Source organism: Centropristis striata, chromosome 2, assembly GCF_030273125.1.
Source record: "Centropristis striata isolate RG_2023a ecotype Rhode Island chromosome 2, C.striata_1.0, whole genome shotgun sequence".
Lineage (NCBI taxonomy): Eukaryota > Metazoa > Chordata > Actinopteri > Perciformes > Serranidae > Centropristis > Centropristis striata.
Genome location: NC_081518.1, coordinates 3,923,836 through 4,045,731, shown reverse-complemented (window position 1 = coordinate 4,045,731; position 121,896 = coordinate 3,923,836). Strand labels below are relative to the sequence as shown.

The window sequence follows — 121,896 nt, the reverse complement described above, 5'->3', positions numbered from 1 at the left end:
ATACTATAAAATATTAATACAAATAATAATGTTAAGTATAAAAAATATAAAAAAGCAGGATATTAATATTTTAAATAGCATTTTTATTGTTATAATTACTACTAGCTTACTATAGTAAAAATAAATAAAAACCACTGAACGAGAAGATGTGTCCAAACTTTTCACTTCTACTGTAGAAATATAAATATATAAATAAGATTCAGTGGAATTGTGGCTTTAAGTAAAAGAGCTGAACACTTCTTGTGTGTGTGAGAGGGACTTTGTTCTGTATTGATAGCTGCAGCCGGATCAATGCTGCTACAAGTGGGGCCTCAAGGTAAGAGCTGTAAAATCTGAGCTTGAGCGGTGTCCCTGAAGGCGTCAGTCCCCGGGATGTTAGTACCCTCCCTGTCCCCGCCGCCGCCGCCGCTGCTGCCCGCTGCCCAGGCTGCTGCTGCTGCTGGCTGCGGGCTGCGGGGCTCGGGATGACGCCACCTCTCGCTCCGCCCCGCCGCTAACTCGCTCTTTGCGTTCATTTCATTCCTCTTCTCATTCCGAGCATTCTTCGCATCTCTGTCAGTGCGCGAAGCGATTCACCTACACCTTCCTGGCTGGCCCAGAAACACCAGAATAACTTGACATAGTATTAAAAAAAAATACCCCGTAACATCCCAGTACTCAAAAAAAGGGACATTTTTTATATGAGATATCAATAACGAGGTAAGTTTCAAACGGTAGTTGCAGGTATCCAAAACTGGTTGTGAGACTTCTGTTTCTGTGGGGTTTTCTTTTACTTTATGTCTTTGGGAATATTAGATTAAAAAATGTCGGATGGTTTTTTTTTTTACTATTTATCCCGTCGTCTTGTTTCCACCGCTGAGGTAGATAGATAGAGAGATAGATGGCCGATCCTGGTCGCTGTTTGCAACATTGTGCTCACTTTGTAACACTGTTGTAGCCTATGTGGCTTTGACATAGCAGCGAAAATCTTTGACATTTTTCACATTTTTTGAAAAGAAGCCCGATCATACGCCCCTATAAAAAGCCCCAGAGGCCGTTTTGTCCTGTGTCAGATCCCCAGAAACTCCCTGCGAGATTCGGGATGAAGTAAAAAACAAAAAAATATACCGCACGAATAACGAATTTTTTTTTTTTTTGGACAAGATGACGGTTGAAAACGTTGCTGTTTTCCTCTCCGTAGTTGGCTCAGCCGGGACTTGTTGGGAGATTTCGCCGGAGCATTTTCGGACCATCTGGAAGAAGAAAACACGGTGGAGAGACTTGTTGCTTCAACACGTTTTGACGGTGCTTTTAAAAAAAAAAAAACCGCCATCGAAGTTTTTGTGTAAGTACATTTTTTTTAATGTTTGTTTGTCACTTCTCTCAGCACTGTGTGTGTGTGTGTGTGTGTGTGTACCTATATGTGTGTATGTGTGTGTGTGTGCTTCCATGTTGTTACTGTAACTCAAACCGGAGGGAAAGGTTAGTTTAAATCCATTTTATTGTTTGCTGGATTAAAGCTCCTCCGTGTCCCTCCCTGTCACAAAACTACCACTTTAAGAAAAACAATACGCTAAATTACACTTTAAACGTTACTTTGGTGGTTAAAAAATAATATTATAATAGTCTGTTTAAAGCTAAACTCCTTAGTTATCGTCGATGAAGAGAATTAGCTGAAACTGATGCTTTTATTTGGGCTTTTCCTTCATTGTTTTCCTTTTCCTTCCTCCACTTTGGGAAATGCCTGCTCAGCTAAAACTGAACTCCCCTCCAACTGCAGGCCAGCTGTGTGTGTGTGTGTGTGTATTGTGTGTGTATATGTGTGTGTGTGACAAAGTTTTGACTCCTCACAATGATTTTTTCCCCATTACTTTTTGAGGAAATTACACAGGGTATTATGCAAAGGGAGGGATGAGAATAGGACCAAAAGCTCTCATTAGCAACAGTAAAGTCAGCTTTAAAAAGTGGGTGTATACCATGTTGCACAAAACACTGAATGATCTGCTCTTTGTGCACGACTCTCTGTTTGTTTTTACACTTTATTTGCTTATTTGGTGCTTAAAATGTCAGATTTGCACAGTTTACACAGCTCAAACATGCTGGTGTGATTCAATCAAGGTATACTTCATTAATTTAGCCGAGAATTATAAAATAACCAGAGCTGCAACTAACGATTATTCTCATTATTGTTTAATCTGGCGATTTTTTTATACAATTAATCGATTAGTTGGTCAATAAAATGTTGAAAAATATCAATCAGTGTTTCCCAAACCACAAGATGACGTCCTCAAATCTCTTGTTTTCTCCAAAAAAACAAAAATATATTTAGTTTATTGTCATAAAGGAACAAATAAACCAGAAATATTCACATTGAAGAAGCTAAAAACAGAGAATTTGGACTTATTGTCTTTTAAAAAACTGCTCAAACCGATTATTTGGTTATCAAAATAGTTGACGATTCTTTTAATAATTGATTATTGTTCGATTATCCTAATAATTGTTGCAGTTCTAGTGTATACCATGTTGCACAAAACACTGAATGATCTCTTTGTGCAAGAATCTCTGTTTGTTTTTACACTTTATTTGGATATTTGGTGCTTAAAAATGTCAGATTTGCATTGTTTTTACAGCCCAGTCACAGTTTACACAGCTCAACATGCTGGTGTGATTCAATCAAGGTATACTTAATTAAGTTAGCCGAGAATTGTGAAATAACCTCCTTCTCTTGTGCTTTGTGCTTTTTAAAACCAGCTGTTTAGTCATACTGATAATATCAGGGCTTCAGTTGTGATTCATCATCAGCTTGGGGATAATAACTAAAAAATAATATGATTGTGAAAGTTACAGTAAAAAAAATACACTGCAAAAAAAAAGGGTGTCTAAAAACAAGATAAAAACACTAAATCTGAGGGAAATGATCTTGCTGCATGGACGGATAATTTCACTTGACAAGATTTCTTAAAAAAAAAGGTTGTTAAATCTAGAAATAAGCATGTTGAACGCTTAAAATAAGAAATTAACTCTTAAAACAAGATAAATTAAAGCTGCAAGCCCGAGCAGAGTGTTCTGCAAATTATTTGTTTCTTACCAAGATGAAAAAAACTTTAGATTTAGAAATGTTCGATAATTTATCTTGTTTTAAGAGTTATTTCTTATTTTAAGCGTTCAACATGCTTATTTCTAGATTTAACAATCTTTATTGAAGAAATTATCTGTCCATGCAGCAAGATAATTTCCCTCAGATTTCGAGTTTTTATCTTGTTTTCAGACACACCTTTTTTTGCAGTGTAGACACACACAAGCCTGAACAGAATCCACTTTCTGTCTCTACTTTAACAAGTTTTTTGGCTCCAACCTCTATTTGTTTTTGATGTAGAACCAGCTGGTTGAGGCGAGTGCACAAGTTCTGTGCTCTAATCCTATAAAAAGATGCTGTCTCTTCAGTTAAACTGCTGTTAATCTTTTTACGTAACTTATGAGACAAAAAGACACAGTTTTTATTCAATTATTGTGAAAGGGCTGTTATCATTTCCAGGAAACAGTCTGTAAGCAGTCAGGCGTAACCCCCAGACATGTTACAGTGTAAATCTGCTTGCATGGAAGAAAAAGAAAAAAAAAAAAAATTAGGGGTAGAAATAGATGCTTTGTTTTCAGCTTATGCAACCAGTGGACCTGTTGGACGGAAGCCTGCATAACATTTGTGCAAGAATAGGATGTTGTCTTTGTTTGACTAACTGAGACTTTACCTCTAAAACTACTTACTGAACTCCCATTTAGCATTACATGTCGTTAATTAAAGAGGCTACAACATAGATATGCACAGAGCTAAGTTATTTTTTTAATTATGCCATTTTATTGTGATCTGTACAAGTGAAACTTAAGCACATTCTGTCTGGATGTGTTGCTTTGTAGGCTTCACAGGCGATGTGGAACTTAACATTGTTCCTTCAGGATTTTCTAGCCTTGTCGAGGTCAGAACTACAGAGAGTGTAGTCTAACTGTTGTGAAGTGTGGACAGTAATAATGTGCTATTGTGTAGCACAGAATGGACTGAGTTACTGTGACGGGCAAAGTGAGACTCTTCTTCAGTTGTCCAAACTGTTTGAGGGTTGCAGACCTTCAGAAAAAAACACATTTTGGCCAAACATTTCTCAAATGTCTTTGTTCGTTTTACGAAAAAAAAAACAGGGCAAATATGAATTCTTGCTTCTGTTTGCCTTGTCACTGTGATCCTGGCTGATCCGGGCTGCAACAGTTATTCAATTAGGGTGAATTCGGGTAATGTGGGACACTTTTTGCAATTTTGACTTTGTTATATTTTTCTAAATTTGAAAATATTTTATGTAATTTCAGTCACAAAAGGTTTTGATGACTATATTTACTTTAATCAGGAAATAAACCAGCCAAACCTTAAGTGTCCCACATTACCCGAATCCACCCTAATCGAACAATAATCAATTATTGAATTAATCGTCAACTATTTTGATAGTCGAATAATTGGTTAGTTTTTATAAACACTAAGTCCAAATTCTCTGTTTTTCAGCTTCTTCAATGTGAATATTTCTGGTTTCTTTGCTCCTTTATGACAATAAACTGAATATCTCTTTGGTTTGTGGACAAAACAAGAGATTTGAGGACGTCATCTTGTGGTTTGGGAAACACTGATTGATATTTTTCAACATTTTATTGACCAAACAACTAATCGATTAATCGTTTAAATAATCAACAGATTAATCGATTATGAAAATAATCGTTAGTTGCAGCCCTAATATTATTATAATGTCTTAACTATACCAGTTATGTTATATGTAATCCTCTGCATATATTTAAGTTCTCTCAGGAAAACAAACAAACCCAAAAACTAGAATGTATGCATATGTCTTATTATTTTTAATTCTTTATTCTGTTTTTTATATCTATGTGTCTGTATCTTGAGCTGCTGTGATGACTACATTCCCCCTCTGCGGGGTAAATAAAGTCATATCTTATCTTAAAGTCTTGAACAGGGGTCTCAAACTCAAATTACCTTGGGGCCGCTGGAGGCAGTATCAAAATGACCAAAGAAAGACACAAAATGACCAAAAAAAGACACAAAATGACTAAAAAAAAGACACAAAATGACCAAAAAAACCACAAACTCTCCCTCCATATAGCTTTTAATGCATTTAAAATGATTGAAAGAGCTTATCACGTTTGTGTAATTACATTTAATTTAGGTCAGTCTTTGCATATAATAATAACAGATATGACAATGTTTACTTTTGACACGACTAGATACTCATATCTGTGTGGAACATGTGTTGTTGTTTGTTTGTTCAATGTTGTCTCATTGTGACTACATGGGTTATAATATGTTTGTATACTACATTACTATGTGTTATACATACACATATATTTCAATATTATTGTTATATAACTGAATATAGTAAATTAACATAGGGAGAAGGGTTTTAATAAGCTTTGGCTTCTTCCCACTCCTTTTGAACACAAAAAAGTGTTGAGTCTTGTATTTATTATTTGTTTGTTTTAATTGTTCATTTTTTATTTCGTGTTCAAATAAATTCTCAATCAATCAATCAATCAATCAATCAGCAACATACAACCACAGTCAGATACTTTCCGATCCAAACTGTCCCTTCAGCCAATCAAATTATCACCATTAGCTCAAATTTAAGAATAACCACAAATGGTTCCTGCCTGTTTTTAATTATAGCACATTAAGAGATAACGCTCTCTCATAACTGCCTGCTGGAGTCAAGCACCTGTGTAGTCTGTGCTCCATGCAACAGGTGCCATAGAGCAGTGTTGAATTTATTCACACACGACAGCAAAAACAGTTTTTAATTCCACTAATATCAAATATTCTTTAATCTTATAGGAATTCTGATGCAAACAGAGGTTTAAGGCTGTTTTGACATATGCATTTTATAGAAAAATCCTCAAATTGGCATTTCATTTGAGGTAACAAATCAGGCAAATTAAAGTTTTTAAATAAATTTACCACTGGGTAAAAGCTGAGTAGTGTTTTGCAGTTACAGATGAGGAGTCATCTTTATTATTATCCCTCTGTTTTGGTTTTTGGTTTGCGGGTTACACCTTTGTTAACACCTTTAATTGGGTGTTAGGTTTTTGACAAGATTGTTCCATGTTTTAAATTATATTATATTAGTTACTGTCAACAGTTAAAAGCTTTGCTTGTCGTCAGTTTGACTTTGTTTTCAGACTCCGTTTACCACATACATGCATGAACAGGATATTGATGATAGAAATAAGGGAAAGTTGATCTAGTAACATTAACTTAATGTCTGGATATTGCAGGTCTGCAACATTGCTGTTCTGTCTTTTTCAAGACTTGTCAATAAAGATCTCAGTAGTGTTTCAACCAGCAGATTTTGCACGTATTTACATTTTCCTGCCAAAATGGCAGCTTAAACAAAACTAGTCAAGTGACCTCTGGAGCTCTATAGAAAAAAATACTGGAAGAGACCACTGACTTTCAGACTCCGTTTACCATGCATACATGAACAGGATATTGATGCTAGAAATAAAGGCTTCAAATCCAAACGTACATGCAACAAGGCATGTTTTCTATTTGTTGACAGTGGCTGATGAAATTCCTCCTGGGAATGGGAATACATTATGTGTCCCACATTTTAATTGAAATGATAATACATGATTTTTTTTTTTTTTTTGGTCATGAAAATTCCGTGCTAGTAGAAGATCTGACATGTGTAATTGAATCTGGATAGAGAGTCATTAATGGTGTAATTAGATGTGATGTGTGGCAGGGGTAGAATCTCATCAAAACATCAGTGTGCTCCGCGGTCAAAGCGCGCTTTAAAAAAGAGGACACTCCTGCAGGCTTGCAGGCTGTGCGTGCCCTGAGGTAAACCCTGGTCTAGAAAGGGAATTTTAGAGTATGCGCTGCTGCTCAGCAGTTTGAGCAGGGCCCACTGAGGCCAGCGGAGAGTGCCACCAAAAAGGAAAAGCTGGCTCAAAGCCACTGACGTCATCTAAGTAAATCTGCTTCAGTACTGCAGCCATAAAATGACTGCCAGCTACCGAATGCACTTTGGCCCTGTCAACCACCTTAGTAAGTGCAACACAGTTTTTTTTTTTTCCTCGTGTGCATACTTAGGAAAGACAGCCTGTGTTTAAGTCTACTCCCATTTTGCTCCAGTTGTAGCAGACTTTGCCTGTTCATTCAAAAGAAACAAGTCATGTTTGGGGCCTTTTTAGTTTTATATAAAACCCCAGATGATTGAGCTTCTCTGACCCTTTGAAGGCTCACCACTTTAATATTACAGCCTTATAATTTCCACCATATGGCAGCCTCTTTCAATTTTGGAAAAAAGGCACTTGGGGCTGCATAATGTCTAAACCACTCATAATTATTGACATGCACTTCCTCAGAAGTTATTAAGTCACTGCGACATGTATTTTTCTACCTATTTCTATTTGCAATAAAAATACAAAAAAAATAAATGAGCTTTCTCATGATCGCATACAGATGAAAAGCAATATGTGCTCCATGAATCATTAGACGAGTGGGTTTTCTGAAACCACTATAAACATTTTTAGTTCTTAACCACAATGAAAGCAGGAAATCTCTGCTTCAACAACTTCCTTTCTCAGTGCTGGCCATAGTGGCGGTAGTGGTGTTCAGCTTTCCACTAGTGAAAGGAAGCCCATGGAACAAAGGCACACAGTCACTTCATTTACTGAAACTGTGTATAATTTGTGGCTTGTATTCAAATGTGGGTTATTCAGTCTCTCTGGCACCGTATTCCCCAGTCGTTGCTTGTAATAAATTTCCACAAGACCTTTCATCAATGGTCGCTGTATTGTTATCATGGGCTGACACAGATCGGGCAGGCTCTCTCTCTGCCCTGAAGGTGCCCTGGATTCAGTGGAGGCACAGATAGACTGGAGGGTAAGCTCCCAACATTAATATGCAGGCTGTGCCCAGTAAATTAGTTTGGGATCCGAGCCGGGACCCCACAATGGCGACTGGTATTGTCCAAACTTTGTTTCCCCCTCTGTTTAGTCTGTTTAATAGACCCGAATAGTAGACATTTTCAACAAGGAGTCTTGTTGGTTTATAGTTACATAATCAAATTATATTATCCCCTTTGTTTTACAGTGAATTTTATCCAATTAAAAAGACAAGTTGCTGCTATGTCATAATTTGATCAACATGGTCTCACAGGAATCCGTGAAATAGCCACGGATTCGCTTAACTCAAAATCAGTGGAATAGCCACGGAATCACTCAAATTTCCGTGAAACTGACACGGATTTCGCTACAATGCAAGTTAATGACAGTCATATCCCGTGGCTATTCCAACATACAAAGTGATTACGTATATTCACTGAGTGAATATTTAGAAAATAAAACATATTTCTCGCTAGAAATGTGATCAAAATCCATTTTTATGCAGAAACTAAGTCAAAATATTGATTTTTTCACTAAAAATGAGAGAACTGTCCGCCATGTTTTTTGGTCTGACCACCGGGACCTTGAAAGTCACGTGACTTGGAACAAACCAATAGAAAAAAATATCCATGGAATAGCCACGGGATATGACTGTCATTAACTTGCATTGTAGCGAAATCCGTGTCAGTTTCACAGAAATTTGAGTGATTCCGTGGCTATTCCGTGGATTTTGAGTTAAGCAAATCCGTGGCTATTTCACGGATTCCTGTTAGACCAGGTTCAATTTGATATGTAACAAAAAACATGAAAAGTACAAAAACAAACCTTTGTCAATATTTATAGATGCATCGTAAGAACTGAATAACTGACCCAAAGGTGGCGCCCATATAATCCAATGAGAACTGGAGTCTTAATTAATCTTGTGTGCAATTTTTTTTTTTTAAAGTCAAAGTCAAACTTTATTTATAAAGCACATTTAAAACAACCGGGGTTGACCAAAGTGCTGTACAGATATCACAGTTGCAGGAAATAAGGTAAAAACTAAAATCCTAAAATACATAAACACAATGCAACAATAGATTTAAAAAAATAGAATAAAATAAATTAAAATCGGATGCATCCTGTCAACCGTTTTACAGACATGTTTTTTTTTTTTTACAATGGTGGTCTATAGACCTCAGAAAATGGCCTCATGCAATTGGCCAAAATCAAAACACTGCCATTTTGGCAGGAGTTCGCTTGCAAATAAGGGACGGCAGCTGAATATTATCCACATATACAAATTTTGTCCATTTGTACATTTATACCCCTCCAGAGTTTTGTTGGCTTTTCAGAGTGGGATGAGGGAAAGGTTTAAGGCTATATTGACATATGCATTTTATAAAAAAATCCTAAAACTGGCATTTCATTTGAGGTAACAAATCAGCTACCAGGCAAATTTTCAATAAATTTACCACAAGGTAGAGCTGTGCAGTGTTTTGCAGTTACAGATGAGGAGTCATCTTTATTATTATTCCTCTGTTTTGGTTTTTGGTTTGCGGGTTACGCCTTTGTTAACACCTTTAATTGGGTGTTAGGTTTTTGACAAGATTGTTCCATGTTTGAAATGATATCATATTAGTTACTGTCAACAGTTAAAAGCTTTGGTAGTTGTCTGTTTGTTTTCAGACTCATACATGCATGAACAGGATATTGATGCTAGAAATAAGGGAAAGGAATGAGGGAAAGTTGATCTAGTAACATTAACTTAATGTCTGGATATTGCAGGTCTGCAACATTGCTGTTCTGTCTTTTTCAAGACTTGTCAATAAAGATCTCAGTAGTGTTTCAACCAACAGATTTAGCACGTATTTGCATTTTCCTGCCAAAATGGCAGCATAAACAAAACTAGTCACGTGACCTCTGGAGCTCTAATAGAAAAAAATACTGCAAGAGACAACTGAGAAAATTGACTTTAAGCACACATATATTTTAGAAGGCTGGATAGTTTTCTAAAACATCTTGGGATTGTCGTTTTTAGCAAACGTTCCTCAAATCAGGGCTGTTATTAAAATCAAACACGTTTTTTGTTTAGTTCTTGTCATTGGGATTTCTATAGTTTCAAGCTTTCAAATGTTTAAATGTTTAAATGTTTTGATTTTTCTTTTTCAATCGGCTTTTGGTTCCTGATGGACGTTTTCAGTTTTGGCTACGCTAAAGACTGCACATAATCTCTTAGTATCGCTTCTAACTTAATAACTACCTGCTCTGTGGCTCAGCCTTGGATCCTTATTTCTCAATACCCCCCCAAGTGCTCAAAATTAATTTAATTTTAGTTTAGCTTGTGGTTTCTGTCACCATATCAATAGTGTAGTCTGGTTCTACTGTTAGAGTGAATAGTGAATAGGCTGGTTTATAGCAGTAAGTCACAGCTTTTGATTATTTCTGACATACCTGGCTTGAATTAAGTTCAATGCCAAACAGTTGACATAGAACATGTATATTCAAACTGTACAGGGCCGCAAAGGTGAAAAGGCCAATAACTCATATTTAAATAGAATTTTCTCTCCAACAGCCTTGTATTTTTTAAGGTAAAATATGTCTTAAATAACCAGGCCGAGGTAATGTCTTTGTTTATCGTCCAAAGTAATTCCTAAAATAAGGTCACATTATACATATCTGTTAAAGAAATGAAATAAAATTCTATTTATCTATGTATATGCTGTCTGCATCGCACCTGTTGCAAGGCTGTTTTATGTCAGATGAGTCAATAGTGATATGCAGGAGGTGCAGCAGAGGAAAAGTTAGATACGGAGAGACAGGGAAGAAAAGAAGTGTATAAGGGGGTAAATAATGGCTGCAGAAGAAAAAGAAAAGAGATGAAAGTCGGTGTGAATTGGCAGAGCCAAATGCAAATGGTGGCCTTCATGCTCATCACTGTGATTTGTTTTTTCATGCCCATCCGCACGCGTCCTGAATGAGCCAGCGGCCAGCTCTCGGCCTGCTCTGCTCTCATAACTGTCAGGAGATCCTTTATCTGACGGACCTTTATTTACAGCTTTAATTTCCTGAGCTTTATGTGTTCCGCTCGCACTCCGCACCACGCTGACATCGGTGTATGCTGTCTGGAATGCACTGCAAATTTTTGATAGGCAAATGTCTTCTGAGCTTTCATTACATTTCATGTTTGAATGGTGAATTGTATTTTTTGTTTTTTTTGGGGTATTACTGGCAGGACAGACAGGGATGTATCCTCAGAAGGAGAAATGTTTGTGTCTTTGGATTTACAGCCAATTTTGCCTCTGTTGTTCAGAGTGGAAGACCTTTAGCCGACGTATCTGATGTTGTCCAGGTCATGTTGTTGCTACCTGTTTCTCAGTCTGAGGCAGGTAGACAGGGCTGCTTTGACAGAACCTGTAAATCAATCCTATTCTCTCTGGCAAACAAAGATTGATCCCACAGTGGCCTGATGGTTGCTGGGCGGTGGGATCCAGGCCTCAGATTTGAGTGGGATGATATCAGACAGATTCACGGCATCTCAGCCTGCAGGTTCAAAGAGGCATGAAATAAACACTAGGCCATTGCCAATAACGGAGGCAGCATAAGTAAGCTTTCTAGCTCCTCAGTGGACCTGCGGAAATTGGTATTGAAAACCTTGTTTATTCATTCATCTGTACTCTAAAACCTGTACATTTATTCATGAAACCAAAAGGAGAATCCAATACAGGATCAATAGTTTTCTCCTGGCATTGTTGCGTAGATTGGCGACATACTTTATTCTGTTTGGAAATGTTTTTTGACATAACTGCAATAATTTGAAAATTATCCGCCTCATCTTGATTTAATTTTCTTAGATGAAATTGCAAAGTGTGTCCTGCAAATCTTTAAAAAAAAAAAAAGAAATACCAGGACTCATATTTACCCGTTTTTAGTTGATTTTGAATTATTTTAAACGATGTCGGCATGCATGAAGTTATTAAAGCATTCTATATTATTTAAATACAGGAAGAAGAGCATTCCAAAGATATTTGTTTTTTTAGTTTTATTTGGCCCTTGTATCTCCGTCTCAAGGTCCTCAAAGACCTGGCATCAGTGACTTCATTCCATAAACATGCTTTCCCCAAGGTAATTCATTTGTTTTAAATACAGAATCTAAATGGAATTTCAGTCATTGTAAATGTTCATAGTTGGTTACGCGTTGCTCAAAGTGGAATGTTTCGACATTGCTGTTATAATTATGCAAAGGCCAGGATATGTCGTTACTACAAGCTGAAAATGTTGAGCTTTGAAATCACATGGTAATTATAGTTTTGCACACTGTGGCCTTAACTACTGTGGGCCATTATGGGGTGCACAAAAGTCATTCACAGAATCATTATTGCACCCTCTGAGATAACGGCACAAAAGAACTCCACATGGAAAATTACATTTGAGACCTCTCATCTGCTATTTCATTACCTAGCTCTGTCTGATGGGTGAAATGGGTTCTCTTAATTTAAGGAGCTGGATTCCAGCTTGGTGAGTGGTTTATGTAATCTCATGGTAAGTGTAATTTCCCATAATGCCATGTCACAGCTACTACTCTGCTTAGCTACCACATTCACTTATTGCATTGCAGGCCATCTCCACCCTGCATCTCACAAATAGCACCATTTCTATGGTGAACACCCAGCAAAGACAGTATGCAATTATCTGTAAGCCACAGGTGTTTCTATGGGTGACATTCATACTTTCCTTTGACTGACATAATTAGTCCACAAATTCTAAGGCACTAAGAGACCATCTTCATTGACAACTGACGCCACGTTTTTCACACGTTGCACACGGTGAAAGCATCCAGTTGATGTCAGGGGTTGCTAAGAAAAGAATTTATTGAGGATAGGAATGATTCTTATCCTGCAATTTTTCAGTGTTTGTATGAGTACAAGTCGACAAACCCCATCTTCATTTGACATGAGAATATATAGATAGCAGGGTTCAATATATAGGTTTATTTTATGATGGTATCTATCTATAAAGCAAGAAGCGTGTGTGCGTGTGTGCGTGCGTGTGTGTGTGTGGATGTGTGTCTTTGACAGGGATGGGCAACTTAAATGCTGCAGGGGGCCACAATTTTTCATCAACACTACCACAGGGCCACATATAGGACCGTGCACTTAACCATGTATGATGAAACTGCAATTTTAAATATGTTAACAGTGCAGTAACTTAACATATTTCATGCTCAAATGCATGTATAACAGTATAAATAGGAATACAAAAGGTTTGAAGCAAATAAAAAATAACCACTTACTGTGATTTCTTTTGTTTTCAGTGCAAGAACAGCAGACCAACACTAATTGCAAGAAGTAATTTTGTGCACTTTTAATATTTCATGCTCAAATGCATTTAGTTGTACTGAAGGCCACTTCAAGTGAGGGTGCGGGCTGTATGCGGCTGTATGAAGATTTCTCGACTTAATTTCTCAAAATATCATTATTTACATAGGACGTGTTGCAGCATTACACTGTTTCTGATCGGACGCCTTTTAGGGGAGCTCCGCCCCCTTTTAGGGGAGCTCCGCCCCATTGTGTGATAGGCCTACACCTGGTCAGTAACACAATTCACTCTGGATTTCCACCTTGACTCATCTCATCTGGAAGTCTATTTAGCCTACCTATCTGCGGCTCAGTCGGTAGAGTGGTCACCTACTGATCAGAAGGTGGTGGTTCGATCCCTGACCATGGCAGCCTACATGTCGGAGTATCCTTGAGCAAGATACTGAACCCCAAAATGCTTCGTTCATTGGTGTGTGAATGAACTCCCAATGGTGGCAGTGTGCCCTGGTAGCCTCGGCCACCAGTATGAATGTGTGTGTGAATGGGTGAATGAGTATAGTGTAAATTTGTGCTAAGTTGTATATAGTATATTGTTAAATGCCTTTTTCTATTAGATTGTTTATTTCTTATATATAATTTTGTGTGCAATTTTTGTGGTTGGCTGTAACAAAGAAATTTCCCCGCTGTGGGATTAATAAAGTCGAATCTATCTTTCTAAAGTGCTTAGGATAAAAGCGCTATATAAGTGCAGTCCATTTACCTATCTTTTGGAGTTTTAAAGTGGCTACAAGGTTCAATTTTCCAATAATATTCAAATAGTTTCCAGCGAATATCAATGTTCAATGTGTATGTGCTGGATGGTGTGGTACCTTTATATAAAGTAAGTGTTTTATGGAGTTGCAGACGTTGTTGTAGCACAATTAGCATGCTAACCGGAGATTTAGCTTTATTCACTTCTTATGTTGCATTACTATGTAATTCAGGGATGACATTCATGTTGCTTAGCGTAATGCCCATAATCATTTGATATGAGATACTTACATGCAATATAGTATATCAGCTAATTGGGTTCATGTTAATGTACTTTTAGTGCAGCATACTGCGTAATGTGCTATCTCACCATTAGCATGCTAAGAGGAGATGTAAGCTCTTCAATTTGATCCATTGAAAACAGTAAAAACAAAACTTTATTAACAACGCAAGAGTATTACACCTCATTGTACATCCCACTGTCACACGCAACCTCATTTGGCCATAATTGAAAAATCTACTTTATCTCCCACTATATGAATACATACTTCCTGCACTAGTGTGATAGAAAAAGTATGCACTCAACTTTTTCTGTTCACACCAAAATGATTCCACATCCTTTTCTGGCTTCACTGCACAACACTTAATACCCCCATTTCATTATTCCATCCACCACATACCACATTTTTATTGGTGATAATTTGACATTTTTAAACAATATAGTAGTTTTGACAGCGCAGCATTGAGGCACAACAATTTCACAGATCATCCAAAAAATAGGATCTCTTGGGCTACATACACCTGACCCGAAGGCAAGAGTAGATGCAGCTGTGTAGTTTTTGGATAAATGTTTTGAATGTTTGTTGTAAGACCTTTTTCGTGGCTCGTCAGTAAACTTGTTGCTTCACTTCTTTATGTTTAAATTGATCAAGAAAGCCTCAATCCCCCGAGGCTCTTGGAGGATTTTTGCTGTGCCTTGTATTCATACCCTTATACTAATTAATCGATTAGTTGTTTGGTCAATAAAATGTTGAAACATATCAATCAGTGTTTCCCAAACCACAAGATGACGTCCTCAAATCTCTTGTTTTGTCCACAAACCAAAGAGATATTTAGTTTATTGTCATAAAGGAACAAAGAAACCAGAAATATTCACATTGAAGAAGCTGAAAACAGAGAATTTGAACTTATTGTCTTTAAAAAAACTGCTCAAACCAATAATTCGATTATCAAAATAGTTGACGATTAATTTAATAATCGAGTATTGTTTGATCAATCGAATAATTCTTGCAGCTCTAAATAATATAGAAAAATATACAGAAGGCCAAATATACTTTCTGTGGTCGGTTGGAAACAGATAGTATAAAATAAACCAGTAAAGTGAGATATCTATATTTTCTTCCATGACAACTGGTTCTGTTTAATTATTAAGGGAAATGCAAGAAAATATTAAATCTCAACCCACTAAACTATTAATAAAAGGGTTATCGTGATTGATTGCTTTCCAACATGTAACAAATAGGAGAATAAACACAAATAAAAAATGAAAAATAAATACATATTACATGTTTGAAAATGAGAAAGAAGAAATGTACACTTATAATATATATTACCCTAACAATGAAGTGAAAAAGTATCAAATATACGTCTTTCAAACAAGTTTTATTGTGTGTAAGTGTCCCCAGTGTTATTATATGAAACACGAATATTCACAGAGTCAATCAGATATACTTAACAATTACCTCATATTCCTTCGACCAACTCTTTCTCCTCTCTATACCTCTTCAAAATTATTTTGATTCCAGCTAGTTATAGCTGTTCAGGCTATGCAACGCTTTAATATCATCATTTTTGACAATAACAAAATCTGGAGCATCAACAGAGGGAAGAAAATAGTCAAGAACCCTGATTTGGCTCGATCACTGAGCATGTCTGAACAGATAAACATTAATACTTGTTTTCTCCACACAAAAACCACCCATAAACAACCTTTTCTCCAGAGGGCTTTTCTCTAATATGAGATCAGATGTGTCTTCAGGATGCTAATCATTATCTGAGGGAAAATGAAACAAGTCAACCAGCACAAATAACACAACAAACCTGACAAAACTGGATAAACTGACATTTACCTTCCGCCCCTCTCTCTTTAAACCAGGGGTCTCAAACTCAAATTACCTGGGGGAAGTATCAAATGACCAAAAAAAGACACAAAATTACCTAAAAGACACAAAATGACTAAAAAAGACACAGAATTACCCAAAAATACACAAAATTATTTTAAAAAGACACAAAATTACCCAAAAATACACAAAATTACCCAAAAAAATACACAAAATTACTAAAACACAAAATGATTTTAAAAAGACACAAAATTACCAAAAAAATACACAAAATTACTAAAACACAAAATGATTTTAAAAAGACACAAAATGATTTTAAAAAGACACAAAATTACCAAATAAAAGACACAAAATTACTAAAAAAAAGACACAAAATTACCACAAAAAAGTAATTAAAGGGACCTTCTACATACAACACGGTAAAGTGCCATTCATATAAAACTCACATTAAACTTTCATATCAAGGTGGGGGCCACAAAATATCATCATGAGGGCCGCAATTGGCCCGCGGGCCGCCAGTTTGAGACCCATGATCTCAACGGATATATTTGTCAACACACATACATGTAGACTTATAGTTTAGCTTTAATATAATATTTATTTTCTTGTTTTTTGGGGGTAAAGTTGTGGGAACGAGTTTGTGCTAAAGAATGTTTTTGTGAACTCGACATCATGAAGCTTTATTGAAACAAACTGGCAGCAACTCTGCTGTTGAAAAGATTTCTATGCAAAGTAATTTTTAACAGTACAAATACCACTGTAATTTAATGTTGGGCTTGAGGATAAAAACAAATATTTTCTTCAGAGCCTCATCTTGCTGTGAACATGTAAGCTGGAAGTGATTAGCAGCAGTTCATCATCGGGCTGGGATGAGAGAGGAGCTCGTCTAGAAAGAGTTGCAGCCTGTTAGTGGTTGAAATGGGAATTTTTTCCCCCTCCCTCATCAGTTTGTGAGTTAGTTCTGCTGTGTCAGCAGTCGGCACACAAAAACGGAATTCAGTAAAAGCTCTCTCTCGCTCTCTGGGAGTTTTTTTCCCCAACAGCTTGCTCCCATCCCCCCCTTTCCCCTCATGAACTGACATGCTGGAAGAAACATATGCTACTATTCCAACTTCCTGACAGCTTGTGCTGCTTGAATGGGATCTTGCTCAGGGAGGAAGCAGTTGTCTGGAAAGAAGGGGAGAGATTAAGAAAGGAGACAAACCTCAGTGGATATTTGGTAAAAGAAGTAAAAACATGAGAGCGTTTTGGATCGTGAATTAACCCTCTGGGGTCTCTGATGGTGGCGTCCTGATCAGATCATGTGACGTTTAACAAAAAAACTAAGTCACATGGAGCGCTGCTATCAACTTCACTCCAAAGTACAGACTTGGAACTTTCTCCCAGTTTTTGTTTGACATTCCTAGCTCATGTAAAACCAAAGATATGATAGTTTTAATTTGATAGTATAGAAATATTTGAGCGTTGGTGTAGCTCTCTGTAGTTTGTTTTTGAGTTGCAGCTAACAAGGAAAAATCCTATAGATATACATGTTTTATGGGACTTTTTTGTATATAGTTTTCATTATATTTAATTTTACCTTTTGATATGTTCATATCTGTATCCTATGTTTACATTTTCAAGTTACAAAACGGTTCATTGAGCATATTTGTGGTTTTTATTGTAGTAAATAGTATCATTTTTCAACTCGGATTTCATGATTTTTTGGGCTCAATATGTTGATAAAGTAGGTTAAAGTGAAAAAAAAACTGTCAGATCATAAAGGTGAAGAAAAAACTGATACCAAATATGGGTAAAGTAAACATTTTTTTGTGGTGCATGAAGGGCAAAATCAAAAGTATTCAAAAACAGCCAAAATAGGCAAAAGACCCCGTTTGACAGTTTGACACAAACTCTGAGATTTCTTTATATTGAAAAATCAATCTCTTTCTGTGTTTATCTTGAGCTAGATAACAAGTCGCTCTTACACACAGTCCACTGGATGTTAGTGTGACTTTGATTTACATGTAAACAAAACAGAGGATGGTGTCACTTTATTTTATCTGAGCTCTCCGTGTACACACTGGATCTGTTCAGCCACAGTAACAGTTGTGCTCTCAGAAACTTGACAGAGCTCACAGCCTGATGTAGCCTACAATCATGTACTTACTGTGTTTATGTGAAAAAGTAGACATGAAGCTGAAAATAGCCCTTTAGGTTGTGCTGTGTGAGTGAAGCAGGAGCAGTTATAGTATAGTCCAGGGATGGGCAACTGGAGGCCCGGGGGCCGCATACGGCCCGCACCCTCACTTGAAGTGGCCCTCAGTACAACTACATGCATTTGAGCATGAAATCTTAACCCTTAACAGGACACTCATTGAAATACTTGCAAATTCCAAATTTCAACCCTAGAGAATATTGGAGGATATTACATACAGCCAGAATGTGTAAAAAAACATACAGACCCGTGGTAGGGGGGTCATATTTTGAGAAAAAAAGTTTACGAGATTAAGGTGTCAAATCTACGAGAAAAAAATGTGCAGATTTATGAGATTTAAAGTGGTGAATCTGCGAGAAAAAAGTGGTTTTCTTCCCCACTTTTGTCTCGTAAATCTGCGACTTTTTTCGAGCACATTTGCCACTTTAATTCTCTTAAATCTGCACATTTTTTTCTTGTTTGTATTTTTATATTTATTCATACTTGGCCTTAATATGCCGTCATAGTCAAGTTCTCCTCGTACAAGTCCATGTGGTTCTACGACCAAACAGAGAGACATGGGGACATCATTTTGATATCCACTGAAGTTACCAAATATAGTTCTTAGCCCGATAAAGGGTTAAGTATAGTGTAAAAATGCGCAAAATTACTAATGTTGGTCTGCTGTTCTTGCACTGAAAACAAAAGAAATCACAGTAAGTGGTTATTTTGTATTTGCTTCAAACCTTTTGTATTCCTATTTATACTGTTATACATGCATTTGAGCATGAAATATGTTAAGTTACTGCACTGTAAACATGTTTAAAATTGCAGTTTCATCATATCTGGTTAAGTGCACGCTCCTATATGTGGCCCTGTGGTAGTGTCCATGAAAAAGTGTGGCCCCCTGCAGCATTTAAGTTGCCCATCCCTGGTGTAGACAGTGAAAAAAACACAGCTGGAACGAGTCAGAGTGTCAGAGAATTTCCTCTCCAGTTTACTCATGGATGTCTGATCCACTTGTTGCTTTGCTGCTTCCCTCTGGGATCTGGTCAGAGAACTTGCCTTTCGGATTATGTGCCTTTCATTGTATTCCTCCATGTTTTGTTGCTGTGCCCTGGAGCAAGCTTTTCTAAAACATTCAGTACCCTCCATGCATTATTTACTTACCCATAATTAAGACAGTTTTGTCTTACACGCTTTGAGTTTAACAGTTTGTTCCCTGTTTCCTTTTTCCGTGCATGGACACATTCAAGATCCTAATCTGCTTATCTGCTCTGCTCAGCGTCCGCAATAAATGTAATATAATGTCGCAATATAACAAATAACTGGCTAGTTCTCCGAGAAAACTTTTATATAATTTAGAATTATGACACTTATTCCCTCATAAAGTCAAATTTATAGTGTTCTGGGTTTGCATGGCTGACAGGGCCTGCGTCCTGTAAAAGTCGTGAACTGTCTGTTAGGGTCAGCACACAGCGTCCGTTTGCAAAATGTATGATTGTGCAGACTAGAGCTGCAACAATTATTAGATTAATCGAACAATAATCAATTATTAAATTAATCGTCAACTATTTTGATAATCGATCGAATTGATTTGAGCAGTTACAAAGACAGTTTTTTAAAGACACTAAGTCCAAATTCTCTGAAAGTTGAAGGAACTTAAAGGAATTGTTTGACATTTTGAGGAATACACTTGAGAGCTAGATTAGTAGGCTGATACTACTAATATCATAGGTTAGCTTAGCTTAGCATAAAGACTGGAAGCAGGTGGAAACAGCTAGCCTTGCTCTGTCCTAACAAAATCATCCTATCAGAACCTCTAAATCTATTTTTTTCTTATTACTCTAATGCAAAAATACAAAAGACAAAAAGCGAAAAAAAGGTTGTCCAGGTGGTTGTCTGTTTGATTATATTTTCTCCCGGCTGTAGTTTCTTATATAAAGACATAAGCGTGTTCAATAAAGTATTTGACAGAAATCATCATCAATTAAAAAGTTAGATTCCCTAAGTAAACTTAGCTTCAATATGATAAATTAACAATTTTTTTCCACTGAATACGGAACATTTGAAACCAATTCTCATGTTTTTCTCTCATGCAACTGGACCATCTTTATAAATGTTATCCAAGTATCTTCAAGTCGTCCGTGTAGTTGGATATTTTTGTCTAATAGGTAAAAGCTGAAGGAGCTTAAAGGAATAGTTAAACGTTTTGAAGAATACACATGAGAGCTAGATAAGAAGGCTGATACCACTAATGTCATAGGTTAGTTTAGCTTAGCATAAAGACTTGAAGTAGATGGAAACAGCTAGCCTGGCTCTGTCCTAACAAAATCCTCCTATCAGAACCTCTAAATCTATATTTTTTTAAATTCTAATGCAAAAATACAAAAGACAAAAAGCAAAAAAAAGAGTTTGTCCAGGTGGTTGTGTGTTTGATTATATTTTCTCCCGGCTGTAGTTTCCTATTTACCAGAAAATTTAGATTCCCTGGCATATAAATCATACAAGTAAACTTAGCTTCAATATGATAAATTATCGATTTTTTTCACTGAATACGGAACATTTGAAACCAATTCTGATGTTTTTCTCTCATGTAACTGGACCACCTTTATAAATGTTATCCAAGTATCTTCAAGTCCTGGTTCCCTGGGTCCGCTATGTGCAGAATGCTCTCCATTCATAAAGGCTACACAGTTTATACTGACCGCAACACTGCTGATTCTCATTTTACCACATGCATGCATCGCTGGTGCCCAGCATTCGTGAAGCAGTAGTGTGTAATAATAATTTCTCATAAAATGTGGAATAGTCCGCTGTTTTATGTTACTGGACATGCAAAATTTTCTGCTCCAGATGCAGTCGCTGCATAATGATGCAGTCCTCCGTCTATTAGCTGCAGATTTACCCAGCAGCCTGTTGGTCTTGTCAGTAGCTGCCGGTGCGATTACACTTCCTCCAGCTGTGTGAGCAGCTTGGTAAGATGCACAAAGGGGGACGGTTCTTGGATTGAGACAGTCTGTTAACGGTAGTTTTCTTGTGATGCCTGCAGGTCACCAGGCTTTTAAAAAAAAACAATCCCAGGGCTTCTCTTTGTGGTTTGAGTGTCTGATTTCTGTAATAATGGTGTGACGTGAGCCACAAGGCTTTTTATCTACTTTAATTTTTGCAGAATATTCTTGCTGAACATGGATTTTTTTTCCTAAATCACACATTTATACCAGGAAGTTGCCAACTACAACAACAATCTCACCTGTTTGGGGACTGTCAAACACTTTTTTCTCATTTCCCCACCTAGATTTATCGCTCCAGGAATCAATTTTATGATAATAAAGTTTGATGAGATATTTGTTGCAGCTTGTTATGACACTAAAAGCAACTGTGCTGGTGTTAAATGGGGGTTAATTTTACACACCACGTTGCTTTTTAAAACTTTAAAGCTGGACTTGCCTCATCTTTCAGGCATGGGTTGCATTTCTCATCATAGTCTGAAGCATTTCTCTGCTCTCTAAACAAGTCTTAAATGCAACCACTTACTTTGTTAACAACAAGGAAGTACCACAAGTCCATGGGAGAAACTATTCAATTGTTTAAACCCATAACATCCATTATAAATCCAGTCAACAACATTCTTGGTGAGGTCCAAGCTTTGTTTGGCTGCTTCTGCAACATATTGTGCTCTCATCTAACAATGTGTACTTTTTTTTTTTTGGAAGCAGATGTCCTCTGCTGTGTTATGGAGAGTGACCGTTTGTTGTATTTGTTTATTTGGGAATTCCAGGTCTCTCCCTAGTCTGCTCCAGGCTTCTGCTTGGAGAGCCCAACTGCCACCATTGATCCCAGCAGCTGGAGCGGCAGCGAGAGCCCTGCCGAGGACATGGAGAGGATGAGCGACTCGGCAGACAAGCCCATGGACAACGATGCCGAGGGGGTGTGGAGCCCCGATATTGAACAGAGCTTCCAGGAGGCCCTTGCCATCTATCCTCCGTGTGGACGCAGGAAGATCATCCTCTCTGATGAGGGAAAGATGTATGGTGAGTACAGAGACATGTGTGTGTTTGTTTTAAGTGTCATCTGTGTAGTTAGATGTTTTTTTTCTAATGAAAGCTGAAGGAAATTAAAGGAATAGTTTGACGTTTTGAGGAATACACTTGGCTGATACCACTAATTTACATTTACATTTAGTCATTTAGCAGACGCTTTTATCCAAAGCGACTTACAGGAAGAATAAAAGCAAACAATCAAGGTATAGTGCAAAAAGAGCTATTAGTGCCTCAATAAGTGCTAGTGACAATTCTTTAAGGAGTAGAATTATCGTGTTGTGCTAGGAGAGAAGATGCTCTCTGAAGAGCTGGGTCTTCAGGAGTTTTTTTAACCTAATGTCATAGGTTAGCTTAGCTTAGCATAAAGACTGGAAGCAGGGGGAAACAGCTAGCCTGGCTCTGTCCTAGCAAATTGCACCTATGCACATACCCAGTGAGCTATAAATGGGATTGTGTGCATGTCTGCTTTGTATGTTTTCTTTGGCTTTATCAATCAAATAATTAATCATTTAGCAATTTTATGCAAATAACGTGACACCAATTGCTTCACACAATACAAGAACCTCTCGATTCCTCCATGCACACACACAAAGTGAAAAATTACTTCGGAATTAATAAAACAACAGCCTTCAATTACAGTAAAAAAAGAACTCAAGACAAGACAAAAAAAGGTAAAATTCAATAAAGTATTTGACAGAGATCATGCTCGATTAAAAAGTTAGATTCACTGGTATATAAATCGTACGAGTAAACTTAGCTTCAATAAAAATTATGATAAATTAACTTTTTTTCCACTGAATACGGAACATTTGAAACCAATTCTGATGTTTTCCATTCATGCAACTGGACCACCTTTATAAATGTTATCCAAGTATCTTGAAGTCCTGGTTCCTGGTGTCCGCTATGTGCAGAATGCTCTTCATTCATAAAGACTACACAGTTGCCAGCTGCAGGTTAGCTTAGCTTAGCATAAAGACTGGAAGCAGGGGGAAACAGCTAGCCTGGCTCTGTCCTAACAAAATCCTCCTATCAGAACCTCTAAATCTATTTTTTTTTTTAATTCTAATGCAAAAATACAAAGACAAAAAGAGAAAAAAGTTTGTCCAGGTGGTTGTGTGTTATTATATACTATATTATATACTATATTTTCTCCTGGCTGTAGTTTCTTATCTACCAGAAAGACATGAGAGTGATATCAATCCTGCCCATTAAATTGTGCCAAAAAAACCAGTTCCTTTAACAACAAAATATAAAAGCATCAAAAACACGGCTGTGCCCAGTAATGTAATATTATAAGACTGTCACATTAATCTGTGATGTGCTCTGTGATGATGACCATACAGCCACTATTCTGGTTCACAGAAGTGCAAGTTTATAAGTAAAGCAGCATGAACTATTAGTCAGTAGCAGATGGTACTGCGGCTGCCACCAGCTGTGCCCCCACTCCTCCCGCCATTTCCCCCATTCCTGGCTGGGTGATGTCATGGAAAGAGGGAATATTTTCTCTCTGTGGTGTTGGACCGTCTCACAGCCAGTCAGTCAGTGTCAAGTGAAAGCAGAAAACCCCTCAGAGCATTCGCTCGCAGCTGTCATGTGACCCGCTCCGGCCAAACGAAATGTAAATTCTAGGAGTTGCAGTGAAACCCCTCAGCTGCCACTACAAAGATGTGGGCTCAGACAACAGGACCCTCCCCACTGTCTCTTCCTCCAATTCCCCCGTCCCCCACACACACCAGGCTGCCAGAGAAGCTGTCCCTCTGCTCTGGATTAAAGCATGACAGGTTTTTTTTTTCTATAGTTATAAATGAGCGGTGCTAAGTGCAGGTTTTGCTGTTTCTCACTGTCAATATGATGCATCGTTCAGTTTTTTTCTTGTAGACTTGCATCCAAAATTAAATTAAAAAAAAAAAAAAATTTCCTTTTTGACACGTTATGGAGCAAATAGAAACTCAGCGTTTTTCTTTAAAATCCTATAATCAGATTAGATTCACAAACTGATAAGAATTATTGCAGCTGGTACTGTTTTTTTTTCTAGAGTTATAAATGAGCAGTGCTAAGTGCAGCTTTTGCTGTTATTCACCGTCAGTATGATGCAAATGTTCAGTTTTTCTTGTAGACTTGCATCCAAAATTTTAATTAAAAAAAAGAAAAAATCCTTTTTGACAAGTTATGGAGCAAGTAGGAACTCTGCACGACACATAACACCTTAGGTATGCTGCTTTAAATTCCTATAATCAGATTAGATACATAAATAATAAGAATTATTGCAACTGGCACTGATTTAACATAAACTGAGGCAAAGACCACACTGAAATCTACCTCATGAAAATGGCTAAAAGATGAAAAAAAGGATGATTGCATTAAAAGCGGCTGATTTTTATTACGTTTGTGGTTTATTACATATACGAATACGAATACGAATACGAATATGAATGCGAATACGAATGCGAAAACTTTAGTATCCACTGAGTGGAAATTCCTCTTTGGTTTCACCATAAACATGTCTCAAAACAACAGAATAAATAGTAAAACAACAAACAAAAAACATTTCAAGGATAGAAAAAATATAAAATAGCCTACAGCAATAAGGGTACTTCACAATTCACCCATTCAAGTACAACATTTCATAAAAGCACACCACAGTACAAATCAAGTTGACAAATGTAGGTTGGTAGGTTTGTGGCCATTATTACATTCACGGGCGTTACAGCTGAGTCTACCTTAAACTCTGCTGAAGGGACATGTGTAGTGTTGGATGAAGTTTGGTCCTGCCAGCTGTGCTCCGTATCTGGTTACACATTGTCTCACCAGTAACATGCAGATTTTTCTTACATCTTCAAGGGTTCAAACTGAAAAGAGCCAGTCAGAGAAACCTGATGCATGGCTTCATGTTGCAAAAATGATAATCCTGCTGACTGCCGGTGTTTGGCTGCTTCTTAATTTAATTAGATTTTTTTTTAGATTAAATGTAGAATTATTGATTCAGTCTTCTTTTTTTTAACATGTCAGCGTTGTTGTGTCCTTGTTCCAGAAGACATATTGGTATCAGTCTGATGTATGGGGGCTTTTTGTACTGTTCAGCCCTGCAACTGTTGCTGAATCCCATCATACCATGAACTGTGACAATCCCCTAAAGCTAGGGAGGCGTTCAAGGTGCAATGGGTCTTTTCATAGCAGCCACTTTTTTTATTTTGAATAGATTGGGTCAATTTATTATTTGAGCACAATACTAAAATTACAGCAGCAAGAATATTTATTCATTTATTTAATATTCTGTAATTTCCCAGCTTGGGATAAATAAAGTCTATCTATCTATCTATCTATCTATCTATCTATCTATCTATCTATCTATCTATCTATCTATCTATCTATCTATCTATCTATCTATCTATCTATCTATCTATCTATCTATCTATCTATCTATCTATCTATCTATCTATCTATCTATCTATCTATCTATCTATCTATCTATCTATCTGTCTATCTATCTATCTATCTATCTATCTATCTATCTATCTAGGATGGTGTTCTGGTCTGTGAGACTAATAATGGTGACATACCAGTACCAATAGTTGCTCCTTATATTGACACTGATACCAACAGAGTGCTTCATTTGATACCCATCATGTGGATGGAAGCGTTCAGTTACATAAAATGCCACCACTGCTCCTCCTCATCCAAATGATTTTTCACAAATACATTACACACTAAACTGCCAAAACTCTGTCAGATACACCGGGCTCGACTCCACCGCTCCACAGACTGTACGGGTCCTAGTGGGCCAACGACACGTCACATTAAATTGAAGGCTTGTGGTGATTGGCCTCGAGCATTAAGCCATACAAAAAGTCATTTTTATACATCTCAAAATTACTACAAAAAGACACAAAATGACAGAAAAAGACACAAAATGACCAAAAAAGACACAAAATTACTAAAAAAAAAGACACAAAATGACTATAAAAAGACACAAAATCACTAAAAAAGACACAAAATCACTAAAAAAGACACAAAATGACCAAAAAAGACACAAAATGACTGAAAAAACACGAAACTGCTTAAAAAGGAAACAAAATGATTAAAAAAAGACACAAAATTATTTAAAAAAGACACAAAATGACCAAAAAAGACACAAAATTACTAAAAAAAAAGACACAAAATCACTATAAAAGACACAAAATCACTAAAAAAGACACAAAATGACCAAAAAAGACACAAAATGACTGAAAAAACACGAAACTGCTTAAAAAGGAAACAAAATGATTAAAAAAAGACACAAAATTATTTATAAAAGACACAAAATTATTAAAAAAGACACACAATTATTAAAAAAAGACACAAAATTATTAAAAAAAAGACACAAAATGATTTTAAAAAGACACAAAATTTCCAAAAAAAGTAATTAAAGGGACCTTCCAAACACAACACGGTAAATTGCCATTCATATAAAACTCACATTAAACTTTCATATCAAGGTGGGGACCACAAAATATCATCACGAGGGCCACAATTGGCCCACGGGCCGCTTGTTTGAGACCCATTGTTTAAAGGTAACGAGGCCTGATATGCAGCATTTATCAGGCCAGTCAGAGCTGATCGCTGATCGCTACATTCACTCTGGAGTTACACATGTTTTGCAGCCTGATCCAATCAATCACAGACAATAAGCCGGAGCTGCTGGGAGGGGCCGGCTGTATGGATTACCTCTGTGTTCAAAATGAACTCACTGTTGTGAGTCAACCAAGGAATGCTTGGAATGTGACTCAATCCTCCTCCTCCCCCTTCTTATTCCTTTGACATATTTATATATTTTTTGTGAGCAAATGCCTTTTGGAGTTGCTTTGGACTCAGCTGTGCATTTTTATATTCCTTGTTATTTCGATATTCTGGTTTTATTTGAAGGCAGTCTTAAAAATCTTTCCTGTTTAACCCTAAAATTACTGCCTGTAAGGAGGAAAAATGTAATGACTCAACTCTCTGCAGCATGTGATTCATCAAATGCATGGGAAAAGTAAAGTATTTGATCTCATTTTTTGTGTAAGGCATTAATGGCATTGCATATAAATGTTTTTTAATTTTATTTTTATTTTTTTAATTTATTTTAATTTATTTTTTGAAACACATTTACATAGAAGTTATACAAGTACACGGGTACTAAGGATAATCATAAAAAAAAAATAAAAAAAATCACCAAATCGCCCCCATAAAGAAAAAAGACAAACATAAAAAGGCATACATATATTGAATGTATAATTCAGCCATTTCCATATTTAAACTAATACCCCCATGACAGCCAGAGCAGAAAAATAGGAAAATATATGGTAGCAATAGAAACTTATGTCTAAAACATTAAAATTAAAATAAAGAAAAAAATGATTGATCTTTATCCCAATCTTTTATAATTTGATATTTTTTGCCAACCATCTGATTGTGCCTTTCTTTTATTCCTTATCATAAACTTTGTCAATAAATAATAATGTTTTAGGAACATAATGAATGGTTCCAATTTAATATATTTTTCTTTTTTTTTTTAATAAAAAATTTGCAGAGAAATGTTTGCATGGTGTTGTGGATTTAAGTAAGGTGAGCCAATATAAATATTGCACCTTTTCCTGGTCACTGTAGGGGTGCAGGAGTATAATATGTACTATAAAAAACAGTCAAAAGAATAAAGGCAGCTTTACTATTGAGAGAATTCAACTGGAAAAATATTAATTGAAATCCAAACTCTGGCTGCATGCCCTTTATGCAAACAAAGATGCTCTGTTTGCCACATGAATGTGAGTTCTTTGTCGGATCTGTCGGACTTAAATTTGTGCAGCCCTCCTTACTAACAGTGCACTTCTTTGGAATGCCATCAGAGATAATAAGTAACCAATGAAGTGGTCCTCAATGCTGCTACAAGGGATTGATTTGTCGAAAAACATTCACAGATTTGTCTTTTTAAACGAGACGAGGGCTCCAGGCTGTAATCCAGCGTCCGTTGGGTTTAAAGCAGCCGCAGAACGACACCGCAGAAAAACCTCTCATGGCATCTGAGATAAAAGTTGCCTACAAGGAGACAGGTATTTTGTATTTGAGAGACCCTGGGGACGGCATAGTGTTCCATACACAGAGCTCATCACAAGAGGAGCCGCCCTGAGTGCCCTTAAGCCCTTTGTTATCCTGGGGTAGAGTGCAGTTAATTAGCAACAGTCTCTATAGCAACTGTGTTGCAGTACAAAACAATTTCTAATTTCTGCTTCTTAGCTTATTGTGGTGTTTACCTGAAGTGTTTCGGATGTGCTGAGACCAGTGTCGGCTGGCGCTGCGCCCGTTCTCCCAGGCTAATTGTGACTGTGATAGAAGATAGAAGACAGAAGACGCCACATCTGCATCTAGACGGCACTTTCCACGGCCCCAGAGTTTACTTAGGAGAATATTTTTAAAAGAAGTAAAGGGAAATAGAGGTCACAGGCCCCTAGCCAAAGGCCTAAGACTCTGCACTTGCATAATTCACCTGCTGTGCTAGGCTGCATTCATTTATCCCAGAAATAGGGTTGATAAATGAAACAACACGCTTCACTCAAATTGTATGTTTATTCATTGAGTTATGTATTTGCACTTGCCCCTGCAAGCTAAATAACATTGGTGAATTTTACTCAGTAACTGTTGGGAAAAAAAAGGGATGGGCTGATTTTTTTTTCTCCATCATCTGACAAATAAATATGTAAATATGTACTCTACTTGTAGGCTGTAATACCACACCCATGTAGTGTTGCTCTTCTTTTTGCTGCTGAAGACGCTAGTCCACCGGTTGTGTCTTTATATGTTTATTTGTTTATTTGTTTATCACTCCGTTGTGGGAGTAATGGCTATTCTTCCTGGGGTCCTCAAACAGGACACAATTTAAATACATAGTAAAAGCATACAGAGTAACAATTAGAATCTAGAATATCTGCCAGTTATAAGAAAAAAAACTACAATATTAGAGTCAATCATTTACCAAAAAGTGGAATACTGATTACAATTCAAAGAAATTATTAAAAACTGTTTTTAAAACATACAAAATCAATACCTGGCTTATGACACAGAAGAACAAAAGCTAACAAACAAAGCAAAAAACAAAATAAAAAACAACAAGAAGTCAGACCCTATAGTGGAGGCAAATTCAATTTTCAGGGGTATTTTTAAGGCTTTTTTGTGTGGCATTATATCTGGTATAAATCTGGTTCTGATTAATAGTAGCACCAATCATGCTATTTACTGCACATTTATCCTCGGCAAGGCAAGGCAAGTTTATTTGTATAACACAATTCAACACAAGTTCAAAGTGCTTTACATTAACATTAAAAACAGCAAGACACAGTTGAAAACAGTAAAAACAGTCAATTAAAACAGGGAAATAGAAATAAAAAAATAAATAAGATAGATAAGAACAGTTGGGGTGGGCGGTACCAATATCACACAGCGTCATCATTTTCTCCTATCATCATTCTTTGCAGCAGTCGTTGTTAGTTAAATGACAGTTTTATATAAAATCAGAACTTGTAGGCATAAAATATTCTGTCCATTTTGACCAGGTTTTTGTAAAATGAGTCCATTTGTAACTTTGGTAACACTTTACAATAACCATCATTTATAAATGGTAAACAGTTTATAAACAGATCATTTATAAACCGTATATAGGCCATTTAGAATGGTAAATATATCATTTATTAATGTTTAACTAACTAGATCATTTATAAATGACAAATAGATGGTATATCAATGTAAGTTTATAGTTACTTTACCATTAACAAACAATTGAATTATAATTAATAGTTCATTAATAGTTTTAGTTGCACTCTTTAACATTTTAAACACCATTTTAGGTATGTTAATGATTTTGAAATGATTCATAAACCTTTAAGAAATTGGTTGAAAACATTTAAAGATTAAATTTGTATAGCACTGAAAATGGTTAATAATTGGTTTATAAACCATCTATAAACACTACTTAGTTGGTTATTGTAAAGTGTTACCGTAACTTTAGATGAAAAGTCACTTTTTCCATTGTGTGGATGTCTTGTATGATATTTAATACATTTTATCAAATATATTAAGTAAAATGAAATTACTACAGAATGATTTATTACAGTGATAACCCTCCGTCTTGTAATATTTCAGCTCGGAGCTTTGACTGCTGGACGCTTGTCCGCACGTGTCTTTTGATGTAAAGCTTTTCCTATTACTACACTGCTGTTTGCTCTGCCATCTCGTCAGTGATCCAGCACAGACCCCTCCTGCGGGAACTAAGTGGCACTTGGTTTGCAGAGATGCCAAGGATGAGTTAGATATAATGAGCAGACCTGGCTTGCCCCCGATGGCCCAGCACTGTGCTCCTCTGGGGCTCGTCTCACCGGGCCGGGCATGCTCTGAGACAGAGCGAGCGGACCTGATCCTCCCCGCTGGGCGGATAATGAGGAATTCTAGGATCAGCTCAGGCTCTCCGAGTCACCTACATTCACGCAGAATGGAGTGTGAGGAACTTCATTGCAGGAGAGGCATCACACACCTCCAGAATAATCCCTCATTTGTTCCCGTGCCATTGTCAGTGTAAGACTACCGTGTTTTCACACACATGGTAGTGAAAAAAGTCCAATTATTTTATGTCCGCCTCAAAAGAGTAACTGTCAAAAGTGTAAATAGTATTGATGCAGGTATGATGAGGGAGGGAGGGATAGAAGAAGAAGTCATTTTTTGAATTAGGGTTTTACAGTCGGGTTGTGACAAACTGGTTATGTATTCATCGTGGGTCGCTATGGAGATGTCTTTCAGCCTGACACAGTGGCAGGGATCGAACGTGTGCCTACAGTTGATGCGGATGGGTCAACAAGCACAAATCGACCTGGTTTTTATGGCTCCGCACCCAAACATGTCTGACACCACTCTACAGGTGTGTCTTTAACTGAAATTTGGTTTGTGTTATTGTTGTTAATATGATGTTAATTAGAGAGACAGAAAGACTATGTGAGATATAAACACTACACATAAACTCTGTTATGTTAAAACTAGTTTTATTTTGTTCTATATTCATGGAAACTACTGTCTCAGACTTAGGAGTAAGGAAATGTTTCACAAATTTCTTCTTTTGACAGTCCAAACCCCCAGAATATTCAGTTTAATATGATTTAAAACAGGCAAAAACAGTAAATCTCCAAACACTTTGTTATTGTAATTTGTTAAAACTGGTTGGTGTAACACCAGGCCACATGCAGCAAACTAGAAGAAAATAGTAAGAAAATGTTTCACAAATGTCCCCTTTTGACAGTCCAAACTCCCAGAATATTCAGTTTAATATGATTTAAAACACACAAAAACAGGAAATCTCCATATTTTGGTTTGTGTTATTGTTGTTAATATGATGTTAATGAGAAGAGAGAGAGAGACAGAAAGACTATGTGAGAGATAGACACAACACATAAACTCTATTATGTTAAAACTGGTTTTATGTTGTTCTGCGGTGACCCTGCCCTCATATAAAAGGTACAATATGTAACACCAGGCCACATGCAGCAAACTAGAAGGAAATAGTAAGAAAATGTTTCAAATATGTCTTCTTTTGAGAGCTCAAACCTCCAGAATATTCAGTTTGATATGATTTAAAACAGACAAAAACAGGAAATCTCCATATTTTGGTTTGTGTTATTGTTGTTAATGAGAAGAGAGACAGAGACAGAAAGACTCTGTGAGAGATAGAAACTACATATAAACACTTTATTTGTTAAAACTGGTTGGTGTAACACCAGGCCACATGCAGCAAACTAGAAGAAAATAGTAAGAAAATGTTTCACAAATGTCTCCTTTTGACAGTTCAAACCTCCAGAATATTCAGTTTAATATGATTTAAAACAGACAAAAACACTTAACATAAACTCTATTATGTTAAAATTGGTTTTATTTTGTTCTGTGTTTATGGAAACTACTGTCTCAGACTTCAAGAGATTAACCGGTGACTGTGCTCTCATATAAAAGGTACAATGTGTAACACCAGGCCACATGTACTGTAAGTCAATTTTTTTAGGTTTTAAACTCCAGGGTTCCTTGAAAATGCTCGAATTTTAATGTTGAATTTCAAGGTTTGAAAAGTGCTGGGATTTTGGATAAAGTGCTTGTAAATGCTTGAAGTTCTTACTGTATTTCTCTTGCAATCTGACTATAGATAACCACATTTTCAATGGAAAAAAATATATAAACTGAATAGCCTATCGCCTATAATGTGAAATGAAGACCGTCTCGCCTGCGTCTTCTTGTTTCTGAGATGTTTCTTGTTGCTCTACCCTGTATCTTCTTACTGAAGGGAGTTTTTCTAATTCCTAGTGGATGTGAGGGCTCCTGAAGTAGGCCTGTTTGTGGGTCTTTGCTCCTAGTTTGGGTCGTGTTTAGTTCCACCAGCTGCCGGTTAATGATGATTTTTGCGAGCTTCCTTTTGCTCCTAGCCTCTAGGTTCCTAAACCAGGATATTTTATGAGATTAGCAAACTACTTTTTGTTGTTAAAAGTGTAATACCATTACTGGTGGTATGGTTAAGTGAAATTACCCCTTTTAGTATCGAAGTACTCATCTAAAACATGACATTTACAACCGTTGAAAGGTTCTGGAAAAGCTTGAAAATGGACCTTGAAAGTCCTTAAAAAGAGCTTGAATTTGACCACTGAAAAGGCGAAAAACTCAAACTCTGCCATATGTTACACATTGTACCTTTAAAGGGCCGACACCATTTGAAAGCATGTTTATGAGAGAGTCATTCATAAGAGTATTAAAGGTGTTTCTCTCTCTCCAGTGGTGTGAAACACTCTTTAATTGGGCTGATGCATTATTCAGATCTCAGAGACACAAACAACAGCTGACCTGTGCAATCCAAATATTGTATGTTTTTATGTGATCTTTTCTCTTTAAACAAACCTTTCGCTGACAGTCCTCCTGCACCTGTTGTTTTGCTCTGCGAATGAGTTGCACACATGGGTCTAAAATGCCCAGTGGACGTTAGTCAGGATGTTTGGACCGCAGCCGACAGAAACATCCGGGCAGAAGAGGATTTGAGTTCTAGTTGATTTCACTCTGCTTGTTTTGTGTGATTCCTACATATCTGTAGCGTACGACCCATGTGTGTTTCTGTGGCTCTGAGAATATGCAATTAATGAGACTCGGCCCCAAAATGGATCTAGATTTAGAAGCTCCCCTGTTGCTGAGCAGCAGAATTGATTTTGAAGTGCATATTATTTGATGTCAGCCTGTTCAGGGAGCCAGATTTCACCTCTTAACTCATGTCCATGTTTTGTTGACCAAGCATAACATGTTGGAGCTGGTGCAGGTCGGTCCTGCTCACAGCCTCGTGTTGTTGGGGGGTTCATGCCTCAAGGTGCTGATGCTGACCAGATTGTGATGAGAGGTTACTGGAAAACGATTTAATTGTACTTTCTGAGGCAGAAATTCAGTATTTTGGTTTGTGTAGTGGATGTGCTGTACTCGTATTTGTCTTATTGACATATTTTGCTGTGCAACATAACCTGAAATAGCAAGTATAAGACTAGATCATTCTAAAACTGGTGCTGAATGCAAATATGTTGCCAAAATTAAACATTTTTGCATTAGGTTTCAGTATTTTAGAAATGCTAGTGTTGTATTTTTTACTGCATGTATTGCCTTGTGTGAAAAAGAAGCTCTACAAAATGATCAGTGAGTGTCAGTTTCTGATTTTCTGCCAGTTTGTGTGGAATATTGACATAATTTGCTGTGCAACATAACCTAAAATAGCAAGTATAAGACTTTAGATCATCCTAAAACTGGTGCTGAATGCAAATGTGTTGCCAAAATTCAACATTTTTCATTAGGTTTCAGTATTTTAGAAATGCTATTGTGGTGTTTTTACTGCCTTGTGAGAAAAAGAAGCCAGACAAAATGATCAGTGAGTCTCAGTTTGTGATTTTCTGCCTGTTTGTGTGGAATATTGACATAATTTACTGTGCAACATAACCTGGAATGGCAAGTATAAGACTTTAGATCATCCTAAAACTGCCAAAATTAAACATTTTTCATTAGGTTTCAGTATTTTAGAAATGCTATTGTTGTATTTTAACTGCCTTGTGAGAAAAAGAAGCCCTACAAAATAATCAGTGAGTCTAATATTGACATAGTTTGCTGTGCAACATAACCTGAAATAGCAAGTATAAGACTTTAGATCATCCTAAAACTGGTGCTGAATGCAAATATGTTGCCAAAATGAAACATTTTTCATTAGGTTTCAGTATTTTAGACATACTCTTGTTGTATTTTTACTGCATGTATTGCCTTGTGAGAAAAAGAAGCCCTACAAAATGATCAGTGAGTGTCAGTTTGTGATTTTCTGCCCGTGTGTGTGGAAGTGTTTGCTCTGAATGGTTGGATAGCAGGCCGTGGCTCTCTGCCTGCCTGAATCAGGAGTACACGGGGTGTGTCCCTGCTCTGAGGTCTGTGTGAGGCCCTCTGAGGCGGGCTTCTGGTTTCAGGTTGCATGTTCCCAATTGGCTGCTTTTGTTTGACTAAAACACAGTGAGACTCCGGGCTTCTTAAAGATGCAGTGTCACTTTCGTGCTCTCTTCAAGAAATCATCTGTTTCGTGCTGATTACATCATATTCTATTGATGAAACACTTTTATTCTGATGAGATCATCTCATACTGATGGGACCATTTTGTGTAATCAACATATGAATGGAATCTGAATGCCAGTGTTATTCTCTCACCCAGAGCGCAGGGACTACACTCCAACGCTAACACAGACAGTCATCTCTTTCTCTGCTGTTTGTGGAATAGAGAAAGGTCTCTCAACACTGAACAGCATCCCTGGAAACAAAGAGAGACTGTAACCATATCCATAAAATTATCATACTCAACGCTGTGTTATGGACCGACCCCAATATAATATATATCATATTAATACCCTTGTAATGTAATAGGAAGTGCAGGGTAGAGTTGTCAAAAGTATCAATACTCCAAAAAGTGTCGATACTAAAACGTTGTATCCGGATACAATACTCATTTTCAAAAGTATCGAAGGTCTACCTACCTATGGGCTACCTGAATTTATGAAATGTACTATATTTATAAATATGCTATTGCTACACTTAATGGCAAAAATTGCACTGGTCTGTTGGACTTGAACAAAAATAAACAATATTTTTTGTTGCTTAAGCTTATGTATTCAGTCATTATTCAATGGTATACTAAAAATCGATGTGAAAAAAATTACTTCTCACTGTTCTCAGGTCAAATATTTATATGCGATTAAAATGCGATTAATTTAGATTAATTAATTACAAAGCCTCTTAATTAATTCGATTTTTTTATAATTGAGTCCCAGCCCTAATTAATACCCTTGTAATGTAACAGGAAGTGCAGGGTAGGGTTGTCAAAAGTATCGATACTCCAAAAAGTATCGATACTAAAACGTTGAATCTGGATACGATACACAAGTATCGAAGGTCTACCTACCTATAGGCTACCTGAATTTCTGAAATGTACTATGTTTCTAAATATGCTATTGCTACACTTAATGGCAAAAATTGCACTGGTCGGTTGGACTTGAACAAAAATAAACAATATTTTTGTTGCTTAAGCTTATGTATTCAGTCATTATTCAATGGTATACTAAAAATCCATGTGAAAAAAATTACTTCTCACTGTTCTCAGGTCAAATATTTCTATGCGATTAAAATGCGATTAATTTAGATTAATTAATTACAAAGCCTCTTAATTTATTAGATTATTTTTTTTAATCGAGTCCCGGCCCTAATTAATACCCTTGTAATGTAATAGGAAGTGCAGGGTAGGGTTGTCAAAAGTATCAATGCTCAAAAAAGTATCGATACTAAAACGTTGTATTCTGATACGATACTCATTTTCAAAAGTATCGATACTGAGCCAAGGAATAAACACTTAAGTTATTGTTGTTTTTTTATCAAGCTTGCCTAATTTTGTGCACAGCATACAACCTCAAAATATTGTTCTAATTGTTATTGTTTATTTTATTTATTTAATTTTAGGGCCGGGACTCGATTAAAAAAATTAATCTAATTAATTAGAGGCTTTGTAATTAATTAATCGAAATTAATCGCATTTTAATCGCATATAAATATTTGACCTGAGAACAGTGAGAAGTAATTTTTTTCACGTGGATTTTTAGTATACCATTGAATAATGACTGAATACATAAGCTTAAGCAACAAAAATATTGTTTATTTTTGTTCAAGTCCAACAGACCAGTGCAATTTTTGCCATTAAGTGTAGCAATAGCATACTTAGAAATATAGTACATTTCATAAATGCAGGTAGCCTATAGGTAGGTAGACCTTCTGTAAACTATAATACTTTGTTTTTTTTAAGTAAAACACAATCCATGCTAGCTACCACACTAGCCGCCGCTAGCTGCTATATGTTTAGCATTGAGGTGATACTTGAGGCTGGATGTGCTGCGGTGATATGTGAATTCCTTGTTGCCTAGCAACACAACCATGCTCTTATGGACGCTTCCATCCGTTGGTTTTTTGTAACTAAATGTCCCATCATCCACGGGGCCAACCAAAGGTCTCATCAGCTTCTTCCTTCATGTTCACTGTGGTTTGTTGTAGTCTGAACTCATGAACGCTAGTTGGTGCTCCAGTATAATCGGTCCGCCTGAAACTCAACCAGTGAGAAACGTTCCGCGGTGCAAAAATAAGGGCAATTAAAATGCGTCAATTTTTTTAATGCGTTAATTTTTGTGTAATTAATTAATCTTAATTAATGCGTTAAAGTCCTGGCCCTAGTTATTTTTTCTATCAAGCTTGCCTAATATTGTGCACAGCATACAACCTCAAAATATTGTTCTAATTGTTATTGTTTATTGTATTTATTTATTTTTTGCACTACCTCAGACCTAAAGCTTGTTATCATAGTTGCAGTTTCTTTTTTATTACAAATATTTACCCTGTGGTTCTGTTAATTTTTACATGTTGCATTTCTCTTGTTAACCCTTTGGAGTCTGGGGCTATTTAGACAGTTTTTGACTCTTTTTCATTCTGTCTGTATACACCACTTAAAAAATGTTTACCATGGCATGTTGGAATTGTTTTTTCAGCACAACCTCACCTATATGACCTGGTTACTATTTTTTTTTTCATTTTGACTTACTGGATCAACATTTTGGACAAAAAAACACACACAAAAGAACAAAAAATAAATAAATACAAAAAAACACAAAAAAAGACAAAGACAAAAAAGACGGATAAAAACACAAAACATACAAAAAACACACAAAAACACAAAAAATACGAAAAGACAAAAAAAAGACAAAAAAATACTAAAAACACAAAAACTACAAAAACATGCATAAAAACAAAAACAAAATCCACACACACAATACAAAAAAAACACAAAAACACACGTAAAAACCTATACAGTCTATGATTAAAAACGCACAAAAGAACAAAAAAAAAAAAATACAAAAAACAAAAACACAAAAAACAACAAAAAAGACAGAAAACACGGATAAAAACACAAAACATACAAAAACCACAAAAAAATACAAAAAAACCACAAAAAACACGGATAAAAACACAAAACATACAAAAAACACAACCCCCCCCCAAAAAAAAGATAAAAACACAAAGAATACAAAAAACATGCATAAAAAAAAATCCACACACAATACAAAAAATACATAAAAACTCCAGAGGGTTAATAAAAATATTTCTGTTAAATTTTGGGGTCTTTGTTTTTATCCTGGTGGTATCGAGTATCGAATATTTTCCTGAGTATCGGTATAGAGTTGAACATGTTAGTATCTTTACAACCCTTGTTGTGCAGGTCTATTATGTTGCGACTATCAGAGGTATTCCCATTAAACATTCTGGGCCTTTCCTCTCTCCAAACTTGGATTCAATTACAACTTTGAGCTCCGACTCCCTCAGCTTGTGCTCACGATGACAAAAGAACGCCAGACGGAACAGAAGAGCCCATCATGACCACAAAGTTTGACTTTTCATTTACCCATATTGGTCACGGCCAACATGTCTTCCTTTGTGCTCAGATGCTGAATTGATCCTGAGAGATTGAAAATATTGATTTGACTCAGTGTCTTACTTTGTTGTGGAGAAGTGGGAGGAGGGGGGGGGGGGGGGGGGGGCAGTGCACCTTCCTGACTGTTAGCGCCATGTTCACACATCGGACTCGCCACACAGCCAGTCAGTTCCTCGGGAGACTCATAATTACAGCCGTCCTTTCAGATTAGTCCAGCAGCCTGTCCAACTGTGGCTTCGCTCCCTGGTCGTTTATTTCATCCCTTCGCCTCTCCTGAGAGGCACACCTCAACACAATGGCCAGGCCAGCCCCTACAATAATGTATGTGATGATAAACACAGTGGCTCCTAATTGATAGAGTGATTCAGACAAGGGCTGCCTGTGCAAATTGGTCCCCTGTGAGTATATTGCACAGAGTCGGGACTAGCGAGGTTTCAGCTCCGGCTCGCTTTGAGAGAGAGGAAATAGAAACGGGCTGGACCCGCTGAGTGATAAAGAGGCTGTCTTTGGCTCCTCAGCCCCGTCTGAATACAGGCACAGTTCAGCAGAGGTTGGCTGCTGTAATCCTCTCAGTGTCTCCAGGAAGGCTCAGGTTAGTGACCTGCTGCTTTTTGATGTCTTGTAAGATTTTGAGAGAACACCTCACCTTTAATCCCCCACTGTTCAACTAACACATTAGCTCAACCGCTCCTGACCCGGCCCCTGCAATAAAGCCTTTTATCCAGCTCAATAAGGTCATTTGAAGTTAAGTATTGATTTCTTTTGGTGTCCAGAGGAAAAAATGGATTTTTAAAGAGCTGTTAATTACAGTCGAACACTGCATTATGTAGAGAACTTAAATGTGCCGTGGCTGGATTTTTAAACCCTGAGTGATACTGATTAACTTTAAGACTTTAAGACTGTAGCATTCCTCAAATAATAACATCATATTTACATCACATTTTTAGCATTGTTTTAGGTCAGAATGGTGTCCTTTTGATTACGTCATCGTGATGGGCCCATGCAGGGGTTTAATGGTTCCCAACAGGAGAAATGACGCCACCAACTGTTTATCAATCCACCCAATAACTAATATTCAACTCAAACTCGCGGCCCGAGGGCCAATTGCGGGCCTCGTGATGATATTTTGTGGCCCCCACTTTGATATGAAAGGTTAATGTGAGTTTTAAATGAATGGCACTTTACCATTTTGTGTCTTTTTTTTATAATTGTGTGTCTTTTTTAATAATTGTGTCTTTTTTGGTCATTTTGTTTCTTTATTTAAGTAATTTAGTTTTTTTCTGTCATTTTGTGTCTTTTTTGGTAATTCTGTGTATTTTTTTGGTCATTTTGTGTATTTCTTAATTCTTTTTGTGTCTGTTTAAGGTAATTTAGTGTTTTTTTCAGTCATTTTGTGTCTTTTTTTGGTAATTTTGTGTCTTTTTTGGTAATTTTGTGTATTTTTTTTGTCATATTGTGTCTTTTTTTTTTGGTCATTTTGTATCTTTTTGGTCATTTTGTGTCCTTTTTTAGTAATTTTAAATAATGCCTCCAGCGGCCCCAGGTAATTTGAGTTTGAGACCACTGATGTAGATTGTAATGCAAACACTTCAGTTTGTCAGTTAAGTCATAAAATTAATCAGATCAACATCTGTGTAATCGAATAAGATAAAGTTCTGGGACTTAATATGCAGTTGAAAATGTAATAAATAGCCAAAATAGCTAAATATGTTATCACAACACTCAGCATATCACAAAATGTTTAAAATTGTAATACTAACAGTAATATTGTGTCGTGACTATCATAAAGTATTATTTGTTGGTGATTCCCAACCCTAGAATTGGCAGCTTTGTGCTGTTTAATATAGTTTTATATTTAAGAACTGATACAAGCAAATTCTTTTGAAAAGTCTCTGTGTTCAGCAGAAAGATGTTCTATTAGACAGAGAGACAGTGGCCTTCTGTGCACATAATAACACCTATGAAAAATAATAAAAGCCTTGTGCTTCTTGGTCATAAAATACAGACAGGGTTTAAAATCACACGCATTGTCAAAAAAATAGACACACACAAAAGAGAAAATCCCACACAATGTCATGCCTCTAGTTCAGAAATTCTCAGGCTTGGAAATAAATTGACTGCTCTTAATTGCAGGCTTTCTTGTTTTTATGTTCCAGCTTCTCTTGTCTAAATGAGGACTCAATAGAGTTGTTTCCTGTGGATATGGGAGGAACACCCATGTACATGTTAGGGCCAGAACCCAAACAGCCTGTGAGAATTTTACGAGACATTAAAAAACTCTGCCATGTGTAAATTGGAGAATGTTAAAAGATTACCATAATAATCACCTTGTGTTGAGCCAAAAAAATGTGAAATCCAAATAAAGTTAAAAGCCAAAAAAACATGCTGCAACAATGAAAAGTTATATTCATGTGTGTGCATCATACTTCCTGGCTTTTTACATTTACATACTCGAACTCTCTTATTTTACACATTATGACTAGTTACTAACTTTATTCTATTTATTCTGTTTTATTGTATTGGTGTAGTACTGCTGCTGGAATTGCCAATTTCTCTATCTATCTATCTATCTATCTATCTATCTATCTATCTATCTATCTATCTATCTATCTATCTATCTATCTATCTATCTATCTATCTATCTATCTATCTATCTATCTATCTATCTATCTATCTATCTATCTATCTATCTATCTATCTATCTATCTATCTATCTATCTATCTATCTATCTATCTATCTATCTATCTATCTATCTATCTATCTATCTATCTATCTATCTTACTTCAAAAGACACAAAATTACTAAAGAAAGACACATAATGACCAAAAAAGACACAAAATAAAAAAATAAAAAGACACAAAATAAAAAAATAAAAAGACACAAAACAACAGAAAAAAACTAAATTACTTTAAGACATAAAATGACCAAAAAAGACACAAAATTGCTAAAAAAGACACAAAATGACTAAAAAAAGACACAAAATGACTATAAAAAGACACAAAATTACTAAAAAAGGCACAAAATTACTAAAAAAAAAGTAAAAAATTACTAAAAAAGACACAAAATGACAAAAAAAGACATAAAATTACCAAAAAAGACACAAAATGACAGAAAAAAATCTATCCATCTATCTATCTATCTATCTATCTATCTATCTATCTATCTATCTATCTATCTATCTATCCATCTATCCATCTATCCATCTATCTATCTATCTATGTAATAAATCAAATGCATGATGAATAAATACAGAGCCGGTTTAATGAAAGACATATGGGCTTTAACTTCTCCGTTTCAGCCTGTGTGTGTGTGTGTGTGTGTGTGTGTGTGTGCAGAAGGAGGAGGGGTCTCCATTGTGTCTCAGAGAATAGGTTTAGTGTTTGTGATCATCGTGGCGTCACGCATGCGACGTCTGGCCTTGAAGTCTTTCTTATTGACCCACGCTTCCGATGCGAGGGTCCAACAATACGGCGAGTTAAAGCACTCGTAACAAGCAGCTGGTGGACTGGAGTCAGCTGTTATCATCAGCAGGTATTATCTTCACAGATTTCACTGCTAAAGAGGCCTGAGTGCTGCGTCGCTCTGACCTGCATTGTTACCAAACGGACAGAAAACACACTGGTAAACAGGCTAGAAACAAACATGTTGCTGCTACGTTCCAGGAAACACCTGCAGAGTCTGGGCAGCTGCAGACCTTTTTTAGATTTAGTTGGAATTGTCCCATGTTAACCCATGGGGTTTCAAACTTGCGGCTCGCGGGACAATTGCAGCCCTCGTGAGGATATTTTGTGGCCCCCTCCTTGATATGAAAGTTTAATGTCAGTTTTATATGAATGGCACTTTACCGTGTTGTTTACCTGGTTTATTATCTGCCGTGTTGTTGTTACCAGAAGAAGTGGAAATGTTATGTAATGTTATTTTGTGTCTTTTTTGGGTCATTTTGTGTCTTTTTAAAAATAATTTTGTGTCTTTTTTTTGTAATTTTTTTCTTTTTTTTGGCAATTTTTTTTTCTCTTTTTTTTGTAATTTTGTGTCTTTTTTGGTAATTTTGTGTCTTTTAAAAAAATCATTTTGTGTCTTCTTTTGGTAATTTTGTGTCTTTTTTTTGTATTTTTTTTCTTTTTTTTATAGTAATTTTGAGTCTTTTTTGGTTATTTTGTTTCTTTTTTGGTTGTTTTTTTCTGTCATTTTGTCTCTTTTTTTAGTAATTTTGTGTATTTTTTTAATCATTTTTTTCTTTTTTTTAGTAATTTTGAGTTTTTTTTGGTAATTTTGTGTCTTTTTTGTAATTTTTTGCCTTTTTTTGGTCATTTTGTGTCTTTAAGTAATTTAGATTTTTTCTGACATTTTGTATCTTTTTTAATTAATTTAGTGTTTTTCAGTCATTTTTTGGTCATTTTGTGTCTTTTTTTAAGTAATTTAGTTTTTTTCTGAAATTTTGTGTCTTTTATTAGCAGATATGCTTGATTCCTTCCTGTGAAATGATTCCTCACACAGGAACCTTGTTGTCAGCCTCAGCCAGGGCTAACATAATGCTAAACTGATAGCATGTCGTTTTCCCTCCAAAAAAAAGGGCACTGTCAATTTCCTTTCAAGCCCACAAGTCACAGGTTCTCCTTCACTTGGCAAGCTGTGGTTTCCCATTCATGTAGCAAGTAAAAGGCTTCCTGCCCTGCCTGCTATTCCCCAAACCTGGGCCGAATGCCTTCATATTGTTGGTTTAGTCTATTGTGATGCTAATGTCTGCCTGAGACCCTTGAGTCATCTATCACGGATGACAGGAAGGCTGGGGCCATTGTGTTGGCCCACCACACACACACACACACACACACACACACACACACACACACACACACACACACACACGCGCACACACACACACAGAAACAAACACATACTGGGCTTTGGTCTACATAACTTTAAAGTGGGAGAACCCAAATACAAAAGCTTGTATACTGACAGATTACATGCTTTTTTTTTGATTAATCAATTTATTATTTAGTCGTTAAATAATAGTGTAAAATCATGACGAGCACCTATCAAGAGTTTTAAGAGCTCAAGGTTAAATCTAAGAGAGTATGCCTACAAAAAACACTTGTTTGACCCTTAATGTCCTGTCAATTGACTAACTTAATTACTTTTTTTTTTGTAATTTTGTGTCTTTTTTTAAATAATTTTGTGTCTTTTTTAAAATAATTTTGTGTCTTTTTTAATAATTTTGTGTCTTTTTTTTGTAATTTTGTGTCTTTTGGTAATTTTGTGTCTTTTTGTAATAATTTTTTCTGTCTTTTTTTTAGTAATTTTGTACATTTTTGTTGTTATTTTGTGTCTTTTTGGGTCATTTTGTGTCTTTTTTGAAATAATTTTTTCGGTCTTGTTTTAGTAATTCTGTGGCTTTCTTTGGTCATTTTGTGTCTTTTTTAAGTAATTTAGTTTTTTTCTGTCATCTTGTGTCTTTTTGTAATAATTTTGTGTCTTTTTTGGTCATTTTGTGTCTTTTTGTAATAATTTTGTGTCTTTTTGTAATAATTTTTTCGGTCTTTTTTTTGTAATTTTGTATATTTTTGTGGTTATTTTGTCTTTTTGGGTCATTTTGTGTCTTTTTTAAATAATTTTGTGTATTTTTTTTGGTAATTCTGTGCCTTCCTTTGGTCGTTTTGTGTCTTATTTAACTAATTTAGTTTTTTTTCTGTCATTTTGTGTCTTTTTTGGTTATTTTGTGTCTTTCTTGGGGTAATTTTGCGTCTTTTTTCAGTAATTTTGTGTCTTTTGAGACCCCTGTCGTATATGAACAAGTGTTGATGAGGAAATGAAGAATTGCATGAAGGGTTAATGACAGATGTGAGCTGTGTGCTGTGTGAAGCTGCCCTCTCAGGCCCTGCAGAGAGACAGAGAGAGAGAGAGACAGCCGAGCGGTGGAAGCCACACACATGTAGGCAATCTGCCGACTGATTCTGGGCCAGGCCCAGCGCCGTCTCATGGCAGAGTGCTGGGCCAGATGTGACTGTGGTTGTGCCTGCATTAGAAAAAAGTGCTGTTACAGGAAATGGATGCTTTTAAAACGAGGAAAAGAAAAAAAAGAAACTGGAGCAGAGCAGTAAAGTATTGTTCTTGCTGCTCAAAGGATAAAAACCAAGCCAGTTAAATTGTTTAATATGCCATTACTTAAATTAGCCTCAGTGTTTATGTTGCACAGGTGCATAAAGGCTTCTCTCATGAATTCAGTGACAAGCCTTTGTGTTTAATTCAATGCTGCTTCACTCTGCAGACATGTGAAATGTATATCAGGTTATTCTTTTATTTCACTCCCATATTGATTTTGTAAAACCTCTTTTAATGCACACGTGAAATGGTTGGATTAAGTAGGACATCACATTTCTTATTCTGTATCTAACAGCTGTACGATCTCTTTATAAACTTTATTATTAGTTTAAGCACAGTGAAGATAAGAAAAAGCTAAGAAACATTTCAGATGACAATTAATCAAAGTCCCTCAAACCTTCTAACATGATTTGAAAACGCTCCGCAAATATCCTTTTGTAGTCCGAACCAGTCGATCGGCAGAAAATGAATCTGCAACGGTTCAGTTTGTTCTTTTTTCACACACAAACATTCACAGGGTTCAGCTTTACGTATGTGATAGTAAGAGGCTTTTTATATGATGGTAATTAATTAACATTAAAGCGCCAAGGATTAATCGACTAAGTGATTAGTCGATTGGCAGAACATAATTGCAAACTATTTCTGTTATTGATTAATTGTTAAAGTCATTTCAATGCAATAATAGCCTCTGAATTTCAATTTGGGAAAGTGGGACATTTTTATGACTTTTTATCGACCAAACAATTTATGGAGAAAACAATCATCTTGTTCAGTGTTGGTCAAAAAAACATTAAAATATATCAAATTTTTTCACAATTTTCTGTTAATATATGAAATAGTAATCGAGGAAATAATCTACAGATTAATGGATCATAAAAAAATGTTTGTTGGAGCCTTAATACTTTGTGTTTCTGAGTAATTTTTATTGTTTGGTGGTGTATTTTTTGTACCTTGTGCCATTTAAGTCCCTGAAGACATTGCTTAAAATTTCAACTATTTCTTTATAAAATTGAACATTAATGTCCGAATGAGAAAGTTAACACCAACAGAAGAGATTTTTTTTTCCAAACTTTTTTTTATTGGGTTTTGTAGACGAGCACAATTGTATTAAAACATACACAGAACTAGAACAGCCGTAAAAAGAAAAAAAAAAAGAAAACAAACAAACAAACCAACCAACAAACACAAAGCACATCAGTCAGGTAATAGTAAACTGCAATTGATATAGCAACAGACATCCTAAATCAGATTAGAAGAGATTTTTATTATTATTGTTATTATTTTTACTTTATTTATTTTAACAATGGAACAATTATTTACCTATTTATTGTCCAAACAATATCTCATTGTACACAAAAGGAACCCAGAATGTGTACAATGTATAATAGCTTAATTGTGCATTAAATATAAAGATCATTCTCACTGGACTGCACTTTAAAAAAAAAAGTAATTGTGCACAAAAATTAGAAATGTCATTGTCGTACAATCAGTGTATTTGTATCTTCCAAATAAACTCAAATTAGATTTTTAAATAAGCTAAAATAAAGGTTTTTTTGGCCCCCACAGTAAAACTGGTCTAGAACTGCCACTGACTTTACCACTGAAGTAAAGTTTACTACTCTATGAAATAATCAATATTCTTCCAAAGAGGTGAAAAATGTATGTTCCTGCAGGAAGACGGTATAGATGAAAAGCACAGCAACAACAGAGCGTTTCTCAGTTTCCAGTGAAGGTTGTGTTTGGTGTCAGTCCCTCACAAGTGAAGAGCTTCATAATTGTTTTCCAGTGTAGGAATGTGATAATACACATATAGTGGGAGAATCCTTGGGAAACAACAATGCAATGTAAACCTAAACTGTGTTTACAGTTAACGTCGTCATTCTCACTTTTCCATTATTGGGAAAAAAAAATCTCATTCTCTCGTAGAAATGTAGATGTTTTATTGCAAAATTCCTCACGTCCACAGAGTAAAAAATACTGTAACAAGAAGCATTGTGGGGACTCCACTCTATTGTTGTGTTTCTGTTCTGTTTTTCATTGTGAAACAGTTTAATAACTGTTGAAGATGTGGGGTCATTACTTGGTTTTGGGAGGTCATCTGAGTGGCCCACAATTGTGAATGATAATCGACATAACATGCAGCCAAACTGTAAAAAATACAACCTGAATGGGATGAAGTGAAGTAATCTGTGACCCCAACAGAATGAAATAATCCTTTGTACAATTTTCAGTTGAATAAATGTCAGAAAGACCTTATGTTTTGTGTTCAAATGTCAATGTTTTTGAAAATTTACCCTCTGAATTCTGAATTTGAACTTTAACAGTAGGTATAAGATAATACACGATTTTATTGCGGTTACCAGGACAACAGTGAAAATCTGTCTAGCTATATATATATATATATATATATATATATATATATATATATATATATATATATATCCTTTAACCAGGTAAAAGTCTCATCAAGATTAAAAAAATCTCTTTTGCAAGAGAGACCTGGCCAAGAAAGCACCATAAAAAGAGACAAGTTACAACATTTAAAAACAGTTATCATAAACAATTAAATACAATAATATTAATATTAACACTGAAGGAGCCTCAGTAGAGATTACATTTCCTCATCAACACTTGTTCATATACGACAGGGGTCTCAAAAGACACAAAATGACAGAAAAAAAACTAAATTAGTTAAATAAGACACAAAATGACCAAAAAAATACACAAAATGACAGAAAAAATAAATTAGTTAAATAAGACACAAAATGACCAAAAAAATACACAAAATTACCAAAAAAAGACACAAAATTATTACAAAAAGACACAGAATCACCAAAAAAGAGACAGAATTACCAAAAAAGACACAAAATTACCCCAAAAAGACACAAAATGACCAAAAGGATACAAAATGACAGAAAAAAACTAAATTACTTAAATTTAAACACAGTTATCATAAACAATTAAATACAATAATATTCATAGGAACACTGAAGGAGCCTCAGTAGAGACCGCAGATCCGTGATAAACTGTGTGTATAAAGTAAACAACAACAACAACAAACAGCTTACTTTGCTTCTCCGACGTGGAAGATCTGTTGATCTGGCCATCTATCCTTATAAAAAGAATATGTTTTGTCATAAATGATTGTATGCTAAAACAACATTTCTTTTGATGGAATTTTTTTTATTTATACGGTAAAAAATGGAATAAAATGGCAATCTTAAACGTGAAATCAACAATGCTAATATCTTTTTACCGTAATATTTTAAAAACGTCCTACCATATTTATTACTGTAAAGTTCTGGCGACCACAGCTGCCGGTTTATTACCGTAAAAACAGTTTTTTATTCCAGTGTGGGTGTGGTGGTCTCTCTGAGCTGTGACAATAGACTCCATTGTTCTTGAGAACAGAGGGAGGCCGACCCGGGCTCCTCGGAGGAAGGATGCTGAAGACCAAATTGGATTTCTGGCTGAATTGGGAATCAGCTACTTGGGGACGGAGCAGAGAAAGTTGAGCCGTGGTCTCTTTGTGGGCCTGCTGCTGAAGGGCTTTCATATGTGTCAGATCCTCCACAGTCATTGAGATTCAGAGGAGAGTTCAGTCCGGCCAGGTGGAGAGTTCCTCCAGCTGCCCAACAGGACAAATCTCACTATAAATATTTAATCCTCTTCCTGCTGCTTTGAGTGACAAGAACACCCCAGAAAGAGTTAATTTTCTCAGCCCACTCCAGAGCCTGCCACTTCCTCTACAGGACTTAATATAACATTTAGACACACTTGTACTTGTGTTAATATTTAGTTTTTTAGCAGTATATTAGATAATAGTTGCTCACTGATGAAATGAGTTCAGCATTAAGTGACATGCTGCAGCTAATGATTATTTTCATAGTTGTTTGTTCCGTCCAAACCTCCAGAAATAATCAGTTTGCAAAAACTTAAACATGAGGAAAATCTCACTTTTTAAGACCTGGTAAAAGGACTTACAGGGTTTGTCTTCAGCTAATTGTGGCTAGTGTACAGTTTTAAAGTTTAAAAATCTAGCAAGGCAAGAATGATTTACATTAGGTTAAATATCACAGTGAAGCATGGTTATAATTAGGTATACCATAATGCAAGTCAAAGGCATCAAGGCAAGATCACAAGATAACTCTGCCCTGTTTGGTCTTGAAATCAAACCATAGCATGCTGCATTTCAGCTGTTTCAAATGTGTTCACGTTTAGAAAGATTAGCCCTAAAATTATAATATTTAAGCCAATATACAAAGTGTAAAAAATAAGTGTAAAAAGTGTAAAAATAATACTTTAGCCACTTGGTTTTAGTCGATTTTTTATTTGATGAAAGCTACAGATCATTTAATCTAGTTTTAGTCAATGAAAATGTCATAAAATGTAATTAAATTAACTTTATTGAATGCATCTTTGATACTCCTAGCAGATTGATTGAAGGATTTATGATGCACAAAAATGTGTTAGGATTAACTGAGATACTAAAATCTCTAAAAATATTCAAAAGAAGCATTTTGTAAACCTGTAAATGCAGAACTTTGTGATATTATTATTTCTGTTCCTGTTCCACTGAGTTCTTTGCATCTTAGAACTTTGAACCAAACAAGGACAAAACCTTTGAGAATAAAATTGTTAATATTATTATCTGCTCTGAAAACGGTGAGTTTGATTACTAGTTTTAGGAAGCAGATTTATTAATTTTTACTATTAATGATAAAAAATCAGCACATTGATGTTTTATGAGACAGAAAAAACTCTGCCCCATATAATCTGTGGATTACAATTTCTGTATTACTTTGTGGGAAAATGCTGCACCTTGTGAATGTCAGGTGTAAAAGCAGAGTTGTGTTGAAAGTATTTTTAGTTCTGAATGTGAACGGTCACATTTTTTTCCCCAGCAATTGTTGTTTTGCAGTGCAAACATAAGCAAGAAAAAAAGAAATGCAGGCCAGCCAGGACCCACTGAGCGAGCTTTTTTTTTTTCCAGCCTGGTGAAAAGAATGAATTATTCAACAGTAAGCAAGCTTTCAGCTGGCCATTTGTGTGCTTTGATCTAGGAATTAGGAGTTTGCATGAATGCCTGTATTGTCATCTTATGTTTCCACAGTGTGTGAATGATTGAGAGTAGTGCAGGCCTCCTGCTTCATCTGCTAAAGTTTACAGTGCAGCCTGCGCTGTAAATCCCCAGATGTTGTTTATTTGTCCTGTGAGATCACGTGGCTGAGTTCACCAGGCAGACTGGCCTCGCCTAAACGTTCAGCAGGAAAACAGCTTCGGGGTCAAACTTTAACAAACTGCAGCTCCACGTCAGAGCCCCCCTCCTCCCCCCTCCTCCCCCCGTCTGCTCAGTAGAACTACACAATGTGGAGGTGTGGATGCAGACAGGTGCTGCAGAGATCTCAAATCAAACTTTATTTATAAAGCACTTTTCATACAATAAATGCAACACAAAGTGCTGTACAGAATATAAAAACAGAGATGCAACACTTAACCCTGGTTTCTAGACCAGTTTTACTGTGGGGGCCAAGCAGGGGCCAGTGTTTAATCAGAGGGGCACATTAAAAAACGGCAAAGATTATATTTAGGCATTCAAACCCTTTATTTTAGCTTATTTTAAAAATCTCATTTAAGTATACTTGGAAGACACAAATACTATTTTTTTTTAACTATTTTTGTTCGACAATGACATTTCTCATTTTTGTGCACAATTACTTTTTTTTATTTTGAAAGTGAAGTACAGTGAGAATTATCTTTTTTTTTATTATATATATATATATACACGAGCTTTTATTGCACAATTAAACTATTATGCAATGTACACATGCTGGGTTCCTTTTGTGTACTATAAGATATTGTTTGAACAAAAAAAAAGAGGTAAAAATTGTTCCGTCGTTCATCGTTATATTATAAATTGATCATTTTATCATTAATTTGACACAGGGGCCACAGCAGGGGCCAAAGGCTTCTTCACAGGGGCAGTGGCCCCTGGAGGCCCCTGTGAAGAACCGCCACTGCAACATGAGAGGAAATGTCATGTTGCTGACAAGTTTATATCCTGTGTTTTCATTTAAACTCACAGCACTTTATTGAAAGCTACATAATTGGTCCAGAGTCTATAAAACGCTAAATCAGCTGTAAAAATCCGCTTTTCTCAAGACATTTTAATAACTTCCTTATGACTAAGAACCTTTTTGACAGGAATTAATATGCAAACTTTTAATTTGCAAACTTAACCCTTAAGCCCTCCTCGGGCATTTTAGGCCATTTTTCTCTTCTTTTTTTTTTTCATTTGTTGATCATTTTGGCTGTGTTACAGCTTGAGGCATGAATTTTTGCAGGAACTTTTCTCTCTCGGTTTCAGTTTTTCTCAGTTTTACCCTTTACATAGTTACTGCAGTTAGACTTTGTAGGGCAGAATAGAACTGACTGTCACAGAACAAAGAATTGAAATAATCAGTACAATATATAAACTGTATGCATGGTGTTACGTCCACTGACTAAACCCAGCCAGCAGACAATAACACAATCAGAAAATTAGACAAAGTCAAAAGGTGATATGAACAATGATGATTTATTTTACAAAAAACAAACAAAGACACACTAAGGTGGGGGAGGATGAGACAAGTGATTGTGCCAAAAGAAAGGTGAAACAAATATAACAAAACAAGGCCGATCTAAACTCGCTCTGAAGAAAAACAAACAAACAAAAGGCCTAACTAACTTATCTACAAAAAAGGCTTTCAGAACAATACAGGGGTGGCACAACCAATAAACTAAAGGAGTAACAGAAATTATTCTACGTGATGCAAAATGTACAGGGTACCCCCAACTTACCTAGTCCCAACCTCACCACAACAAACAGCACTAACAACTCGAATTTTAACTGTCAAAGCACACAAAAACAAGTCTCACAGACAGAGACACCACAAGAACAAGATGGCCTCCAGTGATCCTCAGAATGGTCCTATTTCAGCAACACACCACCTCTGATTGGCCAGCTCCACAGGTGGAAATCAGCTTTCCAGGTGGATCCAATCAGCTGGTTAGCACCTGGAATGACACAGAAAGGAGGGGGGAGGAGGAGAGGCAGAAACACACACACAAACAGTCCTTTGGCACGTAACAATGGTATTTAAATATGGAATTAACCGTAGTTGTCAGGTGCTGGAAAAACTTTAATTTGCTCGACGTGCTTGCATTTGACTTTGGAACTCTGGGGCAAAGACTCACTGGTTCTGGCTTCTCAAATAGAAATATTTTCTGCTTTTCTTCTGTGACAGAAAATGTAAGATCTCTGGGTTTTGGAGCATTATGTTTAAAGTAATCACAGAGAAGTTTTCAGTGTTTTTTTTACATTTGTTGGATCAGTCGTTAGTTCCAGCTTTGCTTCTTGGACCTAATTGGTTGTTGGGGATTATAGGGGCCGACCCACGTCTTTCATTTAGCGGACAGGGACCCTGAACATCACAAGATGATGCTTCACTCTGGCTTCCTTCTGGTTCCATTATACAAGCAGGTAGAAGCATCTATCAGTGTTTTCTCCTCTTGTCTATCTTTTATATTCTCATCTTTCCTTTGAGCTTGTGATCCAACACACTCTCCTTTCCTTCTGATTACCTAAGTTATGGCTTATTAGCACATGTGCATCAATTTTGTTGCTAATCTTTGACATATCCAAGACTCTAATCACCACCAAAACCCCAGCTCTATACTATTTATTATATGGAAAATAATGCATTTTCTTTTTCGAACAAATTATGGAAAACTTCAAATATGTAAACTGGTATATAAAGGGTTAAAATTCTAGAAAAAATGATTTAATATTTGGTGGTTTTGAACAAGTCTGAAGTTTTTTGAGAGATTTATGAAAAAAAATCTGAAAAAACTTTGATAAACAATGAATCTGAAGTTATCTTCAGCCTTCTACAGGTGCCGGAAATCCTGGAAAACACTTGAATGACATTTTCTGGATCAGTCGTTTTGCTTCATGGAGCTAATTGGTTGTTGGGGATTATAGGGACCGACCCATGTCTTTCATTTAGCGGACAGGGACCCTGAACATCACAAGATGATGCTTCACTCTGGCTTCCTTCTGGTTCCATTATACAAGCAGGTAGAAGCATCTATCAGTGTTTTCTCCTCTTGTCTATCTTTTATATTCTCATCTTTTCTACCTTTGAGCTTTCCTTCTGATGACCTAAGATATGGCTTATTATTAGCACATGTGCGCTGATGTGTGGTCCCATTGTCTCACTGAAACTAAGGCCTTTAATTGATAATGATGTGAACGTTGAAAAATGTTCATTATATTTGAGGGTTGGGTGCGTTTCATGGAGGAGCGGAGCAGATCCATGCGTGGCATTGGGTGACTACAGCTGGACACATAATTAGAGTGCCTCCTTACCTATAATTTGTGTAATAGTTTTGGTTGGCGGCATGTTATTAACATATGAAAGGGCTAAGCAGGGGTCATGTGCATTGCTGCAGCAATTAGAGCAGAGCTGAGGGCAGAAGAATGTTTGGAGCCGTTGTTAATTGGAAATCTCTACAAAGCTATGCTTTAATTATAATTTAGTCAGAGCTGCACTGTTTTAAACCCAATATATTCCGTTGCCATTATTTTCTGTAATAGTATGAACAGCTAGGCCTGTTTCCTTTCAAAGCGTCGGGCTTTGAAGAGAATGAGATTGAATTAGATTAATTTGAAAGGCTGTGCTGCTGCAAGTTTTTTTTTTTTTCATGTTAATGTCACATGTTCTCGCAGAGAAACTGGATCTGGTTTGTTTAGGAGATGCACATACCTTTTAATTTGAAGGCACTGGAAATATGATCTTAGACCTTATCGTTTGCTTCAGAGCTTTGTGTACCATTCTGTGGCCTCTTCCTAGAAAAGATGGAGCTTTTATGAATAACGAATATTTTAAACTGGCTGTCTTTAGTCAAGATATTAATTCACAGTTATATGGTCGGATGATCAAAGGTGTTGCTTAAAAATGACTTCATTCTAACTTTTAACTGCACATAACCTGTAGTTAGACACAGACATATCTGTATCTATAGATATCATCTATCTATAGATATCATCGTGTATGTTTTCCTATAATGCCCTGCCTATCCTGCTGCCCCCGCGACCCGGCCCCAGATAAGCGGAAGAAAATGAATGGATGTTTTCCTATATGCGCTGATATGAAAACCTCTTTTACAGAACATATAATGCAGGAAAAGATGCTTGGGTGATTTATAACAGGCGTAATAAAACTATTTATTTTATTTTTCTTCTTTTTTTCTTTAAATGGTCAGCAGTTAATTGATGCTGAACAAACAGTATTGATGGATATTGAGCTATTTATTTTATCAATCAAATCAAAATTACTTTATTCATCCCCAAGGGGAAATTCAGTTAGTCTGGTAGAATCTTATTTTATCTTTTTTTTTAAATCTTATCTTATTTTGATGTATTTCTTATATGACAATGTAATTAATTATATGTATAATGTTTGATATTGTTAAATTTTCATTTCCATTTCCATTTAGTCATTTAGCAGACACTTACAGTGGAAAAAAGGGGAACAAATAGTCTCTTAAATAGTCTTTGATACAGTTATTTGTTTTGCAAAAGCAGCTTTCTGAGTCTTTTTGCAGAGTCATATTGCTGCAACATCTGCACAATCTACATAAAAAATGGTCAAGTTTAATTCCAGTTTGGTTAACATATTGAGAAACAAAGAACAGAAGAAAGAATAAAAATCCGTCATCAGTTGGGCTCAAATGAATCATCTATTGACTTTCTTTCTTTATCATAAGATATTTTACATTCAGTCACAAAGACTTTGCAGAAATATCTCACATAGCATCCCACCAAGGAGAGAAAAGCAGCGCTGCAGGTGCAAAAGACTGAATCTACCTTATCTTTTTCTTTTAGGTTGATGTTTCAGTTGTGTGTTTGCTGTCAAACCTAAATTCAAACGTGTTGCTCTGCATGTTTGAGTGTTAATCTAAAACCATGATTCTACAGCCTAAAAGAGTCTGGTTAACAGTCTACTATCTCATCTTTATCGACATGATTTTTCTTTATTTTCTCTACATTTCTTGCACAAATCGCTTACTGTTTCATGTCCTTTTTTTTGCATTTTCTTTAAAACATTTCTCTTTTTTTTCCAGGTCGAAATGAGCTGATAGCCAGATACATCAAGCTCCGGACCGGGAAGACGAGGACTCGGAAGCAGGTAAGAGAGGAGACGTCTCTGTTGCATGAGTGTCAGAGGGCTGTCAGATCTGAATGTGTGCAGATTGTTGCTTTTGTTTCCAGACAGAGACAAACACAATGCTTAGCTGTCGAGGGGACTTCTGAGGCTGACAAGTCCCCCGTCACTGCATGAACAGATGTCCCTAGAATATAAAATTCCCCAGTATTGTCGCTTATAAGTGCACATACTGTGTAAGAAGCGTAGAAGTTGTTAAAGCTAATTCGTCCTTAAAAATGCAGCCTTTAATGTCCTGCAGCGAAGCAGCTCCGTACAATAAATAGAAGAGCATTGAAGAAAAGCCACAGCAGCTCAACAGGGCAAGTATTCTTCCTCATGACTAAATCATGGAGGTTGTGCACTTGGTTGGAGTAGAAGCCTGTATTAATAGGAAGGTGGAAGCCCTAATAGATTGGTACAGTGTCTGATCAAAGAGGATTCGCTGAGAGTGCATCCTGTCTGCTGCAGCCCTGCAGACTCACAGCTCACCACAGTTCACATTTCTGAATCAGGCTGTGATGAATTTATTAGTCTGTGCTGCCGTACGTCATGTAAATGTAATACTATACTATCATTCTCTCATATATATATATATATATATATATATATATATATATATATATATATATATTAGGGATATTAGGGATTTTTTCCCACACAACTAATTGCAGAGATCTTCATCTCTCTTCTGTAGTGGAATTAGCATACGGTATTATGGAGCATACTCTTATCACATTTGTTGTGAAATATTAGTTCCTTGTGCAAAATAAGAAAAATATTTGATGCTTAAAACGGCATACTTATTTTTGACAACTGCTTTCAAATAAAATACAAAAATCCTACTTAAAACTTGGTTGATGCTCTCCCTGAGATAATCAATAACAATAATACCCACAATCAGGGCAAATTTGGCCAATTTCACAATTAAAATAATAAGTAAACATGTGCTTAAGGTGCAACAGAGAGGTGATGTGCAAACAATAAAATTGAAAATGTTTCACCTGTTTGTACGCAGAGAAATGTTTGACTTTTAGCACTTTTTAGCCCTAAACCTTGAAAACATTCAGGTGTTTTCCAGGATTTCCAGCACCTGTAGAATCCTGAAGATATGATGTAAACTATGTAATAATATATGTAATAAGCTACACTGTATCACAGTCAAAGTGAACTTACTGCAGTCTGCTTTGATTTTGAGTTGGATTTTGTAGTTACTGCAATTTTTGCATCATTATTTCTCTGAAATAAAGCAAAATTGAAATCTAAAACTTTGTCACAAGATAAAACAGACATCAAGGAGTTCATTTTTAGTTATAAATCAATTTCAAGCTTAAATCTAGTTACTGCAGTTAGACTTTGTAGGGCAGAATACCTCTCAAATGACTTAAAGTACTGAAATAAATCCAAGAAAACAGTTTGTTCTTCTATTGAAATCAGCTGATAATGAGCAGCTTCAGTACCAGTATGAAGCCCTGTGAACAGGAAATCCCCCGTATGACCAGCGACTTGAATGACAATGATAAACAAGCCGGTGACTCTGTGACATTCGATCAGTGCGTGTGAATTGATCAGTCTGGAGCAGAAAGGCCGCGTGGTTTCTCTCTCTGTGACTCTTCTCCTCGGCACACAATCAGAACGAGAGAAACACGTTGTTTACACCAAGAAACACACACACACACACACACACACCTGTTTCTATTGTTGGCTTCAATGCATGGTGTGTGTGTGTGTGTGTGGGTAAATGATGTGTTGTTTACATTAAGGCTGCAGCTAACGAGTATTCTCGGCAAGTCGATTGAGAATAAATTAATTAGCAACAATGTTGATAATTCAGTAATTGTTTTTTAAGCAGAATTCTCCAAATTTTAGCATTTGAAATGCAATTTTTTACTGGTTTTCTGATGATAGAAACCTTAACATTTTGTATTTTGGACTGTTGGTTGCACAAAATAAGCTTTTTGAAGGAGGGCTGTCACAGTGTCATGATTATTGTGGCCAAAATAATTCACAATGAGGATATTATCGTGATACCTACTGAAAATTTCATATATATATATATATATATTTATATATATCAAACATAATAACAATATTGGCCAAAAATACATAACAAAGCAAAAAAAATTGGTTAGCTTTTCTAACCATTAAATATTACAGTATATTTTGATAGACATATGGTGTTTAGTACATTTAACAGTGAGAAAAAGTATTTTAACAAAAAATAAATGCAAAAATTACAGTGATGGCTTGTATATATATTACAATATATTATATATATAAGGTGCCAGAGTATTTTACAGTGGAATCAGTTATCCCCCCCCCCAAAAAAAAAATGTAAAAAATACTGTTTTGGCTGATATATACATTTACAGTGTTTCATTGTTACTGAAACTGAATTAACCCATTTATCATTTTACGTCTTTTACTGTCATAGTTTACATTTTTTACAGTGTATATGTGTACATATTTACACATATATACATGTACATCAAACATAAGAACAATATTGGCCAAAAATACATAACAAAACAAAAAAATTTAGCTTTTCTTAAATTAAGTTTTTGAAAGAATAGTAAACAAAATAAGTAAGACCAGACTGGGGAATTAGGAAACAAAACACAATGTTTTCTGTCAAATGAATCTTTAACTTTTCATTTTCTCTGTTTGTGCACGACGGTGGAGAGAGAGAGAGTCTGTTATCATAATTATACAAAAACATAAATTAATCAACAGGCTCTGGATTATTTACACCATATTATCATATGTGTGTTATTAGCATGATATCAATATTTATTTTTTTAAATATCCTGGTTCCCATCAGTACCGGTTCACTGTGACACCCCTCGTTTGAATTTGTGACTTTAAAGGAAGAATTTTCTGACATTTTCTGAGCCCAAACAGTCAACCAGTTAATTGAAAACATAATCGTCAGTTTAATCGAAAGAGGAGAATAATCGTTAGCAGCAGCTCTAATCATCATTATCTGTTAAATTGTTTTTGTCTATGAAATGCCAGAGAAAAATGTAAATGTAATTGTAATATCCCAGATCCCATTATGACGTCTTTAAATGAATTGCTTTGTCTGACAAACACTCCAAAAACCCAAAGATGCTGATTTAATCATAATAATAATAATAATAATGATAAATAAAATCCTCGTAGCTGGATCCAGGGAATGTTTGACAAATTTGCCTGAAAAAACAATGAAAATATTTGCAGATTTATCGCCAGTTGATCCGTTAATTGACTTCAGTTTTATTTTTTATGCATCTGCCTACATACTTGCAGAGGGAGCACTTATTAAATCACTCTGCTCCCGTTAGAAAACTCACCTCGAGTGTGATTTGCGTGAACAGTGTCAGAGGAGACACCCCCTCAAACACATCACTCCTCTTTCTAACTGCTGCTGGCACCGCTCACTGTTTTTTCCTGTGAGAATATTAAATAATTTTGCGCCGTGTGAACGTCGGGAGGGTAAACTTGGCCGGTGAAATGCCTCACCCAGCTCCCGCAAGAATAGCAGACGAGCCAATTCTCATTCAACGCACAGCAGATCACATCTGGGTGCTCTTAATGTGTGCTAAAGGGGCCTGCATCCTCCTTAATCAGTTCACTTAAGTGACGACAACACACAGCATAACGCTTTATTGGCTGTTAGCTTGCTGTGTGGTTTAGAGATGCTTCTGTTATGCTGCTTTTTCCCCCTAAAGTGTCTGAAGGCGACACACTACAGGCAAAAACATTGTTTTTTTCATACATTGGTCAATGTTGATGTTTTGGGCTGTTTTTCTCCCATAACATGTCTTCTTTTAGAATAGCAGGAATGGAAACATCCAAAACAGAGGTTTCAAACTCAAATTACCTGGGGGCTGCTGGAGGCAGTATCAAAATGACCAAAAAAAGACATAGAATGATCAGAAAAAAGACACAAAATGACAGAAAAAAAGCTAAATGACTTAAAAAAGACACAAAATGACCAAAAAAACCCACAAAATTACTTAAAAAAAGGCACAAAATGACAAAAATGACACAAAATGACCAAAAAAATACATAGAATTACCAAAAAAGATACAAAATTATTTAAAAAAGACACAAAATGACAGGAAAAAACTAAATTACTTTAAAAAGACACAAAATGACCAAAAAAGACACAGAATTACCAAAAAAGACACAACATTATTTAAAAAAGACACAAAATGACCCAAAAGACACAAAATAACCAAAAAATATGCAAAATGACTAAAAAAACCCACAATTACCAAAAAAGACACAAAATTATTGAAAAAGACACAAAATTATGTAAAAAGACACAAAATGACCAAAAAAGACACAAAATTACTAAAAAAAGACACAGAATTACCACCCCCTGATCTAAAACAAACATTTAGGTAAATAATATATTTGATCCATTTTCGTCTGTAGATTTCTCCTGAATTCACTAAAAGTTAGTGTTGTATTGCAGCGTGTTGTATTGTGAGTTTAGTCTAAACTTGCATCTTTAGAAAGCTCCCACTCTCCTGCACAATATTCTGTGTTTTACATGTTCTATATGGTTGTTGCTATGAATTAGATTCAATATTTTGTCTTGAAATACTCATTTCTATTAAGAATGTATGATATCTTTAAAGGCTGTCTCCTCAAAATTAGTTTTTGCTCTGAGATCTCAACTTCAGCTTCACTTACAGACACCAAACTTACCAGTTGTATTTCTAACTTTATTCTGAAGTTTTCTATTGAGGGGTTTGTCTATAAATCATTCATACCCTGATTTATACAACATTTTGTTCATAAAAACATGACGAAAATTGGTTTTTTTTTTTTGGCTTTTTGACAGTTTTTTCTGTTTTATGAAATGATAAAAGGAGATATCACAGTTTCCTTCTGTAAAAAACAAAACAAAAACAGAAAACAAAATAATAACTTTGAAATGTGCTTTATCCAATGTTCAGTTTTATGTCTTGACGCACACATAATTTATGCAAATGAGCGCATATCTAATGAATACTCACCTCATTTGCATATCGAAACACAACATTTCATGAAACTTGTGATACAAAAATAACTGTCTTAATGTAAATACCAAAACTGGGGAAGTTTAATTGGTGATATCTATAAGTTAATTCCCCTGAAACCAAGAAATGTATAATCCACTCTGTACTTTTTTTTGAATATACTTGTTTTTTATTTTCCGTTTTCTCTTTTTTTTTTTTTTAATGGAGGTGTCTAGTCACATACAGGTCTTAGCAAGAAAGAAAGTTCGAGAAATCCAAGCTGCCATTAAGGTACGTCTGGCTTTGCCCAGTTGCAGGGGGCTTTTCATTGCCATGGTTACAGGCTCTTCCTTTGTTTTCCTCCCCTCCCCTACCCCGCAGGTGTCTAGTCACATTCAGGTTCTTGCCAGAAGGAAATCTCGTGAGTTTCATTCCAAGCTAAAGGTATGCGCTTTTCTGCTTTTGGGCTTGTTGGTTGCTGTGCGACTTAACTACCTTCTGCTGACTGTCGTCTGTTCACATTTCTAACCTCCTCCACCTCCTCCACCTCCTCCACCTCCTCACTCCACCTCAACCCTCACCAGACATGCTCTCACTGTCCTGTCTACTTGGTGTTTTTCATTACATTTATTCACTTTTCTGAACGGCTCTTCATATCTACGACTTGGTAGAAAAATATAAAAACAGTGACCATATTTTGTTTCAGTTAAAATAATGAAATTGATAAATATCAGTGGTTCTGGTAGTTTAAGAGCCTGACCAATACTGGATTTATGAGGCTGATATAAAAAATCTGATAACCATTTATATATATATATATATATATATATATATATATATATATATATATATATATATATAAACGGTATATATTTATACTGTATACTGTTTTTGCCAGGACTTTCCCGTAATAAATACGGTGCAACTTTTTCTAATATTACGGTAAAATGATATTAGCACTTCATATCCACGACTTGGTATAAAAATAGTTTTTAGTATTTTGATTCAGTTAAAATAATGAAATGGATAAATATCAGTGGTTCTGGTAGTTTGAGAGCCTGATCAATACTATTTATGAGGCTGAAAAAATCTGATAACTATATATATATATATATATATATATATATATATATATATATATATATATATATATATATATATATATATATATATATATATATATATATATATATATATATATATATATATATATATATATATGTATATATATATATGTATATACATACATACACACACATAAACCAGCAGCTGCGGTTGCCAGAAAAGATTATATTTAAAGATTATAATTATATTATATTTTACCGTAAAAAATAAAAAGTTTTTCCATCAAAAGAAACTCTGTTCTACCATATGATTGACAAGAAAATATTTTATAAATCCTACATAAATTAAAGATTTTGTTGTTTTGATATATATATATTAGGGTGCATCAAAAAACACAATTCTTGAATTTTGATATGGCTGGGTGCTAAAAGTGTTCCAATATATGTAGAAACAACACATGCAAAATATTTTCCCAGTACATGATGATTTAGGGGTGCCACCGCACACCTGTTTTTGTTGGATAAAGTGGTTAACAGTGCTCAATGGTCGCCATGGAGATCTGAGGTAAACAATACTAGAGCTCAAGAAAACTGAGGTAATATTTCTGTGTTGGGTATGTATTATTACATATTACCATCATATCTGTAGTTGTGTCTTTGTACACTTATTTATCATAAGTCATTTAAGTCATATTTATAGGTATTTAGACTATATACAGTTAAAATTTGAGTATCTACTATCACATGACCATAGGCCACTACTACTATTGCCATCACTATAGACCAGTACTCCTATCACATCACCACAGACCAGTACTCCTATCACATGATCAGAGACCAGTACTCCTACCACATCATCACAGACCAGTACTCCTATCACATTACCACAGACCAGTACTCCTATCACATGATCAGAGACCAGTACTCCTACCACATCATCACAGACCAGTACTCCTATCACATTACCACAGACCAGTACTCCTATCACATGATCACAGACCAGTACTCCTATCACATGATCACAGACCAGTACTCCTATCACATGATCACAGACCAGTACTCCTATCACATCACCACAGACTAGTACTCCTATCACATCACCACAGACCAGTACTCCTATCACATTACCACAGACCAGTACTCCTATCACATCATCACAGACCAGTACTCCTATCACATCATCACAGACCAGTACTCCTATCACATTACCACAGACCAGTACTCCTATCACATCATCACAGACCAGTACTCCTATCACATGATCAGAGACCAGTACTCCTACCACATCATCACAGACCAGTACTCCTATCACATTACCACAGACCAGTACTCCTATCACATGATCACAGACCAGTACTCCTATCACATGATCACAGACCAGTACTCCTATCACATGATCACAGACCAGTACTCCTATCACATCACCACAGACTAGTACTCCTATCACATCACCACAGACCAGTACTCCTATCACATCACCACAGACCAGTACTCCTATCACATCATCACAGACCAGTACTCCTATCACATCATCACAGACCAGTACTCCTATCACATGATCACAGACCAGTACTCCTATCACATGATCACAGACCAGTACTCCTATCACATGATCACAGACCAGTACTCCTATCACATGATCACAGACCAGTACTCCTATCACATCACCACAGACTAGTACTCCTATCACATCACCACAGACCAGTACTCCTATCACATCATCACAGACCAGTACTCCTATCACATCATCACAGACCAGTACTCCTATCACATTACCACAGACCAGTACTACTATCACATCACCACAGACCAGTACTCCTATCACATCACCACAGACCAGTACTCCTATCACATCATAGACTAGAGGCGGCTGTGGCTCAGTTGGTAGTGCAATCGCCCACTGATTGGAATGTTGGTGGTTCGATCCCTGACCATGGCAGCCACATGTCAAAGTATCCTTGGGCAATACTGAACCCCAAAAGGCCCACGATGCTGCATTCATCAGTGAATGAACTCCCAATGGTGGCAGGTGGCACTAGTGTGAATGGGTGAATGAATGAATGCGCCATCTGTAGTGCAAAGCACTTTGGATAAAATCTCTATATAAGTGCAGTCCATCCATTTACCATTTAGACCACTACTACTATCACCATCCTTGTACACTACTACTATCCACTACTACTATATAGTGCAGCAGGCAGTTGAGCATGACCTACCAACAGCCAAACATTGCTGCTGCAAATGCACGCTAATCCCTGAATAGGACGGTTACTCTTGGGTGGCGGGTGGGGAGACATATCTGGGGGGATTCGCACTGGCTAGGTTCAGAGTTCAGGTTCCATTTCCTCTCTCTTTCTCCCTGGTGATGTTGTTCAGTGGAGCAGACTCTGGCACAAGTTTAGTTAGTGTCAGCTCTTACCATTAGGCCCTGTTAGTTGCCAGTGAGTTAGCCACTAGAGAGGGTGTCTCAGTAACGCACCTTGTGTTTAGCAATAAAGTCAATTAAACTTTATATGTGTGTCCAATATCCATCACTGCTGCACAAAATTCAGGGTAAGGCCATGTGAACATGTCCCATTGACTTCCATTCATTTCGTCTATTGGACAAATGAATGGAGAATCTTGAAAGTTGAATTCTGGGAAATGCCCTAGTTGCCCAAAGGGCAAACAAACAACTTTTGCTTTGATAACCCTATAGAACATTTTAGTGTATAAAAGTTCACTGTACTCAACATTTCCAGGTCAACCTTTTGGCAATTAGACCAAAAATTGCAAATTTTTCGAAATTTCACCAAAGTTCATGTGTTAGGTGGCACCCCTAAATCTCAATGGAATTCCTCAAAACTTTGCAAAAGTCATTTTTATGTTAAGTGGAACAAAATGCAATCCCAGCCAAATTGATATTTTGAAATTAAAAATTCCCATTCAAATTTGATGCACCCTAATATATATATATATATATATATATATGTACACACATTTACATCAAACATAAGAACAATATTGGCCAAAAATACATAACAAAACAAAAAAAAAATGCGGTAGGCTGTTCTTAAATTAAGTTTTTGAAAGAATAGTAAACAAAATAAGTAAGACTGTCCAGACTGTCAGCGAGCCTCTGAAAATCAAATGTTATTCTCTCATTTGCTTCTTTTTCTGCTTTCGGCTATGCATCGTGATTTTGAGGTTGGACAGGCCACAACTTTGATCCACTTTGTAAAACCAAATCCAAACGAGAATTGGAAGAAGGACTTCAGCAAAACAAATTTGAGAGAGCACTCAACTTTTATCAATTTATATATTTTTATATACATCAATTTAGGTTGATTGTAGTTGTATTTGATGCAGAAATATTGCGTTTCATGTGAGTGAAGACTGATTTATGCCATCTGCCATTCGCTTTTGGGAAAATTTGGGAAAAAAAATCATCATCGCCTCATGGCAATCCATCTAAGATTGTGGAGATATTTCAGTCCAGAACAAACTGGCAAATTGATTGATGAACCTACAGAGAAATTCCTTTAAAAAAAAAAAAAAAAAAAAAAAAAAACGTTTTAAAAACTGTGTCAAATAACATCAAAAACTTATTTTTTCTTCATTTCATTCATCCTTTATTTATTTCTCAAGGAATCATTGAGGACAATGATGTTGAAAGTACAGAGAAAACACATGCAACAACATTAAAAACAGTTGCAGTGAAAGGCAGAGTTATTGTTTATCAAACTGAAAAAATCATTTGTTGTGAGTAAGTCACGTCTGTCCTGCAGTTTCTAGTTACCAATCAGCTGATTCACACCGTTACCGGCTCTAATAAGCTAAAACCAACTAATTTATCAGCCTATACTGGTCAGGCTCTACTTTTTACTCCATGCACATCTTTAATAATTTATTAAAACCACAATCAAAGTGTGCAAATGTCGGGAAAGCATGCTGGGCTGGCTGTTGGTGAGTGGCTGGAAGCTGCCGGTCCGAGGGAACGGGTCTGATGGCTGACTCTCTCTGAGCTGCTCTCTCTCTCTCTCTCTCTCTCTCTCTCTCTCTCTGCTTTCTTCTTCTCCCTCCTTCAGTCTGTTGATAACTCCAGACTGGCACAAAGCCACGGACGGCTGTCGGCCGCTTTCCTTCCTGCCGGTTCAGATGTCGTCATTTCAGAGCGTTCTTGTCACTTATTTCAGCAATAGTGAATTCTGTTCAAATCACTGCAGAAAGCTTCTCCACAATGGTTTATTAAAATGGGAGAAAAGCAACGTGAAAGAAGTCATCTTGAATAATATTGACCTGTAATTTGAGGTATTTTATGGAGTAATGCTTGTATATCAAAGGACACTCCACCCATCTGCTGTTTTCTTCTTCTTCTTCTCTCGGGGAAAGCGACTATACATTTTGACTTTCACACTTTGCTCCACTCCCAGTGTTCAACACTAATTAATGACCCCTCATTAATCTGTCTGTGTGTGTGTGTGTGTGTGTGTGTGTGTGTTGGGAGAGAGAAAGAGTCAGACAGGCAGCTAGCCACATGAATGCCTGGTCTTTCAAGGGCACAGGCGGCTGTCTAAAGAAAAACAGACAGCTTTTGTATGAATCCCTGTCTTTTCTCATTTAAAGCAAATTAGAGTCCAGGGGCAAAGAGAAATACAAGTGTGCCCTTCATTTCAGGGGGCATCAATGAAAACCTGCTGTTTCTGCTCTCGTCTATGGCATTTTAGTGAAATTACAGTCATTACGTTACTGTTCTGTTGTTTTGTCTCGAGTGATGACTACTGATCAGATTGTGAAAATTATAGAGAGCAAGACATTCGCCACAGAGACCAAGGATAATTTGTAAATACAAATTTCGTAATCCTTTGTTATTAAGTGTTGATTACATGCTGGTTTTTCATGCAGACTCCACTAACGGTTTAAAAAATGTTGACTTACTCACAACAAATGGATTTTTCAATAAAACCCTGTTTGTTTGCATTTAGGTTACGAGCATGGTAAGTATTCTCCTTCTGTGTGTGAGGCTGTTTCTGCTTCTATAGGGCCTCCTGTCTCCTGTTTCAGCTGCTAGTTTTGCATTTGTGCTCCTGCCATAGTGACCCAGTAGGTGCTGCCCAGTGTTTTCCCAGTTTAGTGGTGTCTCTTTGTGTCATCATACCATGATCACACTGTAGCTTGACTCTGCTCCACCAGCATCTGTTGCCAGCATGCTTACGTCCAGCTTCTGCCACCAGTCAGTCTGCATGGGTTTGCTAGTGTGTGTGTGGGTTGCCCCAGTGTGCACTCTGCTGCAGAATTTACACTGAATTTAACAGCTTCAGTGTCACTAAATAACTATAGCTGCACATTAACAAAGGACCATGTCCAAAACAACATACAATGTGCAGTGTTCTGCAGGCTTTAACCCTCTGGAGTCCATCTATTTATTGAAAATACACGTTTTATTTACAGTAATAACTTTATTTATATATGATATATAGACAAGTTGAGAAAGCCAGTTGAAAGTGAAATCATAGGAGTTTTCATAGTGTGCTGTTTATGTTTCTAGACTGTTTTTAAAATGTGTATTTTCTTTCTACAATGCAAACTATTACTATTTTTAATTTACATGCAAATAGACTGTTTTGTAGTTTTATTTTTTATTTTTTTTCTGCTGTTTTTGTGGGTATAATTGGTAAAAAAGGTTAATTTCCATAGACACCTGTGTCTTTTGTTTGTATTTTTTGCTTCTTGGCAGCTTTATACTTTGTTAATTAAAATAAAATGAAAAATCTGACTGATAGCCAAGTTTGTGTGGAGAAAAAGGAGCCATGCATGTGATGTAAGGACAGACTGAAAGATGCTAAACAGAGACAGAAATAAATGCATCGGAAGTTGACAAATTTGAACCAAAATCTGCTGGACTTCAGAGGTTTAAAGGCCCTCTGTGCTCTCTGTGGCCATTTACGATCATTGTAGATACATCCAGATCAATTTTAAACATTTTGCCCAAAGATTGAAGAAAAAGAAACTAACTGGAACTGTGAAACTTAGTTGGACTGGCGTCCTTCGTCTTTACTTGAGAAATTCTTCACAGTGTTTAGTTGTGTTTTGATATGTAGACACACGCAGCCTTGATAGAAGTTCAGCTGAATGAGTTTAAAAAAAAGTATTTTATTGGTAGATTAGTCAACAAGCAAACGCTTGTTTAAGTGCATACCACTGCTATTGCATTGTATATTGGAATCCAATTGTCATTGTTTGGCACATTCCTGTAAAAACACTTAAATAGTGATGCACATGCATCTTCCTTTAACCTGCCTGCAGCTTACTGTTGTTAGAGAGGTCGGTGGTGCTTTTAGTGTGTTGTTTGGAGTCTGTTTGTTGCTACCTCTGCAACATGCCCCACCTCCCCCTTTCTGTGAGAGTGCTAAGCCTTTTGTGACTGCTGTTAAAGGACCAAGCCGTGAAGGACAAAGCCCTCCAGAGCATGGCCTCCATGTCCTCGGCTCAGATCGTCTCTGCCACGGCTATTCACAACAAGCTGGGCCTGCCAGGCATCCCGCGCCCAGCCTTCCCCGGAGCAGGGGTAAGAGCCTTGTCGGCACCCCTCTATTGATCCGTCGTGTCCAGCTTCACCCAGGGCGGCGGCGGGGCCAAGCACGCCGACACCCGGGGCCAAATCACATTACACACCACAGCTTTGCACAACTGCCCCTATCAGATAAGCACACGATCAAAAGGAGTGCTAGTCAAGATAACTAACATCCACTCCGCTAAGATCCAGTTTGATCTCGTCGCTAACAGCTGCTCACAATCATATGTGCTTTGTTCTTGGTGCTTTGTTGTCTATTAATATATGTAATTCTCCAGTTATGGCAGGGGATGATATCAGCCGGTCAGCCGGGATCCTCACAAGAGTAAGTAGCATCACAACAGAAACTCCTTAGTGTGTTTTAGTAGCGTTTGGGCAACATGGTCTCACAGGAATCCGTGGAATAGCCACAGAATCACTCAAATTTCCGTGAAACTGACACGGATTTCGCTACAATGCAAGTTAATGACAGTCATATCCCGTGGCTATTCCAACATACAAAGTGATTATGTACATTCACTGAGTGAATATTTAGAAAATAAAACATATATTTCTCGCTAGAAATGTGATCAAAATCCATTTTTATGCAGAAACTAAGTCAAAATATAATTTTTTTTCACTAAAAATGAGAGAACTGTCCGCCATGTTTTTTGTTCTGACCGCCGGGACCTTGAAAGTCACGTGACTTGGACAGAAACAAATAGGAAAAAGTTTCACGGAAATTTGAGTTATTCCATGGCTATTTCACAGATTCCTGTGAGACCAGGTTTGTTTGGGTAACGCTTTATATTAGGAAACACATATTCAACATTAATTAGTTGCTTATTCGCATGCAAATAAGTAACATAGTGGCTCTTAATGAGTCATTATTAAGTAGTTATTAATGCCTTATTCTGCATGGCCTTATTATACAACCAGTAAGACATTAACTAAGAGTTTTCCCTCAATAACCTCAGAATTATTGCTTATTAGTAGTAAGTAAGGGAGTTGTTGTATATGAGTTATGATCTTAATACTTACTTACTTTGTATGGACTTTATAAGTCTCTACATATCGGTGAACGAAATCATGGAAATGGTGGTTCACTGGTAGACTAACATTGGTGCCAAGTGACCCACTTGGTAGAGAAATGATTGACATTACAATCTACCAATCCTCATCCAAAAGGAGCCACCAGTCATGTCAAAGGTCTGGACAAGGTGGATATTTGCTGTTTCGATGGTTTCGGGGAAAACTCTTAGTTAATGGCTTATTAGTTGTATAATAAGGCCATGCAGAATAAGGCATTAATAACTACTTAATGACTAATTAACCCATTTAGGCCTAAAACGCCTGGAAAAAATGCCTGTAAAACCTCTGATTGGTGATTTTAAAATCAGCCCCTAAAACCTGAAGTTTTTCTGTAAATTCAACAGAAGCGTCAACTCTTCCTACTAAATAATAGATTTTTCAGCCTCTGTAGCAGATAGAAATGAAATTCAAAAAGTATTTGAGAGCTTATAGCTGTTATATCTGAGCTCCCTCCGCTATAGTCGTCTTCCGCCATGATTCCAAAGTTCTGGAAAAGTCCCATGATGCATTGCGACACTCCCACATGTATTCTGATGCATTTCATTGGCCAAGACACCGAAAATAGGTAGAAAAAACTACAAATACTACAAAACGACGTATCCTCTTTCCCAGCTTTAATGGTAGAATAACACAACAGCGCCCCCGGTTTTAATGGTAGAAATGCGGTAACGATTTCCCGCCTTAAATGGGTTAAGAGCCGATATGTTACTTATCTGCATGCTAATAAGCAACTAATCAATGTTGAATATGTGTTCCTTAATATAAAGTGTTACCACCATTTGTTCTGATGGGTCTGTTGTTCTCTCTTCCAGTATTAAGCCTTTCACCCAGCAAGCCTACCCCATCCAGCCAGTCACAACAACCATCTCAAGTAAGACTTCACCTCATTGTAAAATATCAAGGAAAAACCGTCACATTTCCACCCTTTGTTTAAAGGACAAAGGTCAGATAACACACACAGCAAAGTAAAAATGTGCCAACTGTTTACTGTGTTAAAGCTCGCTCCGTCTCCACGTCGTAGTTCAAAAACTCATCAGCTGTAAAAATCTGGGGCTGGATTCACAAAGCATTCTTAAGAAAAAATGCTTCTTAAAAAACACTTTTTTCTTAATGTTGCTCTTGGGACAAAATTGAAGAAGATTTGGTATTCATGAAGAAATTCTTATCTTTTCTTTAGTTGTTTTCTTAACTTTCTTCTTAAGTTTTTTCCTAAGATAGAACTTGAGAACAAATGAGATTCTTGAAAACAAAGTTCTTAGATTTCTTCTGAAATTTCTTCACAACTTTAAGAGAAGCCCTCAGCACTCTTTTATTTTTTTTATTTTTTATTTATTTTGTTCCTTTCACGAAGGTGGACAACAAAATGTGTACAGAGACACACTTTACCCCTTAATGATTGGAAAGGAGCAGCAAGAGGAAAATATTTCTTATATCTGTCTGCCCCTTACTTGAACAATAAAAATAGATGGTCTGACATCACATACAATTGATTTTCAGTAGCCTACACCAACAAAACTTTGATTATAACAAAACACTTAAAACAACAAAAACAAACAAGACAAAAAACAAACAAAAACCCAGAAAAGTACATGTTTACATCTCAAAACAAAAGACCAAAAAACAACTGATCATAAACAATCAGTTTAAGTTTCCAGTACATATTGACAATTTTTTCTGCATTTGTACATTTTTTTTAAATCTATTAATATCTGTACAACCTTTTAAATCCTGTAGTTGGGAATTCCATGTTTTTGCACCGAAAACACTGAAAACGGCTACAGTGGAAAGGAAAGTCTTGATATGGATTTACTTGAACAATTTTTTCATGAACTTCATTTGATTTCTTTAATATTTAGTTTAGCCCTAGACATTGTGGTAACAAATGTATTATTTCGTCAGTTGACATATAATGTAAATGTCCTTTCAGTCTGTGTGACATGTGACACTATTCCTAGATTACACTACAATGTTCTCTTAGTAAATCACAGAGGCAGTTGTTGTATTTGATACTACTTCATTAATCACTATGAACATATTATTTAAGGAGGTTAAAAATCTAAGAACGTCCTAAGTGAGAAAACTAAGAAGTTCCTAAGACATAAGACGATTCTTAAGAAAAAAATGGTGAATAGCATTTAAGAACATTCTTAGGAACATCCTATTTTTTTTTCTTGAGAATTTTCTTAAGTTTTTTCTTAAGAACACTTTGGTGAATCCGGCCCCTGTTCCTCTTATCTCATTGTGAGGACCGTCAGGTTATCAACACATCTGTTTTACAGTGAGAGGTTGACAAGCTCGGGAGATAACAAGAAGAAGAATAAAAGCAGGTTTTGAGACTTTGAACCCACCAGATCATCTTATCTACAGCAGGGAGGAGGGAAGGAAACGTTCAGGACCTGGTTTAATGAAATCAGAGTTAAAAACTGCAGTTTTTATCAGTCAGGTTTTGTCAGCAGCTAAAGTTGAGTTTTTAATTGTAAGATTTCAAGCAGTGGGAGTGGAAGAAGTATTCAGATTCCTAAAATTAATACCAAACTCCAAGTACTTTATAAAATTATAAAAATAGTTAGTCCAATAATTTAGTCAATCCACATAATCGTTTTAGCTGTACTGGTATATACTTTTGGGTGGTTTAATTTATTTTTAAAAAGCCTTTATAGAAGGACATAATATGCTTTTAAGCAAAATCTTGATATGGAAAATAATTTAAGAAGTCAAATAATTGCATTAAGGTAAAAAGTACATTATTTCCCTCTAAAATGCAGTATGAAAAAACACTTTAGACCAGTCCTTGATTATGTGGACTCAGTTTTATTCCACCACTGACTTCAAGCACATAATATTGCATCATATTAGCAATTAATGAAACTATATACAACCCTGCCATGCAACATATTTAACCCTTATTCAGGAGGTTTTTCTTTAATTTTCTTAAAACCTGCTCATAAAAGTTGGATGAAAAGTAGTTCACAAGACATGCACTGACTACTGATTCATTCTAGCCCATTTAAAGTTATTTTGTGATTTATGATTGATTATAAATGAGAAGTGTTTGTTTTTTAAAAATCAGAAAGCAAACTGTCAGCTGGGGAAACAAATCTCAAGGAGAAGTTGAGAGATTTATTTTCCACCATGTGAAGATTTTGTGTTGTTACATTAGAACAAAAATTTAGTTTTATAATCTGTATTTTTTCAAGTATCACTTGTTTGTTATTCTTTTGCCCCAAACTATATTTCTGCATATTACACTGACCAGTTGCATATTTTAGTCTATTAAAAATATTTATGAATCCTACAAATTCCCTAAATAAGAGCAAATCTGTGCAAATAAATGCTTCCAGAATGAAGCGCTGCTATGACCTAAAACCCTGTTTTCAAGGGCAGCTGCAGCTGTAATTTTCACATAAATATTCATTTCATTTTGGTTGTAAAATTGCTGGACAGTTTTATTTTAGCAAAAGGGACTGAATCACTGTAATAATAACATCAGGACAAATTAAACAAACTGGATGACGTCCCTGAAACCTTTCAAACAGCATCTCTAATACGACATGCGAGTTTTATTTCCTACACCAGGGGTCTCAAACTCAAATTACCTGGGGCCGCTGGAGGCAGTATCACAATGACCAAGAAAAGATACAAAATGACCAAAAAAAGACACAGAATGACTGAAAAAACTAAATTACTTAAAAAAAAGAAACAAAACAACCAAAAAAGATACAGAATTACCAAAAAAGACACAAAATTATTTAAAAAGACACAAAATTACTTTAAAAAGAAACAAAACGACCAAAAAAGACACACAATTACTAAAAAAAGACACAAAATTACCAAAAAAGACACAAAAATTATTCAAAAAGACACAAAATTATTTAAAAAAGACACAAAATGATTAAAAAAAAAGACACAAAATTACCAAAAAAGGACACAAAATTACTAATTAATTAAAGGGACCTTCCACACACAACACGGTAAAGTGCCATTCATATAAAACTCCCATTAAACTTCCATATCAAAGTGAGGGCCACAAAATATCGTCACAATGGCCGCAATTGGCCCGCGGGCCACTTTACCGTGTTGTGTGTGGAAGGTCCCTTTTAATTACTTTTTTTTTGGTAATTTTGTGTCTTTTTTTAATAATTGTGTGTCTTTTAGTCATTTTGTGTATTTGTTTGGTCATTTTGTGTATTTTTTGGTCATTTTGTCTTTTTTTAAAATCATTTTGTGTCTTTTTTTAGTAATTTTGTGTATTTTTTTGGTCATTTTGTGTCTTTTTTGGTCATTTTGTCTTTTTTAAAATCATTTTGTGTCTTTTAGTAATTTTGTGTATTTTTTTGGTCATTTTGTGTCTTTTTTGGTCATTTTGTCTTTTTTAAAATAATTTTGGGTCTTTTTTGGTAATTCTGTGTATTTTTTTGTCATTTTGTGTCTTTTTTGGTCATTTTGATACTGCCTCCAGCTGCCCCCAGGTAATTTGACTCTGAGACCCCTGTCTTACAGACAGGGCTGATGTTATTGTTCTGATGTTCCTGCAGGTTACGAGCCCACAGCCGCTCCGGCCCCCACAGCACCAGCATGGCAGGGACGCTCCATCGGCACATCTAAACTCCGACTGGTGGAGTTCTCCGCCTTCCTCGAGCAGCAGAGAGACCCCGACTCAGTGAGTGGAGCGTTACACTAAAGCATGAAATGTCACTATCTCATGGTGTTCATTCAGTCCACCTCTTATCACCCAGTCCTTCCCTCTATGAATACACTGGGACATTTTCCCAGGCAGAGAGTCAGCTGAGAGGAGGCCAAAACAAGCTGAGAGGGGAGAAGCCTGGCCTGTGGGGACACACAGCATGAAAACCTGCAGAAATAATGAAGGACTGTATATTAATCAGCTCCTTACAAGGCGTGCCAGAACTATATTTACACTGCAGACTTGAGCCCAGCTACACAACCCGCAGCTTCGAGTCTCACGTTTTTTTGTTTGCTTTAGCAGAATTTTTAATGTTTGTCCACATTTTTCTGTGCACTTTATTTTGGCATCAGTACCACATGACAACAGCCATTAATCTTACATTCAGACTAATGCTTGAAATTGTTGCATTTGCCCTGAAGGCTACACGCTGCAGAGGCTGCTCTGTGAGCTTTTAAACTCAAGTGCAGCGCCACATGACAGGGTCTCGTACAGTCACGACGAGGGCAGCGAGCCTCTGAAAATCAAATGTTATTCTCTCATTTGCTTCTTTTTCTGCTTTCGGCTATGCATCGTGATTTTGAGGTTGGACAGGCCACAACTTTGATCCACTTTGTACAACCAAATCCAAATGTTCTCAGCTGAGAATTGGAAGAAGAACTTCAGCAAAACAAATTTGAGAGAGCACTCAACTTTTATCAATTTATATATTTCTATATATGTCAATTTAGGTTGATTTTAGTTGCATTTGATGCAGAAATATTGCTTTTCATGTGAGTGGAGTTGAATAAATTGAAGTGAAATTAATGCAACACAAATTTGAAAAAAAAGTTGGGATGCTGTGAAAAAGTGTACATTTAAAAAAAAAAGTCAGTTTGGACATGAAATCTTTTTTACAGTTTCAATGAAAGGATTAGCAAATGATCACATTCTGCTTCAGATTTTAGACAATATCTGGAATCTTTTCTTTAATTTTATTGTAAAACCAAATCCAAACATTTTCAGCTGATAATTGGAAGAAATAACTTGAGCAAAACAAATTTGAGAGAGCACTCAACTTTTATCAATTTATGTATTTATATATATATCAATTTAGGTTGATTGTAGTTGCATTTGATGCAGAAATATTGCTTTTCACGTGAGTGAAGACTGAATTATGCCACCTACCATTAGCTTTTGGGGAAATTAATGCAACCAAAATTTGAAAAAAAAAGTTGGGATAATTTGAAAATGTGTATATTTCCAAAAAGTTAATCAGTTTGGACATAAACTCTTTTTCCAGTTTCAATTAAAGGATTAACAAATGATCACATTCTGCTTCAGATTTTAGACAATATTTGGAATCTTGCCTTTAATTTTACTGTATGGTTTTGAATAACTTAACACTAGGGCTGCAACTATCGATTATTTTCATTATCGATTAATCTGTCGATTATTTAAAACGATTAATCGATTAGTTGTTTGGTCAATAAAATGTTGAAAAATATCACTCAGTGTTTCCCAAACCACAAGATGACGTCCTCAAATCTCTTGTTTTGTCCACAGACCAAAGAGATATTCAGTTTATTGTCATAAAGGAACAAAGAAACCAAAAATATTCACATTGAAGAAGCTGAAATCAGAGAATTTGGACTTTTGTCTTTAAAAAAACTGCTCAAACCAATTATTCGATTATCAAAATAGTTGACGATTAATTTAATAATGGATTATTGTTCGATTAATCTAATAATTGTTGCAGCTCTATTTAACACGCAGAGATGGATATCTCGATCAGATTGAGATTTTTTTAGGTTTTACCAGATTTCCAGCCTGTAATAAAGTCACAACTTATAAGCTTAGAGAATTTGGGTGAAGCAGTCGGGCATTCTCAGCTTGTTTTAATACAAATGAGGGGATCAGTTTGTTTTTTGGCGAGCAGCGGAGCAGCATGAGATTTCCAAATTTGTACATCAAACCATGCAGACAGAGAGCCAAATAAAAAGCAGTGTTGCATGGGGTTATCATCCTGGGGGCGTGCTGTTACCAATATCATTCTTGCTAACTTGTTTATTATGTTAGTGATTTGTCACAAGTGATTTATTTTGTTTCAGTAAGCCTTTTTGTGTTGAGATTGAAAGATTGAAACTGTGTGTTTGACTGTTCTAGATCATAGGGATGGACTATTGATATTTCGTCTATCGTGATATTAGATATAATCTTATCCCAATATGGCAAAAGGCTGCATTACAGTAAAGTGATGTAATTTTCTGTAAATACTTGTAAGAGGACTAAAAGTCAGCCCGTAGGAAGTATGTATTCGTATAGTGCCAGACTGTATTTTGTAGCTAATGCTAACGCCTCTTGCTAGTGTAACATAATAAATAACACAGAAATGCTATCTTTCTGTCCGTATTATTCTTAGCTGTCAGTTAATAAAGTTTTTACTGTTTTCAATGGATCAAACTGATGCAGAAGAAAGGGCTTAAATCTCCACTTAGCATGCTAATGGTGAGATGGCACATTACGCAGTATGCTGCACTAAAAGTACTTTAACATGAACCCAATTAGCTGATATACTATATTGCATGTAAGTATCTCATATCAAATGATTATGGGCATTACTCTAAGCAACATGAATGTCATCCCTGAATTACATAGTAATGCAACATAAGAAGTGAATAAAGCTAAATCTCCGCTTAGCATGCTAATCGCGCTACAACAACGTCTGCAACTCCATAAAACACTTACTTTTCATAAGGTACCACACCATCCAGCACATACACATTGAACATTGATATTCACTGGAAACTATTATTATTGGAAAGTCGAACCTTCACTGCAGCACTAAATCTGAGGGAAATTATCTTGCTGCATGGACAGAATTCTAATTTCACTAGACAATATTTATTAAATTAAGATTATTTTAAGTGTACAACATGCTTATTTCTAGATTCAATAATCTTAATTTAAGAAATCTTGTCAAGTGGAATTATTTGTCCATGCAGCAAGATCATTTCCCTTAGACTTAGTGTTTTTATCTTGTTTTTAGACACACCTTTTTTTCAGAGTTGTAGCCACTTTAAAACTCCTAAAGATAGGTAGGCTAAATAGACTTCCAGATGAGATGAGTCAGGGTGGAAATCCAGAGTGAGTTGTGTTACTGACCAGGTGTAGGCCTATCACACAATGGGGCGGAGCTCCACTAAAAGGCGTCCGATCGGAAACAGTGCAATGCCGCCACAAATCCTATGTAAATAATGATATTTAGAAAAATGAATTCAATAATCTTCAAAATCGAGGATGCACACCTTCGAAACACATACAAAATCTCAGGTCAGCAAGATATGCCTTAGACACACACACACACACACACACACACACACACACACACACACAGACGCTTTTTGCTTTTTTTGATAGATGTGGCCAAAAATATCATGATTTTTGATTTTCTCCAAGTTTTGATACCTTTAATAGAGCACCATATTTTAAAGTATGCTTTGCTTTGTTTTCTCTTTCAGTACAACAAGCACCTATTTGTACATATCGGACAGACGAATCATTCGTACAGCGACGCCCTGCTGGAGTCGGTGGACATCCGTCAGATTTACGACAAATTCCCAGAAAAGAAAGGAGGACTGAAGGAGCTGTACGGAAAAGGTCCCCAGAATTCCTTCTTCCTTATAAAATTCTGGGTGAGTGTTTTTTTTTTTTTTTGTTCTAAGCATCATATAAAATGGCAGCGTTGCAGCTGGATTACGTTTTAACACACATCAGTATTAATATCACTGTGGAACGTCTGATGGCAGAATCAGTAACAGTCTGCTCAGGTTTTTAGTGATTGGGTGTAATCAGTCTACACAGAGAAGATTGCTCTCTTAATGTTTGCAGAATGCACTCTGCTATATTTGGACGTGCATAGCAGGGGAGCTTTTGATCAAAGCACTCACTAATTCAATGTAATATCTCGAAACAATGGAGTGACCTGGTTGCACTCCTAATGGCTGTTTAAACATTGCATGTATTTCCTCCCTGATGCAAAATGCTAACTAGCGGCAGCCAACAAAGTAGGACCGTGTGCACTTGGACCAAGTCCCCTCAAATTCCTTTTGAAGTGACCGACCAATCTAAATTTCAAATGAAAGACAGAATCTGCACAATAATGAATGTATAACTGCTTTGCTTAATGAAGGAGGAGAATGTTGTAGGAGGATGTCTCCTCTTTTTGTATCCATAATGAACAGGATGTTCAGGGCACAGAAAGGCTGCCCTCCGGGAGCACACCAGTTCAACCTTGTAAATCAGTCTTTTAACATAACTTCATTTAATCCTCTTTAGAATCTCCTTTCCAATATGGACACATTTACATGCTTATTCAGATGTGGCGGAGATCTTCCACGGGCTTAATCTCGACAGCTCTTGATTAAACACTGACAAAGAAAGTCTTAAAGCAGAGTTTAATTAAAAATTTTAGACGCCACATTCAAACCAAATTCTGACTTCCTATAAAACACCAAGTGCAGATAATATGAATTTCATACTACATACTAGTTGTATGCAGTATGTAACATTTATAGTTCATTTTAATGTCTGGTACAACTAAAGGTGCATTTGTTTGGACAAAGATAATGATAACAACAAAAATTGCTCATAAGAGTTTAATTTAAGAGCTGATATCTAGACATTTTCTAGGGTTTTCTTGGTAATGGTTTTGGTTGTTATCAACAACAAAAAACATGGAAAATGTCTGGATATCAGCTCTTAAATTAAACTCTTATGAGCTATTTTTGTTGTTATCATTATATTTCTCCAAACAAATGTACCTTTAGTTGTACCAGGCACTAAAATGAACATGAAATTGAAGAAAAAGGGTCTAATAATTTTTTCTATGACCGTGTATGTATGTATATATATATATATATATATATATATATATATATATATATATATATATATATATATATATATATATATATATATATATATTTCATTATTATTACTAAACCAGAATCATCCAAATTACCAGAAAAACAGGCTTGAAATATTTCACTCTGTGTAATGAATCTATATAATATACAGTTTCCACTTTCTAAAACAACTGACAAAAAATATTTCACTTTTTCACGATATTCTAATTTTTTGAGATGTATTTTTCCTGTTCATCTATCTGAACAGATTTACTTCTTGTACGAAATTGCAAGAATATTTTGTCACTACTTCAAGTATTTTATGTCACCATTTTAACATTTGTTTGCTCCTTACCATGGTTGTGTGAATTGTTTATTCCCTGTAAATTGAAGCCTAATTCTCTGTTTCTCTGTTTCTGGCTCCCAGGCTGATTTGAACTGCAACATTCAAGACGATACTGGATCTTTCTACGGAGTGACGAGTCAGTACGAGAGCTCAGAGAACATGACCATCACATGTTCAACTAAAGTCTGCTCCTTCGGCAAGCAGGTGGTGGAGAAAGTGGAGGTACGAACTCCAATCTGTTCATCCTGTGAATCACAACAAAGGCTAAAAGCTGTAAATATACCTATAGGTTAAATACTAAAGAATGTTTTTAAAGTTAATTTTAACATAATTTATTTGATAAACGTGTAACAGATTCAGTAGCTTCAACAGAGTACAATACATAACATTTTACATTTAAAAACATTATAAAAAGGAACTTTTTTAACCATTTTTCTTGTCTGAATGTTGCCTGTAGGAAACATTTTGAACCATTGAACCATTGAAATTAATGTCTTCAACAGTGTATGAAACTATCAAAAATTAAGGTTTACTCACCTATCAGTACTAGGGTTATCACCATACTAAAATTTTCAACTCGATACCGATACTCAGGAAAATATTCGATACTCGATACCATTTTCGATACCACAAGGATAAAAACAAAGACCCCAAAATTTAACAGAAATATTTTTATTAACAAGAAAAATGCAACATGTAAAAATGAACAGAACCACAGGTTAAATATTTATAATAAAAAACAGTTGTGCAAAAAGAAACTGCAACTATGATAACAAGCTTCAGGTCTGAGGTAGTGCAAAAAATAAATAAATACAATAAACAATAGTAATTAGAACAATATTTTGAGGTTGTATGCTGTGCACAATATTAGGCAAGCTTGATAAAAAAAATATAAATAACTGTTCATTCCTTGGCTATGCTTTACACACATAACAATAAACTATCGATACTTTTGAAAATGAGTATCGTATCCGGATCCAACGTTTTAGTATCGATACTTTTTTGAGTATCGATACTTTTGACAACCCTAATCAGTAGAAATATTATTTTCCAGATGGAAAAGGGCCAGGAAATTACATTTTTAGTGATTTTTTTTGTGTGGCACATAATGGCAAAGCTGTTTCCTTTTGGAAAAGTCTGCAAAATAGGTTTTCAATATGGCCTCCTGGAGGTCATGTGACACATTAAAAAATTACTTTCCTTCTTTTTTTCCAGACTGAATACGCGCGGTTTGAGAACGGACGCTTCGTCTACCGGATAAGCCGATCTCCCATGTGTGAATACATGATCAACTTCATCCATAAACTAAAACATCTGCCAGAGAAATATATGATGAACAGCGTTCTGGAGAACTTCACGATCTTATTGGTAATCACCACACCGACCTGAGTGGGAGAAAGCTCATTCTTCTTCTTGTCTTTGCTGTCAGGGTGAGCTGGGGGCTCCAGCTGGCTTTATCAATAACAAAGACGGGGTGTGGGGGTTGCCCGGGCCTTGAGATGAGTTCCTCTCGCTGCTCTCACATTGCTCTCATTCCACAGAGGATGAAACACAGTGTGACGAGCCTCATTATCTGGAGGGGCAGAGGGAGGATCAGAAGGGGCAGGAACCCCCGTTAATAGCCATCACATGGGGTCCTGGAGCGACATTCAACAATGAGCAAAAAACAAATAAAAAGACGGGCAGATGTCTTTACCTGGGGCTGTGCACGCTAAATACCAAAGGGAGGACTTTTGTTAATAAACTGCATTTGAATAATAGTATAAAAAATAATGAACAGTTACTGATTTGAAGGCTATGCAATGATCAGGATGACGTGTCAAAGTAAAGGATCTTTACTTACTGCTTAATAGATTCATCTGTTGTGGCTGAAATGCCACTTTCCTCATGTTCTCACTGCAAAAAATCTTGTTTAAAACAAGATAAAAACACTAAATCTGAGGGAAATTATCTTGCTACATGGACAGATAATTTCACTTGACAAGATTTCTTAAAATTAAGATTGTTAAATCTAGAAATGAGCATGTTGAACGCTTAAAATAAAAAATTAACTCTTAAAACAAGATAAATTAAAGCTGCAAGCAGCGATGAACTGGCCCGAGTGCACTCACAATAATTTGTTTCTTACCAAGATAAAAAAAACTTTAGATTTAGAAGTGTAACATAATTTATCTTGTTTTAAGAGTTCATTTCTTATTTAAGTGTTCAAGTGTTTGCTCACACAGAAATGACGGCTTGCATATTCCCTTACATTTAAAAGAGCACCACTGCTTAAGTTTATATGTGCTTAAAGAGCAATGTCCTATAAAGCAGCCAAATCACTTTACTGCTAGGTGCAATATAAGAAAGTTTAAGAAAGTCGACTTCTGACTGCACATTTAGTTACATTTTCATACTGAAGGATCTATTATATTGTTTGTTTCCTCCTTATAGAATATTAAATATGTCAAGTTACTTTAGTCCTAGTTGAAACCAAGGTTATAATAGTTTTAGATATTTCATTAGTTTAGTTTTAGTTTAGTTTTTTATTAATTTTAGTGTTAGTTTTAGTTGATTTGGAATGGACTATGTGGTGTGAGATTCAAAGAAGTCATAATAAATTTTGCCTTGTTTTTCCTTTGGCTTATCCAACATCCAAACGTTATCGATCGCGGCTAACGTTAGCACCTATTGACTGCCGCCTAATGGTAGCATGCTCTGATGGGCGCTAACGTTAGCATGCTATCGACCGCAAGCTATCGACCGCAAGCTAACGGTAGCATGCTATGATGGGCGCTAACGCTAGCATGCTATCGACCGCCAGCTAGACGTGTGCATCACTTTTAAGTGTCCTCTGGAAACACTTCTTTTGTGTTGTGGTCTATTTGCAGCTGATTTTCTTATTGTGTTGTGTTGTGGTCTTAACAGCGCTTGTGTTGTCAAATTGATGTTTTCTCAGTCTGCTTGTGTTTTGTGTATTTGCATGTGTTTTCTTAAGTTGCTGTTGCTGTGAGCTCTCTGGGCCACCGTACACTAGAGAGTCAGGCCAGAATTAGGAAATGCAAACTGCTCTAATGTTTAAAGAAAAGCACTTAAACAACACTGCAAACTTCTAAGATTGATTCATCTTAATTTCTGTGTTTGTTGTTCTGAAAATCCAGCTTCAGTCCTTCTACTTCAAGTGACTGTTTCTGTGTTTTCTCCTGCAGGTGGTGACGAATAGGGACACCCAGGAGACGCTGCTATGTATGGCGTGTGTGTTTGAAGTGTCAAACAGTGAGCACGGCGCCCAGCATCATATCTACAGACTGGTAAAGGAATGAGAGGCTCTGATCCCCCTCAATCCCCCCATCCCCACCCCCCCATCCCCCTCTTTTCAAGGACTTACCAACCTCAAGACAAGTGGCAGTGCCTCTACCTGAAAGTCACACCTACAATGCTTTTTGGTCATGGTATTGGGTGAAGTCAGTTGTTATAAATTTGTTTTAATATAAAGTGTTTGTTATTTGACTGCAGCTGTGAATTGCGGTACAGTTGTTTTATGTTTAAATGCGGGAATCCTCGTTTTAAATATGTTGAGTTGGTCTCCGTTGGGTATAAATGTGGCCGTTTTTAAAGAATTTACTAGACTCATTTGGTAAATGAAAAATATGTGTGTCGTCTTCTTCTGCTTTGTTATGTAGACTTCAAAAAAAAAAAAAAAAAGGATGCTGGCCTTTTCTTTCAGCGGCCTGATGTGGTCTGTGTAATATGTTTGAGTGTGTTTCGTGTGTCTGTAGTTCATAATTTGTGAGCGTACATACTGTAGATATACAGACATGCACCCACAGCCAATAGATTCTCCAAAGAAACTAAACTAACACAACACTGCATAGACGGTTGGAAGCAAGTGGCTATAAATATCACAGTTACTGCTCTTTCTTTAAAGAAAACTCAGCTTTCAGTCGTATATTTATCCCTGTTGAAGCACTCCGAGTCTTAGACACTAACAGAATGAATGCACTGTGAAAATACTACACTGTAAAAAAAAAATCTGTTGCTTTTACAGGGAAAAAATGGCAGCTGTGGTTACCAGAATAATTCTGCAAAAAATACAGTACAAATGTTAACAACTTTACAGAACAACTTGTAAATTTTACATCCTAAAACTATAGTAATTTAAAATAAATACATTTTAAAGTTGTAAATTATACCGTCCTTAACTGCTAATTTAACAGGATGCTGCTGCTTTTATATTAATTATTTATGCAAAATGTACATGCAGATTTTGCTTATTGTGCATTGAATACCAGTAAATGAACATTCAGTTATTATTTATTGTACACTGAATACTAGTGTACCAAATGTTAACAACTTTACAGAACAAATTGTAAATTTTACTGGTATTCAGTGCACAATAAGCAAAATCTGCATGTAAATTTTGCATAAATAATTAGTATAAAAACAGCATCATCCTGTTAAATTAGCAGTAAAGGACGGTATAATCTACAACTTTAAAATGCTTTTTATTGATCGCGGCTAACGTTAAGACCTATTGATTGCCAGCTAATCGTAGCATGCTATGATGGGCTCTAACGTTAGCATGCTATCGATCGCCAGCTAACGGTAGCATTTATCACCAGCTTTTTTAAATTACTACAGTTTTAGGATGTAAAATGTACAAGTTGTTCTGTAAAGATGTTGACATATGTACTGTATTTTTTACAGAAATATTCTGGTAACCACAGCTGCCATTTTTTTTCTGTAAAAACAACGGGACATTTTTACAGTGTACAAACATTTTGCCTGCATCTACTCCATAAATGTAGGACGTTTTACCACCTGCTTAGCATTTCTGTGCTGCAGATTCAAGTCTTTTCTCTGTGACAGCTGATAAGGAGAACTTTAAGGGTTCAGACAGGTGAAAGTACTGCGAAAATTACTCAAACCGGACTCTCGTCTTGTCCAAAAGCACTTTGTTCCCCTTCCTGGACTTGCCTTAGTGATGCTTACTTTTTGTGTTCTTTCTTTTAGACGTGTGGTTTTAGAACAACACTATCACAACACTATAAATCACGTGTAGACAGCAGGCCTTCAGCAGTGAGCTGTGGCTTCGCCCCCCTGAATAACTCTCAGAATATCGTTCCTCTCTGCGATCGGGGTTTTAAAAAACTCCGAACCAGAGCGGTGCTGCCTTCACGTTCACACTATCTTCACATGTTTCTGTGGCCTACGCCGATCCCGAGCCTTAAACATGTTTTAGCTGTGAGAACTCCAAAAGATGCCACTTAAACTGTGATCTCTACGCGGGAAGACTCTTTATACGTTGTGTAAGAAATTCACAATACTATCTGCCAAAGTGTAGATGTCCAGTGCCTTAGAATACACTCTAACATTACCCTTTGCTTTGTTCAAAAGTCTAAAATCAGGCAAAAATAACCTTTGGTACATCTTAACATTAAAAAAATGATGTTTTTATAATTGGTACACTTCTATAAATAGTTTTTTTGCTGTTTAAAAAGGCAGTATGTTGAATTAAGTTAAATTTAAGCCAATAATACCAGGTTATTCTCATATGTTCCTAAAAAATATCAGCATTTTTTTTCTACGAGTGTACTATAAACACAGACTGACTGCCTTTCCTGTCGTAAAAAGACCAAAAAAAAAATACAGAGATACAGTCAATCTATCGTCCTGTCCTGCATGGTAGCAAGGAAGTGCCTTTGGTTTAAAATTTCCAGCTTCAAACAGATCAAACAAATTAAGAATTTAATGTTGCTAGACCAAAAATGAGACATAAGTGAAACCAATCACCACATTGCCTTTTTTAAAGGATTGTAATGAGAGCAGGAGGAGAGCTGGTTACCGGTAAAATACATAAATGATATATTCATTTTTATCACCTTGTAAATTGATTTCACAAATGATGTATTCAAAAGGAAATAACTATTTCTTTGCTTGAGGTCAAAAACTGAAAGATCTGCTGATAACATAGAGCCGCTGACTGCATGCAGGATGTCAACTCGTTCCAACAGCTGTTTGCTTCGTGCACACTTGCAGGTTCAAGTGTCTTTTTTGTAAAAAAAAAAAAAAGGATTTTGGAAACATAAAGGTTTCCTCTTTCCTGTAATCACGCGCTCGCACGATGTGAAAACATCCCACTGTTACCTTGACGATGCAGACGAAGCTGTGATGACGAGGGGCCGACACAAGCTTTTTTTAATAATTTATCTTTCTGAACGAAAAGTTTATTTAATTCTACGCTACAAATCCTACAATTTTAACACGGTTGAAATTGTTTCCGTTTGAGAGAGAAATTTTTTTCACAACTGCTAGTGTGGACGAGGCCGTCGAGGTTAATATTTTCACTGTAAGGACCATAGCTACTCAAACATTTACTGTTTCTTACAAAAAAATATAATCATCTAAAGTATTTTAACGTTAAGAAGCTCTAAATAATTGCAGACAATGTCTCTGGTGGATGCAGATAAAGTTCAATCATTCAGTATTTTTGCCACAGTCCTGTGGACACTGTGGAGTTTTAATAGGCTTTTTTTTTTTTGTTCTTATGTTTACCCTGTGTATCTGTTCACATTTATTGATTACTTAGTGAGACGTTTTCTTCTTGTACTTGTATACAGTTGTACTTGGTTTCGTGATGACATTGTCTGTATATTGCAAGCCCAATAAGATGGTAATGATGTTGCTGCTGCACTGCTGGTACATTTCGACATGTCGTTTCAACACTAAAACAGCAGGACTGACGCCTTTAATGGCACGAATGTCTGGTGGACCATTTGAAGAGAAAATGGACACATTAAAAAAAGAAAAAAAAAAGAGAAAAAATCAGCAAAGTCGAGGAATCATGCTACAAACATATCAGCAGTTTAGCTCTTGTTATTTGTAATTCTGTCGAAAGAGTAGGTACTGGTACCTTTTTTGTTTTATGACCATTTTCAGATGGTGGCTTTAAAGTGATTTTTTTCACATAGCTCACATATAGTCGTCATACACACATTTGGGTTTTGTGTGCAGACTTGTTTTTTTTGTAAAAAGGTGCTTTGTACAAAAATGATATATATCTTAGCTTTTCTTGGTACAGATGTGTGATATCTTTTCGTATCCATGACAGTAAAGTGTTGGAGCAAAGGAGAGAAAAGAAGCTCTGCTATGTTTCTGTGTTCTGCATATGGTCTTGTCTTTGCTCCGTAACATTATGATGCCTTCTTGATAATAGTAGATATTTTGTAGCTTTCTAGATACTTTGTATGTATGCAATATTGAAGTTAAATAAATCTGAAAATATATATTGCCTTCTTTTGTCGTCACTTCAGCTGAACGTTTAGAATAGAATAGAATAGAATGCCTTTATTTGTCACTATACGCATGTACAATGAGATTAAAAGATGACTCCAAAAGCAGTGCGACAAAAAATAAAATATATATAAAATGTAAAAATATACAATATAAACATTTTTTAACATGTTTTTTTTGGGATGTTTTTGGGGTTTGTTGCCCGTATGCAACATTGTACCATAACGGTGCACAAGTGAAAAAGAACATTTTTTAAATTAATTTAAACATAATTTATTTAATAAACACGTGTAAAAGATACAGTAGCTTCAACAGGGTACAATACATAGCATTTTAAATTTAAAAACATTATAAAAGGAACTTTTTTAACCGGTTTCTTGTCTGAATGTTGCCTGTAGGAAACACTGAACCATTGAACCAACGACCCATTGAAATGAATGTCTTCAACAGTCAAAGCCAGGGATGGGCAACTAGAGGCCCGGGGGCCACATACGGGCCACACCCTCACTTGAAGTGGCCCTCAGTACAACTACATGCATTTGAGCATTAAATCTTAAAAGTGCAGTGTAAAAATGCACAAAATTACTTCTTGCAATTAATGTTGGTCTGCTGTTCTTGCACTGAAAAAAAAAAAGAAATCACAGTAAGTGGTTATTTTTTATTTGCTTCAAAGCTTTTGTATTCCTATTTATACTGTTAAACATGCATTTGTGCATGAAATATGTTAAGTTACTGCACTGTAAACATATTTAAAATTGCAGTTTCATCATATCTGGTTAAGTGCACGCTCCTATATGTGGCCCTGTGGTAGTGTCCATGAAAAACTGTGGCCCCCTGCAGCATTTAAGTTGCCCATCCCTGCTCTAAGTGTATGAAACTATCAAAAATGAAGGTTTACTCACCTATCAGTAGGAATATATTTTTTTTTTCAGATGGAAAAGGGCCAGGAAATTACGTTTTGAGTGATTTTTTTGTGGCGCATAATGGCAAAACTGTTTCAATATGGCCTCCTGGAGGTCATGTGACAAATTAAAGCATTGCTATTGGTTCCTTATACTCTTCCCTTTTTTAAAGTAACACATCACTCAAAAACATTCATTGTAGAAATCTGACAGGCCAAAAATGGGTCTATTGCCTGAGGGCAACACCGTAACATAGAGGGTTAACACCATTCTGTTCCTGGAGCTGTGAGGAGCCAGTTTGACAGCAGTGGACTGAGGCATTAACTCTTAACCTGCAGAAACCTCAGATCAACAGTAGATGGAGCCTGCTTTATATTTAACTCTTTCTATTTCACGTTAGAAAACACATTTTAAAGGTGCACCACTGTAGTAACAGAAACAACCAGCAGAGGGAGACATTGTGTAATTAAAATCATCAGAATCTTCCTTTTGAGCTCAACCCAGACATTAAGGCACCAGTAAATATGATTAATATTATATATCATGTTATTAAAGTTTAGTTACATCAACCTTCAGCTCTGTAACCAGAATATACTGAAGGCAGAAATAGTTATAGGAGATGAAATGCTAATATTGTTCTTAATATCTGAACTGTCTGTTAACTAAAATGGAATATAATATTTTGTTAACAAACATCACTGATGAAAACAAACCAACAACATTAGAAACTTAGCTTTGTTTGGTGTTAATTTAAAGCCCCTGTTTTTAAAACAACTGTTAGAGAATTTGAGGAATTATATTGTTCCTGCTGAGTCCCAAAGGGGACTTTTATTCTGAAAGTTATGATCATCATACCCGGGTGAGAGGTGTTCTCAAGTGCAACAGCTGGAAAAAACAAATAAATAAATGTAAAAATGCTCAAAAACCAAAAGTTATTCTGCAGGATATCTGAAGAAATACTTCATAACAGACCCAGTGCAGAGCACCACCATGTGGTCATCTATAAAACTACAGTAACAAATGGACCAAACTGACTTCTGTACTGTATTTGGGTTTGAGTTTTTTTTTGTCTGTATTTAATCTTTTATTTATTTTTAAACTTTAAACTTTGAACTAAGACAAGTATTCTACTTTTGACTCCATTATATTTCTGTGAAGGTTCTAAAGTACCATTTGATTTGAAGTCAGCAAATTAATTTCTTTCTTTTCTAAAATGCAACAAGCCATATAATAAATAGAATTAAACGTTGGCACTGAAATATGCATTCCTGTGCCAACCACTTTGATACATTGGAAGACAATCTCTTAGGTAAATTATGTTTTATGTTGGTTGGTATGTATAAAATGTTCTGTGTTATTTTAACCTGCAGTCCGTGGCCTAGAGGTTAGGAATCAGGCTTGTAGGGGTGGCAGGTTCAAATCCCAGGACTGAAAGGTCAAGGACTAAAGTACCCTTGAGCAAGGCACCTAAACCCCCTCCAGGCAGCTACTCTCTGCTCCTTGCATGGTGTGTTCCCTTGTCTGTAAAAAGGATGGATGTGTTTTTATGAGGATTTGGCTTCGCTTTAGAACACTGAAATCTTGCAGAACACTGAAAAAAATTGGAGTGACATTTACTTAAAAAAAGCTCGGCAAGTTTTTCCACACAGAAAGTGTTTGTAATCTTTACTCAGGCTGTTTCTCAATAATATTTATTTAATAGAACCACTTATTTTTTTTAATGAAAATACACGAGTAAATTACAGATTCACTGATGTCCCTCAATTACATTTTACTTGGAAATATCAACTAATGAAGCCAATGAATTGGTTTAGTGAATATTACTTGGAACGAATGATTCAATTTACATACAAGACTGAGGACACATAATAACAAACTATCACTAAGTAATGCACTACATGAAAAACTGCTATTTTAAAGTAAAAGCACTGCATTCATATTTCTTTGTAGAATTTATATAGATGATTGAAATAATAATTACAGGGTCAAAAAAACTCTTTTTTCAGTAAAGGAATTGAAACGTAACTGCAGTCCAGCAGGATGTGGGGTAGATAAGGGAAAAGTGTGAGGCTGTTTATGGGTCAGAGGTCTCTTGCATTATTGATAAATATGTAGGAATACAGTGTATCTTTGACATCTTGTTTGTTTATAGGAAAAAGGAGAATATATTGGCAATATTACAGTATGTTTTGTTATCCCTGAAAATGATGCTTAATAATAAAAAATAACTGAAAAGCAACCAAAATAACTTTACACCTTCAGAGAGTCTGCTGTCTGATTTCCTTGAGTTTGAATTTCCCCATTGTGGAATTAATAAAGTAATTGATAAATGGTCGTTATCAGCTGAATAATTAGTTTTTATGTTGTGATTTGACTTGATTTGCCCAAGACAAAATGACGGGATTTGCTAGTTGGTGGCAAGGAAGTGAAGAAAACAGGCCAAACATGTTTAATAACAGAATGTAAATTGCTCTGATATTTTGCTTGAACATTGTTTGGACTTTGTAGTCTGTGCATCCATTGCAACCCTGAAACCACAGGATGCATGTGCAAAAACTGGCACTGAACTTTCAAGTTTAGATAATAGATCATTATAATGTGTTTCCCAGACTTCCTTGAGAGTCACCAGCCTCCTGTGGGGACACACGGAGATTCAACATTCTTTATTTTCATTGTACAATGTAGAATAAAATTCATTTTGGTATTGATCTGTAAAAGGTATAAAACAGGCGTAAACATACAGACAATAAATAAGAACAAGAGACATTAAAATATCAGTGGTGGAAGAAGTATTCAGATGTCTAACTTAAGTAAAAGTACTAATACCACACTGTGAAAGTACTCCACTATGGTAAAAGTCCTGCATTCAAAACTTACTGAAGTAAAAGTACAAAAGTATCAGCATCAAAATGTACTTAAAGTATCAAAAGTAAAAGTACTCATTATGCAGAATGAACCCATTCAGACTGTTTTATATATTCTAAATATATTATTGGATTCTTTCTATTGATGCTTTTATGTAAGTAGTGTTTGCATTTTAGTAAGTATGGCTTATTTAAACTACTTAGCATACTTTTTAATTAAAAATATGTCTTATCACTTTAAATTGATCATGTTTTTACATTAACTTTTTACCTGAAAAGTAACTAAAGCTGTCAGCTAAATGTAGTGGAGTAAAAAGTACAATATTTGCCTCAAAATGTAGTGAAGTAGAAGTAAAAAGTTACATAAAATGCATCTTGTGAATGCTTGCTTTGGACTTTTTGTGCATCTTTTTTTGTAATTTGCATCTATTATAGCCGCTTTGTGTCACTTTGTAGTGTATTTATGTAGTTTTTGGTCATTTTGTGAAACTTCTTTTACAATCTATATCTCTTTCTAGTTGTTTTAAGTCCCTGAATAGATATTTTGCATATTTTTGTTAGTTTTGTGGATTTTTTTTCATGCATGTTTTTTATGTTAAATCTCAACCTGAAAAGTAACTAAAGCTGTCAGCTAAATGTAGTGGAGTAAAAAGTATAATATTTGCCTCAAAATGTAGTGAAGTAGAAGTATAAAGTTACATAAAATGGAAATACTCAAGTAAAGTATAAATACCTCAAAATTGTACTTAAGTGCAGTACTTGATTAAATGTACTTAGTTACTTTCCAGCACTGTAGAACATCCAGTTAAAAACAAGATATGGAAAGATTACCAAATATAAAATAAATGAATAAATAAATACTTGGCATCACACAACAACTTAAAGTGCAGCACATAAAGTATCTGACAACAACAATAACAACAGAACTCGAGGTAAATTACCAGGATTTTCTTGAACACACAAGTGAGCAGCAGTTTACTGTAAAAGCCTGAGTTTATGATTCAATGAGAAGGAAAAAGATAATGAACTTAAAGCTAATGAGTTCCAAATTCTGAATATTTATTGCACTTTGAAAAGACTTATTTATCTTTAAAATGCATCATTATTCAGAATCAAGGACAGAACAAACAAAGCAGCACAGTCTTTGTTTACACTGAGACATTTGATTAATACTACAGTACACTTCTCTACCTCTCCAATCTGAAGGTGTCGTTTACACAATAAAATATCTATTCCTTCTCACTCACATCAACAAAAGCAAGCTGACCTTGAATATTCAGATCATCGAACACTAAAGTGTGAAGCGACAGAAGGAGGTCGCTGCTGCTGCCTCACATCTCTGTTCACTTCTTTCCAGCCTTGACTGCTCGGCAATAAACAGTTTTTTTTCCTTCCTTCCGTCTAAATTTATTTGACACTTATTCTTTATTTAAATGTGCATCACCATTTGACCATTTGACTCCCTGTGTCTCGCCCCCATCAGGTGGTGAGAAACAGGAGCTGATGATTGATGACCAGCTCACCTTTTCCACTCATGTTGCCAGTTGCCCAGTCATGCCGCTTTGCACTTTACAACATCAGTAAAAGATGCTACTCAACTCCAAGCTACAAGCTGTTGTCATCTCTAAACTTGACTACTGGGGGGCAGCTGTGGCCCAGTTGGTAGATCGGTCACAGTCTGATCGGATGATTGGTGGTTCGATCCCTGACCATGGCAGCTACATGTTGAAGTATCCTTGAGCAAGATACTATCCCCAAATTGCTACCGATGCTGCGTTCATCAGTGTGTGAATGAATTCCCAATGGTGGCAGGTGGCACTGTTTAGGGCAGCCTCTGCCACCAGTATGAATGTGTGACTGAGGGCAGTATGTAGTGTAAAGCACTTTGAGTGGTTGCAAAAGCGATTAGAAAGCTATATAAGTGCAGGTCCATTTAACATTACCATTTACTATGATTCTCCTGACGGCCTGCCAGCCTGCACAGTAAAACCGCTTCAGATTATCCAGAACGTGTCGGTCCTGGTCTACAATCAGCCAAAAAGGTCACATGTCACACCGCTGCTCATTGAGCTCCACTGGCTACCTGTTGCAGCATCAAATTCAAATCTCTAATGCTGCCTACAAAGTTGTCTCTGGTACTGCTCCACCTACCTGAACACCCTGATTCAGACATATGCTACCTCACCACCGCTGCACTGTTCCAATGAACGACGTCTGTCTCTTCCACCTGTTGGTCCAAGGCAATCCAGACTCTTTGCATTTCTTGTTCCCCGCTGGTGGAACCACTACCAGTTCCAACCAGAGCAGGGGCGTCCCTCTCTACCTTTAAAAGCCTCCTGAAGACCTTCAGAGAGGACCTTCTCTCCTAGACCATACCACAACTCTACTCCTACAATCTACAATCTACAATGTCATTTATCAGACGCTTTTTTCCAAAGCGACGTACATTTGAGAGATCATACGACACAAGCAAGGATGAAGTCAAGAAACAACACAAGAATAAGCAAGAATAAGTGACATATATCAGTTGAGTCCTGACGTAAGTGCTTTTGGGACGCAAGTGCAGGTGTTTTTTTTTTGGGGGAGGTTTTTGCGTGTGTGTGCTGTGTGTTGATTATGTGTGTAGGTGATCAGTAAAGAGCTGGTGGTCTTCAGCCTTTTTTTGAAAACTGAGAGGGATTCAGCAGATCATATGGAGTTTGGAAGGTTATGGCTCTACAGAGGAGACTTACTCCTTAAAGAATCGTCACTAGTACTTATTGCTGCACTAACGGCTCTTATTGCACTATATGATTGTTCCCCTTTTTCTGTAAGTCGCTTTGGATAATAGTGTCTGCTAAATGACTAAATGTAAATGTAAATTAAACTGCTGCTGCATCTGACGCGGTCCAAATGTCAGGGTCAAACACAAAATGTTATCTAAAAAAACGATGAAATCTTCGAGCAAAGTGAATGATATTATTCATGTCAAGGCCATCACATGTCTTCATGTTTCTCTGCAACTGAAAATCAGACAGAACTGCAGGCTGTTTACACAGAGCTGAGAGGAGAGGACAGGAGAGGTTGTAAAAATGCAAATAGTTCAATATGTATATCACAATTTTTTGATACTACATATATTAACTGACTTTAATAAGACCATTTTGAGTATCGGGGCATTTAAAGATTTTTGTACATCTCAAAATATAGTGTTTTTTTTGTTGTAGTATAATAGTTCAGTATGTATATCATGTGGAGACCCATTTTTTTCGAACATTCGTGACACTTGTGGGCACTTGGTAAAGTGTTGTATATATAAATTCCACTTTATTCCAATTTTAAAAAATAGAGAAATTCAACTTGTGTTTCTTTATTAAAATCATTTAATTGATTTCTTTGTAACTGTGTTATTCTGCACAAAAGACATGTTTGATTTTGTTCATTTTGTTCACACTTCTAGCCATGATTGTGCTGATACCACACAACCTCAGGACTGATATATTGCAGTGAAATTCAAGGACAAAATGTAAAAATAAAAAAAAATAAAAGAAAGGAAAAGAGAGAGCAAAAGACGCCGTGGAACAGCTTGAGGTTCAGAGGGTTAATCACTCTGTTAAAGGTCAGGGATTAAATAAGAAATGTATACATAATCCCGGAAGGTTTTATCAAAGCTCAGTGGATACAACAACAATCTTCTGAAGAAAATAGCAACCTGCAGGAGGAAGTCATGTGACCAGAGCAGAGGCAGGGTTGTCTCGTGAGGGCGCAGCTTGACTTGTCCCCAGGAGGACAGAGCTCACAGGGACACATGGAGCTCCATCAGCAACTTCTCAGACGCGTCTGGGACGCAGCGCGCATGCACAGCGAGGAGAGGAGTTTGGACACGGTGCATGAGGATTTAAATCTATTTTAAGAATGACTTTTTTCTGAAGAAACAAGGTTTAGCAGACGTCCATGATGGAGTCGGAGGAGTGTAAGATATCGGTGTGGGTCTGCCGGGAGGAGAAGTTCGTCTTCGGCCTGTCGAAGCGCACAACCTGCGCTGATGTTGTCAAAGTTCTCCTGGAGGACCAGAACTCTCAGCCGGGCCTCTCCGCGGCGCCGGGCCCGCAGACTTACTGCATCGTGGAGAAATGGAGAGGCTTCGAGAGGATTTTACCCAACAAAACCAAGATGTTGCGGCTGTGGGTGGCGTGGGGAGAGGAGCAGAGGAACGTGAAGTTTGTGTTGGTGAAAAGCGACGCGTCTCTGGCGAACCACGGAGCCGCCCGGAGCGCAGAGGCGCGCGTGGTGCTCAGCAAACAGAGCCCCTGTGTCACCAAGGGGACAACGCGGGCTCCCATGGGGGGCATCCCGCCCGAGAAACAGCGCCGGATCGTCCGGAAAGCGTTCAGAAAGTTGGAGAAGATCAACAAGAAGAAGGCGCAGAAAGACGCGTCCTCTGCGGGGAAGATGGAGACTTTGGTGCATCTTGTGATTTCTCAGGATCACACGATCCGCCAGCAGGTCCAGAGGATTACAGAGCTGGATGCGGACATAGAAAGGTGCGAAGCAAAGGTGCACTTTGACAGAATCAAGAGACACGGGGTCAACTATGTGCAGGACACGTATTTAGTGGATGCTGCTGCTGCTGTGGCGTCCAGCCAGGAGGGAGACAAAGTGTCAGCGGAGACTCTGGCCAAGTTTGAGGAGTACGTCCGGCAGTGTGAGGAGGTGGTGAGGCTGCAAGAGGAGCTGTGGGAGCAGGAGGCCCTGATAGACATTTACACGGTGCAGATGCAAGAGGAGCTGAACCAGCGCTGGATGCAGCGCAGGACGGAGGAGCTGCACAGCAGAGACGCGGAGCGCAGCGAGGGCGCGCAGGACGCAGCGTCAGAAAACGAGCTGCTTTTGGAGGAAGAGAGGATCAGAACGCAACTGGATGCGAGTTTATACATCGGGCTGCGCCTCAACACGGATTTAGAAGCTATTAGGAGCGATTTAGAGCTGACCCAGGAGATTTGCGGGGCGAGGGAGAAGGAGATGAGGGATTTGCTGGAGAAAGTGAACTCTCTGGACATAGAGGAAGGGACGGGCAGCGAGGAGGGATGTGGCCGCGGGACAGATGATAAGATGGGGATGATGAGCACTTTGGAGAGGAAGAGCGAGTGGGTGGAGCAGGCCAGAGGTCTGTCCAAAGCCCACAGTGTGAACGACGACGACTCAGACACTGGCTTAAGTTCTCTGCACAGCCAGGACTCAGACAGCCACCCAGTGTGGGAGTCACTGGTTTAGATTATCTCACTCTTAATCATTTTTTAAGTACAGAAAAAGAATGAACTTCTGCAGTCTCAGGGATCAGATTTACTCTTATCTTTCTTCATGGCGTTTTTTTTCAAAAATAATCTTTGTAGACTACATCACACATTTTAATAACATCCTTCTTAAACTGGTCCAGTGGCGGTTCTAGACTAATTTTACTGTGGGGGGCCAAGCAGGGGCCAGTGTTTAATCAGAGGGGCACATTAAAAAACTGCAAAGATTATATTTAGGCATTCAAAACCTTTATTTTAGCTGATTTAAAAATCTCATTTAAATATATTTGGAAGATATAAATACACTGATTGAAACAATGAGACTTACCAACAATAATTATTTTTGCACAACAATGAAATTTCTCATTTTTGTGCACAATTACTTTTTTTATTTTGAAAGTGCAGTATAGTGAGAATGATCTTTAAAAAAAAAAGCTATCCATAAGACATCAAAGACATAAATGAACCATTATGACTTTTTATTTCAAATTTCAAAATATGGACATCTCAAATTGGTGTTTTTCTGTTTTGTTTGTTTTGTTTTTTCAAAATTTTTACTACTACATGTATCAACAGAGTACAATAAGACCATTTTGAGAGTATTGGGACATTTAAAATTTTTACGATTTTTTCACAAAAAATTTCAACATGCAATAGTATGACCATTTCTTTTTAAGTTTCAAATTTTTGACATCTCAAAATATGGTGTTTTTCTGTTAGTTCTGGAAAAGTAACCCTACTACATGTATCAACAGACCATAAAAAGACCATTTTGAGACTATTGAGGCATTTAAAATTTTACGACTTTTTCACGAAAAATTTCAACATGCTATAGTATGACTTTTTTTCAACATTTTTAGGACATATTCGAAAATTGTTCTTTTTATTATATTTTTGGATGTATTATGCCATTACTAGGACCGCTACAGCTATCCATATACACAAGCTTTTATTGCACAATTAAACTATTACAATGGACACATTCTGGGTTCCTTTTGTGCACAATGAGATATTGTTTGAACAAAAAATAGGTAAGAATTGTTCTATTGTTTTATTATTAATTTGACACAGGGGCCACAACAGGGGCCCAGGGCTTCTTCACAGGGGCAGTGGCCCCTGTAGGCCCCTGTATAGAACCGCCACTGAACTGGTTTAAGCACTATCACACTATCACAGCCCTCTGTTGTTGTTTTGACATAAAATTAAAAGCTGTTTTTGAAACTTTTGCTCATTTCTTCGTCTTTTTTCTTTGGGATTTTTAAAAAAACGTGTGAATGTTTGAGTCAGAGGACATGAGATGGAAGCAGGAAATGTGCCAGAAATCACTCTTTACTGTGTAAAAGCAGAATCACTTCCACAGCCTGTGCCATGTTAATACATACCTCAGAGACAGCAGGGTGACAGCCAAAACACAGAGTCAAAGGTCTCCGGGATTAATCTGCAGATTGTGAACAACATTTCAGCTTTCACTGTGACCCAGACACAGAGTGAATCATAAAGTCACAATAATATCTCCAGTCAAAACAGAGATACAAACAGGACGTCTTCTCCACATCCTGAAGCAGAAATCACTCCTAACAGATAAGACAGTTAACACCCTCTGTCTGATAGAAACACACACACAACAGCTTTATTCCAAACATGATTATTATGTGTCTTAATGCAGAATGATTGCTGCTGAACTACATCTGCAGAAAATCATCTCACAGCTCAACCTCTTCATTGTTTTTTAATTATTTAACCCTCTGAATCCCACCAAGCTGTTTCAGAGCATTTCTTTGTTGCTCTTTTACATTTTAGTCACTGTGGCCTTGTATTTTAACTGCAATATAGAAGTCCTGCACCATATGGAATCAACACAATCATGTTTTTTATGCAAAATAAAACAGCTATGATGACATAAATCAATCAAAAAGTTTGCAAGTTGAATTTATCAGATTTTTTTACTGGAATAAAATGGAATTAGACAATGCTTTCCCAAGTTCCCACAAGTGTCATGCATATTGGGGGGAAATTAGGTGCTTTATACTATGCTATATATATATATATATATATATATATATATATATATATTGAACTATTTGCATTTGCAACCTCTCCTGTCCTCTCCCCTCAGCTCTGTGTAAACAGATTTTCAGTGAATATTTGTCACATGACCGTTTGTCTCAGCAGAATCAATCATGGCCTCACAGTGTTGCTGAGGAGCAGAATTTATTTTTTTATTTTTTTCCAGAAAATAACAGAAAAACACCATGATTTGAGATGTCCATATTTTGAAAAAAAAAAAAAAAAAATATATATAGTATGTCGAAAAAAAGTTAAAATATGGTCATTCTGTTGTTTGTCCAAAAAGGACTAAAATGATTTAAATAGCTTGTTGGTCATAGTAATAGTGTAATGCATAAAAAAAAAGAGTTATAGCTCAGTGTGATAGGAGACTGACGAGAAGACAGAAGGTTGTTGGTTCCATTCTTGAGTGGAAGGTGAATTTTAAGGTCTAACACACCAATACAACCTTCTGTCTTCTAGTCAGTCTTCTGCCTCCCTGACCTGTCTCCTCTGACACATGGTCATCTTTTACTTCTTCATTGTGGTGTTAGACTATAAAATTTCTCTTTCTGTCATGGGTTTTGAACCAACACCCTTCAGTCTTCCGGTCAGCTGCTATCACACTGAGCTATCTGAGACGACACAGTGTAAAATGTATAAAAAACAAACAATATTTAAAACCCAAAAAGTCATACAATAGTATGTTGGAAAATGTCAAAATATGGTCATTCTATTGTTTGTCTAAAATGCATAAAAATGATATAAATAGCTTGTTGGTCATAGTAATAGTATAATACTTCAAAGAAATAAAAAAACAAAAAGAGTTATAGCTCAGTGTGATAGGAGATTGACTAGAAGACAGAAGGTTGTTGGTTCCATTCTTACATGGAAGGTGAATTTGAAGGTCTAACATCACAGTCAAATACGACCAAAAACAGCACCTCTGTGTCAGAGGAGATAGCTCAGGGAGAAAGAAGACTGACTTCAAGACTGAAGGTTGTTGGTTTGAATCTTATAAATTTTGAGTCTTGAAAAAATCATTATATACTGTCATACTATAGTATGTTGAAAAATGTCAAAATATGGTTATTCTGTTGTTTGTCCAAAAATTACAAAAAACGATTTAAAATAGCTTGTCGGTCATAGTAATAGTATAATACATCCAAAAATATAATAAAAACAACAATTTTTTAATATGTTCAAATTTTTTTTTTTTTTCATGTCGAAATTTTTCGTGAAAAAGTCGTAAAATTTTGAAATGCCTCGAAACTCTCAAAACGGTCTCATTATGGTCTGTTGATACATGTAGTAGGGTGGCTTTTCCAGAAATAACAGAAAAACATCATATTTTGAGATGTCAAAAATTTGAAATTTAAAACAAAAGTCATACTATAGCATGTCGAAATTTTTCGTGAAAAAAATCATAAAAAATGTAACTGCCCCAATACTCTCAAAATGATCTTATTATGGTCTGTTGATACATGTAGTAGGGTGGCTTTTCCAGAAATAACAGAAAAACACCACATTTTGAGATGTCCAAAATTTTAAAAAGTCATAATGGTTCATTTAAGGCTTTGATGTCTTATGAATGTGTCTTTTCCTCAGTCTGACACAGACTCAGCTGGCACAGCTTTGCTCCTGGAGAGAAAATAAATTCTTAAAATCAGACACACATTTTCTTGTTTGCTTAGCAATAATGTATAGGGAGGTTCTGGTCAGACAATTTCGTAAAATAATGACTAATTTTATGGGATTCAAAAGTAAAAGTCTTCTCTTTTTTTGTGTAAATCACTATAAATCAGGTGGTCAGAGAACTACACATGTTGTCAATAACATTTAGTATATTTCAACTTCATATAAAGAAACATAGTAGATTTGCTGTTATAGAAGTGTCTGAGCTGCACACATAGAACGTTATCTGTCATCTGTAGGCCAAAATGTTACTGAGTGTGATTTGTCGCCCTAACACAATGTCTGAGGCCCTTTTACATAAACAGAAGTGCTGTGTTTATATCAGTCCGGTACAGTATGTGACATTCCTGCTGCAGCTCTGAAAAACACCGTCCATCTGGAGCCAACACAGAAAATATGACACTACTTAATACTTAATGAATTTATTTACTATCAGAGAAATGCTGGGCGCCTGAGAATAACAAAAGCATGAAAACAGCACTGGAGACAGTATTAAGTTGCCTTGATGAACCCGCCCATGTTCTGCTTTATACCTGAATATAATAACATATACATTACTACCTGTCCCAGGAGAACTAGACCCAATATGTACTGAATGATTCAGAATCACAGGAAGAATTAAAGAGGCACATATTCTTTTAAATCTCTTCTAAAGACTCACTTTTATCGATTGGCCTTCTCTTAATTTCCTTTTATTATCCTTGTATGATTACCTTATTGAGAATGGTGATTTTAAATTTAAATTTTTTTAAGTCCAATGTCATTTCTTTTTTTGGTTTTGTTTTGTTGTTGTCAGTTAATTGTATTTGATATGTTTTATTTCTGTTGTACAGCACCTTGTAACTCGTTTTTGAAAGGTGCTATATAAATAAAGTTATTATTATTTATTATATACAGTGACTGCTACTGTTTTTTTCCAGAAATGTACTGCATTATTTTATGGGTTTTAAAAAATAATGTTTTTTTTAACGAATAATAATATGTAAATTAATATCACTATGATTTGCCTCTAATCCAGATACATGTCCCATGCCCCTGTTCAAATTATAAGAAAAACATAACATTAAGTGGCAGTTTCAAAGTTTACAAAAGGGCACAGATGCACAGCTGAGAAACGAATTAAGCCTGAGGCAAAACAATAAAATTAAAAAAATCTGCAACTTGTGATGTTTTTTGTTTGTCAGAAAGATGTTTTACAGTTTCATCTTGGCTATTTGAAAATAAAATGTAAAAATATTCACGTGCAAACATTAACATATATATTCAAAGTTAATATAAAATATAAAAGCTACTTATAATAGAAACATAAATATAAAACTATGGATGAAAGGTGTCATTCTGCCCACAAGATCAAAAGGACGAGTTGGTGATGATGTGATAAGTTATTCAAGCTAAAGTACTGAAATGTTGTCCTGGTAAACTTTGGCGAAGAACTGGAGCCTTGGTCGTTTTTTTGTGATTTAGGGCAAAATTATAGAAAATAACATCTTCAGTGTGCTGTGTGAGAGAGCTGCAGGCTTCTCATGTTAACTCGTGTGTCTACATCTGCGGCTGTGATGCGTCTGTGTGCAGTGATTCGTGTCTGCAGGGTTTGCAGATGAGGTCACGCGGAGAGTTTTCTTTAAAAGGACAGAAAAGGAAAACAAGTGCAGGCAAGATGCATCTACAGATGGAGGGATGTGAGTTTTGGAGACATCCACATCTCACTCTCATGTCATGGATTAGGACTGTGTGCAACATTTCTTTCCGTCTTTGATTAATCCAAGAATTAGATTCTCCAATAATTGTTCAAAATGTACAAAAAAAATGATAATGCACCATCACAATGTCTCTGAGCCCAAGATTACAGCGTCAAATTGCCTGATAAACACTCAAAGATATCCAGTTCACAATGATGTAAAATGGAGAAAAAGCCATAAATGGTCACAATGGCAAAGCAGAAAGTAGTGCAACCATAGACTGTATAAATAATGGACGTGACCGTGACGTCACCCATTGGTTTGTGGCCCGTTGGTGTTACACTCGTCACCATCTTGTGTCGCCATCTTGTTTCCGATACGGGGAGCAGACCATATCTGGACTGTCGAGGAGGAGAGGGATCTGATCACTGACTACAGCCTCTCTACACCTCAACCTGACTGAGAGAAGCTGCTGCTAATTCATGTTAGCATTAACTGGAGCATTAACTGGTTTGTTCATTTTGGCTAGCAAAAAACACAAACTAAATGTTCATTACTGACCTCAGAAAACTGAGCAGCGACTCCTTGGAGTGTCTGTTAGTCCAACCAAAGGCTAAACAAGACATTTTTAATGAACAAAACGTTCACATAAACTGTCATTAAGTGAAAATTCAGTGAAAGGCTTAAAGTTATCAGACCAAACCGCTAAACGTCCTTTTTTTTATATCTATATAGCATTATATATAACTTTATTGACTCGTTGCCGTGGATACGCATTGTTCTTCTTCTCTCCTGATGACGGCTTGCCTTGTTAGTGACCTGTCAATCAAAGTTAGCCCCGCCCCAAATCATATGGTTCTTTATCTTCTATTTTCTTCTAAATGGGGCCATTATTTACACTATTAACATCAGATTGTCTTGAAGAAGATTTTTTACTAGTGATTGAGACCATAGTGTTGTCCTGAAAAACAGTTCTGAGTTAATAAATGAAGTGAGAAGTTTTCTCATTTTGCATTGAAATGAATGGACAGAAATCTTTCTGCAGCCACACTTAGCACCCCGTACGGGAATTTTTTGGTAGAATGCAGCTTAAGGCACTTCCTGGTTTGCCTCCCTGCTCAGACCTGGAGGTTGCCGTCTGAGTGCAACTAGTAAAGTGCACTCAGTGGAGTTCAGATCTCCACCAGGTATTCAGAATCTCCCGCACAGCCTAGTTCTAATCAAACCAAACTCCTCTCAGAAAACAAGCATTTTAAAAGTTGTTTGCTTGTTGCCTTGCAGACAGATCTAACAAAGCATGAAGTCAGACTTTTTACACATCTGCCTCATGTTGCAGTTATTTCAGCACCCTTTTGAACCATTTATTGCAATAATCAATGACTATATAAAACGATCAATAAAACCGCAGGCAGGAAGACACACACACACACACACACACACACACACACACACACACACACACACACACACACATGCACCAAAGTGATGATGCTCTCCAGGCTGAGGATGCTGTTTGGATTGTTTCAGTCATTGCATGCTCTGTTTATGGCGGGTGAACTCTCTGAAGGTGCTCTGCAGCCTCTGTGTTTAAAATTGGACACAGTTACAGACTGTAACTCACAGATCAAACAACCTGCTGTGTTAAGCTGCTGCCAGAGCAGCAGATGTGACCTACAGAAAGCCAACAGCTCCACACAGCAGGAATTACATTACTAGTTTCAAGACGAGGCACATCTCTCCATCCTGCAGCAGAGTGGAACCACCTACTGTCACAGGGAAGTTTTTTAGCTCCTGACAGATCAAACAAAGGTAAATCTCTTTCTCCAAATCACTTTCGACAAGCAATTAGAAGGATTTTACTGCACGCAGCTCCTGTTTCACTGCCCACTGGAGTTTAACGCAGGTTTTATGTTCATGATGCAGGTCACATAGGCAGCAAAGTGTTCTGAGATTCTTTCAGTTAATTATCAAAAGGTCAGTGAGAGAAAAGTTTAACTTGTCATCATATGAATGTTGTTTATAAAAACTCAGTGACACAATGCATCCTGCACCACAACTTAAACTATTGAAATGGCATTACGTTAGGAGGAAAAACAGTCTTTAGAATAAAAAATCCATCAAAATCAAATCAAAATCAAATCAAAATTAAATCAAAGAATCAATCAAAATTACTTTATTTATCCCCGAAGGGAAATCCGCCCCACAATGGTAAAAAGATGAGATTTAAATGTTTTAATTATTATTATAAAACTAGTATAGGTGCTGTATTTTTTAAACTGTGCAGTTTAAACTGCTTAAAAGAGGCAACAGCAGTCTGTATGGTTGTGATGTCACATCTATACTATACATCGATAGAAAGCACAGCTACAGTGCGGTTACAGTCATTCCCCTGCTGCAATGATGGTGTAGAAACACAGTGAATTTTTACCAACAAAAATCAATGCTTAGGGTGAAACAGCTTTAAAATAGAGCATTGCATTGAAAAATAAAGTACAGTCATGGAAAAAAATATTAGACCACCCTTTTCCTTCAATTTCTTGTTCATTTTAATGCCTGGTACAACTAAAGGTACATTTGTTTGGACAAGTATGATGATAAGAACAAAAATAGCTCATAAGAGTTTAATTTACATTTTCCATGGTGTTCTTGATAATAACCAAAATCATTATCAATTTCTAGACATCTTAAATTAAACTCTTATCAGCTATCTTTGTTGTTATCATTATATTTGTCAAAACAACTGTACCTTTAGTTGTACCAGGCATTAAAGTGAACAATAATAATAATTGAAGAAAACAAGGGTGGGCTAATAATTTTTATGAAACTGAAAGTTACCATGATATGTCATTTTTAACCCTTAAACAGCTCTTTGTAGGAGTGAAACCAAAATATCCCCATTTGCCCCCAAATGATGCTCGCTGTCACGGTCTGAAACTCAAACTGGTCCGCACAAAGAAGGAAACACAAGAAGACACACACAAGCCGTCTTAAGTGTCTTTGTCCTTTGTATTTAGGGCAGCATCATTGTCAGACAGGAGGAAGTACTGTATTACACACAGCCGTCCTGCCCCTCGACACTCAGCAGCACTCTCCTCTCTCAGGTGGCTCACTTTTCATTTTGCCACTTTGTTACACAGAGGAACATAAATTAGCCTGACCTGATAGGGAAAAGCCTTTATCGTGAATGTAATACTACTTGCAATATTCTCAGAGGAAAACAGGAGCACATTCCTTGTGTTTTGTTTCAGAGGTGAAGTCCGTGTGGAGTGTTTCCCACGGCGGTGCATAAATGTCTAGTTTTGATTATGTAGAGTGTCGCCAGATCTCTGGAGCCACTCAGAGGGGAACTTCAGGAATCTCAAGTGTCCTTGTCTAAAGCTTTTTGCTGAGCTGGCATGATTAAAAAGACAAAAGGTTTCAAGGAATTTCCTCATAATCCTGAGCATTTCTCTTTCTCTCTGCAGACAGAGCTTCCTGCAGCCTGTCTGCACTGCAATTATTGTGTGTGTTTTAAAGTGTTTTTTGTAATTTTTTGTGTGTGTTTTATGTGTGTTTATTGTCATTTTTGGGCGTTTTTTGTAAAGAAAATGTATGTGTTTTTGTGTGTTTTAAGTGTGTTTTTATGTGGGTTTTCTTGTAAAAAAAAAAAAAAAAAGAAGTGATTTTTATGTGTGTTTTTGTAATTTTGTGTGTGTTTTTGGTGTGTTTTCATGTGGGTTTTTTTGTGTTGAAAATGTTGATCCAGTAAGTCAAAATGAAAAAAATAATAATCAGGTCATATAGGTGAGGTTGTGCTGAAACAATACCAACATGGCATGGTGAACACTTTTTAAGTCGTTTATACAGACAGAATGAAAAGGAGTCAAAAACCGACAAAACAGCCCCAAACTCTAAAGGGTTAATAGATTTTTAACCAGCTTCCTTATTGATCTGAACCTATGCACTAATGACTTTTCCGAAATTTGAATAAATAGTAGTTATCTTTTATCCCTGTCATAAATAATCTGCAGTTGAGACAACGGTAACACTTTACAATAACCAACTAAGAAATGTGTATAAATGGTTAATAGACCAATTATTAACCATTTACAAAGTGCTATACATATTTAATCTTTAAATGTTTTAAACCAATTTCTTAAAGGCATATGAATCATTTCAGAATCATTTACATACTTAATATGGTGTTAAAAATGTTAACATGAGTGCAACTAAAACTATTGATTACAATTTAATTATTTTTTAATGGTAAAGTAGCTATAAACTTACATTAATATACCATATATTTGTCATTTATAAATGATGTAGTTAGTTAAACATGAATAAATTATGTATTTTCCATTCTAAATGGCCTATATACGGTTTATAAATGATGATTAAACATTAATAAACTATCTGTTTACCATTTATAAATGATGGTTATTGTAAAGTGTTACTGAGATGACTCTTTGGAGTGTTGTCCTAATCAGATTATTGAATTATAATAATTAAATTATCAGCATTCACCTGCTGACGTGTGAAAGTGTCCTCTGAAGAGTTTATTCTTCAGGATGTCATTTCCTCATTGAGACACAGTTGATGCATGGAGAGAATCTCACGGCTCTTTATGGAGTTAAGCGATGTGACATAATGATTTAGTGGCCGTGCAGAAACCTTTTGATCTCCAGCTGCTCTTAAAGCACCACAACAAACCTTCTTCTCTGTCCACATAGAGCCAGGGTTGGGCTTTCCTGCTGATAAACGTGTGCTTCCTCCACCAGCTCCTACCTCCCTACTGGTCACCTTCTCCACCCCCCAGCACAAAGAGTCAGATGGCAGCGAAGCTTCAGTAACTTTAACCTCTGATAACGTGACCTGTGAACCCTGAGACGACCCCGGAACAAAGACTGTGACATCTTCTTTGTTGGGTCCTGACATTTTTTTGTTAGCGTGCACAAGGATGTGGGTTGTACATGTTCATGCACATGGCAGGAAGTTGTAATAAAAGACCAACACTTGGATATATACTTGTGTGAAAAGGGACACAAAGAGGTTATCACACTGCAAAAAAAAATAGATCTTGTTAAAAACATTAAATTCTGTTCCACACCGACACTGTGAAGCCATGATTGATTCTGCTGAGACCAACTTTCACGTGACAAATGTTCACTGAAAATCAGACAGAACTGCAGACTGTTTACACAGAGCTGAGAGGAGAGGACAGGAGAGGTTGGAAGTACACTGCAAAAAAGGTGTGTCTAAAAACAAGATAAAAACACTAAATCTGAGGGAAATGATCTTGCTGCATGGACAGATCATTTCACTAGACAAGATTTCTTAAATTAAGATTATTAAATCTAGAAATAAGCATGTTGAACGCTTAAAATAAGAAATTAACTCTTAAAACAAGATAAATTTAGTTGCAAATTTACTAGATTAAAGTGGCAAGAAAAAAAGTTGCAGATTTAAGAGATTTAAAGTAGCAAATCTGCGCGACAAAAGTCACAGATTTATGAGAAAAAAGTGGGAACAAAAGCAAACTTTTCTCGCAGATTCACCACTTTAAATCTCATAAATCTTTCTCGTAGATTTGCCATTTTAATCTCGTAAACTTTTTTCTCAAAATATTACCCCCCTCCCCTGGCTCCATATGTTTGTTTTTTTTACACATTCTGGCAGTATGTATAATATCCTTCAATATTCTCTAGGGTTGAAATTTGGAATTTGCATGTATTTCAATGAGTGTCCTATTAAGGGTTAAAGCTTCCAGCAGCGATGAACTGGCCCGAGCAGAGTGACCTGACAATTATTTGTTTCTTACCAAGATAGAAAAAAACTTTAGATTTAGAAGTGTTAGATAATTTATCTTGTTTTAAGAGTTAATTTCTTATTTTAAGCGTTCAACATGCTTATTTCTAGATTTAACAATCTTAATTCAAGAAATCTTGTCAAGGTAAATTATCTGTCCATCCAGCAAGATCATTTCCCTCAGATTTAGTGTTTTTATCTTGTTTTAGACACACCTTTTTTGCAGTGTACTTCCAACCTCTCCTGTCCTCTCCTCTCAGTTCTGTGTAAACAGCCTGCAGTTCTGTTTGATTTTCAGTGAATATTTGTCACGTGAAAGTTGGTCTCAGCAGAATCAATCATGGCTTCACAGTGTCGCTGAGGAGAAGAATTTAATGTTTTTAACAGGATCTAGTTATTCCAAACTGTTAATTTTTTGCGATGTTTTAAATGAGACGTAGAAAAGAAAGTGATTTTGACAAAAATATCACAATTTGATTCTTATTTTAAGCATACAACATGCTTATTTCTAGATGTAACAATCTTAATTTAAGAAATCTTGTCAAGTGAAATGATCTGTTAATTCCCTCAGATTTAGTGTTTTATCTTGTTTTTAGACACACCTCTTTCGCAGTGTTTGTACTTCTTACTGCTTTTTAAACGTGTAAACCAAGGCATCAAGTGGTTGGAAACTTATTTCACTTTATGCTTTTCATTTTCTGTATTAAAAATGACTTGTTTGTATGATCATTTCTCTTCTTTTTTAGTTCAAAATAAATTTCCAAACAAATCAAAGGAAGAACTGAAAGCAGGCTGTCTTTGTATGATTTCTTAGGGAAGTAATGCACCAGAAATGGTAGGTATTCCATGAAATATTGTTCACTGACCACGCAACACAATGTTAAAGCCACGAAAGTCTCCTGCTGGGCATCAGGAGCAGTGGGGGGTGGGTCAAACCTCGCTCTGTCAACAAGGAGACCACTGTTCATGCCCCATTGTTGGGAGTTGTGTCCAGAAGTTTGTTTTTTAACCCATAAGAACCCAGACCCAGTTATCCTTAAAGGATGTGTTCTATAAGTGGACCACATAGAACACATTTCTGATATTTAAAAAAAAAATACTACCCCTAAATGTCAAAGATCTGTGATGTGACATATACGTTACATTGTGCGTTTATTGTATTTATGTTTATGATATTTCTTATTTTAAAAATGGAAAAAAACTAGACACATTTTCTGCTTACAGAGACACACATTTGCCTTTTTCTTTTGCATCTCCATAACATATATCAAAATTTTGACTTTAATTTGTTCAGGAAATATGGTCAGGTCAAGTTAAATGCAATACAGGACAAAAACTTAGCCTCGTAACAAAAAATAAGCATTTTGAAATTTTTCACATTTCTGTTTCCAGTCACAGCGACATTTTGGAGAAGTCACTTCCTGTCACAGTCAAATGACCACCACACCAGGGTGTTGAGTATACGTCGCTTAGGGATTTAATGAGTTAATATCAAGCATAAAGCTGAATATGGGAGATTCTAGAAGATTAAAGTGTTTGTTACACGGATGTCACCATGGGTTCTTATGGGTTAAGCTTCTTTATTTCCTAACCTTAAGAAAGAGGTTTTGGCGCCTAAAATAAACCGTCTCGCAGCATCAACAACGTGTTTAAAAAGACAGTAATTGTTACGTAGGGTACAACAGTGCTCATCAAAAAAGTTGTAAAAGTTTTTGTATGAATTCATATGAACCCCTTCATGAGAATAATTGCTTTATGAGACCTGGGTCAGTGCTCAGCAACAATTAATCTATATCTAAAGAAAAAAGTGTTAATGCAACCAGATGCAACAGTCCGTCATGTCTACCTGCTACCTATTTATCATCTCTTGTTTCAAGATGAGGTCTAATGCGATTTACACAAGCCTGTTATGTAAATTTTTTGCATTTCTGAAAATGTGTGCAAAGACTTTAATGCAAACCATAAAGAGAAAATTGTCAGCTTTCTTGGAAGAGGCAAAACTCTGCCTGATTTGGCCCACAGGCCAAGAGTTTTTACCCATTACATTAAGATGAAATACAGACATTTGAAAAGTTGGATGCCACATGTACATTCTGTAGATAGGGTCATATACACTTTTCTTTTCAACATTTTTATGTATTAAGGGTAAACCATGTCTTTTGCATGAAACATTCTCAAAAGATGACTGTAGTAAGATTGTACTTATGTTGATTTATAACTCACATAAACAAAAGAAGGACAGAAACAACCTCAGACACACTACAGAAGGAGGGGAGATAATGGTGAATAAAGCAGAATGTATATCCAAAGCAAGCAAAGCAAATACACACAGTTTTTGACGGTTTTATGAGAACTTTGAACATTAAAGACTTGTGTATCTTAGGTAGAAAAAACGCCTCTGATACGTTGAAACATGTCAACACTACTACCAAACTCGTCAAATTAATTACTCTGAAATTTATTATTTTTCCTGTTGTCAAAGCAAATTCTTCGCATGTCAAGAAAATGAATGACCTTCTTTTAACGGCACAACCTGCCGGAGTCCTCTAATCCCAGGAATGTGTCACTTTGTGTTCCTGTTGATCCTTTGTTCGGCCTCTGAGAGTGATCCGCCATGAAGTCACTAATGAAGGTATTGACTCGAGAGCTGGGACTTCAATACCAGCGCTGAGGTGTGAGCCACTCGGAGAGCACTTGGCCTGCTGCTAACAGACCGGGGCCGCCACTGTGTGCTCATTAGACCTCATTGTGCTGGTGGCAGGTGTGTTAATCCTGTAAGGCCGGGTGCTGACCCCGGGACCTCGCCTGTGGGATACTGTACAACTTCTTTCCGAGCGTCTCAAGGCCTGTCACCTCCTGTAGGAGCTGACGCAGCCCAGATCTGTCACCAGGAGCCTCATTACCCTCCAATAACCTCCTTCACAAGAGCTAAATCACAACTAATGGAGCATTAGCGTGGAGGGCAATCTTATGCTACATCTAGTTTACCAAACCCTAAAAAAAAACACGTCGTAATCGGTGTCATGGACATCTAAAGGCAATCCAAGCAAAGTCTGGAGCTGTTTTTGGTGCAATTCACCTTTATGAGGCAGGTAAAGAAGTAGAAAGTAGTCATCATGATTCACCACACAGACATTTTTTCATATCTTAACTCATTCTTTTTTAAAAGCTCTTTAACCCTTTGATGCACAACATGGGTCTAAAGTGACCCGACAAAGTTTTTATGTTCTATATCTTTGCAATAATTATTTTCATCATTCAGTATTCCAGGTTTTCCTCAATTTCCTCAATCAGTTTGTTTTTGATCATCATACATCCTAATTTTATGTTTTCCTTTATTAATTTTGGAATAAAATCCCTTTTTGTGTCACTACTCTTCTAATGCACAACATGGATGAAAAATATCAATTTTTTTTAACTAAGTAGCTTGCTAAGCTAACTACTAAGCTAACTTCTTGGCTAAGTAGTTAGCTAAGTAGCTTGCTAAGCTAACTACTAAGCTAACTTCTTGGCTAAGTATTTAGCTAAGTAGCTTGCTAAGCTAACTTCTTAGCTAACTTCCTGGCTAAGTAGTTAGCTTAGCAAGCTACTTAGCCAAGTAGTTAGCTGTGTAATAATATAAAAACTTGTTTTCCTTCATAAAGTATGAGAATCAAAATGGAAATAATGATCTGTTGTTATCAAAAACAAGATGTTTAAAGAATACTTGGAATATTCAATCATAAAATAAGTTGATAGCAAAATATAGAGCACAGAAACACACAGCAGCATTAAATAACATGAGAAATGAATGCGGGTCATTTTAGACCCACGTTGTGCATCAAAGGGTTAAACAAAGATTAATGACACTACAAATATTTTGATTTGCTTCTAGTTAGGAGGCCATGTGTCTGGAAGTGAGAGAGTCTCTCAGGCCAAACTATCTGGCTGCACTGATTATCATTCAGTGATAACACTCTAATCACAATCTTGGCTGGTGCTTAGCTCTGGATGCAGCCACGGTGCCCTTGCCCAATAGATAGCAGCCAGTGCAAGATATCAAATATTGTTTTACGAGAAGTGTTGCAGTTCAGTCAAATTGGTTGCGGTAATGCACCGCTAAGCTGTTTTGCAAACTGAAAATAAACAGGAAGAAGCAAAAGAAGAAGAATCAGAAGGACAGCTGTTGAGTTGTATTAATCTGAACCAAAGTGGTGGACTGGCTGTCCTGTAGTGTCATCACTGGAGCTAGCATGTCCATTATCAAGTAGCTTTAACAAAACAAACCTGGAAAACAAAAGAAGTCTTGTTTAGAAGCTCTTGTTACGTTTTCTCTTGGCCAAACTCTTCTCAGTTGACTCTTGGTGCCTCTCAATATATTAGAATATGATGGAAAAGTCCATTTCCAGTAGTTCAAGTCAAACAGTCCCAACCAAGTATTGAGTCATATGGATGGACATACTTTTCAGAGGCCAACATTTACAAATTAAAAATACTTTTCATAACTGGTCTTTTGTAATATTCAGAATTTGAGATAAAAGGTCATCATTTTGAGATTAAAAAAAGTTGAAATTATGAGATAAAAAGTCATAATTATCAGATGAATAAATCATCATTTTGAGATAACAAGTCATTAGAAAGATGGACATACTTCTCAGAGGAATTTCCTCATACATTCCTCAACATTTCCATATTACATTTTTTGAGACACTGAATTTTAGGTCTTCATTAAATGTAAGCCATTATTAAGAAATTAAATATATTAAGAGATGAAATGTTTCACTCTGTGTGTAATGGATCTATATTATGTGTTATTTCCACATTTTGAATTGAGTTACTGACATAAATAAACTTTTCTATGATATTCAATTTTTTTGAGACCTGAATATGGCTCCTAGCCTGACTTCTCTGGTTGGACATGTGTTCAGTTTTATTTGTGAAAACTTACACCACATTACATCTTACAAGTGTTCAACAGCTTCAGATTGTCCGTGGTAAATAAAATGGTGCCACACCCACGAGTGAATAAAAGAGAGCAGTAAGTATATTACAGTTACAACACAGACGCTGTTATCGTGAGAGGGTTTCTTGGGCGTGTTTGGTGTATCAGTTACAGAAAAACTCATGAAGACGTCTGGGTGTTTCTGAGATTCACTGAATTATCTTCCTCTCCATAAAAGTGAATGGTTTCTGCTCTAGGCAACAAAAAACAAAAAAATCACAATATCTTTTCTACAGAACAATTGCTGTAACTCCTCACCTCATCATCTAATGGGAAAGTTTGGTTTCACATACAATGGGAATGGATTGTGTTGCAGCACTTTTCTGGGTCACACCATTTCTCCTTTTCAAACACACACATTGTGTACAGTGGAGACAAACAGGATCAAAACTGCAAGGATGTGCCAAGTTTCTAGTCATATATATAGTTAAAGTTGCTGCAATGATTTCCACTTGTATCCTATAGTCTCATTTATACAAGTTTTATTATCATCATATTATTTGTTTGGGTTTTATGCGGGTCATCCCTATGTTCCCCGGGTCCCAACATAGGACCCTTTTTTAGAAAAAAGGTCCTATGTTCCTAATTTTTACCAAATAGGGTCCTATGTTCCCCTGTAGCAATACATACCGGGGAACTTAGGACCCTTTTTCTTCTGGAAAAGCAATCTATTAATCTTTACGGTAGAAATTTGGACAGCAGCTACTTTCTGGTTACTTTGCAGTTCATTTTTTTGCTTTTTAAATCTAGGATTACTCATGTTTGTATATTCCCACCTCATCATATTGTCTTGCATCGAGGCTTAGCTTTTTCCTTTTGGGGTTAAGTTAGGGTTAGGGTTAAGCCAGGAACACACTGGCCCGACTGTCGGGCGTCGGGGACAGTTGGACGACATCAGGTACGCGTCGGGGAAGCGCAGAAGCTAGATTGGCTGTGTGCTCGCTATGAGCGGATCTGATTTGCGGTGCTCTAGCGAATCAGCGAGGTGTGTGGGAGGGGCGGAAGTAACGAGGGTAAACATAAACACATGGCACGGGAGAGACAACTACATTTTGCTTCGTATTTTGCATCGTTTTTAAAAATACACTGGAAGCCATGGCTAAGTGGACTGAAGCACTGGAGGAGCAGCTGGTGGAAGAGAGACCACCGTTATATGACATAACATTTTGCAGCGAAGCTTTGTTTTCCAAAACGTCCAAAACGTCCAAAACGTCTTCTCAAAACTAATGACAAGCTTAATGCTGTGTGCGCTTTGTTTTTAATCTCCATTGTTACTTCTATGGTTTCTCCATTACGTCATTTTCTTGTTTTCATGTTTTGGATTACAGTCACGAAACTAGTGCCACCCGTTGTTAGGGAGACTTATTGCATCTCGCGCAAGCGCAGAACGTACAGGCTGCTGTGTAGTCGGCAGTCGTTGTGGCGATGTGTTTCACTGCTTTTTTTCACCCAACTGTGTCAGACGAGAGGCAACAGAATCGTTGGAGAAGAGTTTGACGGTGTCGGGTCCCGTCGAGTTGGTGTGTGGGGGCCTTTAGGGTTAGGGTTAGGTTATTTGCATATGTGCGTCAAACAGCCCATAGGTAGCCTGGGTATACCCAGACTGCCTTGCGCGCTCGAATTTGATTTCGAACCTCCAGGCGGTCTGGAAACGAGGCGATTATCTTAGCCCTGTTTTAGGGATCCAATCACAGAGCGGGGAGGGACGGTGAGACGATGACGCGTACTACTCGGCACTTGGAAGCTTTCCGGATCCAACATGGCTGCTGCGGACGCGAAACTCTCTATAGCTGTAGATGGTGTTTTAAATAGTTTAGAGCGAAAGTTGAAAGGCGAAAGGTCTCTCTGGGGGCTCCACTGTCCCCCGGCTCGGAGCGAGATCACCGGTAGCGGGGCTATTAGCGCCGCACGGGCGGTTTCTGCGGCTCGTTGCGCCGAGCCGGTGAGACCGCCGGTCACCGCCGGTGATCTCGCTCCGAATCGGGGGACAGCAGAGCCCCCAGAGGCCCCCAGCAGCTTGTTTATTGCCCATAAAATCAGTGGATGTGTGTGGCTGAATGACATGAGGGGGAATAAAGCGTGAAAATAAATAATCTTGCAGAAAGCGAGAACTGGAGAAGCAAAGCAGCAGCAACACTCTCTCACAGACACACACACAACAAACATCCATCTCTGTTGCTCTACTACGTCATCTGGTATAACTGATCTGATTGGCTAAGAGCTACCTACAGACGCTTTGATAGACATTCTAAGCGCCCAATAAACGGCTCCGGAGGATCGTAAACCACACCTCCTCTACGGAGAAATGCATTGTAGGTGTCCAGACCTAATCTCCAATGAGATTTGGTCTGGTGTTAGCCAGGCTAGCCCATAGGCCTATTTGCCATGGAATTTGGCAGTAATGGTGGAAAAAGTAAAAGACTGGGGAACATAGGACCCTTTTTGGGAAAAGCAGGGAAAAAGGGTCCTATGTTCCCCAGTCTCATACCAAGAGGGGAACATAGACACACTCTCGTTTTATGCTACACTCGTGCCGTCACAGCGGCACTGTCAATCACTGATCATACTCTCAGAGACTTCATTCAGTGTAGATTACTGTGAGATTAAAAGATGATTATCAGCAGGAAGGGAAAGTTGTCAATCAGTTCAGTCTTATCAGCTCTCCCTCGTCTTCGGCGCCACTCAGGGCAGAGCGCTGGGTTTATCCAGACGCTATAGATAATAAATGAAATTATCTCTCTCTGTTAAGATAGTAACTTTGTGGAGATACCAGAAAACAGTTTAAGGTTTAAGATTAGATCCTTGTAGTGGTGATGTAAAACATCTACATTTAACTACACAGAATGTAAGCCTTGCTGAGAGGCTGAAAGCTCTCACACAGATGGAAAATAAGTAATTATTCCTGAACTGAAGCTTTTTTTTACTCTTTTATGCTCACCGCCTCAGCAGAGCAGTAGAGGAGTCTTAATGCTGTGATTGGTGGAGCTCCACAGATGGTCTGAGTCTGAATAACAGGCACGCTGATTAGCATTTAGAAACAGGTGACAGGAGCCCAAAACACAGTTCAGTTCATGGAAACACTCTCAGGTTTTGGTTAAGAGGGCTGAAAGCTCTTTAACAGCAGCGGGGTCGCATCTCAGATGTATATTGCACGCCTGAGAGGCTGCAGGCCTCTTGTCTCCTATTACCCAGTATAATGAACATATGTGCACTTTCTTAGCCTCTCCTCATAATCAGGGAGCCCCTGATTCTCCTCCTGGAGGAAATGGCTGGGAAAGTGGAGCTGCTGGTTGGGTATTAACCCATTTTAATTTAACCCGGGAAAGCATTACCGCATTTCTACCATTAAAACTGGGGGCGCTGTTGCGTTATTCTACCATTAAAGCCGGGAAAGTGGATATTTCGTTTTGTAGTATTTGTAGGTTTTCCCACCTATTTTCGGTCTCTTGGCCAATGAAATGCAACAGGATACATGTAGGAGTGTTGCAATGCAACATGAGACTTTTCCAGAACTTTATAATCATCACCAAGAAAAGACACAAAACGACCAAAAAAAGACATAAAATTACCAAAAAAAGACACAAAATGACCAAAGAAAGACACAAAATGACAAAAAAAAGACACAAAATGACTAAGAAAAGACACAAAATGACCAAAAAGACACAAAATGATTAAAAAAGGACACAAAAAGAGACAAAATGACTAAAAAAAGACACAAAAAGACACAAAATGAGAATTGCTGTTGGAGTGTCGCAATGCAACATGGGACTTTTCCAGAAATTTGAAATCATCACCAAGAAAAGACACAAAACGACCAAAAAAAGACACAAAATGACCAAAAAAGACACAAAATGACTAAAAAAAGACACAAAATGAGAATAGCTGTTGGAGTGTCGCAATGCATCATGGGACTTTTCCAGAACTTTGAAATCATCACCAAAAAAGACATAAAAAGACCAAAAAAAGACACAAAATGGCCAAAAAAGACACAAAATTATTAAAAAGGGACACAAAAAGAGACAAATTGACTAAAAAAAGACACAAAATGACAAAAAAAGCCACAAAATGACAAAAAAAAAAATACACAAAAAGACACAAAATGAGTTCAAAGTTCAAAGTTCCAGAACTTTGAAATCATGGCGGAAGACGACTATAGCGGAGGGAGCTCAGATATAACAGCTATAAGCTCTCAAATACTTTTTGAATTTCATTTCTATCTGCTACAGAGGCTGAAAAATCTATTATTTAGTAGGAAGAGTTGACAAAAACTTCAGGTTTTAGGGAGTTCTTTCAGAAGTTTTACAGGCATTTTTTCCAGCCGTTTTAGACCTAAATGGGTTAAGAAGACATACAGTTGTGTGTGAAGCTACAGTACAGTCAAGTACATGTGGGAACTGAAGAGATAAAGAGATATAATCTTCTTTCCCAGGTGAGTTTTAAACAGTTGGAGACAAAGATTGAGAAAAGCAGATCAGACCACCAGAAATAATTTGACTCCATCTGAGGTACCAGACTGAAACAGCAGTTTGGCTTTCTCCTTCTCGGTCTTTCAGCAAATAACTGGAGAGAAGATGCTGTTCAAAGATGCATCATCAAAGAGCACAGTTCATACTTTGAAGTGAGGTTTGTACTGGCTCTCTGGTAAAATCTCACTCATATCTCTACATACAGCTCTACAAAAACAGCAGCCAATCTCTTAGTCTACTTCTTCTCCCAAGGCACATATCCATGTCCTCACAGGGTCACTTTTTAGAAACATTCAAAAGAAAAAACACAACAGAATTTAGTTGGAAATGCTGGAAGACTGCCCCTGATTAGAAAAAAAATCTGCTCTGTGTGCAAATAAAAGAAAAAGGAATTTGTGCCAGATCAATATGTGCAGGCAGGAGAGCTCTCTTGACACTCAAGTGCAAACCTCCCTGATACGATAAAAGGTGGGGCCTATTCTTAAGTGAAGTGCAGTGTTGCCATGGAAACCAGTCATCTGGACATCTGTGGGAACCCAAACAAACCGAACTAGACTTCAATGGTGCTGAACAGAGACAATAAATAAGGGGGAATATTAAATTAATTTTGCATTAGTGCTTTGTGTGACAGTTCTGGCACATAAAGTTGAATCTAATATTAACCACAGAAAAAAAGTCTGAAATTAAGCGTTCATTTGTATGAAATGATGCACATACCAAAGATACATGACTTATCCTCTTAGCTTGCAACAATATGTCTATGATTAACGTTTATTTTCATTTGGAGTTTATTTTCTCAAGCAAACGATTCCTCATAATATCTCTGAACCCCGGTTGAGGTCTTCAAATGTGTCTATTTTATCTAAAATCCGTGCGGGGCAGGAGTCACCATAGAGCCACAGGAGTCACTTGCAGGTTGGATGTTCTCGCGGGATTTTGAAATTAATTAGGGGGGAAAAGGGTTTTTTTTTGTTTTTTTTTGTCATTTATTTGTGTGTTTTTTGTTTTTATGTGTGTTTTTTTGTGTATTTTTTGTGTTTTTTGTCACTTTTTGTGTATGTTTTTTTGTATTTTTTTTTGTGTGTTTTATGTTTTTTTGTGTATTTTATGGGTTTTTTTGTGTTCAAAATGTTGATCCAGTAAGTCAAAATGACAAAAAGTCGTTTATACAGGCAGAATGAAAAATTGTCAAAACCCATCAAAATAGCCCCAAACTCCAAAGGGTTAATTAGGTGTTAAAAGTGATTTAAGACGGATACAGATTCTACTATCTGATGGGTGGAAGGTAGGACAGCTCTCTGAGAGATGGGTCACTTATATATATTGATACAATAAATAAAGAACACATTATAACAAACAATACATTTAAAGTGCCGAGTCAGACGATACAAAAATAAATATTATAGGTTGATGACTACAAGTATTTTTAGCCTTGGACAAAAGTGAATCACAAGATTGTGTTTTGACTAGTGTTTGATCAGATAAAGCATGTGATTCAGTCTCCTCAGGTTTTCTCCAGTGTGACTTGGCCAGACAATAAGAGTTTATTCGTCATCTGATACCCGTCGCCTGCAGAAAGCACAAACTTCTCCCTGAAACCCAAACGTCCCGACATGCCGACATGCCCTCGAACATGCCGGAGATGTTTGTCCTCATGACTCACTTCTGACAGATGCAGCTGTAGCACCAGGATCCATGATAATAACGATAACAATCAGTCTTTTTATTGCACCCAATGCTGTGTGAGACTGACATCATAAGCACATTTACAGAGTTTTACTCCAGAGCAGCAAGCCTTTAATCTGATGGCTGTCCTGATACGCTTCACTCTAACTAGCCATTAGTCTCACATTACTTTTGTCTGATTTAGACACTTGACCTTTTCTATTGTTGCCTCATCTCTGGTTTCACATTGTGTTGCTATGTTTTTGTATTTTTTTTTAGGCAAGAATACAAATTGCAGTGTTTTGGTTACAGTGTGCTGACAGGAGAGCTGAATACTGGAGACGATGCCTGGTTTGTTCGCTGTGATTCACAAGATAAAACTCAATCTGATACGTGTTTTATTTTACACTACGTCTATAAAGGCCCTCAGTCATCCAGGTCGTAGGATTTATAAAAATAAAGATAATATAAGGTGAATTCAGTTGCCTTTGGCGCAAGGTTATAATAGTTTTGTATTTTTCATTAGTTTTAATTTCGTTGTAATTTTTTTTTCCAAATTCAGTTAGTTTTAATGAGTTTTTAGAGTGAGTTTGCTAGTTTTAATTAGCTTTTATTTTTTTGGAAAATGCTTAGTTTTAGTTAGTTTTAGTTTTGATGTAATGGAGCATTTGTTGGATGCCAGATTCAATAAGGTCACAAATTTTTTTTCTTTTATTTCATTTGTCTGAACCATCTCAGCCCCAATAAGTTTATTAAGTCATAAAACCAGATAGATGAAATAGATTTTCTTTTTTTTTTTAAAAAAAGACACAAAATTACCAAAAAAAAAGTAATAATAGTAGTAATTAAAGGGACCTTCCACACACAACACGGTAAAGTGCCATTCATATAAAACTCACATTAAACTTTCATATCAAGGTGGGGGCCACAAAATATCATCACGAGGGCCGCAATTGGCCCGCGGGCCGCAAGTTTGAGACCCCTGGTATAAATAACAGTTTTTGTTGATATTTACATTTAACTTTAGAGTAGAATAAATAAAAGTATAAATAAAAAAAAACAATAAAAGTATTGTGGGAAACACTATAAATAACAACATGTGAGTGTTCATTCGATTAAATGACAGAGAAGACTTTTATTTTAGGATCCAGAAAATGCTGCATTAAAGAAAAAGGACCACACATTTTTCATTAGATTTTGCACATGTCAATAAGTGGCACACTGACACTTTATCCCACACGAAGAGCAGATGGTTGGATGGGTTGGAGGTAAATAAGGTATAATGTTGCATGTTCACATCTCTCTGCCTGGATTATATTAAATTAGAAAGTCATCACAGCCTCTCCGCACCCAGCTGTCAAAAAGGGCGAAAACAGCCCAAAAGCCAAACTGTTCTCACTTCTGAATCTTTTTCACATTTTCATTATCATCATTATGATGACACCAGTTTAAATATTTATGCCTTTCATGAAGCTCTTTGGGTTTAAATCTCACATCAACTCATTTTGTCTGATGTGTTTTTTCAGTATTATAAAAGAAAAGATCATAGTTATGGTCAGTGTACAATTTATATTTATACACTGATTGATGTCTCGTCAAATAAGACAAGACAAGACAAGACAAAATAAAATAAAATAAAATAAAATAAAATAAAATAAAATAAAATAAAATAAAATAAAATAAAATAAAATAAAATACACTAAAAATAAAACAAGACAAAACAAGATAAAATAAAATAAAATAAAACAAAACAAAAATACATAAATACAAAAAATAAATAAAATAAAATAAAATAAGACAAGATAAAATAAAATAAAATAAAACAAAAATTAAAAATTAAAAAATAAAATAAAATAAGACAAGAAAGATAAAAAAATAAAAAAATAAAATAAGACAAGACAAGATCAAATAAAATAAAATAAAATAAAAAATAATAAAAAAATAAATTAAGACAAGACAAGACAAGATTAAATAAAATAAAACAAAAATACATTAAAAATTAAAATAAAAATTAAAATAAAAAAATGAAATAACACAAAACAAAACAAAACAAAACAAAAAAGGGTGAAAACAGCCGAAAAGCCAAACACTTTCTTCAGTTTTACATGTCACTTCTGAATCTTTTGCTCATTTTCATTATCATCATTATGATGACAGCAATTGAAATATTTATGCCTTTCATGAAGATCTTTGGGTTTAAATCTCTCTCACATCAACTTATTTTGTCTGTTATGTGATTTTTTCAGTATTATAAAACAAAAGATCAAAGTTATAAATGGTCAGTGTATAATGGGATCAAGTCTTTATACGTTTTAGATGATTGATGTCTTGTCAGATACAATTTGAGAGAAACTCAGCAGTAAAACAGAGTCGGCTGAACTCAGTGACCTCGCTGTGTAAACTGGATCGACCCTGGACTCACTTACAGTAACACAGGACACCAACATCTGCTGAGGTACGCAGACTTCTAGCGTCTTACTGCAACACAAACAATGAGAGGAAAGGGCTGGTTTACACTTACAGTCAAACAGTTCCAGTCTTCTCTCTGCTCTCCCTAATGGAATATTTATTTAGGAGATTCTTACAGGTAAAGCCACATTACAGCTCTTCCTAACCAGAGTCAATCGTTCCCTTTCGAATTTAATTTGAATCACACATTTAACCCTTTGATGCACAACATAGAAACACCTTCTAATGCACAACATGGTCAAAAATGACCTGCATTCATTTCCCATGTTATTTAATGCTGGCTGTGTGTTTGAATATCTTTTTATTATTATTATTGAGCAAAAAAAAGACACAAAATGACCAAAAAAAAAGACACAAAATGACCTAAAAGACACAAAAAGACACAAGATGACTAAAAAAAGACACAAAATTACCCAAAAAAGACACAAAATGACCAAAAAAAGACTCAGTTTTTTTACTTCATCACTATCTAGGTTATAATTTCCCTTTCAAATAAACGTATAATTTGTATTATTTTTATGTTTAAATTAGTATACATATCCAAAGCAGACCGTGCAATTACTGCTTGGTTTTGAGTTGGATTTTGTGGTTTTTATATAATTATTTCTCTGAAATAAAGCAAAATTTAATTCTAAAACTTTGTCACAAGATAAAACAGACATCAAGGAGTTCATTTTTAGTTATAACTCAATTTTGACCAAAAATGTAGTTACTGCAGTTAGACTTTGTAGGGCAGTGATCAGATTTTTACTTTTATCATTTGGAGCAAAAGTCAAAATGTCTGCTTTGGAAGCAGGCTGCACTTTTGACCAACGTTTGGAGGAATATGTGCAGCTTGCATTGTAAGATCTGTGTTTAATACTCCGTTTTTAATCTGGTGAAACTGCAAAATGTATCAATTTGAACTGCTGACCTCAGAGCGGATTTATGGACATTTTATCTTCTGCAGCACAGAACAATTTATGTTAGGCCTGACTTATAGACCTTAAATATATTATGACTTTACATCTTATCAGATACGAACATCTTAAACATTAAAAAAACATTAAAAAAAGTATTTCAGGTACCATAATAGAATGAAACTGCAAAAATAAATCATTCTTATAATTCCTTAATTGTAAAGTATTGTTTCTGGTGACTTATTTCCATTAATAATGATCATTTGAAAGATAGATTTTTTGACATTTTAAACCTGTTAGATAAATTGAATTTGCAGTATGTTAGTTAGTGGGAGATTTGTTATTGATTTGATCTGTTTGTTGCACTCTACTGCCCCCCTGTGGTGAGAAGAGGTAACGGTCCAAAAGTCTCTACTGAAGAGTTGATTCTGTTTCTTGGGGTCAGAGGTCATACACTGTAAATAATCGCTGTAAAATCTACAGTTATTTACTGTATTATTCACAGTTAATCACTGTGTTTGATTATTACAGTATAGTGCTGTATAATTTACTATAAAAATCGGTCCTTGTGACAAAATTACAGTTGTCAAAGCATTACTGTAGGAAAAAAATCACAGTAGACAGTATGAAAAGTAAAGTAGACTACTGTATTTTTTTCCATTTTTATCATAATTTTGATCAGAATCAGTCCTATACAAATGCTGTTTAAATAATTAACTTAAAGTAAAGTTTTTCATACAAAACACAGTATGGAAATCAATTGTAAAACAGTAAATGTATTAATATTATTTTCTTTAGTGTATAGAGTAATTACTTGCAATTACTAGTTATTTCTATAAAAATAATGATGAAATTATTATCAAATTAACAGCATTGTTTACTGTGCCATATTGCCATATACAGTACCATTAAAAATCACAATGTTTAACTGTTTTTTATTCTTACAGTAAACAAATCAGTACTGTAAACACAACAAAAAAAAAAATCAGTGTTTATTTAAAAAAAAAATTTAAAGTAAAGAAACCAGTACTGTAAATAAAACTAAAATCACAGTATTTAATTGTTTATATTTTACAGTATAAAAAACAGTGCTGTAAATAAAAATACAGAAGTTCTACTGTAAATAATAATTACAGTAAGTTACTTGTTAATTGCTGCCAATAAGTTACTGTTAAAATCACAGTTAATTCTCACAGAAAACACTTCTGATCTGCTCACTTATTACCTTATTTATTATTTATTATTATTATTTTTAGGGTGCTGAATATTTCTTCTACCTTTTCTCCTGTTTTTCTTTACAGCAACAGATACAAACCATCACTACTGCCACTAACAGGCCTACCTATACTGCTGCTACAAATAATAACAAATATTGCATGACAGATCGTCGTGGGGACAGTTAACGAGGTCGAGCAGCATTAGCCGCTCTGATCTTATCAAAGACTGGCTGCTTTCTTTTCAGATTATTTTTTATTTTTATCAAAGGCCATTTATGAAGCAATTTCCTCGAGTCAGATGAAAGAAGAGGGAGGTTGCTCATTCTTCTGGGACACTTTTTCTTCTCTTTAATCAATGCAATTTTAATAGAGCCGGCCCGGT

At 36.3% G+C, this 121,896-nt stretch overlaps 2 protein-coding genes across 5 annotated transcripts; both read left to right on the top strand.

Annotated features, from left to right (window-relative positions):
• The first annotated feature begins 247 nt into the window (after window positions 1-247).
• tead1b (TEA domain family member 1b) lies at window positions 248-82,321 on the top strand. 4 transcript variants are annotated; one of them, XM_059347686.1, is made up of 15 exons: window positions 249-699; window positions 1,181-1,324; window positions 22,039-22,291; window positions 54,628-54,692; window positions 59,927-59,989; window positions 60,080-60,142; window positions 65,727-65,738; window positions 67,178-67,309; window positions 67,594-67,640; window positions 69,199-69,257; window positions 72,922-73,046; window positions 76,571-76,744; window positions 78,384-78,524; window positions 79,518-79,670; window positions 81,491-82,321. In XM_059347686.1, exons 3-15 carry the CDS (start codon window positions 22,135-22,137, stop codon window positions 81,602-81,604), a joined length of 1,305 nt encoding a protein of 434 aa, XP_059203669.1. In that variant the 5' UTR covers window positions 249-699; window positions 1,181-1,324; window positions 22,039-22,134; the 3' UTR covers window positions 81,605-82,321. The 4 variants fall into 4 exon arrangements, with proteins under 4 accessions (XP_059203660.1, XP_059203669.1, XP_059203687.1 ...); XM_059347677.1 differs by having other exon boundaries at window positions 248-699; window positions 59,927-60,142; XM_059347704.1 differs by lacking the exon at window positions 60,080-60,142.
• Window positions 82,322-93,224: 10,903 nt separating this feature from the next.
• On the top strand, window positions 93,225-94,903 carry rassf10b (Ras association domain family member 10b). The gene has a single exon (XM_059357837.1). The coding sequence runs from the start codon at window positions 93,274-93,276 to the stop codon at window positions 94,591-94,593; it is 1,320 nt and encodes a 439-aa protein (XP_059213820.1). The 5' UTR covers window positions 93,225-93,273; the 3' UTR covers window positions 94,594-94,903.
• The last annotated feature ends 26,993 nt before the right edge of the window (window positions 94,904-121,896 follow it).

Bases quoted from the DNA above. Each gene is read 5' to 3' on its own strand.
- tead1b (XM_059347677.1), top strand. From the start codon at position 22,135: ATGGAGAGGATGAGCGACTCGGCAGACAAGCCCATGGACAACGATGCC. The intron at 54,693-59,926 runs GTAAGAGAGGAG...TTTTTAATGGAG, and splicing joins AGACGAGGACTCGGAAGCAG to GTGTCTAGTCACATACAGGT. The intron at 76,745-78,383 runs GTGAGTGTTTTT...TCTGGCTCCCAG, and splicing joins TCTTCCTTATAAAATTCTGG to GCTGATTTGAACTGCAACAT.
- rassf10b (XM_059357837.1), top strand. From the start codon at position 93,274: ATGATGGAGTCGGAGGAGTGTAAGATATCGGTGTGGGTCTGCCGGGAG.